This window comes from Leucoraja erinacea, chromosome 20, assembly GCF_028641065.1.
Source record: "Leucoraja erinacea ecotype New England chromosome 20, Leri_hhj_1, whole genome shotgun sequence".
NCBI lineage: Eukaryota > Metazoa > Chordata > Chondrichthyes > Rajiformes > Rajidae > Leucoraja > Leucoraja erinaceus.
Window position 1 is genome coordinate 6,793,645 of NC_073396.1, and position 144,179 is coordinate 6,937,823.

Below are 144,179 nucleotides of genomic sequence, written 5' to 3' on the forward strand. Positions count from 1 at the left end.
GGTTGTGGGGAGAAGGCAGGAGAATGGGGTTAGGGGGCAGAGATCAGCCATGATTGATTGACTCCTAGAAGTTGTGAATCTTCTCTGTACCTTTACAGCTTGATTCCATTGCTGCCCATACCTTGTCTCCACAGATGCTGCCCATACCTTGTCTCCACAGATGCTGCCCATACCTTGTCTCCACAGATGCTGCCCATACATAGAAACATAGAAACATAGAAATTAGGTGCAGGAGTAGGCCATTCGGCCCGTCGAGCCTGCACCTCCATTCAATATGATCATGGCTGATCATCCAACTCAGTATCCCGTACCTGCCTTCTCTCCATACCCCCTGATCCCCTTAGCCACAAGGGCCACATCTAACCCTCTTAAATATAGCCAATGAACTGACCTCAACTACCCTCTGTGGCAGAGAGTTCCAGAGATTCACCACTCTCTGCGCGAAAAAAGTTCTTCTCATCTCGGTTTTAAAGGATTTCCCCTTTATCTTTAAGCTGTGACCCCTTGTCCTGGACTTCCCTAACATCGGGAACAATCTTCCTGCATCTAGCCTGTCCAACCCCTTAAGAATTTTGTAAGTTTCTATAAGATCCCCTCTCAATCTTCTAAATTCTAGAGAGTATAAACCAAGTCTACCTAAACCAAGTCAAGGATATCTTGTCTCCACAGATGCTGTCCATACCTTGTCTCCACAGATGCTGCCCATACCTTGTCTCCACAGATGCTGCCCATACCTTGTCTCCACAGATGCTGCTCATACCTTGTCTCCACAGATGCTGCCCATACCTTGTCTCCACAGATGCTGCCCATACCTTGTCTCCACAGATGCTGCCCATACCTTGTCTCCACAGATGCTGCCTGTCCAGCTGAGTCACTCCAGCATTCTGTGGGTCCCATTCACAACACACCGGCGCTCCCAGCATGCAGCGCGACAGCAAGATGGCGGCGCCCAGGTGGGGTCCTGCGGCCGGGTTCCCCGTCACCCCGGGCAACGACCTCGCCAGCGGCGCCAGCAGCGGCGGCGCGGGCCGAAGCGCCGCACAGAGCGGCCAGGACAAGCCCAAGAAGCCGTGTCGGGCGTGCGTGGACTTCAAGACGTGGATGCGGGACCAAAAGCAGCTGGCGGTGTCGGCGGGGAAGGAAGGGGTGAGGAAGTGGGGGCCAGTTGTGTGGGCAGTGGCTGAGAAGCAACTGTAATCTGGGTTGAGAACCACTTCTAGACTCCTGGTTGCTGGGGGAGAAAGCTGGAGAAGGGAGGTGGGGGAAGAACAAAGCCTGGCCAGTGATGAGTGGCTACAGGTGAGGGGGAGGTGGGGTGATATGTGGCTACAGGTGAGGGAGGGGGGAGGTGGAGTGATAGATGGCTACAGGTGAGGGGGAGGTGGAGTGATAAGTGGCTACAGGTGATATAGCTGTTATCAGGCAACTTTATCATCCTACCAGAACCAGAGAGCTGTCCTTATCTACCATCTACCTCATCGGGGACCTTCGGACTATCTTTGATCAGACTTTACTGGCTTCATCTCGCACTAAACGTTATGCCCTTACCATATATCTGTACACTGCAATTGGCTTGATTGTAATTCCGCTGGCTGTTTAACACGCAACAAAAGCTTTTCACTGTACCTCAGCACACGTGATAATAAACTAAACTGAATATTAAATGAGCCGTGAAGGGGAAGGTGGGGTGATAGGTGGTTACAGGTGAGGGGATGGTGGAGTGATAAGTGTATACAGGTGAGGGGGAAGGTGGAGTGAAAGGCGGATACAGGCGAGGGAATGACAAAGGCCAGGGATGAGAAGGGGGCAAATGGGTGCCAGGTGAGAGAAATGTTTTCTTAGTTTTTAATTTTACAGATACAGAGTGGGAACAGGCCCTTCGATCCACCAAGTCCGCTCCAACCAACAATCACCTGTACACTAGCACTATCCTACACATTAGGGGCAATTTACAATTTTACCGAAGCCAATCAACCTACAAACCTGTATGTCACCTGGTGAAAACCCACTCGGACACAGGGAGGAAATACAAACTCCACACAGACAGCACCCGTAGTCAGGATTGAACCAGGGTCTCTACCGCTGCACCACTGTGCCGCCATATTTGGAGCAGTTTTAGAGGTATAATCTACATTTTTGAGAATTTTTGTGGGTTGTGAAATCTGATGGAACCTGTTCCTGGAGATGCAATGTGTATATTTCATTTGGTTTATTGTCGTAATGTGTACCGAAGAACAGTGAAAAATTTGCTGAGTGTTATGGAGTCAAAGAAAAGATTATAGATGATTATAATCAAGCCATCCACGGTGTACAGATACAGGATAAAGGGTATAACGTTTAGTCCAAGAAATATTCAGTTAAGTCCGATTAAAGATGGTTCCTGTTCCTATTTGTTATGACTCTTTTCATACTAGGATACAGGCTGCAACATTTAGTGCGAGATAAAGTTCAATTTATCTTTTTTTTAAATTGAGCACTGCTTCAGAATGTTACATATTTGTGTTAATTTTCTTTACTTTGACTGCAGGATGTTTACGAGGACCTTGATAAGCCACGTCCGATTGAATGCCCTTTAGATCGTGAGGAGTTGGGGAGGAGCACCTGGTCTTTTCTTCATACGATGGCAGCCTACTACCCGGACAAACCCACCACAAATCAACAGGAGGACATGAAACAGTTTATTTCTTTGTTTTCAAAGTACTTTCCCTGTGACGAATGTGCGCAAGATTTGAGAGACAGGTCAGTGTGATTAGTTTAGTTTAGTTTAAAGGTGCAGCTTTTGCCCACTGAGTTCACACTGACCACCGATCAGCCGTTCACACTAGTTCTTTGTTCACACTAGAGTGTTGTGAATCTATGGAATTCTCTGCCACAGAAGGCAGTGGAGGCCAATTCACTGGATGTTTTCAAGAGAGAGTTAGATATAGCTCTTAGAGCTAACGGAATCGAGGGATATGGGGAGAAAGCAGGAATGGGGTACTGATTTAGGATGATCAGCCATGATCATATTGAATGACGGTGCTGACTCGAAGGGCCAAAAGGTCTACTCCTGCACCTATTTTCTAAGTTTCCCACTTTTGCATCCTCTTCCTACATATTAAGGACATTTTACTAGAGGGCCAATTAACCTAAAATCCCACATGTTTAGGATGTGGGAGGAAACCGGAGCATATGGAGGAAACACATGTGGTCACTGGGAGAAATTGCAAACTCCACACAGACAGTGCCCGGGGTCACGATCGAACCCGGGTCTCTGGCGGTGTGAGGCAGCAGCTCTACCTGCTGCGCCACTGTGTCGCTACAGTGCCAATGTCACTACATTTGTTTTACTTTTTTTTGCAGCCGGTTACTTTAGATATATTAAGTGAAATTATGCTAAAGTTACCAACACAACAAAATACAGCATTTAATGTAACTTTAATCTCTAACCCAAGTCAAAAGGAGCACGGAATCTTTCGTTGATCCTGAGATTTGTTTGTTCTTCTTTGATTGCTGATTGAGAAACATTCTCCTCCCCATCTTTTTACTTCCCAACTACAGTTCCCCTGTTTAAAAATAAACATTAAAAAAATATATTGCCTCATAAGAGCATAATTAAGCCATTCGGCCTATCGAGTCCGCTCCGCCATTTGATCATGGCTGATCTATATATCCCTCTCGATCCCATTCTCCTGCCTCCTCTCAGTAATCTTTGATGCCCTTATTAATCAAGAATCTATCAATCTCTGCTTCAAAAATACCGAATGGGCCTCCAAAGCCGTCTGTGGCAATGTATTCCACAGATTCACAACCCTCTGATTGAAGAAATTTCTCCTCCTCTCCATTCTAAACGTCCTCTTATTCTGCGGCTGTGTCCTCTGGTCCTAGACTCTCCTGCTTTGCCTTCCACCACAGTGAGGAGGTGTTTGGTGAACTCACTGTGGTGGATGTTAAATTTGTGTTGATTGTGTATTTTTGTTATTTTTTTAATTATATGTATGACTGCAGGGAAACAGAATTTCGTTCAGACCGAAAGGTCTGAATGACAATAAACGAATCTAATCTAATCTAATCTAATCTACTGGAAATATCCTCTCCACATCCACTCCATGTCCAGGCCTTTCTGGTTCCAATGGTCAAATTTAATGATGAGGTTCACTTGAGTAAATCCTAATTCAAAGAAAAGTTTGATATATTCATTGCATTTATTTTGAACCCTTCTTTCACCTCCCAACCATCCGGTTCCCTTCTTTCCCGAACTCTTGTTCAATTATACTTGCTTTGGCACCGCCTTGTACCATCATTAATTGTGGTTACTTGTGCACAACCGACAGGCTCTCCCAACAGAAGGATCATTGTGGCTTTGCTGATTCTTGACTCCTCCCAATGATGTCAGTGGAACAGGAGTTACTAACTAATGTTTGGTTTTGTTTGGTTCGGAGATGCAGAGTGCAAACAGGCCTTTTGGCCTGCTGAGATCACGCCGCCCATCGATCGATCACCCATTCACACTAGTTCTCACGTTATCCCACTTTTCACATCCTACACACCAGGGGAAATTTACAGAAGCTAATTAAGTACAAACCTGCACCTCTTTGGCATTAAAAGTGGGATACCTGGCTACTTGCACTTACTGCAGTCATGGTGTTGCAGCATTAGGCCAGCAAGACACGGCTCCATTTTTGACGCCAACTCTTTATCTTGAGCCCAGGACTTTTCTGGTCCAATTATCTCGTTGTTCACTGTGTCACCATGCTAAAAGTATATAGTGTTTAAATGTGTCTGGCAAGTGTACATAGTTTGGAAATGCCCAGCAGGCCAGGGTGAATCTATAGAAGGAGGAACAAGTTTACACTTTACATCAGTCAGCACGGTAGCGCAGCAGTAAAGTTGCTGCCTTCAGCGTCAGAGAGCATGGTTCGATCCTGACTATGGGTGCTGTCTGTGGGGAGTTTGTATGTTCTCCCCGTGACTGCAGGGTTTTCTCTAGGAGCTCCGGTTTCCTCCCACACTCCAAAGACGTGCATGTTTGTAGGTAAAAAGGTCAATTGTCCCTAGTGTGTGTAGGATCATGTACGGGGTGACGGACAAATGTGAAGAAAAGAACTGCAGATGCACGATAGATCTTAAGGGGTTGGACAGGCTAGATGCAGGAAGATTGTTCCCGATGTTAGGGAAGTCCAGGACAAGGGGTCACAGCTTAAGGATAAAGGGGAAATCCTTTAAAACCGAGATGAGAAGAACTTTTTTCACACAGAGAGTGGTGAATCTCTGGAACTCTCTGCCACAGAGGGTAGTTGAGGCCAGTTCATTGGCTATATTTAAGAGGGAGTTAGATGTGGCCCTTGTGGCTAAGGGGATCAGGGGGTATGGAGAGAAGGCAGGTACGGGATACTGAGTTGGATGATCAGCCATGATCATATTGAATGGCGGTGCAGGCTCGAAGGGCCGAATGGCCTACTCCTGCACCTAATTTCTATGTTTCTATGACACAGTACTGGAGTAACTCAGCAGGTCAGGCAGCATCTTTGGAGAAAAAGGATGGGTGACATTTCGGGTCAGAACCCTTCTTCATACTGATTGCCGGGGGGATGTGGACAGGAGGGAAAGGGGGTGCAAGAAAGCTGGGAGAGAGTAGAGGCAGGACAAAGCGTGGCAGGTAATAGGTGAACACGGGTGACGGATCTTTTTGAGAGGCTTTTGATTGGAACATTCTCTTTGTTGCACTATTGCAGACTGAAGACCACTCCACCAGACACGACCGACAGGCACAAGTTTTCCCAATGGATGTGCTTTCTTCACAACGATATCAACAAGCGTATAGGGAAGCCAGAATTCGATTGCTCTAAGGTGGATGAGCGATGGAAGGATGGATGGAAGGATGGCTCATGTGACTGATTTGTGAATCTTACATTTTCAATTACTTTGACGTGTGTAGTATTTTTTCTTGTTCTTGACAAAATGTTGTCATCTGGTTTTAGTCGCCTAGAAATCAAAACATATAATATTTCTCCCCTCCCTCTCATAATTTCTTAACCCCCCCGCAACCAAATTAAGGTAGATATTTACTTCAACATAGGCATCCAGTTCTGATTGTGAGGGACTTGACTGATTTTACTCTCTTAGTCTGAGGAAGGGTTCCAACCCGAAACGTCACATGTTCCTTTTCACGAGAAATGCTGCCTGACCCGCTGAGTTACATCAGCATTTTGTGCATAAGACACATATTGTGCATAGTTCCTTCCGACTCTAATTTTGCTCTCTCTCTCACTCTGTCCTCTAGAGGGCGCCGATGAGTCAGGGTGGTAATTTATATGAAGGTCTCCACCAAAGATACTAGAGGAGCTAGTATCTAGCTAGCATCTTTGGCCCCCACTTATCCCTGACTGAATTTAGTCAGTGGGGGAAAAAGAGTTGCGTTTTCTTAAAGGCTGCAAGCGTAACTTGTGTTGGGAAGTGAAACATTCTGGTTTTCCATTTCCTTTCTCCTTGAATTTACGTAAAATTGAAGATCTTGCTAGGAGACTTCAATGATTAATTGTTTTGATTGAATGCCACCCAGTGGCAAGAGGTAAAATAAAATGTTTCATGTTATTTCAAAATCAAATGGAGAGCAATAAACCACACTGGCAAGAGTCAATCATAGAGTCTCACCTCCTTGTGAACTCACAAACCAGTTTATATTGTGAATACAAGGAACTGCAGATGCTGGTTTACAATAGTTACCAGTGCTTTATTTGCCATGTGCAACTGCGCAGTGAAATTCATTTTGCATATATCACTTATACGGCACCGCCATGTTTTGGCGCCATTACTCCACGCACGCTCGATGTACTGGAGAGGTTCCCATGAACTGCCGTCCCACTCCTCTCCTTGCCCGGCCATCTTTGTGTCCCAGGGGACGCCCCCCCTGCCCTCTACCTGAAGATGCTAGAGGCATTACCCAGGATCTCCCTCCGACTGGCCATTGCTCCTCATGCCCGACTTCTCCAGCTCCCTCCCAGTTATGCCACCCGCCAAGCCTTCAGGTGGGTTCCTGATCCCGTCGACTGACATTAGGGGCAATTTTACAGATGCCAGTCATAGAAAGCCACAAAATGATGGAGTAACTCAGCGGGTCAGGCAGCATCTCTGGAGAACATGGACAGATGACGTTTCGGGTTGGGACCCTTGTTCAGACTCAGCAGGAGTCGCAGAAGGGGAGCAGTGAGAGAAGGTCTTGAGGAAGAGTCCCTTCCTGAAACGTCACCTGTCCGTGTTACTCCAGCACTTTGTGTGTTTTGTCTATACATGGTGGTGAACTTTCCTTGTGATTTTGGGACAAATCAGTAAATCCATGAAACTGAAGATAGACACAAAATGCTGGAGTAACTCATCGGGACGGCAGCATCTCTGGAGAGAAGGAATGGGTGACGTTTCGGGTCGAGACCCTGCTTCAAACTCACAAAACTGAAGATGTTTAAACCAACATCTGCAGTTCCTTCTAACACAATCCATGAAACTGCTGAGGTTGTGAAGCTTTGAATTCCCTGCAATTGCACTAATTATCAGCTAGACTATAACCAATGTAGCTGAATCTTGAAGTATGTGTCTGCCTTGCTGACAAAAACACTCACTCCTAATGGGCCTGTCCCACTTACACGACTTTTTCAGCGACGGCCGGCACCCGTCATAGGTCGGTACAGATCGCCTAAAATTTTCAACATGTTGAAATTCCAGCGGTGACCCGAATAAGGTACGACTCTTTGGGCAGCTACTCACAACCATACAGGCTTCACCCCGCGACATGTCGCCAGGGTGTCACCTGTATGGTCATGAGTCGTCTCCTCAGTCGCCCAAAGAGTCGTAGCGTCCTTCTGGTCGCCGCTGGAATTTCAACATGTTGAAAATTTTCGCCGACCTGCAACGACCTATGACGGGTTCCGGCAGACGCCGAAAAAGTCGCGTAAGTGGGACACGCCCATTACAATAAATGATAGATATTGTTTGGATAATATGTTTTCAAGTTTAGAACATAGAATTGCACAGCACAGGAACAGGCCCTTCGGCCCGCAATGTGAATGCCAGGTTAAATTAATCTCCTGTCCTTGCATATCCCTCCATTCCCTGTACATCAATGTGCCTTTGCCTCTTTAATACCACTTTAAAGCTGGATTATGTATGTTGCGATTATTGTTGCCATGACGTATCAGAACCACTGTGACTGTTTTAAAACCAGTTTTGTGAGATTGAAATGTGTGTGGACATTGCTGCAAGGAAGAATTGCAAAATATGTTCTGTCGGTGCCACCACCACACAGACTGCCCTCAGTCGACATGCAAGAATATTAACCGCATGAGGAACCCACCTATTATTGATCCTTTGTGTGTGGTTTTGTAAATTATTACAATGGAAGCAAACGTGTCTAAGATATAGAAACAAAGATCTATTTACTTACTTACTGCATATTATGCCTCCTGGCATGTCGGGCAGCAACAAAGGTCCTCCACTCCTGTGTGTTCTGGGCTAGCTTCTGGACACGACCCCAGGTCAGGTCCAGTGTTTTCATTTTCTCCTCTGCAGTTCGACGCCAGGTGGTTTTGGGTCTCCCTCTTTTCCTTTTCCCTTCCGGTGTCCAGTGCAGGGCTATTCTTGGGATGCTGGCTGATTCTCTTCTTTCACCATTGACATTCATCCCAGCATCTGTTGATAGCCCTGGAAGTCCATCATGCCCAGGAGTGTTGATTCCTTCAGTTGCTGTTTCCGTAACATATTTGTTGTTTTACGAGACAGGGTTGTTAGCCCTGTGCTCGACCTCCAACCTGGAGGACCAGTGGATCGCTCTTCATCTCGCCTCGACCCTTCGACCCGTCCAGCACGGGAGACCCTAACAGGAGACAAATCTCCCGCTGACATCGCTCTAGAGGTCACTGAGACACACAAGCTCCCCGACCACGACAAGGTTACAATCCAACGAGGGAGAAAGAACTGCAGATGTTGGTTTATACCAATCCTTTTACTCCAAAGATGCTGCCTGACCCGCTGAGTTACTCCAGCACTTTGTGTCTTATCATGTTCAATATGTACCTTGTCGAAATGGTAACAGGCTTTTTGTCCATAATTTAATGTCTTTTACGCAAATTATGAATCTAATTTTTCACTTATGGGGATAAATGATTCCGTGCACAATGAGGTGAAATTTGAATCAAGGAAGAAAAATAAATTAAAAAAGAACAAAAGCAGTTTAATTTGCACTGAATTTGTATAAATGCAACCCGGCTATCTTGAATAACTAGGATGTGAATCAGCAGGAATGTCTAGTTTCACTAAATAGATATATTTTTTTCAGATTATCCCTCTCAGCGTTCTCACTGCTTTCTGCTCTGAGGTAGGTTTATTAGTTTCACAGATACAGCATGGAAACGTGCCCTGAGTCTGAAGAAGGGTCCTGACCTGAAACATCACTTATCCATGTTCTCCAGAAATGCTGCCTGACCTGCTGAGTTACTCCAGCATCTATGGAAACGGGTCCTTCGGCCCACCGAGTCCATGCTGGCCATCGATCATCCATTCACATTAGTTCTATGTTATCCCACTTTCTCATCCACTCAATACCCACACTCGGGGGGTGGGAATTCACAGAGGCCAATTAACCTACAATTAACCTCGCACGTCTGGGATGTGGGAGGAGACCGGAGCACCCGGAGGAAACCCATGCGCGGGGACGTGGACGTGCAAACTCCACACAGACAACACCCGAGGTCAGGATTGAACCCGGGACTCTGCCGCCAAGAGGCAGCGGCTCAACCAGCTGCGTCACCGTGCCGCCCCAGTTATAGGAGGAAATCCAAAGTATTGTCACCCTGCAGGAGTAATTCCTGCTGGCGAATTATGATGCCTGGAGGAAGCTGTAGAAGGGGAAATAAATCTGTGGAGGCCCCACCCCCCCTCACCGCCAGCCAAGCCAGTTCTTGGCGCTTGTTGGTGAGTTCTGACGATGAGGCATTTGGCCAGACAAGCTTGGGCCGTCTGCTCTGGGAACCACGCCACAGGGTCCATGGAGTAATTTCCCTGCAGTGCCTGCAGGACGTTCCGTGCTGACCACCGCCCGATGGACTTGTGGTCAAAGGTGTTGGTCCGGAAGAACCTTTCCACCAACGACAGATGGTGCGGCAATGTCCAGCGGACTGGCACATTTGCGTGGCATCTGCACCAGGCCCATCCCAGGCTCCAGCTGTCTAAAATGATGCTTGCAGCCCCTACTGCAGGTGGTAACTCCATCCCACCAGCGTCTCAAGCACTGTATGTGCAGGGTACCCTTAAGTCGGGTGTTTGAATCCCAGACTGGACTCGTCAAATGTTATCGTGATTCATGCTTACTGTAACATCTGCTATATTAGATTTGGGTGTATGCAGCTTATTCCTGCAATTGGCTATCTCTGCTATTGAAATGATGCTATTCCAAACCAATGATGTGTAAAGAGACTATGAAAGGCCTGATTTTCATTTTTAACTTGCAGTCTCAATCCAAGGCAGGTAAATCTATTTCTGTAGGTTAGATTGATCATGTGGAGATTAAGACATTGGAACAAAATTATGCCATTCGGGCCATCTATTCTGCTCTGCCACTTGATCACGGCTGAGCTATTTTTCCCTTTCAACCCCATTCTCGCGCCTTCTACCTGTAACCTTCGACCCTCGTGTTAATCAAGAATCTATCCATCTCCACTTTAAAAATACCAAATGACGCAGCCTCCACCGCTGTCTGTGGCAATGAATTCCACAGATTCACCACCCTCTTGCTAAAACATTTCCTCCTCATCTCCCTTCTAATGGTACATCCTTTTATTCTGAGGCTGTACCCTCTGGTCCTAGACTTTCCCACTAGTGGAAATATCCCAGCAGTGACTCATAAGATATTGTATTCAAATGCCTGTAATCTTCTGTACATACAATTCTCATGTCATTTTGTTTTCAAAGTGGGATAGAAGCATGTAAAATGTTTTTGTTTTTGCCCAAGTAAATCTTGTTCCCCATCTCTTTGCTTTGTATTAAACTCTAGTAAATGATTTTTTGATTCTACAATAAAGTTAACTAATAAACATAGACATGTAATGTTTAAGGATTCTTTGCTTTCCACAACACCCCACCGTTAAAAAAATTATATTCCCTTTTTAAATCCCTTAATACAGCATTTGTTGCAGTTTTAGTTTTTGCGTTTTAGAGATACAGCTTGGAAAAAAGCCCTTCGACCCACCAAGTCCACATCGCCCAGCGATCCCCGTACACTAACACTATCCTTCAGGCACTAGTGTTATAGAGTGATGTAGTGTGGAAACAGGCCCTTCGGCCCAACTTGCCCACACCGTCCAACTTCTCTCAGCTACCCATGTCTTACCTGCCTGGGTCCATATCCTGCATTACCTGCATTTGGTCCATATCCCTCCAAACCTGTCCTATCCATGTACTTGTCTAGCTTTCTTAAAAGTTGGAATAGTCCCAGCGTCAACTACTTCCTCTGGCAGCTTGTTCCATACACCCACCACCCACTGTGTGAAAAAGTCACCTCTCAGATTCCCATTAAATCTTTTCCCCTTCACCTTAAACCTATGTTCACTGGTCCTTGATTCACCTACTTTGGGCAAGAGACTCTGTGTATCTACCCGATCTATTCCTCTCATGATTTTATACACCTCTATAAGATCACCCCTCATCCTTTTGCACTGCAAGGAATAGAGTCCTAGCCTACTCAACCTCTCCCTATAGCTCAGACCCTCTAGTCCTGGCAACATCCTCGTGAATCTTCTCTACCCTTTCCAGCTTGACAACATCTTTCCTATAACATGGTGCCCAGAACTGTATACTGTAAATGCACAATACTGTAAATGTGGCCTCATTAACGTCTTACACAACTGCAACATGACCTCTTGACTTCTACACTTAATACTCTTGACTGATGAAGACCACCTGATCTACCTGTGACCTGACCTTCAAGCTTTACTCCCCAGAGCCCTACCATTCACAGTGTAGGTCCTGCCTCCTGCCTATGGTCCCAAAATGCGACACCTCACATTTCTCTGTATTAAATTCCATCAACCATTCCTCAGCCCACCTAGCCAACCGATCAAGACCCTACTGCGATTCTTCACAATAATCCTCACTATCTGCAAAACCACCCATTTTTGTATCATCAGGCGGCGCGGTGGCGCAGCGCTAGAGTTGCTACCTTACAGCGCAGCGCCAGAGACCCGGGTTCGATCCCGACCACGGGTGCTGTCTGTACGGAGTTTGAATGTTCTCCCTGTGACCTGCGTGGGTTTTCTCCAAGATCTTCGGTTTCCTCCCATGCTACAAAGACGTACAGATTTGTATTGGCTTGGTATAAGTGTAAATTGACCCGAGTTGTGTGTGAATGTGCGGGGATCGCTGGGCGGTGCGTACTCGGTGGGCCGAAGGGCCTGTTTCTGCGCTGTATCTCTAAACTAAACTAAGCTATCAGCAAACGTGCTAATCTTGCTGTGTGTGTTCTCATCCAAATCATTGATAGAGATGACAAACAGTATCAGGCCTAACACTGAACCCTGAGGCACACCACCAGTCACAGGACACTAGTAGGACAATTTACAATGATACCAAGCCAATTAGCCTGCAAACCTTTATGCCTTTGGAGAGTGGGAGGAAACCAGAGCTGCCGGAGAAAACTCACGCAGGTCACGGGGTAAACGTACAAAATCCGTACAGATAGCACCGGTAATTAGGATCGGACCCGGGTCTCTGGCGTTGCAAGGTTGCGCCATCGTGCCGCCCTAATTGCCGGAACCAGTTTCAAGTTTCCTTCAGAAAGTTGATGCATGAGTGTTGATGAGCATGTGGAATCAATACCAAAATTAATGCTTATTCATAGAACTATATAGCACAGGACTAGGCCCTCTAGCCCAACTCGTCCATGTTGACCAAGATGCCCCATCTAAGCTAAGCCCTGTTGGCCCATATCTCTCTAAACCTTTCCTATCCAGGTGTTGTTTAAATGCTGTTATAATCCCTGCCTCAACTACCTCCTCTGGCAGCTCATTCCATGCACCCTCCATCCACTGAGTGAAAACATTGGCCCTCGGCTTCCCATTAAATCTCTCCCCTCACCAGTTGCGCAGTCTGTCTCTCTCTGTCCCTCACTCCCACATCTCTTTCTCGCTCTCTCTCTTTCACACACACACACACACCTCTCCCTCTCACCTCTCTCACATCTGTCTCTCACCTCTCTCTTACTCTCCTCTCTCTCACCTCTCTCTCTCTCTCTCTCCCTCTGTCTCTGTCTCTGTCTCTCATCCTTTCATAAAGTCAACTGTTCACAAGAAGGTAGAAGAAACCATCTGCCAGTTAACAATGGACAATAGACAATAGGTGCAGGAGTAGGCCATTCAGCCCATCGAGCCAGCACCGCCATTCAATGTGATCATGACTGATCATCCCCAATCAGTACCCCGTTCCTGCCTTCTCCCCATATCCCCTGACTCCGCTATTTTTAAGAGCCCTATCTAGTTCTCTCTTGAAAGCATCCAGAGAACCTGCCTCCACCGCCCTCTGAGGCAGAGAATTCCACACTCACCACTCACTGTGAAAAAAAGTGTTTCCTCGTCTCCGTTCTAAATGGCTTACCCCTTATTCTTAAACTGTGGCCCCTGGTCTCTGTCTCTGTCTCTCTCTCTCTGTGTGTCTGTCTCCACTGTGGCAAACTGTGTGCCACTGATATCTGGCCATCAATGCCAATACTGTTAAGATCTGACACAGCAAAGTGGCGGAAGCTTCAGCACAATGACCTTGTTCAAGTTGGAACAGATGCAGGTCATAATTCATCACATCTTTTGAGGTGGAAAGCACCCTAAACCTGACACAATGTTTGGAAAACACATGAAATCCCCTCTCGGGCCCTACTCAAATTAACTGAAAGTAAAAAAATACGAGACTCAAGTTACGAGAGTCGAGATTGTTTAATCAGCATTTAAATTTTAAAAAATCTTAATTTATATCTTTGGTGCTGTTTTCGAGATTGGTGCAACACGGCAGATAAAACTCTTTTTTATGCAGAATCACTTAATATTCGGGGGAATTTAGAGCACTACAACTTGCCAAAAATTGACTTTTATTAGAGGGTGGTGAATCTGTGGAATTCATTGCCACAAATGGCTGTGGAGGCCAAGTCAATGGATATTTTGAAGGCAGAGATAGATAGATTCTTGATTAGTAGGGGGGGGTCAGGGGTTATGGGGAGAAGGCAGGAGAATGGGGTTGAGAGGGAGAGAGGATTTCCATCGTCTTTTCAACCAGGGAGTTCTGGATTCGTGCCATAGAGGGAGTACAGAGAAGGTTCACCAGACTGATTCCTGGGTTGGCAGGACTTTCATAAGAAGAAAGACTGGATAGACTCGGCTTGTACTCACTAGAATTTAGAAGATTGAGGGGAGGATCTTATAGAAACTTACAAAATTCTTAAGGGGTTTAACAGGCTAGATGCAGGAAGATTGTTCCCGATGTTGGGGAAGTCCAGAACAAGGGGTCACAGTTTAAGGATAAGGGGGAAGTCTTTTAGGACCAAGATGATTCAAAAAAAATTCACACCGAGAGTGGTGAATCTGTGGAATTCTCTGTAGTTGAGGCCAGTTCATTGGCTATATTTAAGAGGGAGTTAGATGTGGCCCTTGTGTCTAAAGGGATCAGGAGGTATGGAGAGAAGGCAGGTACAGGATACTGAGTTAGATGATCAGCCATGATCATATTGAATGGCGGTGCAGGGTCGAAGGGCCGAATGGCCTACTCCTGCACCTATTTTCTATGTTTCTATTCCTATCATTTGTTCAGTGAAATCTTTTTTTCTCAGCTTCCTTGCAATCCTCCAACTAATTCACTGGCCCCATAGCAGAAGCGTCCACGTCACGGGGCTGGAAACTGGAAGTATCCCGAGAGAACTCTGCTACCACCATCATCTCTTGCGACAAGTGATGGCTCACACTGATTGTCGCCAGAACCTTGCGTCCTTTTCAGGACGGACGATGACGGCGACGTCAACATTTGAAACGTGGAAGATGGACACAACATAAATAGAACTAATTCATTTAAATGTTTTCTCGTAGTTACTAACCACTCTGTGAAGGGAAGTAGACTCGCGCTGCTTCTCGTAATTTTATAGACATTGTTTCAAATTCCCCCACATCTCCTTTATTCCGAAGAAAACAAACCCACTCTAGGTAGTCTGTTGTTGGTACTCATGACAAAAAAAAACCTCCAGACTCCTCAGAATTCACATTCTCGAATTTGTCAATGAATTCGCTCTCCTGCATTAGGTGACAGGAAATTGTAGATTAATTGGCTTGATGTAAATGCAAAAATTGTCCCGTATAAAATTGTCCAACTTTCAGTATTGTGCCCCAGTCCCACTTAGGAAACCTGAACGGAAACCTCTGGAGACTTTGCGCCCCACCCAAGGTTTCCATGCGGTTCCCGGAGGTTGCAGGTGGTTGCCGGAGGTTGCAGGTAGTGGAAACAGGTAGGGAGACTGACAAAAACCTCCGGGAACCGCACGGAAACCTTGGGTGGGGCGCAAAGTCTCCAGAGGCTTCCGTTCGGGTTTCCTAAGTGGGACAGGGGCATAAAAGTCCGTGGTGGACTCTTTGGAAGGTACAAGGTATGTCTTCTTTCTCGGTAATCCGATTGAGGATGATTTGCGAAAGAAGGTGTTGTTCAAGCTGGAAAGGGTGCAGAGAAGATCTAACGAGGATGTAGCCAGGACTCGTGAGGCTGGGCTTGAGCAGGCCAGGACTTTATTCTTTGGAGTGCAGGAGGAATGAGATGTGATCTTATAGAGATGTATAAGATCATGAGAGAAATAGGTCTGAAGAAGGGTTTCGGCCCGAAACGTTGTCTATTTCCTTTGCTCCATAGATGTTGCTGCACCCGCTGAGTTTCTCCAGCATTTTGTGTGTACCTTCTGACATAGGTTAAAAGTTAGGGGGGAAATTTTAAGGGGGGAAGGTGCAGGAGTAGGCCATTCGGCCCTTCGAGCCTGCACCGCCATTCAACATGATCATGGCTGATCATCCAACTCAGTATCCTGTACCTGCCTTCTCTCCATACCCCCTGATCCCTTTAGCCACAAGGGCCACATCTAACTCCCTCTTAATAGGAACCCGAGGAGCAACTTTTTCACACAGTGGGTGATAGGTTTATGGAAGGAGCAGCCAGATGAGGTAGCTGAGGCAGGTACTTTCCCAATGTTTAAAAAACATTAGAACAGGTACATGAATAGGACAGGTTTAGAAGGATATGGGCCAAACACTAGCAGGTAGGACTAATGTAGATGGGGCATGTTGGTCGGCCTGGGTGAGTTGGGCCGAAGGGCCTGTTTCCATGCTGTATGACTATACAGGGGGGAAACTGAAGAACCCGTGGGAAACCCACTTGGTCACGGGGAGAATGTGGAAACTCCCCACACAGGCGACGTCAGGATTGAAGCAGATACCACAGCTGAGAGGCAGCAGCTTTATCAGCTGGTCTACCCTTTCCCTTTGTAGCTGTGAATGAGAACCAAGTTCCCTTTGTCTTCAACCGCTTGGGTATTTTCATACACCCTTGTGGCTAAACGTAATTTCCTTTTTTTTATTTTAATAAGTCCTCTGTACTTTCCATATTCATTTTGGCTCGAACAACCAAACAATTGGTATAAACTCTGTGTAGGGAGGAACAGCAGAGGCTGGTTTACATCGAAGATAAGACGCAAAATGCTAAGAGTAACTCAGCAGGACAGGCAGCATCTCTGGAGAGAAGGAATGGGTGACGAGTCGGGTCGAGGCCCTTCATCAGACCAGAGATGCTGCCTGACCCACTGAGTTACCCACGCAGGTCACGGGGAGAACGTAAAACTCCGTACAGACAGCACCCGTAGCCAGGATCAAACCCAGGGAGGGGGGGGGGGGTGGGGAGGGGAGAGATGTGTGGGGGTGGAGGTGTGGGGGCTATGTGTGGAGGGAGAGGGGGAGGGGGGGGGGGGGGGGTGTAGTAGGGGAGGGGTGAGGTGGGGGGGGGATGTGTGTGGGGGAGAGGGATGAGGGGGAGGGGGTGTGGGGAAGGGGGGTGGGGGGAAGGGGGGTGGGGGAAGGGGGGGGGGGTGGGGGAGGGCAGGGAGTGCGGTAGGGGTGTGGGCTGTGGGGGAGGAGGAACCTTCAAAGTCTTAATAGCTTTTGTACTAATTCACTGATCGGATCAAAACTTATTTGGCTTGCAGCAGAGGAGAATGGTGAGTAAGGTGGCAAAAAATTGTAGCGCTATGGGGGATTGTTTTTGCGCAAATGTAATCACAACGCAGACAGGAAGTGGTCAAGATGAGAGTTTTAATAATATAGATATATGCCCCAGGCAGAACAGTGAAACTCTTAGATAAGGCACAAAATGCTGGAGTAACTCAGCGGATCAGGCAACATCTCTGGAGAGAAGGAATGGGTGACGTTTCGGGGGTGGGGACCCTTCTTCAGTCTGTAGAAGGGTCTCAACCCCATTCGACCCCTATTCCTACTTCTCTGCATAGATGTTTTTAAGAAGGAACTGCAGATGCTGGGAAATCGAAGGTAGACAAAAGTGCTGGAGAAACTCAGCGGGTGCAGCAGCATCTATGGAGCGAAGGAAATAGGCAACGTTTCGAGCCGAAGCGTTGCCTATTTCCTTCGCTCCATAGATGCTGCCTCACCCACTGAGTTTCTCCAGCGTTTTTGCCTGCCGTCTTCATAGAAACATAGAAAATAGGTGCAGGAGTAGGCCATTCGGCCCTTCAATCCTGCACCGCCATTCAATATGATCATGGCTGATCATCCAACTCAGTATCCTGTACCTGCCTTCTCTCCATACCCCCCTGATCCCATTAGCCACAAGGGCCGCATCTAACTCCATCTTAAATATAGCCAATGAACTGGCCTCAACTACCTTCTGTGGGAGAGAATTCCACAGATTCACCACTTTCTGTGTGAAAAATGTTTTTTCTCATCTCGGTCCTAAAAGACTTTCCCCTTATCCTTAAACTGTGACCCCTTGTTCTGGACTTCCCCAATGTCAGGAACAATCTTCCTGCATCTAGCCTGTCCTACCCCTTAAGAATTTTGTAAGTTTCTATAAGATCCTCCCCCCCCCCCCCCCCCCCTGTCAATCTTCTAAATTCTAGCGAGTACAAGCCAAGTCTATCAGACTGTTATTGCTTGCAGCAGCACAACAGGAAATGGAGCAAAAGACAAATTGGTGGGGGAATATATATACTCGCTAGAATTTAGGAGATTGAGGGGGGATCTCATAGAAACTTACAAAATTCTTCAGGGGTTGGACAGGCTAGATGCAGGAAGATTGTTCCCGATGTTGGGGAAGTCCAGGACAAGGGGTCACAGTTTAAGGATAAGGAGGAAATCCTTTAAGACCGAGATGAGAAAGACATTTTTCACACAGAGAGTGGTAAATCTCTGGAACTCTCTGCCACAGAAGGTAGTTGAGGCCACAGTTCATTGGCTATATTTAAGAGGGAGTCAGATGTGGCCCTTGTGGCTACAGGGATCAGGGGGTATGGAGAGAAGGCAGGGATGGGATACTGAGTTGGATGATCAGCCATGATCATGTTGAATGGCGGTGCAGGCTCGAAGGGCCGAATGGCCTACTCCTGCACCTGTTTTCTATGTATCTATGGAATCAGTGGGTCAGGCAGCGTCTGTGCAGGCAGGGCAATACAGGGTGACGACGCGCGGGGGCGCGCTTTGGGGCGGGGCGCGCTCCCGCTGCGCGTCCCCGGTGCTACCAGGGCTGTCTGAGCGAGGGACACAGACAGTGAGCAAGGCTTAAGATGGAAGGAGGTGCGTACGGCGCTGGCAAGGCTGGGTCTGGCGTTGACCCCATCGCCTTCCTGAAGCAACCCCAGACCATTCTCCGCATCCTGTGCTGGGTAAGGCAGTGCATTGCACCCAATGCAATAGACCTGCGTGCAAATGCAGAAACAAAAATGATTCATTTAAAAGAAAAATATATATATAGTCTGAGAAACGAATGGGAGATGCGATCTGTATACATTGTGGGATCATGATATTAGCCAGGCAGAGATTTCTGACAATCCAGGTGTTGTTGCCTCACCTATTCAAAGAAGACAATGTATTGGGAAAAAAATATTTTCCATTGTATTTTCTGTTTCTGAACGTGTTGTTTCAGCAGCGAATGGCGTGAAATGTCAGAGTGAATTTCACCGGAATGGTGTGAATTTTTTTTTTTTAAAGATGGGAGCCGAACGCCCAAATACTGCCGTGGGGCTTATTAATTGTTCAAGATGAAATGTACAAATATCGATCATCTTGCATTTATTTGTTCTCAGCGCTGGCTGTTGTTGACCCTGAACATTTTACACACATTTACAAGGTGCCCGAGAGTAGACCGTTTCCCAATCGTGACTTGCTGGTGTTATTTTAATCTTCTGTGTCGTATAGGTGTGTGTAAGATGTCTGAAGGAGGGTCTCGACCCGAAACGTCACCTTTTCCTTCTCTCCGGAGATGCTTCCTGTCCCGCTGAGTTACTCCAGCATTTTGTGTCTATCTTGTATGTGTAGTGTGTGTGTGTGCGTGAGAGGGAGAGGGTGTGTATGTGAGCGAGAGAGAATGAGTGTGTGTGTGTGAGAGAGAGAGAGAGAGAGTGTGTGTGAGAGAGAGAGAGAGAGAGAGAGTGTGTGTGTGTGAGAGAGAGAGAGAGAGAGAGAGAGAGTGAGTGTGTGTGTGTGTGTGTGTGAGAGAGAGAGAGAGAGAGAGGGAGTGTGTGTGTGTGTGAGAGAGAGTGTGTGTGTGTGTGAGAGAGAGAGAGAGCGAGAGTGAGTGTGTGTGTAAATGTACTTCCCTTACCTTCACATCTCTGTCCTAATCCAGAAACAAGATTTGCCAGCATGGGTTTTATCTTTCATCGATATTGTCTCTGGATTTGTATTAATTTGTCGATTGATGTCGGAATGATCAGATGCTGATGATGTCAATCCAAGGATTTTCAGTGACAGCATTGTAGTTCACCCCAGCCTATGTGAGTCATCGCATTAACAAATATCACATCCCTCTCTGTAATCCCAATACTTGGAAGCATTAGGGAACTTCCTTCTATACATGGATTGGTCTGGTCGCCACAGAGTTAATTACCAGTAAAATAGATTCCCAGGAACTTCCTTCCAACAAGGACCCCAGCATTGTATAGCTGGGGTCCAATTAAAAATTAAAAATTGCAAGAATGCATCCCCCTACAGACTAGCAGTCCGAATTATAAAATCTATTGGCTGCAGGGGTGAAGGATCTCCTGAACCGCTCCGTTCTACAGCGCAGGGAGAGGAACCGGTTGTTGTTCCGAGCGCTGTTTTGACTCTCCAGAATTACATGGAGGGGATGCCCGGGGTTTTTCAGGATGACCTGCACCTTGTGCCTCATACGCCTCTCAAGCATATCCATCCCAGAGTCTACTCTCCCCTCCAGCACTGAGCGAGCTTGTTTAACCAGTTTGACCAGCTTCTTGTTGTTTTTTGCACTAATAAGATATTAACTTGCTCTGAAATTCCTGGCCCCTTTATTTCACAATATAATATTTGGGTGTTGGCCCCTGGATTGATGCATCTGACCAGTTAGACATTAAATTGTACTCCCAGACCTTGGTTAGGGTGACACAGCTGGTAGAGCTGCTGCCTCGTGGTGCGAGAGACCCGGGTTCGATCATGACCTCGGGTGCTCTCTGTGTGGAGTTTGCATGTTCTAAATAAATAATAATAATAATAAGTACTTTATTGATCCCCTCGGGGAAATTCAGATGTCCAGAAGCCCCCAACCAACAAACCCACAGATTCAAAACGAACGCAGACAGAACATACATAGAATACACTGTGGACACTACCTGAGAGCAATAAATACTTAAAAAGACCAATAATTTACAATTAAAAATTAAAAATTGCAAGAATGCATCCCCCTACAGACTTATATAGTTGTTTGCACTAATGCTGTTGCCCCAGCAGACAACAGCGTAGAAAATAACACTTGCAACCACAGTGTTGTAAAACATGTGCAGCATGTCATTACACACATTGAAGGATTTGAGCCTTCTGAGGACAAAGAGTCTGCTCTGGCCTTTTTTGTAGAGGGAGTCAGAGTTGACAGACCAGTCCAGTTTGTTATCGAGGTGCACTCCAAGGTATTTATATGTCTGCACCACCTCAATGTCAGCCCCAGCAGCGTTGACCGGCTGAAGGGGGAACTTGGACCTGCCAAAGTTAACCACCATCTCTTTAGCCTTAGTTGTGTTCAGGATGAGACAGTTCTCTTCACTCCAGGCACAAAAGGAACTGGTCAAGTTCCTGTATTCCTCCTCCTGCCCGTTCCTTACACATGCCACAATCGCTGTATCATCTGAGTATTTCTGTACGTGGCATGTGTCAGACTTATAGATAAAGTCTGCTGTATACAGGGTGAAGAGGAACGGGGCCAGAACCGTTCATAAAAACATAGAAATTAGGTGCAGGAGTAGGCCATTCGGCCCTTCGAGCCTGCACCGCCATTCAATATGATCATGGCTGATAATCCAACTCAGTATCCCGTACCTGCCTTCTCTCCATACCCTCTGACCCCCTGGCCACAAGGGCCACATCTAACTCCCTCTTAAATATAGCCAATGAACTGGCCTCAACTACCCTCTGTGGCAGAGAGTTCCAGAGATTCACCACTCTCTGTGTGAAAAAAGTTCTCCTCATCTCGGTTCTAAAGACCTGCCAAAGTTGTGACCACTTCCCCCAACATCGGGAACAATCTTCTTTAGCCTGTCCAACCCCTTAAGAATTTTGTAAGTTTCATAAGATGAGACCTAAATTCTAGAGTTAAACCAAGTCTATCCAGTCTTTCTTCATAAGACAGTCCTGACAAAAGGAACAGTGGTCAACCTCTCTGCACTCCCTATTCCTCCTCCTTCCCCAGTTCTGCACAATACAGGTGCCACAATCGCTGTACATCTGCAGTAGAACCTCCCTGAATATTACTGTAAATCGTGGCATGAAAGTGTCCAGGCTTACAGTTAAAGTCTGCATGCCTACCTACAGGTGTACCATGAACCCAGGTCTCGCGGGGGCCAGAACCGTTCCCTTGTGGGGCTCCAACCATTGCACACCACTGTGCCAGAGACACTGTCCCCCAGCTTGACAAACTGTGGTCGACCCGTCAGGTAGTCGTCTATCCAGGAGATAAATGTGGAATCCACCCCCATCTTCTTAAGCTTGTCATTCAGAATCAGGGGTTGGATGGTGTTGAACGCACTTGAGAAGTCGAAGAACATAATCCTCACATAGCCACCGGGTTTGTCCAAAAAGGAGTAGATCCGGTGCAGCATGTAGAGGACTGCGTCATCCACCCCAATGTTCTCCTGTTCTCTCTGTGACCAAGCCTGAGTTTCCTCCTGGTGCTCCGGTCTGGTAGAGTGTGTGCTCATGGAGCAGCACAGCACAGTGCCCTCCCACAACACAAAGACTTGCGGGTTTGTAGGTGAATTGGTCTCTGTAAATTGCCCCTTGGGAGTGGATGAGAAAGTGGGATAACACAGATGAATGGGCGATCGTTGGTTGGCTTGGACTCGGTGGGCCGAATGTATCTCCAAACAATGAATGGCGTGCTGGCTCGAAGGGCCGAATGGCCTAATCCTGCACCTATTGTCTATTGTCTAAATGTGTCCCATCAATAATATAAAAGCTCTCATTGTGAGTCATTTAACAAGTTAACTAATATTTTGACTCCAGCACCTTGTGTCTATTTTTACTGTGAACCAGCATCTGCAGCTCCTTGTGCGTTTTCATTTACTGTACTTGGAGTTCCTCTGTTTCTTTTGTTTATTTGACGGCAGGCAATTGTAAGCGCCTTCTCAAAGGGTTTTGGCAAACTTTAATTACATACAAAGTATTCAGTCATGTTGAACCCAATCTTCTTGTGTATCCCACAAATGAAACGTTGTCTCGAAGCGAGTGGCTGAAGAATGAAACAGTTGGACCTTGTAGTTGGATGTGTTACAAGTTGTACCACTGACCCAGCGTTTCATGTTTGAAGCATCTTGCTTTGAGACAACACTTCATGCATCATTTATCCGCTGGGTTGCTCCAGCCTGACGTGAAGTTGTAATGTCTGATTCCAATCCTAATGAGGCATCGCTTGAGCTCATTCACAACGTGCTTTGTTCTTGAATTTGTTTATTGTTAGCCCCACAAAGGCTTTCATAACTTCATACATTCTAGGAACAGAATTAGGCCATTCACAAATTCACAAATTATAGGAGTAGACTTTTAGGCCATTCGGCCCATCGAGTCTACTCCGCCATTCAATCATGGCTGATCTCTGCCTCCTGAACCAATTTTCCTGCCTTCTCCCCATAACCCTTAACATACGTTCTAATCAAGAATTTGTCTATCTCTGCCTTAAAAATATCCACTGACTTTGGCCTCCACAGCCATCTGTGGCAATGGGTTTCACAGATTAACTACCCTCTGACTAAAGAAGTTACCCCTCACCTCCTTTCTAAAAGAGCGCCCTTGAATTCTGAGGCTATGACCTCTGGTCCTAGACTCTCCCACAAGTGGAAACATCTTTTCCACATCCACTCTATCTATGCCTTTCGATCCATCAAGTCTGTTCCACCATTCAATCATGACTGATCTATATTTCCCCTTCAACCCCATTCTCCTGCCCATGACCACTGGCACCCGTACTGATCTGTCAATCTCCGCCTTCAAAATACCCAATGACTTGGCCTCCATAGCAGATCCGTGGCAATGAATTCCACAGATTCACCACCCTCTGGCTAAAGACAATCCTCCTCATCTCCGTTCTAATATCTTAATCACACTCCTTTCACAGTATCATAAGAAAACATATTGTTGCTGGAGTAACTCAGCGGGTCAGGCAACATCTCTGGGGGGAAAAGGAATAGGTGGCGTTTCGGGTCAAGACCATTCTTCAGACATTGTTGGTGTCTTGGGTTAACCCCTGTGCGAATGACAGGAAGATGGTGTGTGTGTGTGTGTGTGTGTGTGTGTGTGTGTGTGTGTGTGTGTGTGTGTGTGTGTGTGTGTGTGTGTGTGTGTGTGTGTGTGTGTGTGTGTGTGTGTGTGTGTGTGTGTGTGTGTGTGTGTGTGTGTGTGTGTGTGTGTGTGTGTGATAGAAATATAGTCACTGTGTTCGAGAGAAACTGTCTTATTTGATATTCTGTTCTTCTCTTGCTGACCAGTGGCAGCTGATACAGTGAGTAATCCCAAGTCGGGTTGGGAATTTCAGGGGAATTTCGCATGTATTGTGTTTAAAAGAGCAAATGGGTCACAAGAGCACACGGAACGACAACCGGCTCCTTGCGCTGTAGACCGGAGCGGTTCAGGAGATCCTTCACCCCTGCAGCCATTAGATTTTATAATACTGACCGCTAGGCTGTATGGGGATGCTTTGCATTTTTAATAGTTAATTATTGGGTCTTTTTAAGTATTTATTGGTTCCAGGTATTGTCCATATTGTATGTTATGTAATTTTTTTGTTTGCTTTCATTCTAAATGTGTGGGTTTGTTGGTTGTTGGCTTCTGGACATCTGAATTTCCCTGAGGGGATCGATAAAGTATTTATTATTCTTATTATATTAAAATTTCCCCGTTTAAAACAAGTGGGGAAATCGCGCTTATTTTTTTGGGGGGGGGGTTAACTCTGCTCTCCTTTTTCACAATTACGATTCCACTCAAGGGCTGGCCAAGCTGGAATAATTTCCATTGTCTGCTTCCAGTCGCTTTTGTTCCCCACTGTTTCTGTGCAAGGATTACATTTTACACAGAGAGCGCTCGTTTACCTTCAGTCATTTTATTACCATTGAAGAAAGACACAAAAGGCTGGAGTAACTCAGCGGGTCAGGCAGCGTCTCTGGAGGAAAGGAACAGGTAACATTTCCAGACCCCCTTCTTCCACCTGAAACGTTACCTATTCATTTTCTCCAGAGATGCTGCCTGGCCCGCTGAGTTATTCCAGCATTTTGTGTCTGTCTTCGGTTTAAACCAGCATCTGCAGTTCCTTCCCACACATTTTTATCACAACTGATGAACAGCTGATCTGATTCATCCGTCAGTCACACCATCATCCACTTTTTGCAGGACAACAAGCTATCGGCAAAGCTCTCAATTCAAAAAGCAATTTTGACCTATTTAAAAAAATATATATATATATACCCTTGCTGACTATTACTATTTGTTTTTGAATGGCATCCAGAATAGGAATAATGCCATTTAATATTCTGCTATTCTGATCCATTTTATTGGCAAGATCTGGATGGTGATGTCATCTGGAAGGTGATGTCATCTGGAAGGTGATGTCATCTGGAAGGTGATGTCATCTGGAAGGTGATGTCATCTGAAAGCATTTGCTAAATTCGGCCATCTCGTCAATTTCCACCATAATGGTGGTGCAGCGGTAGAGTTGCTGCCTTACAGCGCCAGAGACCCGGGTTCGATCCTGACCACGGGTGCTTGTCTACACGGAGGTTTGTACCTTCTCCTGGTCACTGCGTGGGTTTTCTCCGGGAGCTCCGGTTCCCCCCTTTCCCACCGCTCCCCACGCTCCGAAGACGTGCAGGTTTGCAGGTTAATTGGCTCCTGTAGATTGTAAGTAGGATAGTGCAAGTGTACGAGGTGTGTAGCATAGTGTTAGTGTACGAAGTGATCGCTAGTCAGCTAGTGATCGATGGCTAGTCTTCCTCGGTGGGCCGAAGGGCCTGTTTCCGCGCAGTATCTCTGAATATCCAGGTGTGGAGATATGTGGAATGTGACAGGGTTGAGTACTAATAATTCTCTCACCCATTGCAGAGTTTCGTGCGTTTTTTAACTCGAATTATGACAGTAAGGCCCATAATTTTGCATTTTGTAAGGGTTTAGAAGTATTAGTTACAAGGTGGTGTAATAGGATTTAAAACAATGAGTAGAGTCATAGAGCGATACAGTGTGGAAACAGGCCCTTTGGCCCAACTTGCCCACACCAGCCAACATGTCCCAGCTACACTCGTCCCACCTGCCTGCGCTTGGTCCATATCCCTCCAAACCTGTCCTATCCATGCACCTGTCTAACTATTTCTTAAACATTGGGATAGTCCCTGCCTCAACTACCTCCTTCGGCAGCTTGTTCCATACACCCACCACCCTTTGTGTGAAAAAGCTACCCCTCATGTTCCTGTTAAATCTTTTCCCCTTCACCTTAAACCTACGTTCTCTGGACATAATGGAGTAGAAACAAGATGTTTTACAACAAAAAAAAAGACACAAAGTGCTGGAGTAACTCAGCAGCTCAGGCAGCGTCCCTGGAGAAAAGGAACAGGTGATGTTTCGGTTGAAACCCTTCTTTAGACTCCTGATGCTGGGTCTGATGGAGGGTCTCGACCCTAGTTTCTCCAGCATTTTGTGCCTAATAGATAGAACAATGACAAAATACCAGAAAAGATCAGCCAATAGAGTCAGTGTCGTACAGCGACCAACATGCCCCATCTACACTAGTCCCACCTGCCTGCGTTCGGCCCAACGCAATATTGCACACTGTAAAATATTCTGTTTCTCCCCCCCCCCTCAACTACTTCTATTTGTGTTCATCAGGGTCACAATGTATCAAATGATTGCAATATCAGTTACAATATTTTATTGACAGTACGATGTGTTATTCTCAAATCCTGCTGTTTTGTTGAGAGGGGGTGCGGGGGTAGATAATAGTTCATGACAGGATTCATTTTAAGGAAGGCAATGATGGAGGGGGTATTGGGGAATGGCTGAAGAGGTGTAACGAGGCATTAGCCGAATTTAGGGCTTTGGCACGGAAGGTATGGGCGGCACAGTGGTGCAGCGTGTAGATCTGCTGCCTCACAGCGCCAGAGACCCGTGTTCGATCCTAACCTCAGGTGCTGTCTGTGTGGAGTTTGCACATTCTCCCCGTGACCGCGTGGACTTCCTCCTAGTGCTCCTGTTCCTTCCAAATCCCAAAGACGTGCGGGTGTGTAGGTCAATTGGCCTCTGTAAACCGCCCTCAGTGTGCAGGGAGTGGATGAGGAACTGGGATAACACAGAACTAATGTGGATGGGCGATCGATGGCCAGTAGGCACTCGTTGGGCTGAAGGGCCTGTTTCCATGCTGTATCTCGAAACTAAACTAATTTTCTTCCTCTTCACTAATTCATTCACAGATGGAGTTAGCTAAAAAAACCCGGTCTATTTTTAAAGCAGAATAGATGGTGTTGAAATGCATATATTTATATGCTTGTTTGAGATTAACAACTAATATTCTCATTCATAAAATAACAATCTGTCATTATTTGTGACTGAGCCAATTGCAAGGTCTATTTATATTTTATCTCGAGCTATACTTTCATTCGAAATAAATAATAAAATAAATAAATAAATAAATAAATAAATATATTGTGTGTGTGTGTGTGTGTGTGTATGTGTATATACACACATACAGAGTTTTTTTTCATGTTTATTGTTTACATATTCTGTTGTGCTGCTGCAAGTAAGAATGTCATTGTTCTGTTTGGGACATATGACATAATAATAATAATAATAATAATAATAATAATAATATATTTTATTGTCATTGCACAGAGGTACAACGAGATTTGGTATGCAGCTTCCATCCGATGTAATAACTAAATTTAGACACCCAGAGAAGCAAGATTTTAAAAAACAGTTTTCACTCTCGCTGGAGTAACTCAGCAGGTCAGGCAGCATCTCTGGAGAAAAAGGATGGGTGACCCTTCTTTATCAGGCACCACCCTGCTTGATGTCAATTGCAACTGGCCAAGCTCCTCACTCCCCCTCCCCTTTCTCCAGAGATGCTGCCTGACCCACTGAGTCACCCTAACACTCTACGTCCCTCTTTGATATAAAGCAGCATCTGCAGTTCCATGTTTCTACAGATCAATTGTTTATTTGCATTCTTTGTTGCCTTTTCAACCATTGCCAGAACATTCCAGAACTCTGATGACATTTGTCTTATTGGATTTTAAATTAAAAAAAAAAAAAAAAATAGGGATGTAAAGTAATGAATAGTTTCCTTCTTTCAAATTGAACATTTTTTTGTGATTGATGGAAAGATACAGCATGGAAACAATCCCTTATAGAGCTTTCCTTCCAATTGTCCTAAGAAACAGAGCGTCATAATCGAGCCTTCATCATCCTCTCTATTGCAAAATTATTTTGCTACATTTAGATTAGAGATACAGCATGGAAACAGACCGCTCAGCCCACTGTCGCTATGCTGACCATCGATCGCCCGTTCACACACTAGTTCTATGTTAGCCCACTCTATCATCAACTCCCCAGGGCCAATTTACGGAAGCAAATTAATTTACAAACCCGCACGTCTTTGGGATGTGGTAGGAAACTGGAGCACCCGGAGGAAACCCACCTGTTCACAGGGAGAACGTGCAAACTCCACACAGACAGCATCCGCGGTCAGGATCGAACCCGGGTCTCCGGTGCTGTGAGGCAGCAGCTCCACCAGCTGTGCCACTGTGCTGCACTAAAATTGAGCATTTACATATAAAATGAATAGGCCAGGTTTGGATTACAATACAGGTGCAGAAAGGAACTGCAGATTCTGGTTTACACCGAAGATAGACACAAAGTGCTGGAGTAACTCTACAGGTCTGGCAGCATCTCTGGAGAAAAGGAAATGTTGATATTTAAGGAGAGCTATTAGCTTTGTATAAAAGCCTAATGTGCGGGTATACCAAATTAGTGCTATGTTGCCTTTTATTGTAGTACTTCGGACTTTAGAGATACAGCGCAGTAACAGGCCCTTCGGCCCAGCGAGTCCTTGCCGACCAGTGATTACCCCGTACACTTACCTACAGCCATTAGGTTAGTGTGCAATTTTACAACTTCCTGAAGCCAATTAACTTTCAAACCTTTACGTCTTTGGAGAGTGGGAGGAAACCGATGCACCCAGTGAAAACCCACGTGGTTACAGGGAGAACGTACAAACTCTGTACCGACAACACCCAAGAAGGGACTCGACCCGAAACATCACCCATTTCTTTTCTCCAGCGATGCTGCCTGTCCCGCTGAGTTACTCCAGCTTTCCGTGTCTATCTTTGAATTACAATGAAGTTTTTTTCATAGAACGTCCCTTCTGGGACTGTGGTTACATCATCGTTCAAATAGATGATAGTTACTATTTTAACTCGACCTTAAAAAGGGAATTTCACAGAATGGTTCCAGTTTTTGAGGATGACGTGTGATTGTGGGGAAGTCGGCTGACTGTGAACTGAAAGTTTAGAGTGAGTGGAGGAACTGCAGAATTTACCAATTTTTCTGTGGTTTGCAAGATTTTTTTAATAAAGGTCATAATGATAGGAGTAGAATTAGGCCATTCTGCCCATCAAGTTTACTCTGCCATTCAATCATGGCTGATCTATCACTCCCTCTCAAACCCCATTCTCCTGCTTTCAGCCTCATAACACTGTCCATATAGTCCTCATAACATAGTAAACACTGCCCAGTCCGTCATCGGCTCTGACCTTCCTTCCATCGAGGGGATTTATCGCAGTCGCTGCCTCAAAAAGGCTGGCAGTATCATCAAAGACCCACACCATCCTGGCCACCCACTCATCTCCCTGCTACCTTCAGGTAGAAGGTACAGGAGCCTGAAGACTGCAACAACCAGGTTCAGGAATAGCTACTTCCCCGCAGCCATCAGGCTATTAAACCTGGCTCGGACAAAACTCTGAACATTAATAACCCATTATCTGTTATTTGCACTTGATCAGTTTATTTATTCATGTGTTTTGTAGTCAATGTCTACTATGTTCTGTTGTGCTGAAGCAAAGCAAGAATTTCATTGTCCTATCAGGGACACATGACAATAAACTCACTTGAACTTGAACTAACATTTACCACCTGTATTAATCAAGAATCTATCTATCTCTGCCTTAAAAATATCCACTGATGGCCTCTACAGCCTTCTGTGGCAATGAATTCCACATTTTCACCACCCTCTGACTAAAGAAATTCCTCCTCATCTCCTTCCTAAAAGAATGTCCTTTAATTCTGAGACTATGACTTCTAGTCCTAGACACTTCTGCTGGTGGAAACATCCTTTCCACATCCACTCTATCCAAGCCTTTCACTATTCTGTTTGTTTCAATGAGGTCCCCCTTCATTCTTCTAAATTCCAGCGAGTACAGTCCAAGTGACATCAAACACTCATCATAGGTTAACCAACCCATTCCTGGGATCATTCTTGTAAACCTCTTCTGGATCCTCTCCAGAGCCAGCACATCCCTCCTCAGATATGGTGCCCAAAATTGCAGACAATATTCCAAATGCGGCCTTACCAGCGCCTTATGGAGCCTCAACATTACATCACCTTTTACGGCGATTAACTAATAAGGTGACGTTACTCTCCATTTTATTAGTTCATCTTCATAAATTCACAAGTTCTAGGAGCAGAATTAGGCCATTCTGCCCATCAAGTCTACACCGTCATTCAGTTATGGCTGATCTTCTGCCTTCTCTCCATAATTCCTGACCCCTTCTTCTAAAAAATGTATGAAAATGTCACCCCTCAGATTCCTATTAAATCATTTCCCCTTCACCTTAAACGTATGCCCTCTGGTCCTTGATTCACCTACTCTGGGCAAGAGACTCTGTGCATCTACCCCGATCTATTCCTCTCATGATTTTAACCATTGTTAATTACTCAAACATCTGTCAACATCTGTGATATGTTTTGACTGTGTTAATAAAGGGAATGTGGCTTTAACTTGGATCATGGCAGTGTGAAAATGGCTATTCTGATTTTGTTGATAATAGTTACATGGATAGGATTTGTTTAGTGCGTTATTCCCTTTATCCCGTATCTGTACACTGTGGATGGCTTGATTGTAACACATCATCATCATCAGCGGTCACTCGAAACGAGTGTGACTGTCCTCTCCTCTCCATAGGGTCGTCTACTTGTGGGTCTGCAGATGTCTGTAGAGGCTGATCTGCGATCTACACATATTGGTGCAACGTGGGCAGCGGAGACTGGCGGTGGTTGGTCGTCGTCGAGCCCCCTTCCCTCTCTCCTTACGGTGCTGTCGCTTTGTCTCTGCGACACGGCGTAGTTCCATTTCGTGACGTGCAGCTCCTTCCCGCTACTAATCTGAGGAAAGACATTCTTGCCATAGAGGGAGTACAGAGAAGGTTCACCAGACTGATTCCTGGGATGTCAGGGCTTTCATATGAAGAAAGACTGGATAGACTCGGCTTGTACTCGCTAGAATTTAGAAGATTGAGGGGGGATCTTATAGAAACTTACAAAATTCTTAAAAGGTTGGACAGGCTAGATGCAGGAAGATTGTTCCCGATGTTGGGGGAAGTCCAGAACAAGGGGTCACAGTTTAAGGATAAGGGGGAAATCTTTTAGGACCGAGATGAGAAAAACATTTTTCACACAGAGAGTGGTGAATCTCTGGAATTCTCTGCCACAGAAGGTAGTTGAGGCCAGTTCATTGGCTATATTTAAGAGGGAGTTAGATGTGGCCCTTGTGGCTAAAGGTATCAGGGAGAGAAGGCAGGTACAGGATACAGAGTTGGATGATCAGCCATGATCATATTGAATGGCGGTGCAGGCTCGAAGGGCCGAATGGCCTACTCCTGCACCTATTTTCTAGGTTTCTATGTTTCCTGCATGGATTTCCTCCAGGAACGCCTGTCCAGTGTAATGCGCTCCCAGTTGCTCGATGTGATGTGGAATTTCTTCAGACTGTTCTTGATGTTGCCCTTGAAGCGTTTCTTTGGCCCGCCGGTGTCTTGCCGACCTCCCTTCAGTTGAGAGTACAGGATCTGTTCAGGGAGACATGTGTTGGACATGCGGATGACATGGCCAGTCCATCGAAGTTGGTGCTGCATTATTGTGGTGGTGATGGTGCTGGTCATGTTGGCTTCCTACAAAACGCTGATGTTGGCGCGTTTGGCCTCGCAGCTGATCCTCAGAATCTTTCGTAAGGATCTTTGATGGTATTGTTGCTGTGACTATAACACACATAGTGTCGTATTGTTGTGACTATAACACATATAGTCTTTTCACTGACTGGATAGCGTGCAACAAAAAAGCTTTTTCACTGCACCTCTTGGTACACATGACAATAATAAGCTAAACTAAATTAAACTTTGGATGGATATGGGCCAAACGCTCGTCATGGAGAAGTCGGGTTCTGTAAGATTCTGTGACTCTACATTAATTGGGGACTAAGTATTTGTCAGGACAATGAGGATAATATGTTTGGCCTTAAATAGTCTCATAGAATCATTTGACTGTACATGGTCCTCGGTGTAACATGGTCCTCCTGAAATAATAAACCTCTCATCATGCAGTGTTCCCTCCGAACTGCACCAGAGTATGTCTACAGGTTCATAATAAGTCATAGGAGTTAGGCCATTCGGCCCATCGCGTCTACTCCGCAACTCAATCATGGCTGATCTATCAGTCTCAACCCCCTTCTCCTTCCTGCCTTCTCCCCGTAACCCTTGAAACTTGTACTAATCAAGAATTGGCTGCCAACTTCCTCCTTAACTTTTTTATACCCGATTTGTCAAACAGATGCAAAGGTTCTTAAATGGTAGTTCACGGCTTAGGTGAGGGCTACTGTCTGCGGCGATAGATAAAATATTAATAGAAATAGAAATTTCATTGCTGAAATCACCTGAAATCTTTTTTAAAAAGACACCAAGTACTGGAGTAATTCAGTGGGACATGCAGCATTCGTGGAGAACAGGGGTGGGTGACGTTTTGGGTCAGGATTCTTCTTCGAGGGGTTTCTGCAAGGAACTGCAGACACTGGTTTACAAGAAAGACACAAAAGTGCTGGTTGGCGGCGCGACTCACCCGTTGCAGCGGCCCCTACAGCCTGTCTGTCTTTTTTTTTATTTTTTGCTAGTTTGTTGTTCGTGAAAGCATTTTAATCGATTTTTAAATGTTAATTGGGGGGCGGGATTCTGTTTAAATCTCTTCCCTGTCCGGGAGACCCGACTTTTCCCTGTCGGGTCTCGGTTGTCGTGGGGCCCTAGCACCGTGGAGCGGCCTCCAACCTGAACGACCCGGGGGCTCGGGAGACTGCGGATCTGCGGATCTGCGGACTACTCAACATCGTCGGGGGTGGCCGGCCTCGGAGCGTGGAGAGCGGCGGTGACTCGCTGCTGCGACTCGACTCCTGGAGCTCGGAGGCTCCAGCAACACAGCCGCAGGTCCGGTGGACTGTCGGGACATCGGGAGCTCGCGGGTCCGGGGGGAGAGAGAGAGAGAGAGATGCCTTCCCAGACAGCTCCCGCAACGCGATTTCTCCAGCCCGTGTCGCGGGGTTGGAACAACCCGGAGCGGGGTCAGAAGGGTCCACCTCGCCCAGCGCGGCTTCATGGCCGTCCAACATTCCAGCGACCCGCAGGGGCACTCCAACATTGTGTCTTTTAGACCGGCAGCCAGGGCCGCAAATCGCCCGGCACGGCCTAAAATGGCCGTGGGACTCATCATCGCCCGCCTGGGGCTTGGACATCGGGAGAGACACGGAGAACAGGGGAGAGAAAAGACTTGCCTTCCATCACAGTGGGTCCACTGTGATGGATGTTTGTGTGAATTTAATTATGTGTATGTCTGTAAGACAGTGTCTTTGTTTGTATGGCTGTGGAAACAACATTTCGTTTGAGTCTCACTGGGGCTCAAATGATAATAAATTTGTATTGTAAATTTGTATTGTATTGTAACTCAGCGGGTCAGGCAGCGACCCTGTGGAACATGGGGCGGTGACGTTTTGGGTTGCGATTCCTTCTACAGACATCTCTTTAGAGTCCTCTCCCAGCTTTCACCCCCGACCACAATAAGTCAGAAGGGTCCCGACCTCTAAACGGCACCTATCATGTCCTCCAGATATGTTGCCTGACCCACAGAGTCACTCCAGCACTTGGTGTCTTTTTTTTGCTGTTGTTGCAAACCAGCTCCTGCAGTTCTTTGAAATCCTAACTTTATTTCTCTTTAATTGCCTATTGATCTTGGGGGAGAAAATGCCACGATGATATTTCCATGGAGAATGTTGAGGACACAGCCTAGCGTGACAGTCTCGTAGCAATTCCAAAGAGGGAAGAGAATTACTTTGGTATTTGTGAAGAGGCACAAAACAAATTAAAGAGAACAAACAAAATTGATGTGGAACTGGGACACCTGGGTGTGAATTTACTTCCCATTCCTCTCCTTGGGCCCCACTAGAGTGGTTGCAAATAAGCTGTAAGGTTCGTCTCACAGAGAATAAGCCAGGTTTATCTGTCTTATATGAAACATATAAGATTGTTAAGGGCTTGGACACTCTAGAGGCAGGAAACGTGTTCCCAATGTTGGGGGAAGTCCAGAACCAGGGGCCACAGTTTAATGCCCCTGTCCCACTTAGGAAACCTGAACGGAAACCTCTGGAGACTTTGCGCCCCACCCAAGGTTTCCGTGCAGTTCACGGAGGTTGCAGGTAGTGCCAGCTGGGGAGACTGACAAAAGTTGCGGGTGAGGAGTAGGTCAGGTAGCCTCAAGCATTCAATATGATCACTGACAAAAATCCTGTACCGGCCTGCAGGAGTAGGCCATGATCCCCTTCAAGCCTCTACCGCCCTCAATATAGAATGATGGCCTGATACATTCCAGAGAATTCAGAGATATCACCGTAAAAATGTTTTTCTCATCTCTCCATACCCCCTGATCCCTTTACCCCACAAGGGCCACATCTAACAATCTTCCTCTAGCCCTTAAATATGTAAATTTCTAACTGGCCTCAATCTACTAAATTTCTGTGGTGAGTCTTCCAGTCTTCTTCAGATGAACACCCATCTCTGTGTGAAAAATCTCTGTACTTCTATGGCTCTCATCTCTGTCCTAAAAGATTTCCCCTTTATCGTTAAACTGTGACCCCTTGTCCTGGACTTCCCCAACATCGGGAACAATCTTCCTGCATCTAGCCTGTCCAACCCTTTAAGAATTTTGTAAGTTTGTATAAGATCCCCCCTCAATCTCCTAAATTCAGACAGGCCCATCGACCCAACCCGTCCATGCCGACCAATGTGCCGATGTAAGTTAGTTGTATCAGCACAATCATTGCAAGTATCAATGACCTGATCAATAGAAAATAGTGGAAATGCTTAAAGTGACTCGGTGGTAGAACTGCTGCCTCACAGCGCCCGAGACCCAGGTTCGATCCTGACCTCGGGTGCTGTCTCTAATGATGTGGCATTTTAGGATGTAGAAGTGTCAAGAGTGTGCTGAACTGGTGACAAAAAAATCATGAATGTGCATCCCGTTACAGCTTAAGCTGAATACTGGATCAGCCCATCTGTGAGTGTTGTTGATATTGGCACCGACGCCAGTGTTAAATCAGTTTTCTGTTGAGAATTTAGTCTATTAAAGTCTTAGAGTCATACATCACGGAAGCAGTCCCTTCGGCCCGACTCGTCCGAGATGCCCCATCTAAGCGAGTCTCGTTTGCCCACGTTTGGCCCATATTTCTCTGAACCTTTCCTATCCATTTGAGCATTAGTGACACAAATATTCTGCTGTGTCTACTTTCGATGCCTTCTACGATACTATAAAACTTTATTCATCCCCGGAGGGAATTTTGTCTGCCGACAGTCACAACACACAAGGCACACAAAAACTTGAAATTAAAAAGAAAAAGAGCGCCTTCACCGGAACGAACAAATAAACAAACACAGTGTTATCCCCTGGGCAGAGGATTCTAAAACTAGAGTGACCCCCCCACGCCGGATTCTCCATTGTCTTTCCCTCCCCCTTCACGCTCATCGACCGCGAGGCCCCACACGCTGCCTACTGTCCTGCTGCTGCCGCCGCCGAGGCTCCCATCGCCGCCACCGCTTGCTGCGCCTCCTTTGGCCCAGACAGGCCTCGCCGCCCGGCTTCTCCGCCCTACCCTGGAAGGCCTGTGGGGTGAACCGGGCCTACCGGGACACGTTCCGGTCTCCTAGAGATATTTTAAAAGTTGTTCTTGACGTTTTGCAGTGCGTTTTCAGGTTGCAATATTGGGCTTTCACAATGCTGAGACCTATTTTTTACACCCTGTATCTTCCCCTTTATTCTACCTATTGGACTTGAGTTTGACTAGATTGACAATAGACAATAGGTGCAGGAGTAGGCCATTCGGCCCTTCGAGCCAGCACCGCCATTCAATGTGATCATGGCTGATCATCCTCAATCAGTACCCCGTTCCTGCCTTCTCCCCATATCCCCTGACTCCGCTATCTTTAAGAGCCCTATCTAGCTCTCTCTTGAAAGCCTCCAGCGAACTGGCCTCCACCGCCCTCTGAGGCAGAAAATTCCACACACTCACAACTCTCTGTGAGAAAAAGTGTCCGTTCTAAATGGCTTACCCCTTATTCTTAATTCTAGATTGTATTTATGTATACTATTATCTGACCTAATTTGATAGCATGCAAGACAAAGCTTTTCACTGTAGCTCGGAACATGTGACAATAATAAATGTAAACTTGATTGTTTAGTTTAGAAAAAAATCTTTAGCTTAGGCCCACGTGAAAATTTCAGTTATTTACAATTCCTGTTTGAGTTCAAGGCAGCAGATATCTATTGCCTGGGTTTCTGCTTATTAGTTTAGTTTAATTTAGAGATACAGCGTGGAAACAGGCCCTTCGGCCCATCGAGTTCGCACCGGCCAGCGATCTCTGCACACCAGCACTATCCTACACACACTAGGGACAATTTATCATTTCACCGAGCCAATCAGCCTACAAACCTGTACGTCTTTGGAGTGTGGGAGGAAACCGGAGCATCAAGAGAAAATCCACGCAGGTCACAGGAAGAACGTGCAAATTCTGTACAGACGGCACCCGCAGTTGGGATCGAACCCGGGTCTCTGGCGCTGTGAGGCAGCAACTCTACCGCGCTACACCAGCGAGCCACCCTCCTATTGTCTAATAAAATTCTCTCCTGGTTAAACCCTGTCATTATTATGCAGCCGATACCTTATGGTGGCACCTGAGTTGGTGCCTTCGTTTTCAAGAAAGGGGTTTGGGGTTGTAAGGAAATGTCCTGTGTAGCGGATGTTTTAATCTAAAACACACTATCGGTTTGGATTAATTGTAATTCCCGAGCCCGTGATTCATATTTTACATGTTCTTTTGTATCTTTTTTTATTTTACCACACACTTTGAATTGCATCTCTCTCTCTCTCTCTCTCCTCAAAGGTTGCCATGGAAACAAAGATCTAATATTGTTCCCTAGGAGATATTCTGGGAATTTCTGTTGAATCTTGCGCCGTGATATTATTTTTAAAGATTGATGATATAGTTGAACATATTTGACTAAGTACCGTGCAATCATTCTAATTCCATATCAACGTCTTCATTTTGACCTTGAAGTGTAACACTCAAATTGGAGGAACAGCACCTCATATTTTGCTTGGGCAGCTTACAGCCCAGCGGTATGAATAGTGGTTTCTCTAATCTCAAGTAAACCTCTCCCTCCGTCCCTCCCCCACCCTAGTCATCCTGCTAGTTTCACGGTTCGTGTCCATTTGTTGTCACCTCTTCCGCAGACCATTGTGGGCTCCACCTTTCCTTGGCCATCGGTCCCTTCTCATCGTTCCAGATATTCCCTCTCCCCTGACTCTCAGTCTGAAGAAAAGTCTCGACCCAAAACGTCACCCATTCCTTCTCTCCAGAGATGCTGCCTGTCCCGCTGAGTTACTCCGGCATAAATCAGCATCTGCAGTTCCTTCCTACACATTTTGTTTGATAATAGACAATAGACAATAGGTGCAGGAGTAGGCCATTCGGCCCTTCGAGCCAGCACCGCCATTCAATGTGATCATGGCTGATCATCCCCAATCAGTACCCCGTTCCTGCCTTCTTCCCATATCCCCTGACTCCACTATTTTTAAGAGCCCTATCTAGCTCTCTTGAAAGCATCCAGAGAACCGGCCTCCACCGCCCTCTGAGGCAGAGAATTCCACAGACTCACAACTCTCTGTGAGATAAAGTGTTTCCTCGTCTCCGTTCTAAATGGCTTACCCCTTATTCTTAAACTGTGACCCTTAGTTCTGGATCGCCAGGTCTGTCTAGTTTCGGTTTGGAAATACAACGTGGAACCAGGCCCTTTGGTAAATCAAGTCCCCATCGACAAATGATTAATTACCAGTGCACTGGTCCTATGTTATCCCAGGTTTGCACCTTGCACACTAGGGGCTATTTACAGAAGAATATTAACCTACAAAGCTGCATGTCTTTGGAAAGTGGCTGGAAACCGGAGCACCTGGAATAAACCCATGCAGCCACAGGGAGAACGTGCAAACTCCACACAGATAGTACATGAGGTCAGGATCGAACCCAGGCCTCTGGTGCTGTGAGGCAGCAGCTCTACCAGCTGTGCCACTCTGTTGATGTCTTGAAGCCCTGCAGTACAATAATAAGATAACAATAGCAAGAAGATAGAAACATAGAAATTAGATGCAGGAGTAGGCAATTCGGCCCTTCGAGCCTGCACCGCCATTCAATATGATCATGGCTGATCATCCAACTCAGTATCCCGTACCTGCCTTCTCTCCATACCCTCTGATCCCCTTAACCACAAGGGCCACATCTAACTCCCTCTTAAATATAGCCAATGAACTGACCTCGACTACCCTCTGTGGCAGAGAGTTCCAGAGATTCACCACTCTCTGTGTGAAAAAAGTTCTTCTCATCTCGGTTTTAAAGGATTTCCCCCTTATCCTTAAGCTGTGACCCCTTGTCCTGGACTTCCCCAATATCGGGAACAATCTTCCTGCATCTAGCCTGTCCAACCAAAGATACAGACCACTACCAACCTGCAAGTAGTTAATAGACACAAAATGCTGGAGTAACTCAGTAGGGCAGGCAGCATCTCTAGACAGAGGGAATGGGTGACATTTCGGATCAAGACCCTTTTTCAGACTGAGTCAGGGGAGAGGCAAAACTATTGTAAAGCGACTTTGAATCTTAGAAAAGCACTATAAAAATTACATTTATTATTATTATTATTAGGTGTGAAAAAAATAATCCATATCACTCATTTCACTCTCCCCTGACTCTCAGTTTGAAGAAGGGTCTCGACCCGAAACATCACCCATTCCTTCTCTCCGGAGATGCTGCCTGTTCCGCTGAGTTACTCCAGCATTTTGTGTCTGTCTTCGGTGTAAACCAGCATCTGCAGTTCCTTCCTACACATGCAAGTAGTTAGGGATCCTTTCAAGCAGTACCATTCTGTGACAGGCAGCCTTTCATCTATTTATTTGTCCACAAGGGCTTTAGTGTTACAAGCCTACAAAATTGGACCCAACGTGCTAATTTCCCTCTGAACAAATCGAATACATTATCTTCTGCTCATAACTTCGACCGCACTGAAAAAGAAAGTGAAGACATCTAGAAGTATCTTGTGACTAAAGAGCCTGTCCCACTGTACGAGGTAATTCAAGAGTTCTCCCGTGTTCTCCCCTGATTCGAGCTTGTGTAATGTACGTAGCGGGTACGTAGGAGCGCGTTGATGTCACGTGGCGGCTCGTACGAGTAACGGTAGGTACTCGGGAAATCGGGTAAACTCGTGACGTTTTTTCAACACTGTGAAAAATGTCCACGAGTAAAAAAATACTCGTGATGAAAAAAATTGTTACTTTTTACTGGTACCGAGCCCCCACGTACCCGCTACATACATTACACACGCTCGAATCAGGGGAGAACACTTGAATTACCTCGTACAGTGGGACAGGCCCTTAACGCGGTTCTAAATCAGAGCTAATTGATCATCTGAAGTGTTATTTAACTCACATGAGTGTAGTTACCTTTTTTTTTCCACACCTGGAGTATTGCGTACAGTTTTGGTCTCCAAATCTGAGGAAGGACATTTTTGCCATAGAGGGAGTGCAGAGAAGGTTCACCAGACTGATCCCTGGGATGTCAGGACTGTCTTATGAAGAAAGACTGGATAGACTTGGTTTATACTCTCTAGAATTTAGGAGATTGAGAGGGGATCTTATAGAAACTTACAACATTCTTAAGGGGTTGGACAGGCTAGATGCAGGAAGATTGCTCCCGATGTTGGGGAAGTCCAGGACAAGGGGTCACTGTAGATGGCTAGTGCATGTGCCTTTAACATAGTGACCTCACCACCCCTAACCACTCCCCTTATTAGGTGTATAATTGCATGCTCCCACCCTTGGCTCTCTCTCTCTAGCTCATGTGACAGACCACGTACAGCTAGAGCAGTAATGTTGTGAACAGTTAATAAAACTATAGTTAAGACAATGTGTTGTTGAGACTTCTTTACAGTCACTACTTAAGGATAAGGGGGAAATCCTTTAAAACCGAGATGAGAAGAACTTTTTTCATACAGAGAGTGGTGAGTCTCTGGAACTTTCTGCCGCACAGGGTAGTCGAGGCCAGTTCATTGGCTATATTTAAGAGGGAGTTAGATGTGGCCCTTGTGGCTAAGGGGATCAGAGGGTATGGAGAGAAGGCAGGTACGGGATACTGAGTTGGATGATCAGCCATGATCATATTGAATGGCGGTGCAGGCTCGAAGGGCCGAATGGCCTACTCCTGCACCTAATTTCTATGTTTCTATGTTTTCCTTGGGCCATCTTTAAGCAAGTTATTTTCAACACATTGCCACTGTGACTCACAACAGCAACAGTTCCAAACGCCATTTGTTTCTATGCACAGGTCTCTGACTCACAAATGGCTCCATCAGTCTCCAGTGCTTAAACTTTGAAGTAGTCACATTTAATTCATTAGAGCCATACCGCTTAAAAGTTTCTCATAACTTTAATATGCAGTCTTGAATAGATGCCTAAGAATGGAGAGATGCCTTACAGGTTTAAGGTGAAGGGGAAAAGATTTCATAGGAATCTGAGGGGTAGAAATGGACATGGAAACAGGCCCTTCAACCCAATTTGCCTACACCAGCCAACAAGTCCCAGCTACACTAGTCCCACCTGCCTGTGTTTGGTCCATATCCCTCCAAAACCTGTCCTTATCCTATCTAACTAGTTTCACACAAAGGGTGGTGGGTATATGGGACGAGCTGCCAGAGGAGGTAGTTGAGGCTGGGACTATCCCAACATTTAAGAAATGGTTTGATAGGATAGGGCAGGTTTGGAGGGAAATGGGCCAAGCGCGAGCAGGCAGGTGGGACTAGTGTAGTTGGCTGGTGTGGGCAAGTTTGGGCTGAAGGGCTTGTTTCCATGCTCTGTCACTCTATGAGGAGGAATTTTTTTAGCCAGAGGGTGGTGAATCTATGGAATTCATTGTCCCAGACTGCGGTGGAGGCCATGTCATTGGGTATTTTTAAAGTGGAGATTGATACATTCTTGATTAGTAAACGTAATAAAAAATACCAGGGCCCTGGTTTCCACGCTCCCTAGGCAACAGGGCCCCACGGAGTTGGATTAGAATTAGAATTAGATTCCTTTATTGTCATTCAGACCTTTCGGTCTGAACGAAATTATGTTGCCTGCAGTCATACACAGAATCAATAATAACAAAACATACAATAAACACAAATTAAACATCCACCACAGTGAGTTCACCAAGCACATCCTCACTGTGATGGAGGCAAAGTCTTAGCCTCCGTCTCTTCCCTCCTTGTTCTCCCTCTGCGCTGAGGCGATCGATCCAGGCCGAAGATGCTGTCCTCCAGTCCAGCGGACCTCCGTGGTGATGTCACCGCCGCTAAAAGCTGGAACGCCGCCACAGCATCAGCTCCGGGCAGCCGCCCCAGCTCTAGGCCGCTGCCCCAGCTCCAGGTCCCGCAGTCTCCGCTCCGAGCCCCGCTGCATCAGCTCCAGGCCGCCGCCGAAAGCCAGAAAGCCGCACCAGCAAGTCGGGCCACCGCTGCCTTCGCCCCGAAGACGGCCAGCCTCTCGTTGGTGAGTCCTGGCTGGCTCTGCCTCCGGAGCCTCGGGGTCAGTCGCAGGTTGGAGGCCGCCAGCTCCGCCATTAGGCCTCAGCGCAGACGGAGGTGGAGAAGAGGTGAAACGACACGAAAAAGTCGCATTCCCCCGAAGGAAGAGACAGAGAACATGTTTCACCCCCCCCCCCCTCTAACACAACCCAACAAACTAAAACTTAACCAAAAAACAAGACAAAAAACGTCAGGATTTCCACGCGTTTGAAAAGTGATGAGTGATGAGCGCCACCACAATATTATCCAGCAGTTGTATATTATTGTCATGAGAATTTTCTTTCGTTTTCACATTGTCGCACACACTTTACTCACGATACTTATTGTCAGAATAGCAACTCGCTGGATGGTTCCGTTTAGTTTATTGTCACGTGTACCGAGGTGCAGTGAAAAGCCTTTTTTGTTGGGGGTCAGCCAATCAGCAGAAAGACTATACATGATTACAATCGAGCCGTCCACAGTTTACAGATACAGGATAAAGGGTATAATGTTTAGTACAAGATAAAGTCAAGTAAAGTCCGATTGGTGATAGTCCGAGGGTCTCCAATGAGGTAGATGGTAGCTCAGGACCTCCGTCTAGTTGACGATGGGATGGTTCAGTTGCCTGATAACAGCTGGGAACGAACTGTTGTCCCTGAATCTCGCGGAGTTTGAACCAGCCCGTTCGCGGAGCTCAGATGTGGCCGCTGGACTTACCACCATCCCAACATCGGAAGCCTGGATCTCCTCAACGCAGAGGGAGAACAAGGAGGGAAGAGACAAGGACTTTAAGACTTTTGTCTTCCATCACAGTGAGGAGGTGCCTGGTAGACTCACTGTGGTGGATGTTAAACTGTGTTAAATGTGTGTGTTTGTTATTTTATTCTATGCTATCACTGCAAGGTATACAATTTCGTTCAGACTGAAATGTCTGAATGACAATAAAGGATACTTTACTTTTATCTGGAGGTGTGGATTTTCACACTACTTTATCTCTTGCCTGATGGGAGAGGGGAGACGAGGGAGTGGCCAGGGGGAGACTCGTCCTTGATTACACTGGTGGCCTTCCCGAGGCAGCGTGCGGTGTAGATGCAGTCAATGGAAGGGAGGTTGGTGTGTGTGTGTGTGTGATGGTCTGGGCCAATTCCACCATTCTCTGCGATTTCTTGCTGTCTTGGGTACAGCTGTTCCCAAAGCATGCTGTGTGATGCATCCCCACTCAATGCTTTCTACGGCGCATCTGTTGGAGTTGGTGAGAGTTGTGGCGAGCATGCCGAACTGCCCAAGCCTTCTAGGGAAGTAAGGATGGTGCATCATTGCAGAATTAGAAGTGCAAGCAATGGGAGGGAAAGAAAAAGTAATTATTGTTTTGATCTGGGAGCAGGCTTGTGGATCTCAGATTTAAATGATCAGTGGTGTTTCCGACATTATAATAATGTTGATTAGAGGGAATTCTCTTGTGAAGGGGAAAATAACACTGGAATTGAGACTCCAGTCTATAATTATCCTTGATCATCGCTCGCTGTGCGGGCATATTGCAGTAATGCCACACCACGTGTAGTATAATTACCCCACTGGTGCAGAATGCAGTCCAGATGGAAGGGTTATTGCGTGGAGTATACGTGTGGAAACAAGGGCAACGCGGTGACCCAGCGGTCGAGTTGCTGCCTCTCTCTCTGCGCCAGAGACCCAGGTTCAATCCTGACCTCGGGTGCCATCTGTGCTGTGGGTGGCTCGATTGTAATCGGGTATTGTCTTTCCGCTGACTGGCTCGTCTGGTAGAGTCTGTGGAATTCTCTGCCTCAAAGGGCGGTGGAGGCCGGTTCTCTGGATGCTTTCAAGAGAGAGCTAGATAGGGCTCTTAAAAATAGCGGAGTCAGGGGATATGGGGAGAAGGGAGATACGGGGTACTGATTGGGGATGATCGGCCATGATCACATTGAATGGCGGTGCTGGCTCGAAGGGCCAAATGGCCGACTCCTGCACCTATTGTCTATTGTCTAGTTGCTGCCTTACAGTACCAGAGACCCAGGTTCGATCCTGACTACAGGTGCTTTCTGTAAGGAGTTTGCATGTTCTCCCTGTGACATAGAAACATAGAAACATGAAATTAGGTGCACAGTAGGCCATTTGGCCCCTGCGAGCCTGCACCGCCATTCAGTATGATCATGGCTGAGCATCCAATTCAGTATCCGGTACCCGCCTTCTCTCCATACGCACTGAACCCCTTAGCCACAAGGGCCACATCTAACTACAGGTGCTTATAGCCAATGAACTGGCCTCAACTACCCTCTGTGGCAGAGAGTTCCAGAGATTCACCACTCGGGTCTCCTCCGGGTGCTCCAGTTTCCTCTCGCATCCCAAAGACGTTCAGGTTTGTAGGTTAACTGGCCCTCTGTAAATTGCCCCCCTAGAGTGTAGGAATGATAGTGTGAACAGGTCATCAATGGTGGGCATGGGCCTAGTGGGTCGAAGGTTTCTGTGCCCTAGCTCGAAATAAAAAGGAACTGCAGATGCTGGTTGATACACAAAAGGACACAAAACGCTGCAATACCTCAGCCGGTCAGGCAGCGTCTCTGGAGAACGTGGGTAGGTGACGTTTCGGGTCTAACCATGGAACTTGTCCATGTTCTCTGGAATCAAATGCTTAGAATTCTGGATGCACTTGTGTTATTATCAAGTCTCAGCTAATTACTTCTCAAATGTGCGGTCAAAAATAAGAGGCAAGGCCCATTCGGCCCATTCATATGACCAATAAGTACATGGACTCTTAAAGCAACCAGGCAGAGGCTTTGTCATGGACTGAATTTCCAGTTAAATATGAGGTGTTGAATATGTGCTGGAAATATCCATGATATTTGGAATGAACCAGCATAGAACTAGGGACCTAGAAACATAGAAAATAGGTGCAGGAGTGCTGGCTAAAAGGGGCCATTCGCCCCTTTGAGCCAGCACTGCCATTCAAAATGATCATGGCTGATCATCCAAAATCAGTACCCTGTTCCTGCTTTCTCCCCATATTCCTTGATTCCGTTAGCCCTAAGAGCTCTCTCTCGACTCTCTCTTGAATACATCAAGAGATGCACCTAATTTAATGTGTCTCCATCTACCTATAACTTGGTCCTGAGCTTTCTTGGTTTATGTACCAGGTGAGGTAGATTGGGGTAGAAGTGCTTTGTCACATGTATAATTGCAGCCAATATATAAACATTTGTTTTGGACAAGCCCTTTTTAATTCTCCTGTTTACCATAATTTGCTAACTTGCATCTAGGGGTGTGGATACATGCTTTTTCCCCAGCGTAGTGGAGTCTAAAACTAAGGGTCCTAGATTTGGTTTGGTTTGGTTTAGGTTAAAGATACAGCGCTTCGGCCCATCGAATCCGCACTGACCCCGATCCCTGTACGCTATGGGTGGTGATGAATCTGGGGAATTATTTGCCACAGAAGGCTATAGAGGCCAAGTCAGTGAATATTTTTAAGGCATAGATAGATAGATTCTTGATTAGTACAGGTGTCGGGGTTATGGGGAGAAAGCAGGAGAATGGGGTTAGGAGGGAAAGATAGATCAGCCGTGATTGAATGGTGGTGTAGACCTGATGGGCTGAATGGCCTAATTCCACTCCTATCCCTTCTGACCTTATGACTAGCACTATCTTGCACCTTGGGGACAATTTACAATCTTTACCGAAGCCAATTAACGTACAAACCTGTGAGAAGAAACCGGAGCACCCGGAGAAAACCCAAGGGGTTACGGGGAGAACGTACAAACTCCGTATAGACAGCACCCGTAGTCAGGATTGAACCCAGATCTCTGGCGCTGTGAGGCAGCAACTCTACTGCTGCGCCACCGTGCCTTCAGGTAGAAGGCACAGGAGCCTGAAGTCTGCAACAGCCTGGTTCAGGAATAGCTGCTTCCCCACAGCCATCAGGCTATTAAACTCAACTCAAACAAAACTCTGATCATTAAATAGCCCATTGCGCTTTATCTGTTTATTTATATGTGTCTATATATATTCATTGGTGTATGGTCACACTGATCTGTTCTGTATTTATTTATGTCTACTATATTCTGTTGTGCTGAAGCAAAGCAAGAATTTCATTGTCCTATCTGGAACACATGGCAATAAATTCACTTGAATCTTGGGAAAAGGGAATCTGAGTTTTTCTGACAGAGGGTGGTGTGTATATGGAACAAGCTGCTAGACCAGGTGGTAGAGGCAGGTAAAATAACATTAAAAAGATAATTGTTTGGACAGCTATATGGATAGGACAGATTTTGAACAATCTGGATTGAATGCAGGCAAATGGGCGTCATAGTTGGCATAGAAGTGTTGGGCCAAAGAGCCTCAGTATTGGAGTACGAATCTATCAAATTGTGCAGGTGATGGGTTTCAAAGATCTTCATGCATTTGAGCTCGATTCTGCCCAGCAATGATTTTGAGAAGGTTTAGTAACGGAAACATGGAGAAAGTCACAAGTATATTCTGAGGGCTGAAAATAGCAACTGACTTTTTCTCAGTATCCCGATTTCCAAATGATCAATATTTTCTGCCAATATTGCTGCATAACGGAAGGGAAACAAATTGGTTAATGTCTGTGTTTGTGTCCCCCTCACCCCCCCCCTCCCCCCCCCCCCCCCCCCCCCCCTGGTGCCCCCCCCCCACCCCCCCCCCCCCCCCCCCCCCCCCCCCCCCCCCGACCCCCCCCCCCCCCCCCCACCCCCCCCCCCCCCCCCCCCCCCAGCAGGACCAGACCCCCCCACCCCCCCCCCCCCCCCCCCCCCCCCCCCCCCCACCCCCCCCCCCCCCCCCCCCCCCCCCCCCCCCCCCCCCCCCCCCCCCCCTCCGCTGGTGCCTGTCGCAGGCAGATACCCAGAGAAATAACTGAACAATTATGGAGGAGCAAGTGGTTTACAGTCTCCCAGAGGAGGCTAGGTATCTGTTTCGTTATTAGTATGACTCATGCCTGATTCTGCAAGAACGGACTGTTACTGCAACCTTCTGACTCTCAAACCTCGAGCACAGTTGGAGTTTCAAAATAAGCCTTATATCCCGCTAATGTGATCAGTTATGTTTAGATTCCTGTGGGGCTTTCTGGTTTGGATTGTGGATTCATCAACCTCAAAATGGGCAGACAAAATCTCAAAGCAACTTGGGAACGAGTGCTTGGGAAATAGAACACTACAGCACGGGGAACAGGACCTTCGGCCTACAGAGCCTGTGCTGAACATGATGCCAAGACCAACTCTTATCTGCCTGCACATAATCCATATCCTTCCATTCCCTGTATATTCATGAACCTAGGGCGGTGCAGCGGTAGAGTTGCTGCCTTACAGCGCCAGAGACCCGGGTTCGATCCTGACTAAGGGGGCTGTCTATACGGAGTTTGTACATTATCCCCGTAACTGCATGGGTTTTCTCTGGGTGCTTCAGTCTCCTCCCACACTCCAGAGACATACAGGTTTGTAGGTTAATTGGGTGATCGCTGGTCGATGCGGACTCGGTTGGCCAAAGGGCCTGTTTCCGCATTGTGCCTCTAATGACTAAAGTCTATCAAAAATTCTCCAGACCATGCTCTGACGCATCCCAATAAAATCCTTTATCTGGCTCGTCTGTAGAAGTACGTGAGGGTTGTTGGGGACATGCCGAACTCCCGAAGCCTAGTCTAGTGTATACGGGACAAAAATAAACACCCCAAAACCCCATCAATCTGGGGATTACATCATTTAAAATGTGTTTCATTGAGGGCTTTGATGCAGTTTAGTGCAGTAATGGATCCTGGATGATCTGGATGGTCTGCTCACTAGTCCATGCCGATCAGCGATCCCCGAACACTAGGACGTTCACAATCCTACACACTAGGGACAACTTACAATCTTTACCTAAGCCAATTAACCTACAAACCTGTTCATCTTTGGAGTATGGGAGCAAACCGGTGCACCCGGAGAAAACCCACACGGTTACACAGAGAGCGTACAAACTCCGTCCAGACAGCATCCGTAGTCAGGATCGAACGCGGGTCTCAGGTGATCTAAGGATTTTTGATTGGAACTGTTATTGTTACTGGAAACTTCTGACTAGAGGGATATGGAGAGAAGGCAGGATCGGGGTACTGATTGTGGATGATCAGCCATGATCACATTGAATGGCGCTGCTGGCTCGAAGGGCCGAATGGCCTACTCCTGCACCTATTGTCTATTGACCCATAAAGCTCTCAGATCTTTACATTTACACACTGTCATTGCTTCTTCCACAGGTATTCTCTATCGTTGTGTTTGCTTCCATAGTGAACGAAGGCTACGTCAATAAAGGCAACAACCAACTTTACTGTGTCTTCAATAAGAATGACGATGCTTGCAACTATGGCATTTCAATTGGGATCATGGCCTTCTTCATTTGCATCCTGTACATCACCCTGGATTTCTACTTTCCCGCAGTTGAGCAGCATAAAGGACAGGAAACGCGTTGTAATGGCAGACCTGGGACTTTCAGGTAAACACGCTGACGACTGCAAAAAGGGAAAGGCTTTGACTGTTTCTAATTATTAAGTTATAAGCACCTCCCTATATCCAATTACACTTCTCACTAAAGATCAGCCATGATTCAATTATCTATCGTTCCCTCTCAACCCCATTCACCTGCCTTCTCCCCATAACCATTGACACCCATATTAATCAAATATCTGTCAATCTACTGTCAATATCCATTGACTCTGTCTCTACTGCCATCTGTGGCAATGAATTCCACAGATTCATCACCCTATGACTAAAGAAATCCCTCATCTCCTTTCTAAAAGTACATCGTTTTATTCTGTGGCTGTGCTCTCTGGTCCTAGACTCTGCCACTAGTGGAAACATCCTCTCCACATCCACTATCCAGGCTTTTCACTACTCAGTAAGTTTCAATGACGTACCCCCTCATCCTTCTATACTCTAGCGAGTGCAGGCTCAGTGCTGTCAAATGCTCAACATCCGTTAACCCAATCATCCCCGGAACCATCCTCGAAAATCACCTCTGGACCCTCTCCAACGTCAACACATCACTCCTCAGAAATGGGGCCCAAAACTGCTCACAATACTCCAAATGCGGTCTGACCAGTGCCTTCTAAAGCCTCAGCATTACATTCCTGTTTGTAAAGAATTATTTGAAATTCCTCTCCACCCAACATGTATGGAAAATAGACACAAAATGCTGGAGCAACTCAGCCGGACAGGCAGCATCTCTGGAGAGTAGGAATGGGCAGCGTTTCGGGTTGAGACCCTTCTTCAGACTGATGTCGGGAGTGGGCGGGACAAAGAGTGAGCGCCCACTCCTCTGACATCAGTCTGAAGAAGGGTCTCTACCTGAAATGTCACCCGTTCCTTCTCTCCAGATATGCTGCCTCAGTGTCCCGCTGAGTTACTCCAGTACTTTGGGCCTAACTTCGATTTAAACCAGCATCTGCATGCATTGATAATAAGTAAACTTGCAAATGATTCATTTTGTATTTGCATGGCATTAACAGCTCTATTTTTAGAAAGTTGTGTTGTGAAGTAATAATCTCTGACTTGCCAAATTTGACGGCACTGGGCCTGTACTCACTAGAGTTTCGTAGGATGAGGAGGAGTCCTCATTGAGACTTACTGAATAATGTAAGGCCTGGAGTGAATTAGGAGAGGATGTTTCTACTAGTGGGAGAGTTTAGGAACAGAGACCATAGCCTCCGAATAAAAAGACGCACCATTGCAAAGGAGATTAGGAGGAAAATCTTTAGTCAGAGGGTGGTGAATCTGTGGAATTCATTGCCACATAAGGCTGTGGAGGCCAAGTCAATGGATATTTTTAAGGTGGAGGTTGACAGATTCTTGATTCGTAAGGGTGTTGGGGATTATGGGGAGAAAGCATGAATATCAAGTCTGCCCTCAATCTCTGATGTTGCAGAGAAAACAATTCAAGTCTACCCAACCTTTCCCTATAGCTGCAACATACTAATCCATCATCTTCTGACGCTCCAGAGTAAACAATCCAAGTTTACCCAATCTTGTATTTAGTTATTTGATCTTGCTATTAGGTCTATTTTCCTGGTGTGCGCTCTTGTGTAGATCCTGGTACACATAGTTGGTCTGGGGCAAATAATTTGGGATGAGCAGAACAGGAAGGAGCTGAAAATGTAGACACAACGAACTGCAGATGCTGGAATCTTGTGTAGCATGCAGGTAGCTGGAGTAACTCAGCGGGTCAGGCAGCATCTCTGGAGGACTTAGATAAGCAACATTTCAGGCCGAGACCCTTCTTGAAAAGTATCTGCCTCGGAAGGAACTGAGCTTGCTGGCAAATACGCTAATGAGTCCAGACAAGGGTGGCACGGTGGCGCAGCAGTACAGTTGCCGCCTCACAAGGCGTACAGCGCCAGAGACCCAGGTCCCATCCTGACTTTCTGCGAATATTGCTTCATAACAGAATGAAAACAAATTGGTTAATGTCCCTGCCCCCCCAACCATCGCAGGGGGACAAATAACTGAACAAATATGGAGGAGCAAGTGGTTTATAGTCTCCCAGAGGAGGCTAGGTATCTGTTTCGTTATTAGTATGACTCATACCTGTTTCTGCAAGAGCCGACTGAAAAACCTTCTGACTCTCAAACCTCGTGCACAGTTGGAGTTTCAAAATAAGCCTTATATCCCACTAATGTGATCAGCCCTTTTAAGATTCCTGTGGGGCTTTCTGGTTTGGGTTGTGAATTCATCAACCTCAAATGGGGCAGACAAAAGTCTGAAGAAGGGTTTCGGCCCGAAACGTTACCTATTTCCTTCGCTCCATAGATGCTGCTGCACCCGCTGAGTTTCTCCAGCATTTTTGTCTACCTCAGGCAAAATCTCAAAGCAACTTGGGAACGAGTGCTTGGAAAATAAAACGGTACAGCACAGGGACAGGCCCTTCGGCCTACAGAGCCCGTGCCGAACATGATGCCAAGACCAACTCTTATCTGCCTGCACATAATCCATATCCTTCCATTCCCTGCATATTCATATACCTAGCGCGGCACGGTGGCGCATCGGTAGGCTTGCTGCCTTACAGCGCCAGAGACCCCAGGGTCCGATCCTGACTGCGGTGTGCTGTCTGTACGGAATTTGTACATTCTCCCCGTAACCGCGTGGGTTTTGACCAAGATCTTCGGTTACCTCCCACAGCCCAAAGACATACAGGTTCGTTGGTCAATTGGCTTGGTATAAATGTAAAATGTCCCTAGAGTGTGTAGGATAGTGTTTGTATGTGGGGATCGCTGTTCAGTATGGACACGATGGGCCAAAGGGCCTGTTTCCACTCTGTATTTCTAAAAAGTACCGCTGATCCCGTTGATATCTACTAAAGTAGGTAAAACAAAATGGAGGCCAACATTTATACAAAGGGACCACCTTATATATGGCACAGCACTGCATCAGAAAGATGAGATTTGTGCTGAGTACCATTTTTACCCCATGGTTTTAGAATTTTCACTTACTTTAATGCAAACTGCACTTTAAGGTGCTTCCTTATTTTGGAACCAAAGAGTCGTGAAGTGGAATGTTCCTGTTCTGTTAATCTCTGTATAGTCATCACTGTTAATTAAAAATCAAAATTGGGCGAACTGGTTGTCACAAGAACCAATGCAAATAGCGGCACCTTTATACAATGACAATAGGAGCAAGTTTCATAAGTTCATTAGCCATATGTGACAATACCCCTGTAATTTATGCACATGAGCTGTGCTCATTCTCGCACATGCTCAGTAAATCAGTCAGTGACCTTTGACTTGGAAATTAATCATTCCTGTTTTTGATTCCAACATGAGTGTGTGTGCAGCCATCTTTCTCTGTACATTATGTACTGGTTTACTTATTTTATAAGCAGACAGATATCAAAACATCATAGGAGAAGAATTACGCCATTTGGCCCATCAAGTTTACTCTGGCTATCATGGCTGATCTATCTTTCCCTCTCAACCCCATTCCCTTGCCTTCTCCCCATAACCCCTGACACCCGTACTAATCAAGAATCTGTGGATCTCCACTTTAAAAATACCTGAAGACTTGGCCTCCACAGCCCTCTATGGTAATGATTTCCACAGACTCACCACCCTCTGACTAAAGAAATTCCTCCTCATCTCCTTTCTAATGGTACAGTACATTCCTTTATTCTGAGGCTGTGCCCTCTGGTCCTAGACTCTCCCACTAGTGGAAACATCCTCTCCACATCCATTCAATCCAGGCCTTTCATCATTCGGTCATGGGTTTAGATTTGCCTCGAAGTTCAAATTAGATATGCTTTTTCTGAAATTCAATTCCATTTACTTCAAAAAGACTTCCCCAGACATATTTAAGGCAAGAAGGGAAAGATTTATAAGGGACAAAAGGGGCAGGTTTTTCATACAGAAGTGATGGGGATATGGAATGAGCTGCCAGAGGAAGTGGTAATGTGGTTTTTGAGAGGCCCTGTTCTCTCCCCAGTTACCGCATTTCTCTTAACAAACGTGTAAATTTTATTTGGATTGTCCATAATCGTATCTGCTGGAGCTGCCTGAGAACCCCATTTTGCCCACCTGACTTTCTTCATCCTTAGGCTCCCTCATCCCCAACATCCCTCACAGGAATGCACTTGATCCCAGCTGCCTATACCTGACCTCTGCCTCCTATTTCCTAGCCAGAGATGATGTTACAGCTGTGCTAAACATCAGTAAAACCTAACCTAGGTTACAATTTTGGTAACTACATTTGGATAAGAATGAGACAGCATCACAGGGAATGTAGAGATATATTCGAATAGACACAAAGTGCTGGAGTAACTCAGTGGGTCAGGCAGCATCTCTGGGGAACATGGATAGGCGACGTTTCGGGCCAGGACCTTTTTTCAGACCGATTGAGGTGGGGGAAGAAATGTGGAAGAGAGATGGGCAACAACAAAGTCAAAGTCTGGCAGGTGGATACAGGTGAGGGGGCACATTTGGTTTGCGTCAGAGGTTATGGGGAGATGGCAGGAGAATGGGGTTAGGAGGGAGGGATAGATCATAATGATATAAAATATAATATGTTATTACTAATCTTTAATGTTTTATGTGTCATTCTTAATTGTCACTGTACTGTTACTTGCTAGCGGAGCACCAAGGCAAATTCCTTGTATGTGAACATACTTGGCCAATAAACGTATTCATTCATTCATTCATGGTTGAATGGCGGAGTAGACTTGATGGGCCGAACGGCCTAATTTTAATCCTATCCCTTACGATCTTATGACTGGCAGATTGTTGGACAAAGCCCAGAGATGAAAAAAGACAAATAGTGTGAAATGAGGAGATATGGTCAGAATTCAGATTCAGATTCAGATTCAATTTTAATTGTCATTGTCAGTGTACAGTACAGAGACAACGAAATGCAGAAGAGGTGCAAATTATGAACCCAGAGCAGGGAATATTGGTGGAAGGGGACAGGGGGGGGGGATGGGAATGGGAGAAATAAGTGTGCATCCAGTTGGGCCACTGGGAAGAGAAGAGAAGAAAGGAGGGGGAGGGGATGGTGGGGGGGGGGGGGGGGGGGGGGTTTGGGGGAGAGGTATTTGCAAGTTAGTTACCTAAAATTGGAGAATTCAATGTTCAAAGCGTTGAGCTGTAATTCACCCAAGCGAAATATGAATAGTTTTGTTGTGTGCAAAGTTGTGCTTGGGTGGTATTGTTTAGAGCAGATTTGCTGAAGGAAAAGTCAATATGCATATATTTATATGGTCTTGATGGTAAGTATGAACCCTCCACAAATACCGGAAATATGTGGCTTGCTCATTCTGTTCTGTTTTAATAACAGATTTCAATTCTTAAATTCCAATGGTGGGATTAAAACTTGTATTTTACTAGATTAGTATAATCCTTTGCATAACCAATCAAGTAACAAAATCCTTTTCCAGTATATTATCCCACGTAACATATTATCCTTAATTGAAATGCATCGTTCTTTTGACATACAATCTACAGAAGGATGTTTTTTAATTTTGACAAAAAATATGACAATGGCCCAGGCTTTTTAGTGAATCCAACAGTGCCTCATTCAGTGTAGGAAGGAACTGCAGATGCTGGTTGAAACTGAAGATAGATACAAAGTGCTGGTGTAACTCAGCGGGTCCGGCAGCAACTCTGGAGAACATGGAGAGGCGATGATTCGGGTCGGGACCCTTCTTCAGACCCGTGACACATCAGTGTCTTATCCCATTGGCCAGCATTCCCTCCCCATTCCCTGTGCAACTTAAATCATCCTATGAGAGTTAGGGTGAAGAAATGTCCCGACCTGAAACGTCACCTATCAATGTCCGCCAGAGATGCTGCTTGGCCCGCTGAGTTACTCCCAACACTTGTGTGTTTTTTTTTCAGATAACATCCTTGGTTTTTTTTAATCTTTCCAGTCCAATGAAGAGCAGTAACCTGAAGCTTTTAAAAACAAAGAACTGCAGATGCTGGTTAAAAAGGACACAAAGTGCTGGAGTAAGGAATTCACCAGATCATGCAGCATCTCTGGAGAACATGGATCGGTGACGTTTTGGGTCGGGACACTTTAACTCATTCTCACCACAGATGCTGTCTCACTTATCGAGTAGCTCGAACAATTTCTGTTCTTGTTACTGACTTAATTACATATGCATTTTTATTTTTTTTGCTTTTCACTTATTGTTACCCCTTCTGAATCTGTTTCAGGGCTATGGACGTTCTTGTGGTTTGTAAGCTTCTGTTTTTTGGCAAACCAGTGGCAATACACTCCATCAGAAAACCTTCCTCTCAACCAAGGTGCCGATGCTGCTCGGGCTGCTGTTGCCTTCTCTTTCTTTTCCATTCTGTCCTGGGTAAGTACTTCATGGTGTTTCCCACAGGGCAGCACTGTGGCGCAGCGATAGACTTGCTGCCTCACGGCGCAAGAGAGCCCAGTTCAACCCGGACTACGGGTGCTGTCTGTATGGAGTTTGCACGTTCTCCCTGTGACCGCGTGGGTTTTCTCCGGGTTCCTCCCACATTCCAAAGACGTGCAGGTTTGTAGGTTAGTTGGCTTCTGTAAATTGTCCTTAGTGTTTGTAGGGTGGAACGAGCGCACTGGTGATTGCTGGTGGGTGCAGATTCGCTGGGCCAGAGGGCCCGTTTCCACACTGTATCTCTAAACTAAACTAAATTAAACACTGAGTGATTTTGAACCCAAGTTAATATTGAATCACTTGCATCTAATATTCCAGTCAAAGTGTAAAAGAGAATAAAAGCCAGGACAAAGAAAAATCTAAATGCTTTGGCCAAAATGTTATGCCATCGCCTTCTACAATGATTAAAATGACCTGGGTTTGATCCTGATCTCGAGTTGCACATTCTCCCTGCGGCTGCGTGTTTTTTTTTCCAGGTGTTCCCATATCTTCCCGCATCCCAAAGACGTGCGGGTTTGTAGGTTAATTGGCTTCTGTAACATTGGTGTGTCGGGAAGGGATAGGGAACGTTCTCCCCGTGACCTGCGTGGGTTTTCTCTGGGTGCACCGGTTTCCTCCCACGCTCCAAAGATGCACAGGTGGGTCAAATGACCTGTTTCATCACTGTATCTCTAAACTAAACTAAAAAGAGATGTGGTGGATATATATATATATATATATGAGCTGCCAGAGGAGTTAGTTGAGGGAGTTACAGTAACAACATTGAACAGGAAACATTTGGAGGGATATGGACTAAATGACGGCAGGTAGGAGAAGCGTTGATGGGACATTTTGGTCGGCATGGGCAAGTTGGGCCGAAGGGCCTGTTCCCATGCTGTAGGACTGTGACTCTAAAAGGAGTATCAAACTGAGTTCCATGCATGTTTGTATAGAACAAAGATTCCAGGTAATTCTATATCAAATACATTTTTTTAATGAATTTATAAAATTTGCTTAATTCTGTCCATTTTTTTTGCAGGGATACTTGTCTCTCTTGGCCTTCGACAAATTAAAAAATATAGGTTTTATTGAAGATGTCCAAAGACTGGTTCTTCAGTCTTCGCCATCTTCACCAGTATAAACCTGCCTCTGTGTCTGTTAACAAACTGACTCTGTTTCCCATTCACATTCCGATTTTAATAACATTAACAGAAAGCATTAAATTATTTATAATAATTTATTTCATCTTGCACTCTAATGAGTGCAGGTAATTTGGTGCATAATATTAACTCTAACCGAAGCATACACATATCGTCTCTGCAGAATTAATCATGTAATACAAAGCTGGTCTTTCTGCAGTGACATCTTGTATGCATAAAACACAAAGCTAGCCGTGTTAGTATTTCACAATATAGTGTGGAATTTGGGACTCATTTTAGCTTCAGAGAAAAATAGCAGACAAGAGATTATTTTCAATTTATATTCATGATTTGTTTAAAATAATTCCTACAAAATTGATATCATAGCAAGCAGAAATGGCCAACAATCTTGAATGTAATGAAATCAAGTGTTTTATGTCCTGTAAATTAGTTTATTTTGACATCATGTTCAGCACAGACGTTGTGGACTGAATGGCCTGTTCCCGTGCTGTACTGTTCTCTCTTCTATAGATTAGTTTATTTTGGCATTATGTTCGGCACGGATGTTGTGGACTGAATGGCCTGTTCCTGCCTTGTACTCTCCTGTGTCTATAAATTTGTATAGTTTAGTATCGTATGTTCGGCACAGACATTGTGGACCGAAGGGCCTGCTCCGTACTGTTCTGATCTATGTTCTCAATGTAATCAGAATTAGGATATTAAGTACATTAAATTAGCTAATATTAAAATGTGAAGCGTAATAAAAAGGAACTGCAGATGCTGGTTTATACCAAAGATAGGCACAAAATGCTGTTTAACTGGGTCAGGCAGCACCATTTTCTCCAGAGATGCTGCCTGACCCGCTGAGTTACTCCAGCATTTTGCTTCTATCTTTACTAAAATGTTGGCATCTCTGTTTCCACTTTATATACCTTAGCAAACAAAGTGTAGCTTAGTCAGGAGTAAAATATAACAAAAAAAATTCTGTGTGACAAAGAAAAGAGCAAAATTCATTTGTATTTTGTGAGCCGACATTACCATCTTTTGGTGAATTTATTTACATTGCATGTGATAACCTCTCTGTGATATAGAACACATTAATTTTTCATTCAATTCATTCAATACAAAGAACTGAGTCTCTTTGCGTGCAACAAATCCTTGCTTGCAATTTCAATATGTCACGATTCCCATTACAACCCAAAATTGACCCAAAAATAAATGAATTTTAAAACAATTTCTCACAGGTATAAATATGGTAATGAATAACTAAGTGAATTTAGAGAGAAGTAAATCTTGGGACATGAATGGTGAAAATAAATTGCTAACTTGTAAACTTCATGAAATTATCCAAACCTTCTACCTACGGTGAGAGAATGATATGAACATTAAACAAAAATTCACTGCGTGCATGCGTGCATGTTGTAGGTTTATTATTGTCACATGTACCAAGGTGTAGTGAAATGCTTTGTTTTTCATGCTATCCAAACAGATCGGATAATACTGTACATAAATACAATCGTCAAACTCCGGCACAAGATTGAACACCTAAAGTAAACAAGGAACGTTACAGGAATATCTGAACACTATTATCTGCACAGGGAGCGAGCGGGGCCATCGGAGAACGAGGAGGGTCGCGGGAGAACAAAGGGGGGGGACCCGGGGGGGAGGGGTGCCACAGAGATCGATGGGGGACCCAGTGTGTGGCAGCAAGCAGTAGATAGGACAGTTTGGTCTTTTTCTTGCCTGTGGCGTGCACAGCCTAAAGTTGTTGGACAACTTGTTCTATTTGAACTTATTTGATTGTGCACGCCAGGTTGATTGCATTCGTCGAAACAGAGCGGACCACGTGAAGGTTGCAATCTCCCACCCCGACAGTCTGGTGAACTTTTGTAACTTTGATCAGCGCTTGTGTACTGCCTGGTTGAGGTCTGCTACATGGTTTTACCAGTTTATACGCAAAACAAAGCATTTCACTGTACCCAAGTACAGGTGACAATAAATTATCATTGAATCAAAATCCGAATATGGAATGCGGTTTTGCAAAGAGTAGAGAGACTGAACTAACATAGTCTATTAGATTAACTGTGTTACTGATGTGTTTTGCCTGATTATCATACACTAATAAGCATAACTCTATATTTTTGTTCCTTTAATGAATCTCATTAAAGGCTGGTCTTACCTTCAAGGCGTGGCAGAGGTACCATTTGGGAGCTGACTCTTCCCTCTTCTCTCACGATCACTTGGACGCTGGCAACCCTCCGTACAGTGCTGGGATAGAGAACACGGAAACCTTTCAGAGCCCTCCATTTGCTGAAAACCTGGGGACAACGGCCAAGGGCTACCAAGTGCCGTCATATTAGAGGCCACAGGTCCTCCTTGTCATTTCAAAAGTACAGTTTCCCTTTCGTTGGCCTAGATAGATTTCTAATCCAGCCTATCAAACATCAAATCTGCTCACTGTCTCAAGAAGGGTCCAGACCCGAAACGTCGCCTATTCCTTCTCTCCATAGATGCTGCCTCCCCCGCTGAGTTTCTCCAGCATTTGTCTACCTGCTCATTGTCCTTTGTCTCTCCTCCAGCCCACTCTAACACATTCCACCTAACGCATTGGCAATTCATTCCATGGGGTCCTGATCAACTGCACGAACTTGCAAACAATTTACATTTTAAAGTGTTTGCAGCCACTTTCCCCCACAAAAGATTTGATGTTTGACTCATTAAAACTGAAGCCTATGTAGGCCAATGGAAAAGGGATATTGTGGTACAGTCTTAATTTGTGGTGCAGTGTGGATTGTTCACTGGTTGAGTGAAAGAGTACTAAAGTGCTGTCCAAGATCATTAGGCTTTTCGTGTGCTAAACTGATGCTGGGTAAAACTTTCTTTGGCTAATAATGTAGTGTACTCACTATATTAGTGGTATTGTCATTCTTGTATTAATACGTAGAATATAAGTTGGAAACAGTCTCTTCCGACGATAAAGAACTTACTCAGTGTTTTTCGGAACTCTCTTCTTGTTTGGGCTCTCTGTGTGAACTCATGATTCACAATTCCACATGATGTGCTGGATTTTCTAGTGGCGTATAAAGCTTTAACTTGTCAATGCTCAGAGTTAAGTGGGGATGTGATTTTTGTCTGTATTCCTGCCGTCTGATTTAACTGTGCATAGCTGCAAAGCAATTAAAGAGATGGATGGAGCAACTTGGGGAAAAAAAAGGTCAGCTGAACTTTTGAATTGGTACTATGGAAATATTTTAAAATACTGTTTTATACATGTGATTGCAGATGTATATGATTGATTAGAACTTTACTCAAGTGGTATTGGTTGTGACTTTAGTGCAGCCTGGCTGTTTCTATATAACCTAAAGTTTGTGTGTGTGTGTGTGTTTTTTGTACAGTAATCTCATTCTTATAGTAGGTCTGTGAATGGAATTGTCCGTGAATTTGATCATAATTAACCTGAAGGGGGAAGTCACCATTGCAGAAGGTCTTTTAAACCTCTTTCATCCAGCTAATCTATTCTTTGAGCTTTCGGGTCCATGCCAACAAAGTATGCTGGACTAAAAATAAGGGAATGTAATTATAACAATGTTAAAACAGTCTAAAGCATCCCATATCCTTTTGTGATTGTATGTATGTATGTGTGACCAGTGGGATTAAGTGTATACGTAATATGTGAACGTTAACCTTTCACCAGCATAAAACCTTCGTAACAATTTAACAAAATGGTGCCAGGGGAAGAAAAAGTGCAATTTTTTTATATTTTGTTTCGGTGAGCAAGTCAATTTAATGTCACAAATACATGATTGAGGCAAGATAGATTCAAACAAAGTTACTTCAATATCATCAATGGTACAAGTTTTTGAATTTAATTTTTTGTGATCACAGATGTGCCAAACGTTTTATAAAAGCTAAATATGTGGGCTGGTGAGGTGGAAATGTTTTCCCCTTTGATGGTATGGGGATTTATTTCAAAGAGGAATGGAATACAGTCAGTGGATATATTCAATCATGCGCTGATGGGCGAATTGGCCAGTTTCTAGAAATGTAGCAATATGCTGACCAATTATCCAGAGAAGATGTCTTGTGAGAAAACAAACTTGGTTCCTCCTTTATTGTTGAAAGGTTGCAAGTGGAGGGTTTAAAATAATGTTAACGTTACAAGATTTATTATAGATTCTAAATAACCCAATAACAAAAACACATTTGCAATGAAAAACAGTTGGCAAGTGGCAGACTATTAATACAGAAAGGGACAAATTAAATAACTTCTTCTTAAATATGCATTCATTTTGTTCTTGGGTAAAATAATAATTTTGATGTGCTAAATTAGCTGATAATAACTCTTCTGACACATACTGCTGAGTCTTTGTTTTGCAGAGAAACAAACAGTGCCTTTTTTAATTACTTTAACAGGACCAAACTTAGTAAAGAGGAGACACAAGGAATTGCAGATGCTGGAATCTGTGCAAAATATAAAGGGCAGGAGTAACTCAGTGGGTCAGGCAGCATCTCTGGAGGACATGGATAAGTCTGAGGATATAGGTTCAAGTCTGAAGAAGGGCCCCAACCTGAAATGTGGCCTATCCACGTCCTCCAGAGATGCTGCCTGACCCGTTGAGTAACTCCAGCTCTTTGTGTTCTAAACAATCAACACCCGTTTGACTATGAGAATGATATGTAGGGGGCATGGGGAGTGTGGGTTGAGAAAGCTCTGCTGAATCTGTAGGTTAAGATGAATGGTTTTAACAATATAGCATGAAGACCACAGCTTGCATAAGTTTGTTACTGTAACTGTTAACACTTGTTACTTACTGCCTATTATGCCTCCTGGCACGTAGGGCAGCAACGAAGGTCCTCCACTCAGTAGTGTTGATTCCTTCAGTTGCTGTTTCCGTAACATATTTGTTTTACGAGACAGGGTTGTTAGCCCTGTGCTCGACCTCCAACCTGGAGGACCAGTGGATCGCTCTTCGTCTCGCCTCTACCCTTCCACCTGTCCAACATGGGAGACCCTAACAGGAGACAAATCTCCCGCTGGCATAGCTCTAGGGGTCACTGAGACACACAAGCTCCCCGACCACGACAAGGTTGCAATCCAACGGGAATTTAACACTTGTATATAACAGTAATAACCCTTGTTTGTAAGAGAAACAAACTAAGCAGCACCTTTTAACCTGTGCTTACAAACCTGTAGTGCTGTTGCAAGTAAGAATTTCTTTGTTCCATAAGACAGAGAAGCAGAATTAGGCCATTCGGCCCATCAAGCCTGCACCACCCTTCAATCATGGCTGATCTATCTGCCCTCTCAACCAAAGATCCTAGAGGAGCTCCTCTATAATCCCCATTCTTCTGCCTTCGTCATGCAAGCTTTGACACCCTTACTAATCAAGAGCCTATCAATTTCTGCTTTAAGAGTACCCAATGGTAACCTCCACCACCGTCTGTGGCAATGAATTCCACTGATTCACCACCCTGGGACTAAATGGATCTCCATTCCATTACGGAACATATAATAATTAAACACTCTTGACTCTTAAATCTTTAAAGGCAATAACATTGAGTATTGAATATAGGAGTTAGGAGGTCATGTTACAGTTGTATAAGACATTGATAAAGCCATACTTAATTGCGTTCAGTTTTGGTCACCGTTATAGGAAACTTGGTTATGGTGTTAAGCCGGAAAGGGTGCAGAAAAGATTTACGAGGATGTTGTCAGGATTCCAAGGTCTGAGCTATACGGAGAGGTTGAGCAGGCTAGGACTTTATTCCTTGGAGCGCATGAGGAGAGTTGGGCCGAAGGGCCTTTTTTCCCCACACTGTATGTGGAAAACTCTATGAATGTAACATGCGGAAAATTAACATAGAATGGTAGCCACCCAGAAGATTGCTTATTCAACCCCAAAGTATCTGTGTTAGATGTTTCAAAGAGCCATCCACTCAATCCACCTACTTCCCCCACAACCCTACAAATATTTATCCTCAGACACAAAAAAAGCTGGAGTAACTCAGCGGGACAGGCAGCATCTCTGGAGAGAAGGAATGGGTGACGTTTTGGGTCTCGACCCATTCCTTCTCTCCAGGGATGCTGCCTGTCCCACTGAGTTTGTTCAGCTTTTTGTGTTTATCTTTGGTTCAAGTCAGCATCTGCACATATATATCCTATGTGTAGGAGGAAATTGCAGATGTTGGTTTAACCCGAAGATAGATACAAAATGCTGGACACAGCGGGACAGGCAGCATCTTCTTCTTTGAAGACGGGTCTTGACCCGAAATGTCACTCATTCCTTCTATCCAGAGATGCTGCCTGTCTCACTGAGTTACTTCAATATTTATCCTGTTCCCTTTTTGGAAGGTACTGCAAGTGAGGGCAAAATTAACATTTCCCAATTGCATATTCCTCCCCCCTTGTGTCATCTTTTCAACGTTATCAATTTTGTTACCGCTGTCTCCTCTGTTAATAATCCACATGACACTGGAAACAGTTTTTCCTCATTTACTGTATCAAAACGTTACAAGATTTTTAACACCTCTTCCAAATATGGCCTTCTCTGTTTTGGAGAGAACAATCCTAGCTTCTCATGATTCTCCAGCTCTCTGGAGTCTCTCATTCCTGGTGCCATTCTGGAAAACCTCCTCTGCACTCTTCCGGAAACGTTGACAACCATTCTACAATGTGATGTTCAGAACTAAACACCATACTGCAAGTAGGATCTAATTAGTGTTTTGGGACGTTTAGTTTTGTTTAGAGACACAGCGTGGAAACAGGCCCTATGGCTCACTGCGTCCATGCCAACCAGCGATCCCCGTACACTATACACACTAACACTATCCTACAAACACGAGGGGAAATCTATAATTTTACCAAGCCAAATAACCTACAAACCTGCCATTGGAGTGTGGGAGGAAACCGGAGCACCCGGAGAAAACCCACGTAAGTCACAGGGAGAAGATACAAACTCCGTACAGACGGCACCCGCAGTTGGGATCAAACCCAGGTCTCCTGCGCTGTAAGGCAGCAACTCTCCTGGTTTGATCGTGTTTTGTTTTTCAATTTGGGGAAATGGATTCAAACCACTCTGACCTGTGAGGGCCTTCAGGAAAGAGAGAGTAACCTTAATCCGATGTTAAAATGAGTTACAGGTTGAGCAGTTTGTAAGAGTCCTTGACTAGGAACCTTCCATTTCATCTTTGGCAATGTCATTTAAGCAGGCTCTAGGAAGCAAAGGTCAAGATTTTTCTTTTGAGCTTGAGATAAAAATGAAGGATTGTCATTATTTTTCTTTTTGCTCTCAGGATAGACATACGATGGATAAGAATTAAAGCATTTTTCACCAAATACAATTCAAGCAACCTGTAATCTGGAAAGCACCTGCCATTTTCTAACTACAATGCAAATTCCATCAGACATTCAAATGTGGTTGACTGACTAGTTACTGACAGCATGGTTAAGATTCTTAAATTAAGTCGTACCTGTTCCCATGTTACCCATTTTATTCCCAAATTTGGGAATACAGACTATAAAAGCAGATTTGCAATCTTCCAAATGGAAACAAGACACTAATGCCCCTGTCCCACTTAGGAAACCTGAACGGAAACCTCTGGAGATTTGCGCCCCACCCAAGGTTTCCGTGCGGTTCCCGGAGGTTGCAGGTGGTTGCCGGAGGTTGCAGGTGGTGGAAGCAGGTAGGGAGACTGACAAAAACCTCCGGGAACCGCACGGAAACCTTGGGTGGGGCGCAGTCTCCAGAGGTTTCCGTTCAGGTTTCCTAAGTGGGACAAGGGGCATTACCCCCACTCCATCTCCCCACAATCGTAATTGTTTTTTTATGCTATATGTTTTTTTGTCAATTCCTTTTACTAATAAATACTTTTGTTTCCAGTCTAATTCTGGTTATGCAGTTTCAAAAGTTTATCATTCTTTTAGTGAGCTATTTTTTAACCCTGCTTATCCCCGTAACTGCGTACTTACTTTCCCAAATCCAGTATCAGTTGAGATTCAGTTGATGTTAGAAACAAGGAACTGCAGGTGCTGGTTTACAAAATAAGACACAAAGTGCTGAAGTAACTCAGCATCTCTGGAGAAGAGGGATAGGTGACGTTTCAGGTTGGGACTCTTCTCCAGACTGATTGCTTCAGCACTTTGTGCCTTTTCTATTAAATATTAATTGTAAATCCAAATCTTGTGGTGCTGGGTTCTAGTCCAAGCTCACAACAATGTGGAGTCGTGCAAAGGAGTGTTCCCCTGCTGGAGACACTGTATTTCTGATGAGATATTACACAATGGCTTCATCTGCTCTCTCCAGCTCCCTCTGGTCTCTTTTGAGGAGCAGATGGTTAATATTTATGCCTCAGTTAAGGTTATTACATCACATAATTGTTTGTGTGAGCTTGTTGTGGATTTATTATCTGCTATGCCTCGTGCACTGCAACAGGGGTGGCACAGTGATGAAGCTGGTGGAACTGCTGCCTCACAGCACCAGAGGCCCCGGTTCGATCCTGACCTCGGGTTCTGTCCATGTGGAGTTTGCATGTTCTCCCTCTGACCTTGTACCTTCAGTTTCCTCCCACATCGCCAAAGACGTGCAGGTTTGTCGGCTAATCGGCCTCTGTAAATTGCCCCTAATGTGTAGGGGGTGGATGGGAAAGAGGGATAACATGGAACTGAGATAGTGTGAACAGGTGACAGCTGTTTCCATGCTGTAACTGGAAACTAAACTAAATAGTGTCTACATTTCAAAAGTACTTCATTGGGTCTAAAGTGGTTGGGAACATGATACATGAAATGCAAAATAGTCAATTTCAATATTGAACCCATGTGACAAATAGTTTCTTGCAGGAAAGAAAAACCTTTGTAGAGATTGATGTTACAAATTGAATTTGTGGCGTTCGTGATAATGCAATAGATTTTCTCTAGCCGTTTCCACTTCTGAATAATTATAGATTTCCATGCTTACACTGCCAAATGTAAAAATTGTGACATTCCAACAAGGTGCCCATTTATCGATGTACAGCTGGTGTAAAGTTAATTCAGATCATCACGCTTTACTTGAAATGAGAAATCACCAATGTGCATTTGAATTTTGTGCTCAGAACCTAGAGAAAATAGTCTTCAAAAAAATGGTACTGGTATACTGGTGTCCAAACTGTGTTAGTTGGCGTGAAGTGAATGGGGAAAAAATGATACAAAACTAGAAAAAGGTTCTAAAATATTGACTGTTTTAAAAGTGTTCATAACAATTTGTACGGTTTTATTTCAAATAAAGCAGACAACGGCTGTTGTAATGAGATTTGATTCTTATTGATTGGTGCTCATAATTTGTGCCAGTTTGTATCGCTTAATTTTGTCACCTCGGGTGACTTTGTCAGTTTTGGTCACTGTTTTATGTAGAAGTATCTGATTACCACCACTGTCACTGTCCATTGATGCATTCATGAACTTCTGTTGAATTAAAGCGTTTGAAATCCTGATCATTTATTTATGAACCTCAAAACTTCCTGGAAAGTAAATGGAAAGTGACAGTTCAGAAACATCAGAAGTAGCCAGTCAATGACTAACCCCACATTGTATCAATCAAGTAGGTAAATATCAGCCTGACCAAGTGATAAAATGTGGAGTCTTGTCCTGAACTAGATCACTTACAGCAAAGGGACACAAAGTGCTAGAGTAACTCAGCAGGTCCAGGCAGCATCTATGGAGAAAATGGATAGGCGACGTTTCAGAATTGTAAATTACAGATGTTTTAACACCATTAATTCAGAAGATTACACCAGTGATTTTAAACTACCTAAAATGTCTCAGCTTAACTAATGAAGTGTCACGAATGGCATAGTTCACCCATTCCTCAGATGTGAAAAAATGGTGCCAATGGTTTAATTCAATGCCTTACTTTCCCCATTTTAAAGGCACCTGAAATATCTGTGTTGCTGTATTGGCTAAGGTGATGGCAGGCAACTGAATCCACTGCCAAACCAGATGTCAGGCTCTTTATACATTGGAAATGTATTGACACTCCTGTGTGATGATGTTTTAAGCGATTACAATGGCAGAAAAGTCGTAATTGTCACTGAGTTATCTGGGCAGTTAGCAGAACTTTTGCATTGTTTTGACAAGGAAACTAGTGGTGCAGGTGTGGCCTGGTGGTGCAGTGTAGGTTATAGTCCAACTTATATGCCATAGTTTCCTGGAACGTTTGCAATTCGAAACAAACTCATCACCGAGAAATTCTTACCGATTAGGGGTGAACTCACTTTGCTCCAGAAACTGCGTTAAAAAGCAGCAAAGAAGTTGCTTTTTGAGATATGGATCTGTTTCGAGGACTAGAGGCTCACAGTTAAAATTGATTCATTTGGCTCGTTTATCTCAATTATATCCCATCCTTATATACATTGAATTTGCATTCCTTGCCCTTGCTTATGAATCCCACAAAAATCATAATTTAATCTCTACAACCTTCACCAGCAGAATTCTGAATGTTTCACAATGATATATACTTCATGCAAGTCCCAGGAGTATTTCCTAAGTGATTAAAACTACTTGGCGTTTCTATACCCGGTCTTTAAATTTCTTTTAAGTGGTTTTCTTAAGTGCTTAAAAAAAAATTACATGCAAACAATTGTAAATGATTTCAAACTGAATTATTTGGGGCACAAAGTAAAATGTCATTGAGATGTGTGGTGATTCACTGGCTATTCATTACACAACATTGATTTCCTTCATGAATTGTATACGGACAATAATGCAAGGCGCCTGCTTGCATGGAGGCTGTGGGCCTGGTGCAGAGCCTGGAACACTCGCTCCATCCCTCCCCCACCCAAGTCGCACCAGCTTCTCGTTCTCACCTAGCAAAGGCGTTTCCTTTATCATCGTTACTTTTTTGCATATCTTTCATTCATTTGTTCTATATCTCTCCATCACCCGTCTATATTTCTTGTTTCCCATTCCCCCGACTAATCTGAAGAAGGGTCTCGACCCGAAACGCCACCCATTCCCTCTCTCCAGAGATGCTGCCTGTCCTGTTTAGTTACTCCACCATTTTTTGTCTATCTTGGATTATAATACATTTTTCTTGGCAACAGAAAATGCCTTTGAATAATGAGTGAATTATATTTTTGTTTCTCAGGAACATGGGTGATATAGGCCACTAAACTAACGTAGTTGCCAAATACACATCAATACTTCACAGTCCACCAAGAGATAAGTGTGCACAACCTTCACTTGTTTTATCCACATGCAATTCCTTTACAAACCAGTGTACAAAATTGTCCTTTTGTCCTACAATAAATCTGTACCTTGAATCTTTACTTGCATTGGGATAAATCTTAAATTAAACAAAATAATTTGGCTGAATTTAAGGGGTTGTTTTCGAAGAATTAAACTGAAGTTATGGTTTTGCGAGATTCTGCAGCCCAATCAAAAATCTGTTTGAACTTCACAATCAGTATTCTAACATAGAATTCTTTTTTTTTTTTTTTTTTTAAAGTGATTAAATTGAGATTGTTTTGTTAAAAGCACAATCAAATAGTCACTCGTATATGTAAAAACCATACTTAAAGAACGATTTATCCAAAAGATTCCAATGTGGGAAATGGTGCACTTTGTAATACTCCCTCTCCACTAAGGTTCATGGATATAAAGTACAGTGCAGTTACAGTGGTGCTTATGCTGTGTTTAAGTAGTGTCCGCAATCAGTGATGTATGGAAAATATAAACAATTAAGTGAATCTACTGTATTTACATCTTGGTTTATTTGTTCTTAAAGAACAATGGTCTGTTGTTGTGATCTTGTGCCCGTGTACAATAAATTCTCAATAAAGATGTGTCGGTGCACATAAACAATTGCTGGGCGGACCTCATTTCTTACGTGAATGTATCTTTTCTGACTTTTCTCTCTGTATTATCTCTGGTTTAGAGTTATAATTTCATTATATTTAGCCCATCTCTTCAGAATGTATTTAAGAAGGAACTGCAGATGCTGGAAAATCGAAGGTACCCAAAAATGCTGGAGAAACTCAGCGGGTGCAGCAGCATCTATGGAGCGAAGGAGATAGGCAATGTTTCGGGACGAAACGTTGCCTATCTCCTTCGCTCCATAGATGCTGCTGCACCCGCTGGGTTTCTCCAGCATTTTTGTGTACCTTCTTCACAATGTATGCTCGATAAATGTAGATCTCTCTGCGGTTTTAGCTACTTGCCTCATTTGAACGATCTCCAATTGGACTTTATTGGACATCAGTGTTGTGTCTTTGCACTAAATGTTGATTCCTTTTCCCATTCATTGCGCACTGTGGATGACTTGATTGTATTCATGTGGTGTTTTCTTTGACAGGATAGCACGCAAACAAAACCTCAGTACGTAGACAATAATTAACTAAAGTTAGAACCTCATGAGATTCCTCAGATAACAATTGCGATTGTGCAAGTTTCAGACTCCAGGTCAAAGTCCTTAATCGGTTCTTTATTGTGCATTATCTTCCAAATTTGCCAGCTCATCTTAAATCCCTGGCAGCATACTAATTCGCATATTTAATTATTTAGCCTTTAGGTTAGTTTAGAGATACAGTGTGGCAACTGTATCTCTAAACCATTGGGCCCACGCTGACCAGCGATCTCTGTACATTAGCACTATCCTACAGACTAGGGACAATTTACAATCTTTAACAAAGCCAATTAACCTACAAATCTGTACTACATTAGAGTGCGGGAAGAAAATCTCAGCACCCGGGCAAAATCCACGTGGTAACGGGACGTACAGGCTCCGTACAGACAGCACCCGTAGTCGGGATCGAACTTGGGTCTCTGGTGCTGTAAGGAGTGTAGCGTAGGTTTACAAGGTTAATTCCTGGGATGGCGAGACTGTCATATGCTGAGAGAATGGAGCGGCTGACCTTGTACACTCTGGAGTTTAGAAGGATCTGAGGGGATCCCTAATTTGAGGAAGGACATCCTTGTGATTGAGGCAGTGCAGCGTAGGTTCACGAGACTGATCCCTGGGATGGCGGGACTGTCATAGGAGGAAATATTGAAAAGACTAGGCTTGTATTCACTGGAGTTTAGAAGGATGAGGAGGGATCTTATAGAAACATATAAATTATAAAGGACTGCACAGGCTAAATGCAGGAAAAATGTTCCCAATGTTGGGCGAGTCCAGAATCAGGGGGCACACTTAGAATAAAGGGGAGGCCATTTAGGACTGAGGTGAGACTTTTTCACCCAGAGAGTTGTGAAATTGTGGAATTCCCTGCCACAGAGGGCAGTGGAGGCCAAATCATTGGATGAATTTAAGAGAGAGTTAGATAGAGCTCTATCTCAATCCGGTAGTAGAGGCAGGTACTATCGCAACGTTTAAGAGACATTTAGACAGGTACATGGATAGGTCAGGTTTAGAGGGATATGGGCCAAATGCAGGCAGGTGGGGACTGGTGTAGATGGGACATGTTGGCCGGTGTGGGCAAGTTGAGCCGAAGGGCCTGTTCCACACTGTAAGACTCTATGACTCTACAATCTGCATTTGTCTTGTAGCAGAGTCCACATTGTGAACACTGAATGTGGTACACTAGATTGGTTGAAGTGTAAGTGAATCGCTGTTTGAGTCCCTGCATGATGGGAAGTGGAGAGCTAAAAGGACAAGCCAGCCAAGATGAGTGAAATAACAAATTACAGAATATAATCCAGCGCCATCTTTTATTTAATTTCATTTAATATTTGCATTTTAAATATCTCTTGATTTTTCTTTTGAACTAATTAAAAATCTCCTCCTACCACTTTGTATCTCCCAAGGACGCACATGCTTAAGGTTGCTCACACAGCATGCCTAAGAATACCGTTCCAGTTTCTGGTTGACATAACGGTCTTGCCAAAAATATTACACTCTGGTGCTGCTTTAGTTAGGTGTGATTCAACAGCTAAAATTAGCACCGGTGAATAATGCAATAGAGTAAAACTACTATGAATCATTTCAGCGGCTTATAGTAGGCGGAAGGCAAAAAAAAATACTCTCTTGATATCTTTTATCCGTAGACTAAAAATGAAGATGCTGGTAAATTTTAACTTGCAATGATTAGGCACAGTGATTGCATTATTCTTGTTGAAACAATGAAGTGTAGATGCCTGGATTTCTGGGGTAGCAAAAAATGTCTAGGATGAATTTCTTTTCCTGCTTTATTTATCTATATATTTCTATATATATTATGCATTACAACCACGTTATGAAAATAATCCAGGCCCAGCCCTATGCTGAACTACATATGCCCAATCCCTTTCTGTTCTGGATTCCAGCCAGCTTCCTGACAGGTTCAGAAGAGATAGAAGCAGAATTAGGTCATTCGGCCCATCAAGTCTACTCCGTCATGGCTGATTATCTCTCCCTCCTCACCCCATTCTCCTGCCTTATCCCCATATTCCCTGACTCCCGTACTAATCAAGAATCTATCTATCACTGTCTTAAATATATCCACTGACTATGCCTCCACAGTCTTCTGTGGCAAATAATTCCACATTCACATTGAAATGTGTTTTGGGCTTGTGCCTCTGACTAAAGAAATTCCTCATCTCCTTCCTAAAAAGTTAGAGCAGTGATAATTATAAATTTGTCTCTGTTATGCAAGTTTGTGAACCGAAATGTTTTATGAAAAGCCAATAGCTTTGTGTCCACTGTTAAAGATAATGACCACTCTTGATTACAGACTTTTTTTTAAACAAAAGCCAAATTGTAAATCTCAAATTGATGGAATAAGATTTTGAACTGCCAGCAAGAAAATATACCCAAACCACAGATGGAAAGAAGAATTTCTTTCTCCATTTAATAATTTAACTTTATGACAAGCTGCTTTGGGTGCAAATAAGATTTACGAGGATGTTGCCAGAACTCAAAGGCCTGAGCTATAGAGAGAGGTTGAGCAGGCTAGGGCTCTATTCCCTGGAATAGAGGATGAGGGGTGATCTTATGGAGGTAAACGCAATCATGAGAGGAATAGATCGAGTAGACACACAGAGCCTCGTGCCCAGGGTAGGGGAATCGAGAACCAGAAGACATAGGTTTAAAGTGAGGGGGAAAGATTTAATAGGAACCTGAGGGGTAACTTTTTCACACAAAGGGTGGTAGGTGTCTGGAACAAGCTGCCGGGGAGGTAATTGAAGCAGGTACTATTGCAACATTTAAGAAACATTTGGACAGGTACATGGATAGGACAGGATTAGGGGGATATGGGCCAAATACAGGCATATATAGGCACTAGTGTAGATGGGACATGGAGGGCAAGTTGGGCCGAAGAGCCTATTTCCATGCTGTAAGACCCTTTGACTTTGACTAAAACAATGGAAATTTACATTACAATTTATTTTAGGAGGCAATTCTCATAACTGCAGCTCATCAGTATATTTCCAACAATGAATCAGAGTTGTATGACACAGAAGGAGGGCTATTTTGCATTTGTAAGTGAGCCAGATGAATATTATAATTGTCTTTGTCACCTAATTTTTTGATTACAATGTCTTTCTAGCCTTTGGTTATGGGAAGTAATTCTTACAGATCTCACAAATCACTACCCGAGCATTTGAGATCTGTTATAAACTTTTTATGGACGTCACAGAAAATTGTGACGCGGACTGTTTTCTAGCACCGCAATATCCTCCCCCTCAATCCCCCCCCCCCCCCCTTAATGGTCATACCAATTACTTTCACTATATTCCCTGTTTTTGACTTTTTTTTGCTCTACATAGAACTTCGATATTACCCTATTTTCCTTCCTACTTACTCTAGGTAGATGCCTGATAACTTGCATTCACCTCAATGATATCTCCTCTCAGTCTCCCCTGTACCAAAGAAAATAAATTCAAACTTGGGTTAATTTAAACCTTTACCCTGTTTGGGGAAAGGGAGGGAGAGAAAAGTAGGGAGAAGAGGAGAGTGTTTAGTTTAGTTCAGTTTATTTTATTGTCCAGTGTACACGTTTTGCTGCGGGCTATCCAATCAGCGGAAAGACTGTACATGATTACAATCAAGCAGTCCCCACAGTGTACATACAGATACAGGATGAAGAGAATAACGTTTAGTGCAAGATAATACAAACTCTCGATAGTTTGTATCCGGGTTTATGAACCCTGCTTGTAAACAGGGTTCATATTCCATCACTATTGCATCACCGAGTCGCCACTCTTCTTCTGTAAGTATGTAAATATGATCGATTGTTGAAATCATTAGGACACACCTATGCCAACAAAACTGCTGTCGACAGCGAAAGGTTAGCCTGAGTTGGAACTCTGTAATGGTAGCTAATGCGGGAGGAAATATCCACAGGAACACGACACCAGAATAAAATTGGCCTTTTAGTATTATTGTGAAGTCAAGAGAAATAGTCAGCTGTGCAGGGAGGGAGGAGAAAGGTCAAGTGAGTAATAGTTAGGAGAGCTGATCTAATACCAAGTACATATAATGCCTCGATGATGCACTGACTGTTTAGTCTAGAGATAGTGTGGAAACAGGTCCTTCGGCCCACAATGTCTGTGCTGAACATGATGGCAAGACCAACCTTTACTTTGGATTTTGGAGATAAAGCATGGAAACAGGCCCTTCGACCCACCGTGTCCGTGCCGACCAGCGATCACCCATACTCTAGTTCTATCCTACACACTAGGAACAATTTACAGAAGCCAATTAACCTACAAACCTCCATGTTTTTGGAATGTGGGAGGAAACTGGAACACCCACGTGGTCACATGATGAATGTACAAACTCTGTAGTAGTCAGATGCACACCATTAGTCAGAATCGAACCTGGGCCTCATGCACTGTAAAGCAGGAACTCTACCGCTGTGCCACTTTGTCATCCTTTGGCGTCACTGTGCCGCCCTTGATATACATCAAAATTCTAAACCGGGAGTCACTGATAGGATAAGGGGAATGATGAATGATTGTAGTATAAACCGATGTGAGAACATCCATCAATAGAAATCAACCTAAATGGTCTTGACTTTAAGGTCACAATATGTATGAGAACTAAGATTGTCACGTGTGCCGAGGTACAGTGAAATGCTTTTGTTCTGTGCAAACCAGTCAGCAGAAAGACAATAAATGCATGATTACAATCGAGTCATCCACAGATTGCAGATGCATGATAAAAGGAATATAATAATAATAATAATTTTATTTATAGAGCACTTTAAAAACAAACATAGCTGCAACAAAGTGCTGTACATCACTAATCATTGACAAAAAAGTTAATACACACCAAAAATAACAATCAAAAGAAATAGTAGGAAAAAAAATAGGAATAACATGTAGTGCAAATTAAAGTCCAGTAAAATCACATCAAAGATAGTCCGAGGGACTACAATGAAATAGATAGTAGTCCAAGGCAGCTCTCTAGTTGTTGGTAGGATTTTAGGTGGAATGGTTCAGTTAAGGTGACTGGACCTATGCTGCACTCTCTGCATCCTGTAAAAGTGTATGACTGAGCTGTGAGTCAGGGGAGCCGGCCAGAATGAAACAACCTGGCCATAGATAGATACAAGTCTGCATCAATATGGAGCTCTGCAGGTCAGCGGGTAGACAAGGTGAATGCATCTTCAAAACAAATTGTTGCCTTTCTCCTCTGGGTTTGTGCCTTGGGAATAATTCTTCACCGCACACAGACAGGATGTAAGGAACACTCGTCATAGCCTGTGATTTAAGCCAAAGGAGCAGCACAACTAGTCCAAAACATAGTTTATTGTGACAATATAGGGCATTTGACACACCGCTGTCACTATTAGATATGATTTCAAGCACATACTTCACATATTGTTCAGAAATACGATAAATGATGGCAGTGAGCAGATGGCAAATCAAGGCAATGCCATATTCAGCCACTTACTGTAGTTGACTGAAATAATAGGATTGCCAGAACGTGACATCTTTTCAGTACAAAGTTCAATCCCCTCTTCATGTTTGGCTATTTATGTCCAAATCGTTGGTGTCCTCATTTCACCCCTAAAATCTGTTTTCAATTTTCCATCCCTAAGCCACAGCACAGAATGGATAAGATACGTGTCAATCCTGAATCCAGCTTCTATTTTTTTTAGTTTAGTTCCGTTAAGAGATACAGTGCAGAAACAGGCCCTTCGGCCCATCGAGTCCATGTTGACCAGCGATCCCCACACACTAATACAATCCCACACACACACTAGGGAAAACTTACAATTATACCAAACCATTTAGCCTACAAATCTGTATGTCCATGAAGGGTTGGAGGAAACCGGTGCTCCCAGAGAAAACCCACGCAGGTCATCGGAGAACGTACAAACTCGTTACAGACAAGCATCCGTGGTCAGGATAGAACCCGGGTCTCTGGTGCTGTGAGGCCGCAACTCTACTGCTGCACCACCATGCCGCATAGTTTGGAGTAGAAAATGGCACATTTTCAGTCAATATAATAATAATAATAATAATAACTTTATTTGTTAAGCACCTTAAAAAACAATCATAAGACATCATAAAACAGGCAGAACAACAGAACATACAGCTAACACGAGGCACATAAATTACATATGAAAATCCAAACAATAAATTAAAAGACATAAAACACGAGTACGAACCACGCAGCAAAACCAAGCAAATAAAGTAAATAAATAATTCGACACCTTACTGGTCTACAAAGGCCACGGAGGATAGATATGTCTTCAGGAGTGACTTAAAAACAGCTAGAAAAGGGGCCTGTTTAACGTGCAGAGGCAATTCATTCCACAATCTCGGAGCCGACACAGCAAAGGCACGGTCCCCTCTGAGCTTCCGCTTAGTTTTTGGCTCAATTGTATTGTATTGTATTGTATTCAATTTATTGTCATTGTCTCAATTTGAGACAACGAAATGAATTTTCCTTACAGGCAGTATCATTAAAAAAAAATCACAAAGAAATTATAAAAATAAATAATAAATAAATAATAAAACATATTAAAAATAAAATTGAAATTGAATTAAAATTTTTAAAAAAGCACAAATACAGAAGTCCACGACACAACATAACATAAATGGCACCCAGGTGAGGACGGCACCATAGTCCAGCCAGCCTCCCCTCCGTGTTCATCCGTGGACGGGGCCTTCCAAGCACCCGCAGTCGCCGCCCCGGGTGGCCCGATGTTCAGGCCCTCACGCCGGGCTGGTGGAACGCCGACGCCGAACCCCGACGGTGAGCAGCCTCCTCCTCAGCGGCCCGGACCTCCTGATCAGCTGCCTCCCGCTGCCGGAGTCTGCAGCTCCTGAGTCCGCAGGCCGAGCCGGGCAGAGTCACAGGACCCCGCGTTGTTGATCAGCGCCACCCGCGTTGGGAGCTCTGCAAACCGCAGCTCCGTGATGTTGGTGCAGCAGGTCCAGCACTCCGGGCTCCAAACGGCGACCCCCGGTAAGGCATCACCAGCCCCGCGATGTTCCAGCGCTGTCCCGCCGCTGCTGGAGCTCCGGTCGATCCCGGCAGGAAAGGCCGCGCCAATCCAGGTAGGTAGGCCGCTGTGTGGGGGGGGGGGGGGGGGGATGGACGCGACTCGAATAATAGTCGCGTCCTCACCAGGAAGCGGCTGAAGGACGGTATCCCCTGCACCGTGCCCTCTTCCCCCACATAAAAACACCAAAAAAACACACTTTTACATAACTAAATAAACAAAAAAACAAAAAGATACCGGGCTGTAGGTGGAGGCTGCTGGCACCAGCGCCACCAGAAGTACAATCAATCAGGAGCAGCTGATCATCTGACCTGAGAGAGCGGGAGGGTGTATAAGGGTGAAGAAGCTCAGATAGGTAGGACGGGGCAAGACCATTTAAGGATTTAAAAGTAAATAAAATAATTTTAAAACAAATCCTATATTGAACAGGCAGCCAGTGGAGAGAGGCCAAAAGGTGTGAAACATGATCATGCTTTCGTGTGCCAGTCAAGAGACGAACAGCTGCATTCTGTACCATATGTTCACAGTAGTGGACTAATTATTTTAAAAAAGCCACTGGCACTCAGCTGCTGCGCCCATCAAGCACACACAACGTACGCAGAAAGAAAAATGCAGGAGTAACTAGGGCGGCACAGTGGCGCAGCGCAGAGTTGCTGCCTCACAGCACCAAAAACCTGGTTTGATCCGGACTTCCGATGCTGTCTCGACGGAGTTTGTATGTTCTCCCTGTGCCACTGTGTCACCCACAATGGAGGGATCAAAGAGGAAAAGAGATCCTTGAAAACCGAGTCATTGATCCTACAACATCCCTACCCCACTGTCACTGGTGTGAAAGAAATGTTTAAGCCCAGATTGGTCTAATCAGCTAATTCCATGCACTTTGCACCATTATATAGTGGATGGCATGATCTTACTCGAGAATAAGTGATGAACAACTCATATAATCAAAGGTCTGACTATAGTGGAGGTAGCCTACTTCCATAGAAGATTCAGAATGCAGGCAATGGAATGGCAAACCAATGGTTCAGGCAGACGTACTGGAAATGGCCAAGTGGACTGTAAGTCTTTTGCAATCCCCTCTGTAAGTAGGGATTATTTCATATGCCCAGGATGAAAGTGACAAATGTAGTAAGGTGGACAGAAATGCTGGAGAAACTCAGCGGGTGAGGCAGCATCTCCACAGATGCTGCCTCACCCGCTGAGTTTCTCCAGCATTTTTGTCTACCTTCGATTTTTCCAGCATCTGAAGTTCTTTCTTAAAAAAATGTATTAAGGTGGGTACGCTGCATGTATCATTTCTGTTCTAGGAGATCAAATTTCATTCGAAAAGTAGAAAGTGCATCTACTTTGAAAGATACCATATCGAAACAAAAAAAGTCCTATAATAAACCAAAAGTCTAAGAATAACAAATTTCGTAGAGATTTGTGAAAAGTAGAAATGAGGATTTAGAAATTAAGTAATAGTTTCATTGTTCCATTTCAGTAAAACACCCTTGACTCTTAATGTGCAAGGAAGCCTGGAGAGTTATTAACAACATACAATGGATTATCTTCTGGAGAACAGAGGTTTAGCCAGTTGATTTAAGATAATATTTCAAAAGCACACTGCCGCCCCTTTATGGCAAATGACTGGTATTGCAGCTGCTTAATAATATTATTTTGATATTGCAATGTTTTCATGTTGGTAACAAAAAAATAAATGAGTAATAATGATAAACATAGGTATAAACATACTTGAAATGGTAGAAAAAATAGTCCAAAACTGCACTTTCTGATGCACCAGTGACTGACTGAACAACCAGTGCAGTTGGTTTAAGTTTATTATTGTCACTTGTAAGGTTCAGTGAAAATGCTTTGTTTGGCATGCTATCCAAATGGATAATACCGTACATAAATATGGAGTTTATACATTCTTCCTGGGATCGCTTTGGTTTCCTCCATGTGTCCCCGGTTTCCTCCCACATTCCAAAGACATGCAGGATTGTTGGTTAATTGGTTTCTGTAAATTGCCCCTAGTGTGTAGGATAGAACTAGTGTACTGGTGATCGCTGGTCGGCGTGGATTTGGTGGGCCAAAGATCCTGTTTCCACGGTATCTCTAAACTAATTTGAATACAATCAAGTCAAACATAGAAAACAGGTGCAGGAGTAGGCCATTCGACCCAACACAATAACCTGTTCCTGCTCTCTCCCCAAATCCATTGATTCCGTCAAATTCATTGATTCCTAGTGAAGGGGAAGAAATTTGAATGGCTGTGACTCAGGCTAATGCCAGAGGTTTGATAATTGACAAGTTCATTCCAGGCATTCTTGCGTTTTCAAGACTGGTGCTGTATTGAGTCAATAATTTAAATAGATACAATTGTGGATTTGTGCAGCCTGCAGTACACTGTGGCCTACTGCTGACAGATTTGACGGATAAATGCATTTATAAATCTAATTGAAATGAATACTCAGGTCCGTACACACACAGTAGCTCAGCTGGCGAGAATGTTTATCCCGTATGACCCATGACCTGGGCATGCCGAATATCGAATATCGAATACCAAACTCGCTTATTGTGGGAAGAATTGAGCTGTTCTTCCATTTTGTCTTAAACATGGGCAGCACTTCACTCCAGCGAAGTTGCTCTTCAGCGCTGGGCTAGACATCGGGTTCGAGTGGCCCATTAAGTCAAGCACCTGAACACCTGCATGTCTTGTTTCTGATGGGGAAAATTACAGAATGCTCTATCACAACAGTTAACCCTGTAAACAACTGCATGTGACTGCCTTCACATTTATACTCTCAAATATGCACAATATATATTATATACAAATGTTGGTCTCCTGTTTGACTGTTCTCCTTGTCTGATATATAGAAGTTAACTATCAGTCACATCTCGTTTAAATTATTCCTGTAGTCCCACCTGCCCTCTAAACGTTTCCTATCCATGCACCTGTCCAAATGAATTTTAAATGCTGCTAATAGTAACTGCATCAACTACCTCCACTGGAGCCCTGCTTGTACATTTTGGGAAGGAGATAGAAGTAGGTAGTCCGGAACTGGAGAACAGTTGGGTTGGAGGCTGTGGAGGGGAGATGGCTGGAGGTGATGTCTGAGATGGTGGCTGTTCTGTCTGTGGGGTCATGTTGGTTGGTATGAGGAGCTGGCGCCTCGCCTCAACGCAGTGGAGGTCAGCCTGCTTTCCTTCTTCTACTTCTTCTTCTTCTTTGTAGTTTTTTTTTTGCGGTTGGCAAACAACTTTTTAGTGCATTACCGCCACCAACTGGTATGGAGTGTGGATCAAATAACATTATAACTTATATACTAATAACCTAAGGTTACACAAAAAAGCTGGAGAAACTCAGCGGGTGCAGCAGCATCTATGGAGCGAAGGAAATAGGCAACGTTTCGTCCCGAAACGTTGCCTATTTCCTTCGCTCCATAGATGCTGCTGCACCCGCTGAGTTTCTCCAGCTTTTTTGTGTAACCTTCGATTCTCCAGCATCTGCAGTTCCCTCTTAAATACTAATAACCTATATCTTTCCAAACAAATTGGTTACCCTGAGAAAAAGCATTAGGATTTGATAGCACTTATATGAATTCTTTTGTAAAATATCTATTAAAACAAATTGTACTTTTTCCTTTCTGAATCGTTCACTCATTTGTCTTCTTTCTTCCTCATACCTCTCACAATGTATAATGACATGCTCTCTTGTCTCTTCTTGCCCAGCCTGCTTTCCTCAAGCGTGTTCTACCTTTGTTTTCACCCGCCGGGGGGGCGGGTACACGCGAGTTTCCATTCATCAGGAGACGGCGCAGCCAACGAGCGAAGTAAAGGAACCAGCGACCGCCATCTTCGACTCGACTCGACTCGGCTCGACGCTCAGAGCGCACGCGCCCACCTCGCCGCCCGGCGCGCTGCGTCACAGGTCGCGCCCCGCCACCCGGCGCGCTGCGTCACAGGTGCGCCCCCACCCCGCCACCCGGCGCGCTGCGTCACAGGTGCGCCCCCACCCCGCCACCCGCCACCCGGCGCGCTGCGTCACAGGTCGCGCCGCCACCCCCGGCGCGCTGCGTCACAGGTCGCACCCCCACCCCCCCGCCACCCCCGCCACCCGGCGCGCTGCGTCACAGGTCGCGCGACGTCAGACGCCCCCGCCGCCCTGCGCGCTGACGTCAACGGCGGGGTCAGGGCGACGAGGCGGCGGGACGGGAGCTGACAGACTCCGGCATGGCTTCCAACAAGGACGGAGCCAAGGGCCGGGCCTCAGCTCCAGCCACGGCCCCTGCCCCCGCCCCCGCCCCCGCCGGGCCCGGCGCCGACAAGTTCTGCGTGCTGTGCTGCCAGGAGCTGGATGTGTACGCCGTGGGCAAGTGCGACCACCCGGTGTGTTACCGCTGCTCCACCAAGATGCGGGCCCTGTGCGGCCAGCGTTACTGCGCCGTGTGCCGCCTGCAGCTCGACAAGGTGAGGGCGGGGGGGGAGGGGAACGGGGAGAGAGAGAGGGGGGGGGGGGGGGGGGTGCGTGAGGCGGAATGGATCCGGCCCCTTCCCCGTCCGCACTCTCACTCTCCCTCCACCACTCCCCCACTGCTCCCCACACACCCCCTCCCCCTCACGCCACTCCCTCCTTCCTCTCCCTCCACCCACCCCCTTCCCCCTACCCCTCCGCCCCAACTACCCCCCTTCACACCCCACCCCTTTCACTTTCACCCTTCACCCCTAACCCCGTAACCCCTTCACCCCCCACCCCCCTCCCCCCCCAGATCCCCCTCCCCTCCTTCCCCCCCCCAGATCCCCTTCCTTCCCCCCCCCCCCCATCCCTCCCCCCCCCCACCCCCCCTTCCCCCCCAGATCCCCTCCCCCCCCCCCGATCCCCCCCCCCCCCCCCGATCCCCTTCCTTCCTCCCCCCCCGATCCCCTTCCTCCCCCCCCCCCTCCATCCCCTTCTCCCCCCCCCCCCCCCCCCCCCCCCCTCTCTTCCCCCCCCCCCCCCTCCCCCCCCCCCCCCCCCCCCCCCCCCTTCTCCCCCCCCCCAGATCCCCTTCCCCCCCCCCAGATCCCCTTCCCCCCCCCCCCCCTGATCCCCCCCCCCCCCCCCCATCCCCTCCCCTTCCCCCCCCCCCCAGATCCCCTTCCCCCCCCCCCCCCCCCCAGATCCCCCCTCCCTCCCCCCCCCCCCAGATCCCCTTTCCCCCCCCCCCCCCCAGATCCCCTTCCTTCCCCCCCCCCCCCCCCAGATCCCCTTCCTTCCCCCCCCCAGATCCCCCTTCCTCCCCCCCCCCCTATCCCCCCCCCCCCCCCAGATCCCCTTCCTTCCCCCCCCCCGATCCCCTTCCTTCCCCCCCCCCCAGATCCCCTTCCTCCCCCCCCCAGATCCCCTTCCCCCCCCCCAGATCCCCCCCCCACCCTCGTCCCCCCTTCCCCCCCCCCCCCAGATCCCCTTCCTTCCCCCCCCCCCCCAGATCCCCTTCCTTCCCCCCCCCCCCCCAGATCCCCCCTTCCTTCCCCCCTGGATCCCCTCCCCTCCCCCCAGATCCCCTTCCCCCCCCCCCCCAGATCCCCTTCCTTCCCCCCCCCCCCCCAGATCCCCTTCCTTCCCCCCCCCCCCCCAGATCCCCCCCCCCCCCCCCAGATCCCCTTCCCCCCCCCCCAGATCCCCCCCCCCCCCCAGATCCCCTTCCCCCCCCCCCCCCCCCCCCCCCTTCCCCCCCCCCCAGATCCCCTTCCTCCCCCCCCCCCAGATCCCCCCCCCCCCCAGATCCCCTTCCCCTCCCCCCCCAGATCCCCTTCCTCCCCCCCCCCCATCCCCTTCCCCCCCCCCCCCAGATCCCCTTCCTTCCCCCCCCCAGATCCCCTTCCTCCCCCCCCAGATCCCCCTTCCCCCCCCCCCCATCCCCTCCCTCCCCCCCCAGATCCCCTTCCTCCCCCCCCCCAGATCCCCCCCCCCCCCCCCAGATCCCCTACCTTCCCCCCCCCCCCAGATCCCCTTCCTTCCCCCCCAGATCCCCTTCCCCCCCCCCCCCCAGAGATTCCCCTCCCCCCCCCCCCCCCTCCCATATACCCCTTCCTTCCCTTCCCCCCCATACCCCCTCCTTCCCTTCCCCCCCATACCCCCTTCCTTCTCCCCCAGATCCCCTTCCTTCCCTCCCACATATCCCCTTCCACCCCTTCCACCTCTTCTCTCTCTCTCTCCCCGTCCGGCCAGACCATGAAAGGCCTCTCTGGTGGCTGCGTGCTTGCAGCCTGAGCCAAGTGTCCGGGCCACATCCTTGTGCACCTTGAGCGGGTGACTTTATGAATCTGAGAATATAGTGAAATAGCCAGTCTACTAGTTATGAATTTTGGTTATCGAGTCGTCTTGTCTTACAGCAACATGAGAATTGGAGTATCGTGTGCAATTTTTGTCCCCTAATTTGAGGAAGACATTCTTGCTATTGAGGGAGTGCAGGGGATATGGGGAGAAGGCAGGAATGGGGTACTGATTGGGGATGATCAGCCATGATCACATTGAATGGCGGTGCTGGCTCGAAGGGCCGAATGGCCTACTCCTGCACATATTGTCTATTGAATCAGTGCTTTGTACAAAACGGACATCACACCCCTTTTGTGCTGTCAGTTACCGCCTCTCCAAATACCTTGATGTGCATGCGAAATACGAGGATTGTGGGTGGAAATTTAAAAAAAAGACATTGACATTCTCTAACGGTTAGGATCGTCAAATCTCCCTCTGTGTAGGAAGGAACTGCAGATGCTGGTTTAAACCGAACATACACAAAAAGCTGGTGTAACTCTGCCAGCATTTCTGGAGAGAAGGAATGGGTGGCCTTTCGGGTCAAGACCTTTCTTCACATCCAAGAAGGTTCGGTATGAAAGTTCTTCAGTCTGAAGAAGGGTCTCGACCTGAAACTTCACCCATTGCTTCTTTCCAGAGATTCCGCCTGAGTTACTCCAGCTTTTTGTGTCTATCTTTGGAAGTTAGCAGGCGGTGTCACATAACCGGTATTGCGACATGTCCTAGTGCATTGTCATATAAACGTGGGTGTGATTGACAGTGCCTCTGCTTTATAAAATAGACTTTTGTTTTCCCCGTGCAAGTAAAGTATAAATCAGAAGTTACTCATTATGCTGACTTTTGCATTGGGTATTTAAATGCAGTGATCATTTTGCATCTCAAAAGTTTTTGGGGCGTGGCTATTTATTGTGGTGCATTGTGTACATTGATCTTGCTTTTTGCTGCTGTGGATGTTGGATTATTTTCTGTACCTATTATCATTTGGTGCAAACATGATTCAGGTGCTCAGAGTTTCAACCAAGAGATTTGTAATATTATGCTATACAGTCCCCATTGGAAAGCAAAATTATGCTTTTCCACAGCCTGATGTGCCGACATTACTATTAATTTGGTGACTGATTCAAATAGCCTCTCAAAACTCTGGAAGATCCAGATAGGCACAAAGAAGGGCCCACCTCGAAACGTCACCTATCCTTTTTCTTCAGAGATGCTGCCTGCCCACTGAGTTACTCCAGCACTTTGAGTCTATCTTCAGTATAAAGCAACATCCTCAGTTCCTTTCTACACTAGAAGATCCAGAGTGGAATCCCCAAATTCATTTGAACCATAGAATTGAACAACATGGAAATGGGCCATTTGGCCTAAATCGTCCATGCTGTACCAGGGGCAGCCTTCTGCATTAATCACATCTTCTTGCACTTAATCTATGCCCAAGTCTCTCCTCGTAACTGAACTGGACCATCCCGAACAATATCCTGAGGAAACTACCTCTGTTTCCTTTCCAGCTCTATCACATCTTTCCTATAGCTTGATGACCAAAACTACACAGTTGAGGTCTGACCAATATTTTATAACATAACTTTCCTATGTTTGTATTGGATGCCCTGACTAATGAGGACCAGTGTGTTGCCACCTTTAAAGATCTATGGGCATGTACTCCCAAGGTTCATCAAAATTCCTTAAGACCCTACCATTCCTGGTATATGACTTGGTCTCATTGTTACTCCCATCACCTCACCTTTGTTAAGAATTTTTTTTTTAGCATGAAATGCTGGAGTAACTCAGCAGGTCAGGCAGCATATCTGGAGAACATGAATAATGACATTTTGGGTTGGGACCCTTCTTCAAACTTAGATTCTGCCATCTGCCATTTTTTGGACCATTTCACCAAATCGTTGATATCTCTCGGCAGCCCAAGTCTCCTTTCATGTCATCAACAATTCCATGAATCCTCCTGTAATCAGCAAATTTACTAATCGCATAAGCCCACATACACTTAAGTCATTCACGTACATTACATACAAGGGTTTTCAGCACTGATCCTGCATCCTGTGGGATACCATGTTCTCTTTCCTCTTTATTTATGAAGACTTGCTCTGAACTTTCACCTGCCCCCTTCTCCAGAATTCTCAAAATACAAAGTAATTCCTTCATGAATACTGATCACTGGACTAATGGGTAGAGATAACCACAATGTATTTTTACGGATCACACCTAGTGATTATAGTTTTGTAAATATACTAATCTCATTCATGTCAGTGCACTTTTTTCTGCCTGTCATTTGTTCCATTCAGGTTGCGTTTGTGAAGAAAATTGCTCCCTATTCAACAATAGGAACTCATCAATTCCACCATGAAAAGAAATATGACATTTACATTGCTGATGGAAGGATTCATACTCAGTTCAGGTAATTCATAGTCACAATAAAAAATAATAGAATCTCAAAACAGTTATTTTTTAAAATATTTTAATAATGTTCTTCATAACTTTTTATGTGAACACGTTTTTGTTCATTCTGTCCAGACACTTTGAGGGTAGACTTTCTTTGTCATGGCACATTGGATCTCATGGAGGAGAAAATGAGCAGCATAAACGTGCAGCCATATGGTTTTTATGTAATAAAAATGGGTGGATAATTGAACCGGTTATTTGCATGGTGGAAGGACTTTGCAGTGTAATAAACATTTGATAGGATCAGATCATATTTGTTTATTGTCACATGCGCAATGATACAATGACATTTCTCATTCATATTAAACTTGTAGAGTAAATAGTATCTAATAATGATCAAAACAACAATACAAACAACACTATCTGAAAAAGAAAGTGAACTTGCAACAACCCTTTAGCAGTATTTTGAGGAGTGAAATATTCAGTTCTGTTTTGTAACAGGTTAATTTTCTTCATAATCTCTTTACAATTTAAGATCTGCCTCCCTGCCCCATGAGCTGATTAGCTCTTTAAACACAAAATTGCAAAAACATATTTCTTAAAATTAGATTCAATTAGATTCAAGATTAGATTCAATTTATTTATCATTTGGACCCCTTGAGGTCCAAACGAAATGACGTTTCTGCAGCCATACATTACAAACAAATAGACCCAAGACACAACATAATTTACATAAACATCCATCACATTGCTGTGATGGAAGGCCAAAAAACATCCATCACAAAGTGCCCCCGACTGGCGATAGCGATGCGAAGGGTGATGCCAGGTTGCACACCCGCAGTTGCAGAGCCTCCGAATCGCGGGGCGGTGATGTCAGCCCCCGCTCCAGGAGCTCTTCAACCCCGCAACTCGGGCAGGAGAAGTCGCCGTTGCGGGAGTCCTGAAAAGCGGTCTCCCTCCAGGGACCCGCGGGCTCCCGGTGCCGCCGTCCGTCAGACCTGCAGTTGCAGCCTCCGAATCTCCGGAGGTCGGGCCGCAGCAGCGCTCCACCACCGCTCCACCCGCTCTGGACTCGGCCAGCTCCGTGACGGTGAGGTGAGTCGTCGGCACCAGAGCCCCTGGTCTTCTCCTGTTGGAGGCTGCTCCTCGTTGCAGCCCCAACGACAACGGAGACCCGACAAAGAAAAGGTCGGGTCTCCCGTGCAGGGAGAGATTTAAAAGTTACGCCCTCCCTCCCACCCCCCCACACACACACACACCCCAACAAAAAAAAATAACAAAAACTACATAGAAACATAGACAAAAAATAATAAAAACGCAGACGGGCTGCAGAGGCCGCTGCTGACGAGAGTCGCGCCGCCTACCGGGGAATGAGGGAGAAAACTTGGAAGCGCCATGTACCGACTGCTGGGAAGCTAACAATTTGTCTTCACTTTCCCTGTTCGCACTCTGTAAGCATTATTAGACAGCAGTGAGAAGCATCAATTCTGAGATTTGTTTCACATATACATGTATTATTCTTTCTTTACACTCAATTGTGATATAGCTAGGTTGTATTATTAAATAAATCTCAAAGAAAGTGGTTTTAATTAAGCTTTATTTAACAATGATACTACCAATATAGCTGTGTTGGAATTGTATGTCTGTAAATTAAAGTTCAATTGGTTAAAACTAAGCACAGATATTTCAAATTCAATGTATTTTATATTTGTTTGATTCATACATTATTGCTAATCATTTATTTTAGGAAACTCTTACAACATGACTGCTCAGTATGTCTTGAGTCAAGACCCTTTAATACTTTTGAAGAATTAGAGTATCACATGAGGAAGCAACATGAGATGTTCAGCTGTAAGCTGTGCGTAAGACACCTCCAGGTGAGTTACCTGATCCTGGTTTTAAGGTATTGGTTGTCTGGTGTTGTCACTCGTGTTATGCGAGTCTACATGCCAACTCCGACTCCCAATTCCTACATCTGCGCCCAAGATGAGGTGTTCCATTCCAGGACATCCGTGCTGTCCTCATTCTTTAGGGAACAGGGGTTCCCCATTTCTATCATATATGAGGCCCTCACATCTGTCTCTTCGGTATTCCACAGCTCTGCTCTTTCACTCCCTCCTCTGATATTTTCTGCAGATGAAATCAATATTGACATACTGAATTATTTGAAGCTAACACTTAGAGTCATAATTATACAACACAGAAACAGGCCCTTCGGCCAAGCTTGCTCATGCTGATCAAGTTGCTCCATCTACACTTGTCCCACCTGTCTGCGCTTGGCCCATATCCCTCTAAATCTTTTCTGTCCATGTCCATTGGTGTTCTAGTATTTGTCTCAGCCAACTCCCTAGGCAGCTTATTACATGTACCCACTACCCTCTGTGTGGAAAAGGTTGTCTCTCAGATTTGGGTCAAGATATGCGGGTGCCAGAGGGGAAAGGAATTGGGTGCTTGGGGCAGTGAATTGGAAGGAAAGTTATACTACATGGCTATTACTAATAGATTATTTCATAATTTAATGATTTTCAGATTTTCAGCTATGAACGGAAATGGTACAGTCGCAAGGACCTTGCTCGTCATCGAATACACGGTGACCCGGACGATACTTCACATCGTGGCCATCCTTTGTGCAAATTCTGTGACGACCGATATCTGGATAATGATGAATTACTGAAACATTTGAGGCGCGACCACTACTTTTGCCATTTCTGTGATTCTGATGGTGCTCAAGAATATTATAGGTGAGTTGGTCAATGACTCCACATCTACAAAAATGGCAAGCAGGGTTGTGGTTGTTTATGTTTGAACAGCACAATGGAGCTTGTGGAGGCATGAGAGAATTTGCTGATGCTGGTTCAACATGCTTTATCCCAAACAAAACTCCAATCTTTTCATCTAGTTAATCCAGGGTGGATATTCGCAGTACAAAATGGGCTACAATTGTAAAGTACCATTCGTAGACTAAACTGATGACCAGTGAGAAGTGACCATATCATTTATTACGTTTATAGTAGGTTGCAATAGGTTGCAATTGTGTAGAAAGAGCTAATAGAATAGAATAGAATCTTTATTTGCCACGCAACCAGGGTTGGTGGTATTTGGGTTCGGTACATGATGGTACACTGCTTTAGTTACATACCACTAATAACACAGATCACCGTAATAAAGTGCATCCATACCACATCACAAATCACAAATCTCACCAACAATACATAGTGCAAAAGAACAAACAAAGACCATAGACAAGACACTGTATACATCAAAAGTCATATTGTCTGATTATTGGACGGAATTAAGAGTTCTTATTGCTGAGGGGAAGAAACTGTTTTTAAAGCGGGTGGTTTTAGTAGCAAGTGACCTGAGAATGTGATTGTGTTCCATGTTGACTTTTGGCGCAGAACCTCAAGAATATGGTCTTCCACTTCAGTCTGATGGTGTCTGAAGTCGATATGTAACACAACATTAAGAATTAGATTTTTTTTGTTTCCTTCATTTGCAGTATTCTCATCATCCCACTCCATAAGAAACCTATTAAGTTTAACCGTCTCTTTCCTGAAACCAAGTGGACCTAGAAGTTGAGTGTTTAAGGGTCAGCACTGCTGAACTCCACCCTGTCCACCCTTGCTGTCAGAAGGGTTCTCTGGTTAATGATCAGCAGTGGAAACTTCGGCTAATTCATTTTGCATTTCGTATCTTCAATCTGTAATTAATCTTTTAGAATATATTAAAATTGTAATAATTATATTAAATAAAATGAATCATTTTATGACAATGTTCCCAGGGACTTATTATGATGAACGTTTGACGGAACTGGGCCTGTACTTGCTAGAGTTTAGAAGAATGAGGGGGCACCCTCATTGAAACCTACTCAATAGTCAAAGGCCTGGGTAGACTGGATATGGAGAGTACACAAAAATGCTGGAGAAACTCAGTGGGTACAGGTTGGATATGGAGAGGATTTTTCACTAGTGGGAGAATCTAAGACCAGAGGCCATAGTCTCAGAATAATAGGATGTACCTTTATAAAGGAGATGAGGAATTTCTTTAGTTAGAGAATGGTGAACCTGTGGAATTCATTGCCACACACGGTTGTGGAGGCCAAGTCAATGGATATTTTTAACGTTTTGAGGTTGAGGTTCTTTATTAGTAAGGGTTTCGAGAGTTATGGGGAGAAGACAGGAGAATGGGGCTGAGAGGGAAAGATAGATCAGCCATGATTGAATGGCGGAGTAGACTTGATGGGCCGAATGACCTAATTCTGCTCCTACAACTTATGAATTTATGAAGACATTCTCTAATTTGGTGTACACTTATCGACATTATTTGAACAATCCCAGAAAATGTGCGTTTTATTTTACTTGCAGTGATTATGATTATCTTCGTGATCATTTCCGTGAGAAGCACTACCTTTGTGAGGAAGGGCGTTGCAGCACGGAGCAGTTTACTCACGCTTTTCGCTCTGAAATCGATTACAAGGCACACAAAGCTGCCTCCCACAGCAAAAACAGAGCAGAAGCCCGGCAGAATAGACAGATCGACCTGCAGTTCAATTATGCTCCTCGACATCAAAGGAGAAACGAAGGTAACAGATTTCTGATGGCTGACTAGTACATTTGCACCTTGTGCTTCAATCATTCTGACTTTCCACATCATTATTTCAAGTTAACTTTGAGAAAAGAGCTGAAAAAATCCCCAAAGTGCGTACAATTAAAGAAATTGTGCCGTTTAACCATTGTTTCTCTGCAGATGCTGGCTTTACACTTGGGGAAATCTCCTGATCGCCTATTTCTCCCTTTTCTTTACTTTAGACTTAGACATTTCCAATTTTACCAAATTCAGGTGCTGTCCGAACGGAGCTTGTATGTTCTCTCTGTGACCATGTGGGTTTTCTCTGGGTATTCCAGTTTCCTCCCACACTTTAAAGAAGTACATGTTTGTAGGTTAATTGGCTTCTGTAACATTGTAAATTGTCTCTAGTGTGTGGGATAATGTTAGTATACGGGGTGATCGCTGATTGGCACAGACTCAGTGGGCCGAAGGGCCTGTTTCCATGTTCCATCTTGAATGTCTACAGTAAAGTCTGATTAAACCGAATATGTCTCTATGCTCGAGTAATATGTTGACAGTATTTGCAATTCTGAAGATATTTTGATTTTTGTCAGCCCTTATTCATAGCTTGGTGTTACTTTTTGCTCTAGGTAATGTGGGTGGAGAGGATTATGAAGAAGTGGATCGATTTAATAGAAGAAGCCAGAACAGAGGACAAAACCGTCGAGGCAGATGGAAATATAACAGGTAGTGTTTTGTGCCATTACTAGAAAGTATTGCAAACTCAAATGAACCTTGTGAAGATCTCAGTAACCACAAAATACATTTGGATTTGCCTGCTATTGTTCTGTATACTGCCACGATTTCTAGACCACAAAGCATATTTGCTTCCATGTGTGGCTGTATAATTTTATGTCCAGTTTTCCCTTTACGTTTGAGAAATTCATCTATATAGCCAAAATCCCACGGATTTAAGTGTAGGAAGGAACTACAGATGCTGGTTTATACCTAAGCATGCACGAGATTTCTCCGTGGATCCGCAAATTTTGAAATTCGGTAAAGAAAAAAAATCTGTCTAAATCTCTGCAATACATGGCTTTCCGCGAGACAGTGAGCCGCTGCGCCGATGGTTGAGTTGATTTTAGCGGAAAGCAGGTGTGGGCCGACCGTCTTTGCATACGCTGTAACTGTACGGCCTTAATGTGACTTTGGTGTAAACAAGCAAGGAGTTGGTGACATTTTTAGGTATGATTATCACAAATTTTATGTGTAAATGAAGAAGTGACAAGCAAGTAAAATGTTACACAAAAAAGCTGAGAAAACTCAGCGGGTGCAGCAGATCTATGGAGCGAAGGAAATTGCCTATTTCCTTCGCTCCATAGATGCTGCTGCACCCGCTGAGTTTCTCCAGCTTTTTTGTGTAACCTTCGATTCTCCAGCATCTGCAGTTCCCTCTTAAACAGCGAGTAAAATGTGTTATTTTAAGATGCAAAAAAAATTACAGTATGAATTTTGGGTAAACAGGCAAGAAAACGGTGTCATTTCAAGGTACAATTATCAAAAAATGGCTGCATATAGGGAGGCGTTGCTTTGGAACTTTACTGGGGGCAATGACCCCTTGACCCCCCCCCCCCCTTTCCCTTCCTCTTTTTTCTCTCTTCCTCTTTTTTCAGTTTTTCCTGTTTTATGCCCGCTAAGATAGACACAAAATGCTGAAGTAACTCAGTGGGTCAGACAACATTTCTGGAGAAAATGGAATAGATGATGTTTCCTATTCCTTTTCTCCAGAATGCTACCTGATCCACTGAGTTACTCCAGCGTTTTGTGTCTATCTCATGACTTTTTATATGTACATTAAAAACAAGGGAGAAGGTAGGACCACTCAGTGATGTCATTTTAATGTAGGATAGAGTTGGTAGAAAATTGGCTATGATCTTGTATCAGGGCTGAGAAGCCTGTTCCTATTTCTGTCTCTTATTGTCTTTTCGACGATTCTATTATCCGATTTTCCCCAGATACTTCACTTGCAATGACATGTCTTCCTCTTCAGTCAAAATGCCTGTGCTCCCCATCAGGTTAAACCAGCATCTGCAGTTCCTTTTTATTGCTGTTGGTAGTGTAATATTGGTGGCAAGGCAGAAGGATCTTGCCAGACCTACACAATGGTCCTATTGTGCATTGAGAGATCAGATCTCTGTGTGATTATTGGAATGCCTCTATATCCAAATGCTCTTGTGGCCTGTGGCACCTTGGACACCTCTAACAAAACATTAAACATCGAGGATGGTTGCTCCCTGCCTGCCTGCTTATTTAAAAGATGGGTGTTGGCAAGAAATGGTTGGTTTCTTTTCTCAACCACGCTCTATCACGTACTTCTATTGGGGCCATTGGCTCAACCTTCCAAAGGCTGAGCAGCAGCAAATACTTATTCTGAGATCTCTTAAGACGTAATGGTTAAAGACATTAGCGCCTATTAATGTGAAAATATAGTGGAGCATTGCATCCTGAGGTTCAATACAAATAGAGGTTCTAAAAGGGACGAAATAGGGCAAAACTTAATATCAGCATTGAAGAATCAACTGAGAATAGCGAGGGTGGTGGTAACTAGAATGATCGCTGCTTGAATTGTTCGCTGCAAATTTATTATAATGAACTGGATATTACAACTCTGGTTTCTGTCTGGTTCGAGGGTTCTTTATTTGTCACGTACAACTGCACAGTGACATTCTTTTTGCATACTTACACATGCAGGCGCCGCCACGTTTTGGCATCATTTCCAAAGTCGGGTCCGCCCACGCGCACTGTCTATTGCAGCAGCTCCCGTAGTGGTGTCTCCGGTAGTGTGATTGGTAATTGATTTACCCTTTGGTTTCCAGGGAGGAAGAAGATCGAGATGTTGCTGCAGCTGTACGAGCATCCATAGCAGCACGGAGGCAGGAGGAAAAGAAGCAGGCTGCCTCAAAGGAAGAGACCGATAGTGGCAAAAGCAATCATTGTGAAAAAGAAATGGATGAAGCGTGTAATGCTAAGAGTGTGGTCAAGTCGGCTAGTGAGACTACAGGTCTGTTTTAGCTCTGCTGTTTACTTGTGCATGATTTATACTTGTGGTTTAATGCACGTTTACTCCTGTCTGGATGTGCTCTCGCTGACTAATAATAATTAAGCAGAAAGAATGAACAAATGGGTGCATGCAAAGATTTCAAACTAATCAACACAGTTGGGTACACCTAGATAGTAATTTTTCAAATGTAGACATCGGAGGGTGCATTAAACCAGGGGGAAAGGAGTTTAGTTTTAGTTTCTTGGCGATACAGTGTGGAAGCAAGCCCTTCGGCTTACTGAGTCTGCGCTGATGAATAATCACCCAAACACTAGTTCTATCCTCCAAACCAGGGACAAATTACAGAAGACAATTAACCTACAGGCCTACACATCATTGGATTGTGGGAGGATACTCCCATGGGCACAGGGAGAACGTACAAACTCCATACAGACAGCACCTATAGTCTGGATCGAACTCTGTTAATGCAGCAACTCTACTGCTGCCCCTCTGTGCCCCCTCTAAATAAACAGTACAATCAAAAAAGGTCTGGTTGCATCAATTGAAAGAGAAAGAGTTACCATTATCAGGCTAATTACGTGCCATCATAATCTGAGGTACCATTAAGATAAAAGGTCATCACTGAAATGTCGGCACTCTTTCCCACGCCACACTTGATACCTGCTGTACGAAGTTCTTCCTGCTTTTGATGTCGATTTTGGAAACGTATTACATTGCTTTTGGAAAATGCATTACATGTCGGTACTTGGTATTATAAGGTACAAATTCAGTGAATTATAGGAAGGAATTGTTGTGCAAAGTTAAATTGGTGTTAAGCAAGGTGCATCAATATCAATAGTGTAATATTCTTCTTTGATTTGGGTATAAATTAAATTTTCCTTTAATAGCTATATGCTTGAGTGCAGAATGTACATAGTCTCCATCTTTCTTTTGTTGATTGTTCTTTTCACAGAATTGGCTTTGAGTTGCTTCTATGCCTAAATCTTACTGTTAATGTATTCGGCCAAACATTGAACCATAACCAATGACTACTACAAAGGATTCAGTAACTGGGTAGCATTGTTTTTGGGGGGGGGGGAAATTGAAGCGTGCCATAGCTGGATTGACAGAATATTAAAATACCGTTTTGAGCTCACCTCCTTAAAGTAATTCAACAATTCATGTAACTGAGCAATAACAAATGACCTGTGAAACTCCTAAAATAATAAGCGAGTGTACTTAACTAAACCCAAAACGAAGATCATTGTGAAGTTTCAAACCCATTAATAAATGTTAATTTGCCTTTATTTAAAGGTACCAAAGAGACTGTGAAAGGTCCTTCGAAGCAGGAGAATTTCCAAGTGACTGCTGTACCCATCCCAAGGTATATAAGTGAAACTGTTCTGTAATTTGTACAATTCTCTTCCAATAGTTGCATAACTCAAATCATTTCTGGATATTCATGGTAAATATTTAATTGCAGGCTTTTTTGTGGAAATATTTGTGGGCCTAATGCCCCGTTCCTGAGATGTGCTGTTCTATTTTCTATGTGTTAAAGGTGGCAAATTGCATGTGGACCTTTATCGCAAGAAATTTGTCATTTAGAAATAAAAGGATTGCTATAATTGTGCATGGTATCGGTGTGGCAATACCACGGGTATTGTGCATGGTTTTGGTCCTCTGATTTAGGGAAGGGGAGAGAGTCAGAATCTTTTTTCCCCCAGTGTAGAAATATCAAACACTCTGGGGCATAAATTTAAGATGAAAAGATGCAAAGTTGCAAAGGAGATGTGTGAAGCAAGTTTATTGCACAGCAGGTGTCTGGAATACGCTGCTTGGGGTGGTGGTGGTGGAAGCAGATACAATAGTGGCATTTAAGAGGGCTTTGAATAGCAGTTGGACGTACAGGAAATGAAGAGGTGTGAATTATGTGCAGGCAGATAAGAGTTTGTCTTGGCATCATGTTCGGTACAGACACTGTATTCCTGTGTTGCACTGCTCTGTTTTTACAGACAAGCCGGTATTGGAGGTGTTTCAAGGGAATTTCACTAAGCTAATTCCTGTGGTGAGAGATTTCTTCAGAAGGGTCCCGACCCGAAACATCGCCGATTCCTTCTCTCCGGAGATGCTGCCTCATCCGCTGAATTACTCCCGCATTTTGTGTCTACCGGAGCTAGGATCCTTATGGATATTTAAAGAGGATAGATTTTCGATAGATCAGGGAATTGAGAGCTAGGAGAAAATGGCACAGAAGAGATGGAGGGTGTGGGGAAGGCCAGGCATGATCACTTTGGATGGTGGGTTAGACTTGAGCCGTCAAATTATCTAATCTTGCCCCTATTTTCATCTGTCGTTGGAGGTCCTGCCTTATTGATGAGGTTAAAATCTTCTTTTTTAATGAAGGATTGGAACATTGTCCACTTTATTATTTATGCCTCTGTTAATATTACTTGAAGATTATTGGAATATAATCGTATTGCTTTTTAGCAGACTGCGTTTAACAAATTTAAGGATTTTGTTTTTTCTACATGGAACTACAGATTGCATTGGTAATAAGCATTTTGGAATGTACAAAAGATTTTCCAACGCATGCAAGACTTTATACCTAATATGGTTCATTGTCGTTTTTGTTTTGGCAGTTCTAATCAGTTGATCCCTGTCCGCCTCAATGAAGAAGAATTTCCCAGTTTGTCTGTTTCGACACGTGCGAGTAGCACTGGCCCTCCTGCGACCTACACCTCTGCAGCTAAGAAAATTGCAACTTTTCAGGAAGAGGACTTTCCTGCCCTCGTGTCTAAGATTAAACAGCAAAAACCCACCGCATCTGCAACCGCGTGGACTAGTGCTCCCGGTAAAAGTGTTTTGAAAACGGTGCATTCCAGCAGCAACAACTCTACTCGAGTGGTTTCAAAGCCTTTAACGGCCAACAGCACCAAAACTAAAAGTAACATTGCTGACGAGGAGGACGAGGACGATAGGATTGGTTTGACCGCCCAGGAGTTCCGAAATACGCCAACAATGTTGGATATTTCTTCCCTGTTAACCACGTCAACACAGACCGTCTCGAAAGTTGGGAAAAAGAAAAAGATCGGGGGGGAGAAGCCGAACTCATCATCATCATCCTCATCTGACACAGCCGCGGCTAAAGCTCAAAAGGAGAATGTTCCGGAAATGAAACAGAGCGTGCCGGTCTCCAGTGTGTTGAATGGCCACACTGACAAACTGTGTACTGACAATGTAACCACTTGCCCACTAAAAGAACCACCTGGGTTTAAGAAGTCTGAAGACCATTCAAGTCCTTTAACTGAAGAAGAATTCCCTGCACTGGGTAACCCGGTTTTACCGAAAAAACCACCTCCAGGTAACCACTCACAGAACAAGGATTCATTCCATGCTAGATTAAAACTATTATGAACAGTGAACAAAGTTATGTGTTGGGATTTAAAAAATTTTTGAATGGTGATTCTGGCTTAGCGAACATCAAATATTTTAACTTGAGCAAAATATAAGCTTGTGTAATGAGTCAGAATTTTTTTTTTTCTTTTGCTAATCAATATAGTCAGTCATTGCCAAGATTGGGAAGCATTTCTGTAGATTTATTATGGCCTCACAATCTATAGTCTTTGGACCTGATCACCATTGTACTTCATTTAGAAACTAGTGCTAAAGAATCCTGCACTTGGGTTTTCTATACCGATAATTCCTTCAAATTATTTAAATTCTGACATTGCAAACTGTTGGCTCGGGGTAACTTTCTAAGATAAGATCTGTTCTTTATATGAACACTGAATAATTGTTCAAGTCTTTTCTGTTTATTATAGTTTTTCAGGTTTTGTTTAATGCATTCTCTTGGATGTGAGTATAATTGGGAGAGGGGCATTTATTGCACATTCCTTATTATTACAACGTGTTGCATATTAACAAGTTTTGGTCAAACATTTTAGAGGGATGTTATGAGTCGCCCACCTTGCTGTGGAAATGGGAGTCGTGTATAGTTGATACAAGCTAAGCAAAGTGAATTTTCTTCCATGAAATACGTTATTCATTTTGTCACAATCACCATTTACCCTCCAAAAACAAAAGTCTAGCAAAGCAATTGGTTTATGAGATGGTACCTTTTTGAGATGGGTTTCGGTAAACTTTGGTAATCACTGATTCTGGGTGAGCGATTGAAGATTAAAATCTGACCTCTGAACACGAGTCTTCTGCAGCCATGGGCACTCATTTTAAAAAGTTAAAGTATCCCACAGTGGCACGATGAGTTAACTGGAGAACAGCCAGGCCAAGTTGCTTGTGGCTTGGTTTGGGTTGGGTAATTGTGTTTGAGGGAGATTTTAATGTATAACATAGACTGCCTTTCTAGTGAAGTATTAAGGAAGTGCTAGGAATGTCGATCTTTAAAATAATTAAGCAAGCCGATCTGGGAATGCTTAAATGTTGTCCATTTTTGTATCACCCACCACTATCTGATCAGCACAGCGGTAGAGTCCCGGGCTCAATCCTGACCACAGGTGCTGTCTGTACGGGATTTGTACTTTCTCCCCGTTTTTCCCTTATTTTCCCCCTCCCCCCAAAGACGTAACGGTTAATTGGCTTGGTATCATTGTAAAATGTCCCAAGTGTGCAGGATAGTGTTGATGTGCGGGGATTGCTGGTTGGAGTGGATTCGGAGGGCCTGTTTTCATGCTGTATCTCCAAACTAAAATAAGCTAAACCTCTCAGCACCATATGAAATGTTAACGGGGTTTGGTTCTTGCTGGGGTGAGCCTGTTGCATGGAATTGCTGCCTCTTGTCCACGCAATCCAGATGTGGGCAGATGTGCAGGGCCCGTCTCGGGTCGTCTATGCCCTGGGACTTGACCTAGACAGTGTCCAGCCGAATGGGAAGGTCCTGCCCCTGGAACACCCTGATAGACCACCAGCGATGCTGGGGGTGCTCTTGCTGAGTGTGAAAACTGCCAATCCTTACAATAGTTTTAATGTCTCTGACATTGAGATCTAATTAAAATACTATTAAAGTAGAAGCAATTATTAGAAGTTAGTCAAAAGACAGAACACTTATAATTTCAAAAACAAAATTTAAGATAACATGTTTCCACTTGCCTCCTAATGCACAGGTTTAAAATCCTCATTGATTTTCACCCCCATTCCCAGCTCTTAGTAAAATGCTGGAGAATTCTGACAAAGCTGGACTCCGTGGTATCCAGCATTGGAGCAAACTTAGGGCTGATTGTCCAAATGTGCCTGAGGGTCTTGGTCTTTCCTGTTTCACGGCATCCACCTCAAACTGATGCACTTGTGGCCATTAAAACCATTGAATGTTGGTGACACCAGTCGGGACTGCCAACCAACGAACACGGTATCCTGTGCAGTACAGGTTCTTTTTTTCATAGCTGTGGGAACTAGTTCTAGAAATGCTCCAACTTTTGCCTTTTTATGCTGACATTTGAAAATAAAAGGCAGCACGGTGGCGCAGGGGTAGCGCCAGAGACCTAGGTTCGATCCTGACTACGGATGCAGTCTGTACGGAGTTTGTGCATTCTCCCCGCGACCTGCGTAGATTTTCTCCAAGTGCTCCGGTTTCTTCCCACACTCCATCGACATATAGGTTTGTAGGTTATTTGGCTTTGGTAAAAATTGTAAATTCTCCCTAGTGTGCTTGATAGTGCTAGTGTACGGGGGGGGGGTCGCTGGTCGGCGCAGTCTCGGTGGGTCGATGGGCCTGTTTCCGCGCTGTATCTCTAAACTAATGCAATAAATATTAAGCAATTTGAGATGGTCAGGAGGAAGGATAGGCAAGCTAAAATGAAACTGGGTGCTCACACACTCAATGCCTCATGACAATCAGTTCTTGAACTGTTTGCTAACAATAATGCTTAAACTATCCAGACCAAGCATTGTGATACTGAAGAACTTTCAAAATCATTTCACCAAATGATTGACAAAGTTGTTTACTGTCGTCCTTGCTGTCGATAGTTCTGCGTAGAAATGTTACCACGAGAGTTCTCCAGGCCTCAAATCTGCCATCATTTGAACAATGCGCTGCGTTGTTTTAAAATGTGTTTCAGGTTTGAAATGGACATTTCTGACGCTGTATGTACACTTCAGCCATTTTAAAACATGGTTCACTGCCATTTTATTTGTAAAGAACTAAATTCTCTGAGTCGGAATTGGAGCCATCTATGAAGCTGATTGTGTACAGGAGAATGGGTAAGTCCTTGTATCATTAATTGGCAGCCAGTGTGTGTGGAGAGGGTGAATCTCTGGAATTGGTCACCTATAGGTAAATATGACTGCAGGTTTAATGCTGGTGGATCAGTATAATGTTCCATTATGTGTAGGAAAGAACTGCCGATGCTGGTTTAAATCAAAGGTAGACACAAAATGTTGGAGCCAGTAGTCTGGGGTGGGTGATCGTGTGCCATTATGCTTTGCTTTAGTACCAAACTACTGTAATGACAAGTTTCTAACAACGGTATTTTCCTTTTTACATTAGCATTTCAAAATTAAAGCTTTAGCTAATTTCAGACATTTAATTCTGAATTTATTTTTTATCCAGGTTTTAACAAGTTATTACCAGTGAAGAGTCCACCATCCAACCTTCCTCCTCCACCAGGATTGTCTGCCCCTGTTAGTAAACCCCCTCCTGGCTTTACTGGTGTCCCTCTGAATTCAAACATCAGCGAGCCTATGATTCCAGCACCAAAACAGTATGTAAAATCCTTTCCACTGTGAGGCAGTTCTTCTTTTGTTATCCACTTCAAAAAAAAACAAAAAAAAAATCAGGGGTTCAGTACTGGTGGATTTCCCTGTCAAAATAGCACAAATCATTTCTTTTCATTTCTGGAGGTGCTTTAACTTGTTTAAATTTAATTTAAAGCTAACCCCTACTGCCAATAATATTGTCGCAGCGTTCGAGCATTAATCTTTTGTGTTGCAAAGTAAAGGACTGGTAATTTTTGTAAACTCCTGAATAGCGAAGTCCTTGTGCATGTACTGAGCTGCTTCCACGACAAAATCCAGGGAAGATTTTGCTGATTTGCCTGCATTTGTGTGGAACGCATTTTCTTTGCAGTGTTCTGTCCACAATGGTGGTTTTGAAAGTATTGCTTTGGCCTGAATAAGTGCTTTTATTTCTAATTCTACTGAAGGCGACATCAGTTATCTGTAGCAAATTGTGTTAGCCATCTATTTAATCTCGGAATAGTCGGCAACAGGATTTTTTGCTATTGGGTATAATGTAAATATTTCTTACTAAAAGCAGCAGTTTGTGAATGTTTGCATTTTGACAATGACTGGACATTTAGGTGCCCAGGGAATGGTGACTGAATGGTCGCAGTTTGGGATTTCCGAACTGCTTGTATGCATCTTGACTTCTACTGTTGCTTGGAGTTATTGAGTTGAGTGCATTGGCTGAGGAGATTTAGTGTAGACCGATGCTCTCTGACCATTTGGTATAGAGAGAAGTAATGCCTCCTGAATCTAGGGCCCCCAGAGGAAGCGAGATTTTGACTATGAAATCTGACATAGTTTTTCCGACTGGTGCAAGGATGTGTATGTGGGTTTTTTTTTCTTGTGGCTTTTTTGTTCCTTGTTTTCCCTCCATGAATGAAAGCTCATTTCTCCCATCTCATTTTCTCTTGCACTAAGGGGCTTAGTCTGGATGTTTTTTTTGGTTGTTATGTGGCCCCTAGACTAGGACAGTTTATATTATTGGGGGCAACATGCCAGGCAGTAGGTGTTCACAATTGAGGATGAGAACAAATGCATATGGTGTTATTCACTTCTGCCAAACTATCCTGACTACAGATGGTGGTTTGTGGACTGGGGCAAAATGTCATTAGAATTACATTGGTTAGAGTGTCAGAGCAGCTTCCTCACAGCGCCAGAGGCCTGGATTCAATTCTGACCTCGGGCGCTGTCTGTGTGGAGTTTGCACGTTCTCCCCGTGACCGTGTGGGTTTCCTCCGGTGTCCTCCCACATCCCAAAGACGTGTGGGTTTGTAAATAAATTGGTGTCCGTAACTTGCCCCTGGTGTGTCGGGAGTGGATGAGAAAGTGGGATAACATAGAACTAGTGTGAATGGATGGTCAGCTTGGACTCCGTGAGCCAGTTTCTATGCTGTATCTCTGAACTGAGTTGTACTCTGAACAATGCCCTTGAGAAAATAATTCACTGGGCATCAGAAACTTTGAATGAATGTTCTGACTGATAAATTTATAAGTACAGGGTATCTGTTCAGCACATTTTAGAAAGTTCTTTTTTAATGAATACAGATGTGCATAGTGGTAAACATGAAGTTCTGATATTTGGAGAGTAAGCATCAAATCCCCCTGTTCACAAGATAAATTGAAGTCTTTAGATACTGTAAAACTGCTACGGCGCTTCATAAAGATTTTGTGCTCTAGTATTTATTTAAATATTGCGCAAGAAACTATACAGCTCGGATACATTGAGGTGCAAGAAAATTGGGGTATTTTTCTGCATTGTTTTAGTTTGCCATGAAAAAATTTCAGTATTAAATGTATGAAATGTTGCTTATTTAAGTCCAAAGTTTTTTGCATTTATTAAAATTAGTATGTATGCTATTTTCCTTTGTTTATTGGCTCCACATGTATGGCATGTAGGCTGGTATAAATTGTAGTTCAAATTTAATGCTTATATATTAAAAAGGAAAATAATGCAAAAAATATTTTAAACTTTGGGGCGTTCTAGGTAATTCTTATACATCAGTGTATTGAGATGTCCAAGGATGTTCTGATTGTGACAGGACTGCATAGCTGGTGGGCTGGTGGAAGGGGTAAAAGTAGGAATGAAGGAGGCTGAGAAGGGAAGCAATGTAAGTTTGTAAGTTTTTCTTAATTTATTTTTAAGCAATTTTAAAGTAACCAATTTTTTAAAATATAGGTCTCCACCATCATCAAGTATTTACCTCATTCCGGAGAATTTTCAGCAGAGGAATGTTGATCTAATCCAGTCCATAAATACATTTTTACACAACGATGAAACAAAATTCAGCAAATTTAGGACTCAGTCCGGACAGTTCAGACAGGTAAGCTGCAAAAATAACACACAATGTACGAGAATTTCTCTAGGCCTCGTACTATCTTTTATAAGAGAATTCGGCAAAAAAATTTGTCCATCGGTAACTAGAATTGATTTGTGCAGGTGCCAGGGGTTTTGGGGAGAAGGCAGGGGAATGGGGTAAGGAGAGAGAGATAGATCGGCCATGATTGAATGGCGGAGTAGGCTTGATGGGCCGAATGGCCTAATTATGCTCCTATCACTTATGAGCTTATGAATTACATGAGTCAGAGTGGCACAGTCGGTAGAGTAGCTTCTTCACAGCACCAGAGGCCCGGGTTTGATCCTGACCCCGGGTGCTGTCTGTACGGAGTTAGGAACATATAAAATTATAAAAGGACTGGACAAGCTAGATGCAGGAAAAATGTTCCCAATGTTGGGCGAGTCCAGAACCAGGGGCCACAGTCTTAGAATAAAGGGAGGCCATTTAAGACTGAGGTGAGAAAAAACTTTTTCACCCAGAGAGTTGTGAATTTGTGGAATTCCCTTCCACAGAGGGCAGTGGAGGCCAAGTCACTGGATGGAGTTAAGAGAGAGTTAGATAGAGCTCGAGGGGCTAGTGGAATCAAGGGATATGGGGAGAAGGCCGGTACGGGTTATTGATTAGGGACGATCAGCCATGATCACAGTGAATGGCGGTGCTGGCTCGAAGGGTCGAATGGCCCCCTCCTGCACCTATTTTCTATGTTTCTATGGTCTCCCTGTGACTGCGTGGGTTACCTCTGCATGCTCCGGTTTCCTCCCACACTAAAGACTCGTGGGCTAATTAGCATCTCTAAATTGTCCCTAGTGTACCGGATAGAACTAGTGTACAGGTGATTGCTGGTAAGTGTGGCCTATGTTGGCTGAAGGGTCTGTTTCCATGCAGTATCTCAAAAACCACACTAACCACTTTTTGTGCACAATATACATAAATTGGTATAATTACAGGTTTTTGTCATTAATATAAATCTGTAGATTATGCATAGCTATATTAAATCAAACGGTCTGGTTGACTTTAATTTATTTTCCTTCACAGGGTCTGATCTCTGCCGTGGAATACTACAAGAGTTGCAGAGAAATTCTGGGAGAAAACTTCCTGAAAATATTCAATGAACTGCTTGTTTTGCTGCCGGATACAGCCAAGCAGCAGGAGCTTCTGTCCGCTCACAAGGACTTGAGGGTGCAGGAGAAGCCGGTATCAAACAAATCAAAGAAGAACAAGAAGAACGCCTGGCAGACCTCCGTCAACCAGGAGCTCGACTGCCAGGTGTGTCCCACCTGCCGCCAGGTGCTGACCCAGAAAGACTTTGTCGCCCACAGGACCTCCCATTTTGAGGACGATGAGTTTCCCACTTTGCAATCTGTGAGCAAAATCATCAGTTAAAAACAGCCATCCTTGCACTGCAGACCCCGGAGAGGGGAGGGGGGAGGGGGAAACCTCATTGAAACCATAGTGATGCACGTAGGTGGTGTGTGGATGCAATATACAGGCATATGTTGCTTTAAGGGAAAACCGGAGTGAATATGATAGTATAGTATATCGGGGAAAGGAAGGAAATGGTATCTGTGTATTGGAGAACCCTTGACACGATACCCAGATCCTGTTGCTATGCTGTTGTATATTAAATGCTGGTGCATCGTTAATATACTTGAATGTTTTTTTAAACTACCTTCTACAATTACAAAACGTAGTGAAGCGACTAAAAAAAGGGTCACTTTGGTTCAAAGGTATTGAATTGAAATTGGCTGATTTAAAAAAAAAAAAAGCTAATCAGAATGCTCAAAGATAAGATACATAATGCATAAACATACACCACTTTGCACATCAAAATGCACCAAAAAAATGAAATTGGTCTTAATTAATGTTAAAAAACCCCACCATGTTTTGGAATTGGGTTTCAATGCCGTGCAGTGCAGTGCAGCAATTTTTCTTTGTATCCCTTGTAAGGTTATAATGCACTAAACTTGGTCTAAGAGTTTCTCATTTGACAATATAACATTCAAGATACAAGTAACGGTTTAGGAACGAGAATTAAATGCAGGACATTGTGTTGCTGGATCACCAGACTTATTTTTATTCAAGTGTATGAATGGGTAGCTCATAAACCAGACCCTCGAGAGTTAGGACTTTGTTCTCTTTATTTAAACACAGTCCATGCTACCACTGCAAGGAATTAAATGTTGGTTGCATTTTCATAATCTGTATTCTGCAATTGAATCTAATATGTAGGTGCACAGGCCATATACATTTCATCACAGCTTCCAGTAATTGAGTTCTGAGAGTTGAACAGCAAAAGTGGGGATGTGTGTGTGACACGATCTATCTCTCCCAGCAGCTGAAAAGATGAGCCATTTTAATGTCATATTAAACGGCCCAGGCAGCATCATCCCAGAGTATGGTGATAGATGTCTTTGTGGTACACATGATGGTGGATTGACCTTTGATTTTGCATGTAATATATTTTGATTAGTGGTGGCTCTTGTCTATATCGCTATGAAAGTACTTTGATCAGTACTTGTATTCATTAATTTCCAGCGTTAAAGGATATTTTAGTGCCTTTTTTTTAAGTTAAAGCTTTAAAGTAACACACGCCCGCCATCTAAATTAAAACGACACATTATTGTCAGAAGTCACTTTATTCGCAGTGTTCCGTTGCTTCATTATCCCACCATCCCGAAAGCTTTGATTTCCAGTTCCGTAGGAATCAATCCCCTGCAATCTTAGCTATTCAGCTTCTACTAATGCCAGTGTTGGCCAGTAATAGATTTGTACACGGCAACTATATGGTCCATCCTTTTGACTCCACTCTTGCAAAGCAACCCTTCCAGGAGTTCTACTTATTGCTAGTTTTCATCAATTAATCCTGCACAGAAATAAACACTTTGGTCTTGCAGGAGAGAAAATTGTGTCCCCACCCTCCAAGTTTCGGAAGAACTTGTTTGCATCAATTTTATTGCAGATTGGAAATTATTACCAGGTTAGATCACTGTTTTATTTCCAAGGATCAACAATTCACAGAGGTTGGATGAGTTGATTTGATTTGGCTACGGGTGGAATATTTTCTTACCTATTTGGTCCATAATCACCACCCCTGATATCACACGTGCACTCTGGTTATGTTGAGTATTTTTTTTTAATATTTTCACTTTGAAGAAAAGATTCAGTTCCAGTTACAAGAACTAAGTAAAATTTTGATTTTTTAATTTTGATTTTTAACCTGTATATTCTGTACAAAAAAAAACCTGAACGGTAAGGGGAGAAGCATTTGCAATAATCGGAATGGAGACGAGCTGTAATGTACTTTTCGTTAGTAGTTTGTGTGTGCATTTGGCGGCTTTAAGAAAGCATTTAATTGGAAAATAACTTGCAGTGACTTTAGCTGTTGTACACTGGGCTAAATCATCTGGATGATGCCTGTAGCATTATAAACTTGTACTACTGAGTACACTAAATAAACCACCACAATCGATTTTGCTGCTCGTGTCATTATCAGAGTATTAATTTACAATGAGTACTCTGGTAATTGAATTAAAATGAATGACAAGTCAATGGAACAAATGATTGAAGAACAATAGTGATATACGTGTGTGAATGTTCAATATCGCTGTTACTCGGCTTTGGGTAAGAGATCATAAAGAAGCTTGATTTGGATCTTTGGCACGATAAACAAAATGACAGTCGAATATTGTGAAACATTGTCAAAGCTCAGCTTGGAATTTCTGTGGATATGAAGGTGGTACGAGGAGATCGAAATACAGTAAATTGGTGCAACTGGTGACATTTATGTTGTATTTCAGCATTTTGTGTCACTAATGCTGAGGTCTACCGTGGCCAACTCATAAAGCCTAGCTGCGTGGAAAGTGCTTGGTCTAGGCTGCTGATAGCATCATACATTAGCAGATCTTTTGGGAGACTTGGATAAAAGTCTACGTTCTAACATTTGAATCTGTCCATCATCTGCCACGTACAGTGGTGCCATAAAGTATCAATAGTTGGGGCTTGTATTCTGCAATGGTGGTCAACTTAAGCTCTGCTTCAGTTGCTGGATTGTGAAACATCTGCACGTATGTTACATGAGACTTTGTTGAAAACACTGTAACCCATGCAGTTCCTGCATTCAATTAATTAATGTTGATTTGATTGAAGACTGCCTCAAAAAGATATAAAGGAGTACATCCTGGAATTCTGAAAGGTGCCAATAAAAAAAAATAAAAAAATAGTTTATGCAATAAACGTCATATTTGTTTAGTGCTGCATTTTACAAAGGTTTGGACTTTGTATAAGCTCAATTTCCAATTTCAAAAGAAACACCAGGTACCAACAACTTGCAAATAAATACTATCTGCAGTGCACTGTGGACTCTTGTGGTAAATTAACATTTTCGTTTGCACTTCATTCAAGAATTTGTTCATTCACAAAGTGATGGAATGGGAGTGATGTGTGGTCGGGTAGAAGAATGAATTGGCCTGGCAAAGGTGCTTTGAATCTTTTGAATGGGATTAGGGTGGAGTGGTGAGTGTCTGGAACCCACTGGCAGGGGTGATGATTGAGGCAGATACGATATTGGCATTTCAGGAGACTTTTGGATAAGCATATGGATATGGTGGGATATGGGTAGCGTGCAGGCAGATAAGAGTTGGTCTTGGCATCATGTTCGGCACGGACATCGTGGGCCAAAGGGCCTGTTCCTGTGCTGTACTGTTCCGTGTTCTATCCATAGTTCCAATGACCACGACTGAAACAGTGTAAGAGCTTGCTATTTCAGTGAAGTAATTTTCTATCGTTTTAATGCTGGATAAAGAGGGGTTAAGAGCAGAGTCGTTTAGAGGGAGATTTACAGAGAATGGGGCTAAGCTAATGGTAGTCTAATTTTCAATCTTAAATTCCAAGGAGATTGGAGTAGTTTGAATGTCACGTTTAGTTTAGAGACACAGCGTGGGAACAGGCCCTTCGGCCCACCAAGTCTGCACAGGCCAACAAACTAGTGACTAGCACTATCCTACACTCTAGGGACAATTTACAATCTTTACCAAAGCTAACTAACCTTCAAACCTGTATGTCCAGTGTGGGAGGAAACCGGAGCACCCTGAGAAAACCCACGGGGAGAACGTACAAACTCCGTACAGACCACCCGTGGTCGGGATCAAACCCAGGTCTCTGGCGCTGTGAGACAGCAACTCTACCACTGTGCCATCCTGCCACCAATCTCAAAGAGTTGAAGATCATTTTGACCTTCATGTTCTCAATCTGACCTTGGTGGCGGAGAATGTTTAAGAAAGAACAGCAGATGCTGGAAAAATCGAAGGTACACAAAAAAGCTGGAGAAACTCAGCGGGTGAGGCAGCATTTATGGAGCGAAGGAATAGGCGCCGTTTTGGGTCTGAGGAAGGGTCTCGACTCGAAACGTCGCCTATTCCTCCACTCCATAGATGCTGTCTCATCCGCTGAGTTTCTCCAGCTTTTTTTGTCTACCTTTGGTGGTGGAGAAGGCTTGATTTCACTTCAGTTCGAAGGAGTGCAAGAAACCCGTGCATCAATTATTTTAACATGGGCCACTGTTAGACTTACCATATACCACACTAACATGACAGAGTGGAGCTTACATGTTTAGCAATGATCAAGAACTCGGATGAAGGAAAAAAAATCAGGTTATGTATTGGGAGCCTCACCATTTTTCCTGTAATGGGGTGTCCAGAACTGCAGGCAAAACTCCAAATATTCAATCTCCAGGGAAAACTATCCAAATGGCAGGTGAAATTTTCAGCAAGATGAAGTCTGCAGCTTGTAATGGCCGTCCCCTTTATGAATGCAGTCTCCAAAATGTCTGAAGCTGTCATTATTGCAGTGGCCATTTTAAACGAGCAGCCACAACCTCAGCACGTTCCCACTGCTCCAGTTTGGCAGGATAATGCTTGCAATCCTACCTGGAGCCACCAGGTGGCCCTAAACAGCTTTAGCAGCATTGTAAGTCCCAAGTCTGACTTCAGAATGTGGCTTGTAGGATCACCAACACTTTATCCTACAATGCTACTGGAGAAGAATAGTTTAGTTTAGTTTTGTTTAGAGATACAGCGAGCAAACAGGCCATTCGGCCCAGCGAGTCTATGCTGACCAACGATCCCTGCACACTAACACTCTCCCACACACACTAAGGACAATTTACAATTCGACCAAGCCAATTAGCCTACAAACCTGCACCTGCTTGGAGTGTGGGAGGAAACCGGAGCACCCGGTGAAAACCCATGGAGCTCTCGGGGAGAACGTGCAAACTCCGTACAGACAGCACCCATAGTCATGATTGAACCCGGGAGTATGGCATTGTAAGGCAGCAGCTCTACCGCTGCGCCACCGTGCTGGCCTTAAATTGGTATTTAACTTTAACGCAAGTCGGCTTCTAAATTTTGAATAGAAAAGAGAGGGATGTAACTAAGGATAGGAAGTGCTGGGGTAACTCAGCGGGTCAGGCGACATCTCTAGAATGTGTGAGAAAGGACGAAGTGTGGCAGGGGAAATCCTCCAGTTTTAGGTAACCTCTAACAACCCCCCCCCCCCCCCTCCCCTTCCCCCCCCCCCTTTCCTCCCCCCCTCCTCTCTCTATCCTCCTCCTTGCAAATCTGAGCCTCCAGGCACCTGAGTGATGACTGGCTTTAAGATAATTGATTGAAACCGGATATGTTGGCTGACAATTCAGATCCACAGCGGCAGAGACACAGGACACAGGTTCAATCCTAAATATGGGTGCTGTCTGCATGGAGTTTGCACGTTCTCCCTGTCACCTGTGTTTAAGAAGGAACTGCAGATGCTGGAAAATCGAAGGTACACAAAAATGCTGGAGAAACTCAGCGGGTGCAGCAGCATCTATGGAGCGAAGGAAATGGGCAATGTTTGAGGCCGTAACCCTTTTCTCTGTCACCTGTGTGGGCTTTCACCGGATTAATTTTGCTATTTGTATGCCTCTTTTCCTACCACACTCCAAAGACGTACAGGATTGTAGTTTTCACACCTGGCTTGGTATCATTGTCCCTGTCCCGACTGTCAGTGTAGGATAGTGGTCTATTCTGCAGGTTGATCGCTGGTCCCCACGGTCCTGTTTGGCCGCAGGGCACTTCCTTATCTATGACTGTATCTCTTGACTAAAGTAAATGAACTCCCGACCATTAGAAACGTCACCCTTTTCTTCCCTCCTGAGATGCTGCCGGTCCCACTGAGTTACCCCAGTCTATCTTCAGGACTCGGAGCGTGAGAGTAGCAGCGTTTGATTCACATTTAGTTGGAAGGGACACTTCTATATGTGTGAATGGACATTGATGGATGCACCAGGGATGCTGTTACTACAGGAGACGTTTCGCTGAGTGCTGAGAATAAATGGTCTTGTGATGCAGGCCGGGCGGGGAACATGTGTCAGAGCCTCAGTGGCTGAAAACAAAAACAGGCAGCGCGGTGGAGCACAAGTCAGCTGCAAATTAAATCAAAGCCAACTGCTCTATCAGCATTGCTGGTTGTGGTGAGGGAGCTCAGAGGGAATGTAATAGCAATGGTGAACAGGATTCTGCACAGACATGTTTCCAAATGTCTAGCTGACAGCTTTAGCCAGGCACAGTATCTCCAGTCACCCAGCACTGTCTGCTAGTTGAGTTAAGGGCCTTCGAATCCACGCCAGCCATCGGGGGGGGGAAAGGGGCCTGCAGTCCACTGAGTGTTCGCAAACACTAAGTCCGTCCTACACACACCAGGGACAATTTACAATCTTTACCAAAGCCAATTAACCTACAAAATCTTACGAATTTGGAGTGTGGGAACTAAACCGTGGACTTGGCGAAAAGCCCACGTGGTGACGGGAAGACGTCTCCCTCTCTATCCAGACAGCACCGGTCCTCTGGATCTGACTAGTTTCTCTGGCTGTGATTAAGTTTTACTCTTGGTGCCCCTTTTGTACCTAGTGCCTGTTATGAACACTTTCGATCTGTCGGGAATTTACACCTTCCCCTTATCTCTAGTCTCCATTGGGTGACGACTCTCAGTCTGAGAAAACCCAGGCGGTCTATTCTACAGCGCAAACTCCATCCCCTTGGAACCTGTTTTCAGGATCGAACCTGTGTCTCTGGCGCCGTGACCTAGCAGCTCTACCGTAGCACCATGGTGCGGCCTTGTGTAAAGTCTCTCACGTCACGCAGCAGAACCCTGCAGCGGTTTTCAGAAATCAGAACCATTTGTACAGAAACAACTGCACGGCAACTGCCCATTGTTCCGAATGCCTAACTCGCTCGTTAAAATGATGGGTGCTTCAATTATATGTTTAATAGTTTGCAGCTTTGTAATAGTTTCTGTTATCTGACCCTCCGTCCCGTGAACGAGCAGCAGAAATGATGACCCACCACTCCGTCAGGAGATAAAAGGTACAGGTTGAGTTGATAAATGGAGGATATATGATGAGAAGTCAGAGAGACCAATCTATACTCTGTGAAAGGCAATGACTTGATGAGTGAATTATAGTCAGCGGCGTCAATAGTCTATCAATTACACTGCGTAGTTATTCATCATCGTTGTTTCCATTGCCTGCTGGTTAAATAAAATTGGAAGAATCGGATGTAAATAATATTTTTCAGTGCAAAGAATGTTGCTTTGTAGGTTGTGGGCTGCTTCTAACATCTGTTCTCAATCTAGCTGTCAGCTCGGAGAGAAATATGAAGAATATTTTATGACTCGAACTTAAAGACATGTGGTCCAAAATGGCCTTGCATTATAATGCGATGCAGATGGTGTCTCACAGGTATTAAGCTGAGTTGAAAACACAATGTGGTTAGAGTATTCCCTTGCTGGGCAAAAGTGCTACATTCTCAGTTAAAGGAGCCATCAAACTTTACTGTGTAGATGAGGCCATTTGGTCCTTCATGCCCATGCCAGCTCCCTGACAAAGCTATCCAAACTGTTCCACTCCATTGTTCCTTACAGTGCAGACATGGGCCCCTTCGGCCCATCGTGTCATGTCCATGCGACCAGTGATACCCACGCACTAATGCCCCTGTCCCACTTAGGAAACCTGAACGGAAACCTCTGGAGACTTTGCGCCCCACCCAAGGTTTCCGTGCGGTTCCCGGAGGTTTTGGTCAGTCTCCCTACCTGCTTCCACTACCTGCAACCTCCGGGAACCGCACGGAAACCTTGGGTGGGGCGCAAAGTCTCCAGAGGTTTCCGTTCAGGTTTCCGTTCAGGTTTCCTAAGTGGGACAGGGGCATCACACTTTTCTACACACACTGGGGACAATTTACAATTTTACCAAGCCATATAGCCTGCAAACCTACACGTCTTTAGCGTGCGGGAGGAAGCCGGAGCACCTGGAGAAAACTCACGCAGGTCACGGGGAGAACGTGCAAACTCCGTACAGACAGCATCCATGGCCCGGATCAAACCCAGTTCTCTTATAGTTGTAAAGCAGCAACTCTATCGTCGCACCACCGTGTTACATCTGGAGTTCTAGAGTAATACAGCATGGAAACAGACCCTTCAGCACAACCTGTCCATGCCGACCAACAAGCCTCATCTGAGCTAGTCAAATCAGCTTGTGTTTAGACTATTCCCTTCTATTCCAATCTACCTAACCAAGTGTATTTTAAATGTTGAAACAAAGAACTGCAGATGCCGGTTTACAAAAAAAATAGACACAAATTGCTTTAGCAGGTCAGGCAGCATCTGTGGAGACCATGGACAGGTGACGTTTCAGGTCAGCACTCTTCTTCAGACTCTGTTTACACAGCCCCGTCAATAGTCTATCAATACACCCAAGTAGTTATTCATCATTTGTTTCCATTGCCTGCTCTGGTTAAAAAAAAAATCATGTACAGGATTAGATGTAAAGCCAATATTTGCAAGCACTGCAAAGAATGTTGCAAGCACTTGTAGGTTGTGGGCTGCTGCTAACATCTGTTCTCAATCTAGCTGTCAGCTCCGAGAGAAGCTATGCAAGCACTTTTATGACTACTCAACTTAAAGACCATGTGGTCCAAAATGGCCCCATTATAATGCGATGCAGATGGTGTCTCACAGGTATTAAGCACTGAGTGTGAAAACACAATGGAACAGAAATTATTCCCTGAGCTTTCCAAAAGTGCTAAAATAATCATATTAAACAAAATCAAATCAGGCTGTGTAGATGTGTAGATACGGGGAACTGCAGATGCCTTTGACAAAAAAAGACACTAAAAGAATTTACAATTGTGACATTGAAAAGATATTTGAGCAGGTGCATGGATGGGAGTGGTTTTTCGAGGGATAAAGGCCAAACGCACTCCATTGTTCCTACAGTGCATGGGGCATCTTGGTTGGCTTCGGCCCATCGGGTCATGTCCATGCCGACCAGTGATACCCACGCATTAATGTCCCTGTCCCACTTAGGAAACCTGAACGGAAACCTCTGGAGACTTTGCGCCCCACCCAAGGTTTCCGTGCGGTTCCCGGAGGTTTTTGTCAGTCTCCCTACCTGCTTCCACTACCTGCAACCTCCGGCAACCAACTGTAACCTCCGGGAACCGCTGCTCCGGTCTCCTCCCACATTCCAAAGATGTGCAGGTTAATTGCCTTCTGTAAAATTGCCCCTGGTGTGTAGGATATGAAAGTGGGACAACATAGAACTCCTGTACGGTTTTCGATGGTCGGCTTCCACGCGGTGGGCCGAAGGGCTTGTTTCCGCGCTGCATCTCTAAATTCTGAACACAAAGTGCTGGAGTAAAGGGGCTGTCCCACTTGGGCGACCAAATGCGCAAGTTCTGGCGAGTTTGCCCTCGACTCATACTTGCAGTATGGTCGACACGAGGTCCTAGGAGGTCTTTGTAACTCTCCTTCATGCTCGAGAGTAGTCCCTGCCTACACGAAGCCTCAGCTAGGTCGCGGCATATTTTTCAACATGTTGAAAAATGCCCAAGAGTAAAAAAAGTCGCCGTGGAAAAAATAGATACTTTTTTTATTCGTAGATTTAGTCAAAGTAGGTCGTAGTAGGTCGGTATGTTCCTCGTAGGTAATCGAGGGTAAGCGAAGGTAGTCAAAGGTAGACTTCATCATAGTCGAAGGAGATCGAAGGAGGTCGTCTTCACTCTCCACTATTTGGTGTACAAATGTCCCGAAGTTAGTCGTAGCTAGTCGAAGCTGGTCTTCAACAAAGTCGAAGGAGGTCTTCAACATGACATTTTTATAAACTCTCCTAAACTTTTCTAAACTCGCCAATTAGGTCGCCCAAGTGGGACAGCCCCTTTACTCAGCAGGTCAAACAGTATCGCTAAAGAACATGGATAGGTGACCCTTCTTCGGTCAGGGGACCTCTGTTTGAAAGCCAATCTCAAAGAAATGACAGGCAAGAAGTTGAAGAAGTGGGAAAAACTGTTTATTGATATTTGAAACAAATGGAGTACCCCTGAAAGTACATGTGTATATCATACAGCATATATCCTACAACATAAATATATCCAACAGCATAAATAAATGCTCAGCAGAAGCAAATACTCAGAGTGCAACTAAGATTCTAAATGTATGAAACAAAATACTTCATGTGAATTCAAGATTCAGTTTGAAAGATTACCATATGGAGTTTTTATCCTAAAGATTCTAAAAAGGATGGTCATTAAGAAATCCAATATTGGAGTTGGCCACAGACAAATCTTGGCGACTGTCAGGAGGATTTGAAAACTTAAACCTTCCAATTTCACTGAGAGCGATCAATGTCTGTGATACACATGGCTGTTTAACTAAAGCCGGCTCTTGACATCACTCTTAGTGGGATTCATACAAGCCCGTAAGTTTTGAGGAGGAATTTCAGTTGTGGGTCACGACCTCTGAACATTCGAAACACTTCTTTCGGGTCAGTTCCACCCCCAAGACTTAGTACGGTGTCTCTGAACCTGCAGTCAAGGGAGGACATGGAAGAGACATGACATAAAGCAGAGATTCAGAAAGGATGGCATACGAGTGATACCCTGATACTGAGGCTAGCCTGCAATGAATGCAGAGCCTGCAGCAGCCTGGGGCTGGCTGGACCGGGCACCGCTCTAAGAGGGGGGCAGTGCAGTGCCTCGATGGTGGACTAGGCCGCTGGAGGCCCTGCAGCAGCCTGGAGCTCGGCTGGGAGAGACTGGAGCAAAATGTCTCAGAACTAACTCTCCAGTAAATACACACCTCTGGACAAAGGGAGCAACTGGAGTCAGCTACAGTTGTTTCCCATCCGTCCCCCTCCTGTGGCCAGTGCCAAGGTTATTCTCCACACTGCACTACCTGACCTGCTACTAACATCGTCCAAGTAGAAACATTGCCTGAAACGTCGCCTATCCATTCGGTCCACAGAGGCTGCCTGACCCGCTGAGTTACTCCAGCACTTTGTGCTTTGCTCAAGATTTCAGCGCCTGCAGTTCCTTGTGTCTCCATCCAAGTAGGTTATCTGGTTATTACCACTTTGCTGGCTTAGTTTAGTTTTGATATAGATACAGCTGGGAAACAGGCCCTTCAGCCCACCAAGTCCACGCCGACCATCGATCATTCATTCCCACTTTCTATGTTGTCCCACTTTCTCATCCACTAGAGGCCAGTTACCCTCCGTATGAATCTGGTGCCCAGAGGAGAAGATGCCATTTAACGATAAAGTTACTGGAGAGATGGAAACATAGAAACATAGAAAATAGGTGCAGGAGTAGGCCATTCGGCCCGTTGAGCCTGCACCGTAATTCGATATGATCATGGCTGATCATCCAACTCAGTATCCCATCCTCTCCATACCCCCTGATCCCTTTAGCCACAAGGGCCACATCTAACTCCCTCTTAAATATAGCCAATGAACTGGCCTCAACTACCTTCTGTGGCAGAGAATTCCAGAGATTCACCACTCTCTGTGTGAAAAAAAATGATTTTCTCATCTCGGTCCTAAAAGATTTCCCCTCTTATCCTTAAACTGTGACCCCTTGTCCTGGACTTCCCCAACATCGGGAACAATCTTCCTGCATCTAGCCTGTCCAACCCCGTAAGAATTTTGTAAGTTTCTATAAGATCCCCCCTCAATCTCCTAAATTCTAGCAAGTACAAGCCGAGTCTATCCAGTCTTTCTTCATATGAAAGTCCTGACATCCCAGGAATCAGTCTGGTGAACCTTCTCTGCACTCCCTCTATGGCAATAATGTCCTTCCTCAGATTTGGAGACCAAAACTGTACGCAATACTCGAGGTGTGGTCTCACCAACACCCTGTACAACTGCAGTAGAACCTCTCTGCTCCAATACTCAAAACGCTACTTTGAGTTTCTTACACACTGTAAATGGATCGATTGTAATTGTGTGCTGTCTTTCCGCTGACTGGTTAGCACGCAACAAAAAAGCTTTTCACTGTACCTCGGTACACGTGACAATAAACTAAACTAAACGTTGTTTACCTGCGGCCAACCTGCGGACACTTCGCTCGCTCCGATTTTGTAAACCCACTTCCTCGAAGGCTCCAAAGGCATCCTGGGAGATCACCTCCGCCCACTCGTAGGCATAATATGCAGCTGCATAATTACCGGCGAAGATGTGCAGAAATGTACACGGGATACAGTCTTCCTGAGAGAGAGGGAGAGAGAGAGAACACATGGGGCAACAAGAATGATAATCGAACCCACCTCTTTATCTGCGTGAGTCCTTAAATATCCTTCTCTATGCATTTGAGGACACAGAGTGCGTGAGTAACTCAGCGAGACAGGCAGCATCTCTGGGGAACATGGTTAGGTGGCGTTTCGGGTCAGGAACCTTCTTCAGACTGATTGTGGTGCAGGGCGGGGTCGGGAATGGGTGAAAGCTGGAAGAGAGGCAGGACAAAGTCTGGCAAGTGATGGGTGGATACAGGTGAGGGGGTTTCAATAGGCAGATGGTTAGACGAAGGGCAGAGATGAAGAGACAGAAGGATAAGGATGGGGAGTTGCAAATAGTGATGCTAGAGGAAGGAATGTAGGTGGACGGGGTGGGGCACAGGGACGAGAAGTGGAAAAATGGTTAGTTACCTGAACTCGGAAAATTCAATGTTCCTCCCATTGGGTTCCTTACAATATACAATTGAATGGTTTACCAGTGATTGTGGATTGACCTCTGAGTCTGGAGTAACTCAGCGGGTCAGGCACCACCCCTGGAGAACATGGGTAGGTGACATTTCAGGTCGGGACCCTTCTTCAGACTGACAAAGACTCCTGACCCAAAAAAGAAACGTATCCGTTTCCTTCAGAGATGCTGCCTGACCCGCTGAGTTACTCCAGCACTTTGTGTTTTGATCCGCTCTGGTCATTTTCTTAACAAATGTGATTTCCTTCCTTATTCCAAACTTCCCAACTTTATGCCACGCCATTTGATACCTTCAGTGCAGCAAGCAACTAATTCCTGAACATCTCTTTTATTTCACCTCAATACTTAATACCCTGGTTTGATTAGAACGTGTGTATTCTCAGTTTCAGGAAGGTAGTTACATTTCTATGAATTTTTGTAGGTGGATTATTCCAACAACACCACAGGAGCCTCGGGTCACGTACTAGTAGGATGAGGAACAGCTTCTACAACAATACAATCACGTTGCTGAACTCGGAGTCCCGCCGATAGATTTCTCCGATTCCTCCGTCCCCGTTGTTTAATTATTCTGTATTTTTTAATTATTCTGTATCTTCTCTCTTTCTATTTTTTTTTTATTTCTTTATGCACAACTACTACGGACTGACGCAAAACTGCATTTCGTTGTACTCATACTTGTATTTGTGCGATGACATTAAAGTTGAATTGAATTGAATTTGAATTTGCCATGGATGTTTGATATTTACTATTCTTAGGCTGTTCCTCAGATTTGCAGATGATTTGCTTCCACTCTGGCTTTGTGGGTTCTGAGATGACTGGCAAAGTCAAGGTAAGAACTATAGACTTTACCATAGGCAGTAAAGGAGCTAACTGATGGGGGCAAGCGGGTCAGTGGTTCGTGAGGTGATACTTTTCCTTCGTTGAGCGCATCCTTAGAAACATCTTCTCTATCCACCCAGTTATTTCCGAGGATAAACCTTGGACTAGTTTTTTTTTGAGCCTGATATCAGGTATTTAAATGATGTGGCCTGCCCGATGTTTCTGATTGAAACTAGTGTCTCAGTGCTGTGGATATTGATCTGGGAGAGGACGTTGAGGTTGAATTTTGAAGAAAGTATTTGTGGTGTTTTTACAATGCCTTGAGGTGCCTGCCGTTAGTAATCCAGGTCTCAGGAAAATATCAGTGGGATATCCCAAAAAAATCCAACCTTATTTGTCATTCACTGAGGTGGAACCTTGGCGAAGCTTGCTGGATGTACATGTGTCCAACATTTCCTGCCACAGCCCTGTCAACAATCCCAATCATCTCCTCCGTGACTCGAGCAAGTTTGTTCCACACGTCCTTCTTTCTTTGAAGCCTTTAGGCAGAAGCGTGAGTGAGAACTCGATACATATCTATGACTCTATAATCACTCACATGGAGTGGCTTCATCACTGTGAATCTTTCAGCAACTTCTTCCACAACTGACATCCACGAACCTGAGCTGGAGAAACGTGGGAAATTATTGTCATGTTTGGTTTGGTTTAGTTTAGAGATACAGCACAGAAGCAGGCCCTTCAGCCCACCGACTCATCCTTTCTCTGCTACTTAAAGCGGGTCCCATTTTCTATCAGTTCTGGTCGAAGATCATCGACCTGAAGTGTTAACTCTGTTTCTCTCGGCACAGATGCTGCCTGATCTGCTTAGTATTTCTAATTCTCATTTCAGTTATTAGACCCCTGTGATATCTCCTTTGTCCTGCACTGACCAGGTTTGGAGCTGTGAATCAGTTAACCGTTGTTGGTTAGTAAGGACGTCAAAGGTTATGGGTGGAAAGGCAGTAGAATGGGATTGAAAGGGAAACTTAGATCAGCCATGCTTTGAATGGCGGAGTAGACTCGATGGGCCGAATGGCCTAATTCTGTTCCTATGTCTTATGGTCTAAGGTAGATCGGACGATGGTTGGCGGGCCGAGCCGATCATGGATGATGCCGGGGATCAGGAGCCTCTCCGGTAGAACGGACACGCGGGAATCCAGACTTGGAACTTGATGAAATTGAGCCACATACGTCGGCATTATTATATGCAAAATTTATTTCACTCTGTAATGTTTAATTGCAGATGTGGGGGATCATGACAGAATCCTCCTCGTGACGATTCCCCCCCCCCCGGAAACGACGACACGATGCACTTTGTGACACATCGGGCGACCAATTCTGCCAACATGTTGGTCGCCGACAGCGAGCTATGCGTCGTCTGACACACGAGCGAACAATCTGCAGATGTGACAATAACGATCTTATACGTTGAAAACGATCTCAGCTGAAAACAGCCTAAATCTTTCCCACTCTGCACCTCGCACGATGAAAGTCTGATTCACCCTGTAGACCCGGGGGAAGGTTTACCTTGTGTGTAACTTCATATCCAGTGCTGATAGGAACACCTGCCTCAGTAACACAGACCCTCCCCGGTACTGGCGTGCTGCAAAATAGACACAAAATAAAATTGTGAAATTATATACTATTATTACTTTGAAATATAGATTTTATATCATGGGGAAGATGCAGAAAATATCCCACACAATGCCACAATTTGATATTCTCAGGCTATCTTGACCTATTTTTAGGGTTAATCATTCATCTATAATTTGAAATCCATTTCTACTTTACATTAAAATTCCTTCTTTAGTATAACAGAAAGTGTTGGAAGAACTCAGTGGGTGAGATGGGACTAGTGTAGATGGGGCACCTTGGTCGGCATGGGCAGGTTGGGCCGAAGGGCCAGTTCCCACACTGTAGGACTCTATAATTAAAGACTGGATATTTTAATGAACTTTGAAGGTACAAGATGGCAACTCTTCGAGCACTGCCTCACTGCCTCAGATTTTTTTTACTATAACCAATGCACTTTTTAACTTATGTGCAATTGTATGTATGTACGGTATGATATTGAGATACAAGGAACTGCAGATGCAGATTAATGCAACAACAAAAAAAAGCACAAAGTGCTGGAGTAACTCAACGGGTCAGGTAGCATCTCTGGAGAACATAGATGTTTTAGTTCAGTTTCGTTTATTGTTACGTGTACCGAGGTACAGTGAAATGCTTTTGTCGGGACATTTCTTCTGACCTTCTGCAGAAGTACCCCGATCTGAAACGTCACCCATTCATGTTCTCCAGAGATGCTCTTTGACCTGCTGAGTTGCTCCAGCAGTTTGTGTCTTATACTGTAGTTTGATTTTACTGGATTGATTGCACAATAATGCTTTTCACTGCAAGGGGTACATGTGACAATAAAGTATTTATTAAAGTGTGCTATTGAACTATTGCACAAGGGTGATAAATATTTGGGAACATCAAAAGCGCAAAGCTCTGTCCAAAGATGGACACAAAGTGCTGGAGAAACCCAGCGGGTCAGGCAGCATCTCTGGAGAACATGGAAACATAGAAACATAGAAAATAGTGCAGGAGTTGGCCATTCGGCCCTTCGAGCCTGCACCGCCATTCAATATGATCATGGCTGATCATCCAACTCAGTATCCTGTACCTGCCTTCTCTCCATACCCTCTGATCCCCCTAGCCACAAGGACCACATCTAACTCCCTCTTAAATATAGCCAATGAACTGGCCTCAACTACCTTCTGAGGCAGAGAATTCCAGAGATTCACCACTTCTCTGTGTGAAAAATGTTTTCCTCATCTTGGTCTTAAAAGATTTCCCCCTTATCCTTAAATTGTGACCCCTTGTTCTGGACTTCCCCAACATCGGGAACAATCTTCCTGCATCTAGCCTGTCCAACCCCTTAAGAATTTTGTAAGTTTCTATAAGACCCCCCCTCAATCTTCTAAATTCTAGCGAGTACAAACCGAGTCTATCCAGTCTTTCTTCATATGAAAGTCCTGACATCCCAGGAAGGGTGACGTTTCAGTTCAGTTTAGTTTATTGTCACGTGTACTGAGGTACAGTGAAATATTTTGTTATGTACTATACAGCCAGTGGACGAAATGTTTAAGAAAGAACTGCAGATGCTGGTAAAATAGAAGGTTGGCCCAAAATGCTGGAGTAACTCAGGGGGTGAGGCAGCATCTGTGGAGAGAACGAATGGGCGACGTTTTGGGTCGACCCGAAACATCGCCAATTCCTTCTCTCCACAGATGCTGCCTCACCCGCTGAGTTACTCCAGCATTTTGTGTCCACCATCCAGCCAGTGGAAATACATGATTCCAACCGAGCCATTTACAGTGTATAGATACATGATAAGGGAATAACGTTTAGTGCGAGGTGAAGCCAGTAAAGTCCAATCAAAGATAGTCTAAGGGTCAGGTCGGGGCACCTCTTTGCGGAAGGCCTGAAGAAAGGTCCCGACTGAGAACGTCACCTAACCATGTTCTCCGGAGCTGCTGCCTGACCCGCAGAGTCACTTCAGCACTTTGTGTCTATCTTTCATTAGGTGACGTTTCGGGTCGGGACTCGTCTTCAGTTATGCCAGCCATCAGCGTAGTCCCACCAACTCAGAAGTATAAAATAACTCGTAGGAATGTTAATCTATACCTTTCAACAGTTGTTCAAAGGCGTCCTGTGGCAACGGTTCCCCTGTCTGGTAGTGGCCGCTGATCAGTGCTATGGTGTTGCTATCGTACACCCAGTTTTCCATGAACTGCGAGGGGAATTCGATGGCATCCCACTCAATGTTGCTGAGGCCGGCCGCCATCGCGTAGGGCACCGTGGTCAGCATGTGTTGCAGCGCGTGTCCGAACTGTGTGGGCACAATTCACAACAAACACAGCCTGAACACAATGATTACAGTCGTCACCCCTTAACGTCATCATTTAAACATTCTAAACAAAACCTGATAAATCCATATGTGGTCCTTTCCTGCGTTAAACGAGTCATGGAGTCATTCTGTCATGCAGCAGGGACAAACAGGCCCTTCGGCCAGACTTTCCCATGCCGACTAAGATGCCCTATCTACGCTAGTCCCACCTGCCCACGTTTGGCCCATATCCCAATAAACCTATCCCTTCCATGTAGCTTTCCAAATTTCTTTTACATAACCCGCAGTGGCAGAAAACCCAAATCCTGACCTCGGCTGCTGTCTATGTGGAGTTTGCGTGCTCTCCCTGAGACTGTGTGGGTTTCCTCCACGTCCCAAAGGCGTGCGGGTTTGCAGGTTAATGGGCCCCTGTAAATTTCCCCCAGTGTGCAGGGAGTTGTTGGAATCAAATACACAGGACTAGATGTTAAAAGTCCCTTGTGCCAATAGGTGGGGAGCATTTCACGACATTCGTTGATTGTTGAGAGTGGTAGACGCTCAACATCGGTGGAGGGCGGGGGGGGGGTGATACGTATATCTTGGCCTGTGTAACCTTCAGGATAGTTGGGAAACTAGTGTGAACGGGTGATCGATGGTCGGCGTGGGCTCAGCGGGCTGAAGGGCCTGTTTCCATGCTGTATTCCCAAACAAGAAAATGCCAGCTCCTGAACCAACCAAAAGACAGTCAGCGCTTACAGCCTTGAATAAGGATGCGAGCAGTTACAAGAAGCCAGAAGTAGTGCATTCACTGTCTAAGCACGTGGTCATGAATTCATGATGAATATTGGCAGAACATTTTCACTGAGATGACAAATGCTAGCCTTGAGCCTTCAACCATGAAATGCTTTCTCAAAAGATTTATGAGGAGGATATCAGGGCTGGAGAATTATATGTTTAAAGGCAGGCTGTCTAGGTTGTTTACTTTGGAACAAAGGAGACTGAGGGGAGATTTAATCGAGATCTATAAAAATCCTGAGAGGGTGAACAGAAATAACTTGTTTTTCTCGCTGGAGAAGGTCTTTAGGTAGGAAGCGTGGATGAAAATCAGTTGGTGGGAGAGGATTCAGTAAAAACATCACTATGAGCAGAGGGGGTCTGGAACTCACGGGCTGAAATGTTGGTGGAGGCAGTAACCATGGCACATTTATACATTATGGTGAGCATTTGATGAGCCTTCATCCACAGTGATATGGACAGAAGCTGGAAAGTGGAATTAAGTTAGAGTTAATTTTTGGTAGGCAAGAATATGATGGGCCAAATGGCCTCCTTCTCTGCCACAATGAGTGGCACAGCTTGCAAAGCTGCTGCCTCACAGCGCCAGAGACCCGGGTTCGATCCGGACCTCGGCTGCTGTCTCTGCGGCGTTTGCACGTTCACCCTGTGACCTGCGTGGGTTTCCTCCGGGTGCTCTGGTTTCGTCCCACAACCCAAAGACGTGTGGGTTAGTAGGTTAATTGGCACTCATTGATTGGCCAGAGTGTGTAGAGAGCGGGCCAAAAAGTGGGATAAACACAGAACTAGTGAATGGGTAGACACAAAAAGCTGGAGTAACTCAGCGGGACAGGCAGCATCTCTGGAGAGAAGGACCAGGTGACGTTTCAGGCTGAAGTCTGAAGACGTGTCCCGACCCGAAACTTCACCCGTTCCTTCTTACTCCAGCATTTTGTGTCTATCTACATACATACATACATATATACATATATACATACATATATAAAACAAACAAACAAACAAACAAAGAATAACAGTGCAAAAAAGACAAAAGCAATGCCCACAAGTCTATGTAGTTGAGACCTTATTTGGAGGTTACATGAATTTAATTTCCAAATTTAACAGAGCTAGGCAAGATTTGATTTGAATGTAACATCTGGCAATTCCACATGGTTGTTTACCTCATGGAAAAGGGTTTTGATCTCAGAAAAAGACATGAGCGAGGGAACAGAACCAGCTGGTGGCAGTTGGTTACACACCAGAAATGCCACAGGCCTCCTGTGTAATAGGTTGCTCTTGGCTGTTGGAAGAAAAGAGACAAAATAATCCCAAAAAGCATAAAAGCAGAAATATATTTTGGTATCCTTGTCATTCATTTTTATTATTCATTTTTCCCCCCAACCCACCACCACACAATCAGTCTGAAGAAGAGTCCCGACCCAAACAGTCACCTATCCATCTTCTCCACAGATGCTGCCTGACCCGCTGAGTTACTCCAGCACTTTGGGTCTGCATCTGCATCTCCTGTTTCAACAAAAAACTGTTCTTTCCAGGGTAATTTTAGTATATAGTGTTTAACCATTAGCATATTTCCACTTGGCAAGTCGTATGTTTGCATCTAACGCAGCATGTGAATGTATTTGAAATGCTTTAACAATATCTTCAAGACTGTTAAACAGAAATAGTTATACTAATGAAATAAAACAGTTAGGTGGACAATAATATACTGCAGATTCTATGTAAAACATAACTACAAATATATGTTAGCAACAAAAGACCCTACTGGGAACCCTCAGACTATCTTTGATCGGACTTTACTGGACTCTATCTTGCACTAAACGTTATTGACGTTATTCCCGTATCATGTATCGATGGCTCGATTATAATCATGTATTGTCTTTCTGCTGATTGGTCAGCACGCAACAAATGCTTTTCACTGTACCTCGGCACACGTTTTAGTTTTTAGTTTTAGAGATACAGCACGGAAACAGGCCCTTCGGCCCATCGAGTCCGTACTGATCAGTGATCCCCGCAAGCCTATACACGCACCTGGGTTAAGGCAGCAACTCTACTGCTGTGCCACCGTGCAACCCCTGGTATATTTTGCATTGACATCAGGAGACGAACTCACATATTTTCTACAACCCACATTTCACTGTCGTTTGCCGGTGCTATTTAATCTCAAATCTCGTACAACATGGCGTGTACAATCTCCAATGTTATCTCAGGTTAACTCACAAATGAAGGACATGGTCCAGGATCCTCTTTCCTTTTCATTTGGACGTGAGTAAGGATCGAGGAAAAATGAAGCAATGTGGGAACCTGCAGGCAAAAAAACGTGTTTGTTTCAGTTGATTTTATTGACAAGTTTGTTTTTGCCAGCCTTCTTGAAACTTAGTGTAGAGTGGACACTAGAATTGCTGCCTCATAGCGCCAGAGACCCGGGTTCCATCCTGACTACAGGTGCTGCATGTACGGAGTTTGTACGTTCTCCCTGTGACCTACGTGGGTCTTCTCCGGGATCTCCGGATTCCTCCCACGCTCCAAAGAAGTACAGGTTTGTCGACTAATTGGCTTGGTGTAATTGTGATGCAACATGAAAGCTTGTTTGCCGTGAATTCCTAGAAAATGGCAGCAATATTCCTGACAGTTATTCAGCTGATTCTACTTCTTATACCTTTCTTGTCATAGACGTCGAAAACCCTGACGTCCGGATGCCAGACTTCGACCTCCTTGGCCGCAGGTTTGATCACGATCCCAAATAATTCCCAACTCAGCTGAAAGAGGCCAGATAGAACGCTGGGAGAAAGAGACGATATTTCTGATTTTGAACCCAAAAGGTAACTCTATCAGTCATCTTGGAGTTGGATGTTTGAACTTAAATGTCACATGGGAGATGGATGGGTTTTTTTGATAAGCTGAGAAGGGTGTGTGGAACTATACTGACCGAGGGCTTCCAATGTATCTAAGGTGACAGTGTCAGACAGTGTGCATTGAACAAATCCAGGGGAATTAGAATGAAGATGAGGAGGAATTTCTTTAGCCAGAGGGTGGTGAATCTGTGGAATTTGTTGCCAGAGATAGCGGTGGTGGCCTTTGTGTACCTTTAAAGTGGAGATCAATAGAATCTTGATCAGTGTGTGTGTGTGTCAAAGGTTGCGGGGAGAAGGCAGGAGAATGGGATTGAGAGGGAAAGATAGATCAACATGATCGAATGGCGGAGCAGGCACAATGGGCTGAATAGCGTGATTCTGCCCTACATGGAAGCATTTAAGTGTGAGAGAGATTTAAATGGACACATATTACACATGTCATGAAAATAGATACAGCTGTGTCTAGCCTTAATCTAAGATGTAGCCTTCGACACTGGTGCTGCAAAACAAATATTTTGCAAATGTTGACAAACTGACAGAACTACGTGCATTAATTGCCGAGCTGGTACCTACGTGAAGAAAGATGAACGAACTCACCGTTCCAAAGGAAAATATGCTCTCATCTGTTCCTCAGTTACACTGCGGCAATAGGATAAATGAGCACAGTAAAGGACCATTAATGATTCAACAACTTCAATAACACTTGACAATACAAGACGTTGTACAAGGCATTGGTGAGGCGGCATTTGGAGCATTATGTTCAGTTATGGTCACCCTGCTATAGGAAGGACATAATTAAGCTGGAAAGAGTAGAGAAAATTTACGAGGATGTTGCTGGGACTCCAGAGCCTGAGCTACAGGCAGAGGTTGGGCAGGCTATGACCAAGGGGTGATCTTATACAGGGGTATAAAATCATGAGGGGAATAGATAGGGGAATCAAAAACCAGAGAATATAGGTTTAAGGTGAGAAGGGAAAGATTTAATAGGAACCTGAGGGGCAACTATTTCACTCAGAGGGTGGTGGGTGTGTGGAACAAGGGTGGTGGTGGTGGGTGTGTGGAACAAGCTGCCAGAGGAGGTAGTTGAGGCACTTTCACGTCACTTAAAAGATATTCGGACAGATATGTGGAAAGGAAAGGTTTAGGTGGATATGGGACTGTTGTAGGCAATTAGATGGGGCATCTTGGTCGGCATGGACGAGGTGGGCCGAAGGACCTGTTTCCATGCTGTATGACAGAATGGCTTCATGGTTCTTAATGCAGGAATAGACCACATGTACATTTATCAGTATTTTGTTTACAATGATTAAATGATAAAACTAAGGGGTGGCACAGTAGCGCAGCTGGTAGAGCTGCTGCCTCACAGCACCAGAGACACGGGTTTGATCCAGATCTCAGGTGCTATCAAACTGTGTGGAGTTTGCACGTTCTCACTGTGACCATGTAAGTTTCCTGCGGGTGGTCCGGTTTTCGCTCACATTCCAAAAGACGATGGGTTTGTAAGACAATTGGCCTCCGTAAAATGCTCCCTAGTGAGTACGGAGTGGATGACAAAGTGGGATGTCTTGGAACTAGTGTGAACGGGTGAGCGATGGTCGGCATGGACTCGGTGGGCCGAAGGGCCATCTTCCATGCTGAACCGTTCTATCACCATCTAGAGAGCTACTATCTACCTCATTGGAGGTCCTCAGACTCTTTAATTCGACTTTACTGGACTTTATCTTGCACTAAACGTTATTCCCTTTTATCCTGTATCCGTACACTGTGGATGGCTTGATTGTAATCATGTATTGTCTTTCCGCTGACTGGATAGTATGCAACAGAAAGCTTTTCACTGTACCAATAAGCTAAACCAACTAAACTCAATTGTCGAAGTGCAAACAGACATTCGCAAAGCTTGCCTTCTCCCCCAACAGGAGCTGTTTGTTTCTGATGTTGACGTAGTAAGCCTCTGTGTACCTGAACAACTTAGTGCTCTGCTGCTCGTCCCAGTAATCCCTGTCCCATTGTTTCAGCTCGCCCTCATGGCCACGGCTCTCTGCAAACTGCTGCAGAGTCCTCAGCTCCTGCTGTGCCACTGTCGATGAAGGAGAATCAAGTGACCAAAGTGACCAAGTTGTAACTATTTTGAGACAACTTAAAGCATTTTCCAGGCCAAATCAGGCAGATTTTTGTAGTTGATAAAATATCATACCTAAAACATCAGTCAACCTCACTTTCAGATACTTGCACTTGCAATTACTTTACGGAGAATTACTTACAACACGGAATCATTTATTGGATTCAGGGACCTCGTATCCAAGTTCAGGGACAGTTTCTTCCCAGCTGTTATCAGGCAACTGAACCACCCTGACACCAACCAGAGAGTGGTCCTGAGATATCATCGACCTCATTGTAGACCCTCAGGCTATCTTTAAAAGGACTTTGCTGGACTGTATCTTGCTTTACATGTTATACCCTTTCTCCTGTACCCGTACACTGTAGATGGCTTGATTGTACTAATGTATAGTCTTTCCACTGACTGGATAGCACATGTGTAAACAACTTTTCACTGTACCTCGATACACGTGACAATAAACTAAACGACAATTAGGGTCTATCTTCCACATGAAAGGTCCTCCAAATTTATATTGCCATGCTTCATATCCCTTCAGTCCCTTTGATGCTATAACATTTATATTCCTATCTTTCTGACGTTTGTAAAGGAAGCCATCGCAACAATTAAAATGCCTGACATGTGACAATTGAACACAAAAGCGAGACACAACGAAGGTTTACCAAGGCTTCTACAATGTGTGGCAGAATGACTTTAATTTCATATCCATCCAGCAACTATGGGTAAGAGTGGAATTAAAATAGGGTTGTGTAGGATGGGACTGCAGATGCTGGTTTACACCGAAGATAGGCACAAAATGCTGGAGTAACTCAGTGGGTCAGGCTGTTTCGGGTCGAGACCCTTCTTTAGATTTAGTCAGGGAAAAGGGAAATGAGAGATATAGGCGATGATGTAGAGAGAGATAAAGAACAATGAATGAAAGATATGCAAACAAGTTACGATACTAAAGGAAACTGTTTGTAGGGTGAAAACGAGAAACTGGTGCGACTTGGGAGAGGGTGGGATGGAGAGAGAGAGGAAATGCTGGGGTTACTTGTAGTTAGAGAAATCAATATCAGATACCACTGGACTGTGGGCTGCCCAAGCAAAATATCCACTTGCTCTCTAGTTTAGAAACAAAGAACAAAGACACAGGTTTAGACCAAAGATAGGCACAAAGTGCTGGAATAACTTAACCGGTAAGGCAGCATCTCTGGAGAAATAGGATGGATGGATCAGTCTGAAGAAGGGTCCCGACCCAAAATGTCACCTATCCTATTTCTCCAGAGATGCTGCCTGACCCACTGAATCACTCCAGGACATTGTGTCTATCTTTGCTCCCTAGGTTAATTTGGTTACATTAAAGGCAACTTTAAATAGGTTTTTAAGTTGGAAAGACACAAAATGCTGGAGAACTCCGCTGGTCAGGCAGCATCTCTAGAGAACATGTTCTCCAAGGATGCTGCCTGACCCGCAGGTTCCTTGGTAAACCAGCATCTACGGTTTCTTGTGCTTACAGCTTTTTTATTGTCTGTTAAATACAGCGCACATAATATTGATGTTACTATAGCATAGTAAAAGTTCCCAAGGTGCCCACTGGAAGATTACAAGTTAGAAGTTGACACTGACACACGTATAACAATTGATCAAAAGCTTGGTCAAAGAAATAGGTTTTATAAAGCCTCATAAACAAGGAAAGGTACATAGATAGATGTAAGATGGGAAGCCTAGAGTTTCAGGCTTCAGTGATTGAAGACAAGCTGTCCACAAAGGCACTATTAATAAAACAGATGGCCATCAATTTTTACTGTTGCGGTTTTGAAAATCAATCATCAATCTCAAAAAGCATCCACTCACCCAATTACAACCACTATTTATCACACTCCACTTCCCTACCTGAAAAGCTCCTGTCACGTAGAATGTCAATAAACTCCCAGATCTTCTCCACACTTCCTGCCATGCTTCTACTCACCACCAGTTCAGCAAAGTTTTCGTAGCCAAGAATTCTGGCAATCTCATGCCTGCAACAAAGTGGAAATGAGGCTGTGTTTAATGTTTTTTTTAAAAACAGGCACACATAGTGCAGGAGTAACTCAGCGAGTCAGGCAGCATCTCAGGAGAACATGGGTCGGTGGGACCCTTCTTCAGACCATGAAGACCCTGAGGATATTCTTCCTCCAGCAGGATGAGCAAACCTACACACAATACAATGCAGCCCTGCCAACGTCTTGTACAACTGTAACATAACTTCCCAACGTCTATGCTCATCACCCTGACTGATGAATGCCAATGCACCAATCCCTTTCTTGACAACCCTATTTACCTGTGAGGCCATTTTCAGCAAACTATGTACCTATACTTCTACAGGTGTGTGCAGTATAATGTGGATAAATGTGAGGTTATCCATTTTGGTGACAAAAACAGGAAAGCAGACTATTATCTAAATGGTGGCCGATTAGGAAAAAGGGAGATGCAACGAGACCTGGGTGTCATGGTACACCAGTCATTGAAAGCAGGCATGCAGGTGCAGCAGGCAGTGAAGAAAGCGAATGGTATGTTAGCTTTCATTGCAAAAGGATTTGAGTATAGGAGCACGGAGGTTCTACTGCAGTTGTACAGGGTCTTGGTGAGACCACACCTGGAGTATTGCGTACAGTTTTGGTCTCCAAATCTGAGGAAGAACATTATTGCCATAGAGGGAGTGCAGAGACGGTTCACCAGACTGATTCCTGGGATGTCAGGACTGTCTTATGAAGAAAGACTGGATAGACTTGGTTTATACTCTCTAGAATTTAGGAGATTGAGAGGGGATCTTATAGAAACTTACAAAATTCTTAAGGGGTTGGACAGGCTAGATGCAGGAAGATTGTTCCCGATGTTGGGGAAGTCCAGGGCAAGGGGTCACAGCTTAAGGATGAGGGGGAAATCCTTTAAAACCGAGATGAGAAAAACTTTTTTCACACAGAGAGTGGTGAATCTCTGGAACTCTCTGCCACCGAGGGTAGTTGAGGCCAGTTCATTGGCTATATTTAAGAGGGAGTTAGATGTGGCCCTTGTGGCTAAGGGGATCAGGGGGTATGGAGAGAAGGCAGGTACGGGATACTGAGTTGGATGATCAGCCATGATCATGTTGAATGGCGGTGCAGGCTCGAAGGGCCGAATAGGTAGGCCATCCGGTAGGCGGCGTGACTCTCGTCAGCAGCGGCCTCGGCAGCCCGTCCGCGTTTTTATTATTTTTTGTCTATGTTTCTGTGTAGTTTTTTTGTTATTTTTTGTTGGGGTGTGTGGGTGGGTGGGTGGGGGTGGGGTGGGAGGGAGGGGGTAACTTTTAAATCTCTCCCTGCACGGGAGACCCGACCTTTTCTTGTCGGGTCTCCATTGTCGTTGGGGCTGCAACGAGGAGCGGCCTCCAACAGGAAGAGACCTGGGACTCTGGTGCCGACGATTCACCGTCACCGTCGCGGAGCTGGCCGAGTCCAGAGCGGGTGGAGCGGTGGTGGAGCGCTGCTGCTGCTGCTGCGGCCCGACCTCCGGAGATTCGGAGGCTGCAACTGCGGGTCTGGCGGACGGCGGCACCGGGAGCCCGCGGGTCCCTGGAGGGAGACCGCTTTTCAGGGCTCTCGCAACGGCGACTTCTCCCGCCCGAGTTGCGGGGTCGAAGAGCTCCTGGAGTGGGGCCTGACATCACCGCCCCGCGCGGCTTGGAATGGCCGCGGGACTCTGCGAGCGCACGCCGGGGGCTCTAACACCAAGACCCGGTGTGCGACCTTGCACCACCCGGCGTGGCTTTAATGGCCGCGGGACAATCGCCATCGCCAGCCGGGGGCTTTGACTTTGACTCTGACATCGGGGGGGGGGAAGAGTGCAGTGGAGAGATAAGTTTTTTTGGCCTTCCATCACAGCGATGTGATGGATGTTTATGTAAATTATGTTGTGTCTTGGGTCTATTTGTTTGTAATGTATGCCTGCAGAAACGGCATTTCGTTTGGACCTCAAGGGGTCCAAATGACAATTAAATTGAATCTTGAATCTTGATCTTGAATGGTGCACTCCTACTCCTGCACCTAATTTCTATGTTTCTATATAAGTTTGATCATCATTCTATATGAAGAATGTCATTAAGATGGGAAGCATGTAGAGAAGGTTTACAAGGATGGGACTTTAATTGAAATATATTTATATATTTGGAAGAAGATACCGGAGTCTGAAAAGCATGACCACCAGGTTCAAAGATAGCTTCTTTCCAACAACATCAGGCTGTTGAACATCAAAGAACACTAATCTCTGCTATGACCCTGTATGGACTGTCTGGTTGCACTAAGGACTTTGGGGTTTTTTGAACTAGTTTTGTGGTTATTTATTTATTGATATTTTTTGTCTGTTTATTATATCTTATCTGTGCGTATAGCAGTTACAGGCCTGTTATGCTGCTCGTGTAAGAATGCCATTGTTCCATTTAAAGCACATATAACATTAAAACTCTCTTGACTCTTGAATGTAATTCCTTTGAAATTGCTTTTCTGATTTTGCTTAACATTATAGCAGGTCTATTTGTCTGACTGCATTACACAAGTGGTAGCAAATTGGCCGGGTGAGATTCTCACTGCTAAAATCAATGGGAGGACTGAAAATCAGACTGATGTCTCATCATCATCCATCACCATCACACCCAATACTGACAAGTCAAAGTCTATCTTTTTGAGGTCAAATGGATTGAAATTAGAAATCTATAGATCAATTATGCGTGATGAATTATAGGAGCAATTATGTTGTACAGCTAGGCCATCGTAAGTTAAGAATTAGGCCGTTCGGCCCATCAAGTCTACTCCGTCATTCAATCATGGCTGATCTATCTCTCACTCTTCCCATGACTCCTGACATGATATAGTGAAGGATAATCTCCTTCTCTTTGCCACTCATGAAATAAAGAATTTAAATCTCCAGGATCCACTGCAGAACTTTTTACCATCTCAGGAAAAGTAGCAAAAACAAAAAAACATGTCTTGTAACTTAGAAGTAAACGGATAAATGCTGTGTACAAGTTACCTCAGCTGACGAATCTCATCAATCAGTACACTGTTGTCATACTGCCCGCCTATGGCTCGAGAGATAAAGGCTTTGTAAAGACGTTCTTTTAACTGTCTGTTTCTACTGTACACCATTATTGGTTTAAAACTAGGAGTGTCTAGGGTCACTTTCCAGGGACCATTCTCTGGATTTGGGCTGCCAAAGGTAAAAAGAAACATGTTGGACAAGTAACGATGCAAAGCGTATAATTACATAACATTAATAAAGTCATAATAATCATTTGTAACAATATTCACAACTCATCAGCAATAATAAACTAATTTCTTCTCCCAGCTGTTTGCTTTGTTGCTACCTTCCACCGGCTAACAATGATCTATTCGACATTTTCCTTGATCTTCATCTCCTTTGTCCCGTTTTCACACCTTACACTTCCTTATCTATGTGTCTCGCTCTCCCCTGGCTTCAGTCTGATGAAGGGTCTCGACCCAAAACGTCACCCATTCCTTCTATCCAGAGATGCTGCCTGTCCCGCGGAGTTACTCCAGCATTTTGTGTCTACCTTTGGTTTAAACCAGCATCTGCAGTTCCTACCTACCCATTCTATGTTGCTTTGTGTGGCATCTAAACATTTATCAATGGTTTATTTATTGTCGTGTACCAGGTGCAGTGAAATATATATTTTTTGCATACAGCTCCTATTCCCGTGCATTAGCACCGTCAGTACAGTATGCACAGAACAGCCCACTGGGTCCATAAGCTACAACCAACTAACTCCATCTACAACCAACATCAAAGTGAGGTTGCTGAGCAGAGCACAAGGAGATGAGATTAGTTTAGTTTAGAGATGCAGCATGGAAACAGGTCTTTCGGTCCAACAAGTCCACGCCGACATCCGCCCACCTGTTCACACGCGTTCCATGTCATCTCACTTCCTCCTCCACCCCCTATGTATTGGGGGTAATTTTACAGAGGCCAATTAGCCGACAGACCCGCAAGTCTTTGAGATGTGGGAGGAAACGTGCAAACTCCACACGGACAGCACCCAAGGTCAGGATCGAACATAGGTCTCTGGTGCTGTGAGGCAGCAACTCTACCGCTGCACCACTGTGTTGTTAGAAAACGAAGCACACTAATACAGGTGCACAACCTTTTATCCGAAAGCCTTGGGACCAGACACCTTTCGTAATTCAGAATTTGTCGGTCTTCGGAAAAGAAATTTTTTTGCGTAGATTTTAATGGCTGGCTCAGTGGTAGAGTGCTCGGCTCATATCTGCAAGGTCGCGAGTTTGCGCCTTGATCCTGGCAGAAGAAATTGGAGCGGGGCTGGGCTGGGCTGCTGCTGGCTGTGGGTCTCTGGGATCTCTGTGCTTGCGGTGGGCCTGGTGGTCGACATCCAATTGGTCCTGACGTCTCCGGTGACTGCACTCACCTGCAGCCATCGCCGTCGTGAAGACAGTACAAAGCCCCCACGCCGGTGCAATGAGCAGGGAGCTGGAGGGCAGAGGGAAGGGGTCACACACATGGCCGGGAAGCAGAGGGGTGTAGGTGGGGTGAAATTGAAGGGAGCGACAATCTGCTGCTGCCTGCACGCTGAGTTTAAAAGTTCCCACGCAAGACTCACGATACACTGTGTATCGTGTCTACCATGGGAACTTTTTAACTCAGCGGGCAGGTAGCAGCATATTGTCAATTATTAACCCTCCCGCGCAATATACTCTCACCTTCTCTTTTATGAATGGGGATTTAGTTCCCCTTTCTTCGAGGACCGACCGGAGGTTCCGCTGTCACCTCTGCGGGCCGCCCTCGGTGAACGTCCTGTCTCCCTGTCCCTGGGATAGCAGGGGGCGATCAAACAGCACAATACCCCCCCTCCCCCTCCAACTCCAGAGGAATCCGCTCCCCGATGGGCCGCTACGGCGACAAGTGGCAGTTCGCCCACAGCCCGAGCTGCGCCACCCCAAGAACAAGAAGTACCTTCCACACTATCAGCTTCTGCCCATACACTGCGTGTTCCTCTGGAGTTGGAGCGGGGCTGGGCTGGAGTTGCTGATCTGGGATCTCCGTGCTTGCAGTAGGCCTGGGGGTCGGTGTCCTGTTGGTCCTGACATCTCCGGTGACTGCACTGTGCTGCTAGAATCGCCGACGTGAAGACAGTGCAAAGCCCCCGCGCCGGTGCAATGAGCGGGGAGCTGGAGAGGGGAGGGAAGGGGTCACACACATGGCCGGGAAGCAGAGGGGTGTAGGTGGGGTGAAACTGAAGGGAGCGACAATTTGCTGCTGCCTGCACGCTGTGTATCGTGTCTACCGTGGGAACATTTTGACTCAGCGGGCAGGTAGCAGCACATTGTCAATTATTAACCCTCCCGCGCAATATACCCTCACCTCTTTTATGAATGGGGATTTAGTTCCCCTTTCTTCGAGGACCGACCGGAGGTTCCGCTGTCACCTCTGCGGGTCGCCCTCGGTGAACGTTTTCAAGGACCTTTCTTCAAGGACCGAAAAAATGTCCGCTATTCGGAGGTTTTCGTTATTTGGATCGTCGGATAAAAGGTTGTGCACCTGTAGCTAGTTTGTAATTTAGTTTAGTTTATTATTGCCACGAGTACTGAGGTACAGTGAAAAGCTTTTTTGTTGTGTGCTACCATTCAGCACAAGATCATCACTGCTTCCATTTTAAAATCTTTTCAACTCTATATCATCCAATATCTTTATTGTAAAGATGTGCAATATCATGCAGGTACAGCAGGCAGTGAAGAAAGCTAATGGCATGTTGGCCTTCATTGCGAGAGGATTTGAGTTGAGGTGCAAGGAGGTTCTACTGCAGTTGTACAGGGCCCTGGTGAGACCACAACTGGAGTATTGTGTTCAATTTTGGTCTCCTAATTTGAGGAAGGACATTCTTGCTATTGAGGGAGTGCAGTCTAGGTTCACCAGGTTAATTCCCGGGATGGCGGGAATGACATATGACGAAATAATGGGTCGACTGGGCTTGTATTCACTGGAATTTAGAAGGATGAGGGGTTATCTTATAGAAACGTATAAAATTGTTAAAGGATTGGACAGGCGATATGCAGGAAAAATGTTCCTGATGTTGAGGGAGTCCAAAACCAGGGGTCACAGTTTAAGAATAAGTGGTTGGCCATTTAGGACTGAGATGAGGAAAAATGTTTTCACCCAGAGAATTGTGAATCTGTGGAATTCTCTGCCACAGAAGGCAGTGGAAGCCAATTCACTGGATGTTTTTAAGAGAGAGTTAGATTTAGCTCTTAGGGCTAAAGGAATCAAGGGATATGGGGAAAAGCAGGAACGGGGTACTGATTTTAGATGAAATCAGCCATGATCATATTGAATGGCGGTGCTGGCTTGAAGGGCTGAATGGCCTACTCCACATATTTTTCTATCTTTCTATGTTTCTATGTTCAATACAGTTTTGTTTAAAGTCATTGGAAAATATGAAATGGAAATGCAATTAGGTCATATGACTGATCTGCCTTATTAGCGACACCACACAGCCGATACTGTACCACAAGGGGCGACACAGTGGCGTAGCGGTCGTGTTGCTGCCCTACAGCACTAGGGTTCAATCCTGACTATGGGTGCTGTCAGTATGGGGTTTGCATGCTCTCCCTGTGACCGCATGGGTTTTCTCCAGGTGCTGACTTTGTACGTTCTACTCGTGACTTGTGTGGATTTTCTCCAGGATGGTCGGTTTTCTCCCACACTCCAAAGACGTACAGGTTTGTTGGCTAATTGGCTGGGTATAAATGTGAAATTGTCCCTAGTGTGTGTAAGATAGTGTTAAGGTGTGGGGATCACTGGCTGGTGCAGACTCGGTGGGTCAAACTAAAATGTTCAATACAGTCGTGAATTCTGTTTATGGTGATAGGAGGAACGTGAAATTGAAATGCAATGAGTTAATATCTTTGCTCCACCTTATTAGCGACTCCACACAGCTGATACTGTACCTCAAGTTCTACATGACTGTACAATATTCTTATCTCCTGGTTTCCATGATGTCCAATCATCTATTTATCTGAAACCTGCATGAAGGGAACTGAGGATTTACAACCCAACGACTAGGAGGGAAATTAAGCAGCAAATCTACAGGGAAATAACAGAAATGTGCAAAAGCCAAGAGGAATGTTATTGGGAACTTCAACAATCCAAGTGCAGCAATAGCAGTAGAATAGTGAGTCAGAAGGGTGGGGGAAGGGACTGGAGAGGAAAATCTTAAATGTGTTCAGGAGAAGCTCCCAGCTTAAAATGTTGGTGACCTTACTCAATCTTTTTCTCAGAGATAAACTAGGTCTAATGACAATGTTTCAGTGGGCGAATCTAATCCAAGGTTCACACAAGGTTCAGAATAGCCACGGCAAAGAACATAAACAACTAACTCCGAGATTAAAACAATTAAATGGAGAAGGTCGAATTTCAGTGGGATGAGAATAGACATGGCCTGGGGACAATGGAATCAAGGATGGACCGGCAAAACTGATCAATGGAAAGTCTTTAAAGTGCAGCTGTTTCAGCCACAATCTAGGCTCATTCCCAGGAGGGAACAAGACAGGGAAATGGAAGTTTGAATTTCCTGGAAGACTAAAAAATATAAAGTAAAATAGAGAAGAAATGAAAGGACACACATTATAGTTGTCCGGAGTGAAAGAAAAATCGAGTAACTCTGCAGGTCAAGTTCAAGTTCAAGTGAGTTTATTGTCATGTGTCCCTGTATAGGACAATTAAATTCTTGCTTTGCTTAAGCACACAGAAAATAGTAGGCATTTACTACAAAACAGATGAATGTGTCCAGAGACAGCATCTCTGGAGAAAAGGAACAGGTGACGTATCGGGTCGAGACCCTTCTTCACGGAGACAGAAAGAAAGATTGTTTTCGGACAGGAGGTAAGTGTTCAGTAGAGTTCTCCTCCGTCAGGAGGATTCCCGAGTCTGAAGAATGGTCTCGATCCAAAACCTCACCAATCCATGTTCTCCAGAGATGCTGCCTGACCTGCTGAGTTACTCCAGCACTTTGTGCCTTCTCCTGTGTCACGACCGGGACCACTGCTCTTGCTCAGATTCAGATTCAGATTCAGATTCAATTTTAATTGTCATTGTCAGTGTACAGTACAGAGACAACGAAATGCTAACATAATAACTGTACTTGTGTTCAGAGCACGATGTCAGGCAAGTAATGACAGGTTGGATAGGTGGCAGATGAAATGTACTGCTGCGAAACTTGAAGTGCGATGGAAGGGACAGTGAAAGTAAGTTATATAAACTAGAGAGCACAATTCCAAAAGAGTACAAGAACAGATCCAGGGGATAGACTCAAAAAGCTGGAGTAGCTCAGCGGGACAGGCAGTGTCTCTGGAGAAAAGGAATGGGTCACATTTCCATTCCTGCATCAACCAGATGCAACAACCAGCATCTGCAGTCCTTTCGTAAACAGATCCAGGGGATGTGTACATAATCCATTGAAAGTGGTTCTTATATTTTAGGAATTACAAGAATCCAACACTGCCAGCCATGATCTATCACCAATCTACTGCAAATAACAATAGACAATAGACAATAGATGCAGGAGTAGGCCATTTGGCCCTTCGAGCCAGCACCGCCATTCAATGTGATCATGGCTGATCATCCCCAATCAGTACCCCGTTCCTGCCTTTTCCCCATATCCCCTGACTCCACTATCTTTAAGAGCCCTATCTAGCTCTCACTTGAAAGCCTCCAGAGAACCGGCCTCCACCGCCCTCTGAGGCAGAGAATTCCACACACTCACAACTCTCTGTGAGAAAAAGTGTTTACTCGTCTCCGTTCTAAATGGCTTACCCATTATTCTTAAACTGTGGCCCCTGGTTCTGGACTCCCCCAACACTGGGAACATGTTTCCTGCCTCCAGCGTGCCCAAACCCTTAACAATCTTACATGTTTCAATGGGTTTTAAGAGGCTTTTGGATAGACACATGAAAATGCAGGGAATAGAGGGATATGAATCATCTGCAGACTGATGAGATTTGTTTAGCTTGGCTTCTTGTTTGGCACAGACATTGTGGGCCAAAGGGCCGGTTTACTGTGCTGTGCTTTTCTGTCTACTGTGTTCCATGAAGCGGGAAAGGTCAACAAAGAATTAATAATAAGCAAAACTACAATTATATATATTTTCTTCCAACATTTTCTGTTTCCCTACCCAGCATATTGTTATCTGTCACAGATCACTGCTCTCAAGCATTGTAGCACAAAAAAAGAAAATCTCAAAATGATACGCAAATGTGGCTATGGAGAAGTGCATTATGCAAGATAGACTGAAAGCAGATTGCCAATAATTCACAACTGATTCCCATGAAAGTGGCAATATCATTACAATTTTTAAATTAAAAGTTGATGTGGAATGATTGGGCATTGCTCTATTCTATGTTACAGATGTCAAAAATGCAACGTTTCCAAAATTTGGCTATTACACCTGAATAGGACGTTTTTTCTTTACATTTAGACTCTTGGTTTTACCGCATGCTTGACAGAACCTGGAACAGTATAGCATAGGAACAGCCCACGTCTGCCAAGACTAAGCAATCTCATCTGCTTGCACATCATCCATAGCCCTCCATTTCATGCTTATCCATCTGTCTATCTAAAAGCCACTTAAACACCACAGTCGTATCTATCCCCATTAGCAGTGCGTTCCAGACACCCAACACCTCTGTAGCTGCACGGTAGAGTTGCTGCCTTACAGTGTCAGTAGACCCGAGTTCGATTCTGACTTCGGGTGCTGCCTGTACGGAACTTGTACCTTCTCCCCGTGTCCTGCTTTGTTTTCTAACAGAGAGCGGTGAGTCTATGGAATTCTCTGCCTCAGAGGGCGGTGGAGGCAGGTTCTCTGGATGCTTTCAAGAGCGAGCTAGATAGGGCTCTTAAAAATAGCGGAGTCAGGAAATATGGGGAGAAGGCCGGAATGGGGTACTGATTGGGGATGATCAGCCATGATCACATTGAATGGCGGTGCTGGCACGAAGGGCCGAATGGCCTACTCCTGCACCTATTGTCTATTGTCTATTCTCCGAGATCTTCAGTTTCCTCCCACATTCCAAAGACTATAGGTTTGTAGGTTAATTGGCTTGGTATAAGTGTAAATTGTCCCTGGTGTGTGTAGGATAGTGTTAATGTGCTGGTCGGCACGGACTTGGTGGGCCAAAGGGCCTGTTAATACACGGTATCTCTAAACTAAACTATATATAACAACCTGCCCCCCAACACATCTCCTTTAAGCTATGCCCCTCTCATTTTAAAGCCGTGCCCTGCAGTCTTTGATTCTTCCACCCTGGGGGAAATAGCTTCTGACGCTGTTGTAATTTTCCGACGTACCTTTTCCCTGTCCCAGCCACAGCATTTTCGGCAAGGAGTCTACGAGTTGATTGAGGGAGTTCTTCAATGCCAGCCTTGTCCGTGAGAAGCAGTGAGAAAGCGTTTGTAGAATCTATAACATTATTGCTAATTATAGCGAGAGATGGGGGGAAAAAAAGGCTGATTATAGATCCTTCTCAATTATGTTATATTTTTAGCATACTTCTGCAGGGCTTTTTATAGCAATCATTTTTTTTAAATTGTTGGAACAAATGAAACAGTACATCAAATCTCTTGTTGTTAAATAAAGACATCGGGGATATATTTGTGAGGAATGTCTCCATCTCTGCAGCTTCCACCACAATGCATACATTTTGCCAGAAAGCAACATGATGACTTGGTTATATTTTGCAACCATGACATTGCTTCGCAAGATTGTTTTTTACTGCAGCTCTTTGGAGGATAATCACTGCAGCACATGGATCAACATTTGGAAGGGTGGGGGCGGCACGGTGGCGCAGTGGTAGAATTGCTGCCTCACAGTGCCAGAGACCCGGGTTCGATCCTGACTACGGGTGCTGCCAGTACGGAGTTTGTACGTTCTCCCCGTGACTGCAAGGGTTTTCTCTGGGTGCTCCGATTTCCTCCCACACCCCAAAGACTTACTGGTTTGTAGGTTAATTTGGCTTTGGTAAAAAATGTAAATTGTCCCTGGTGTGCAGGATAGTGTATGGGGATCGCTGGTCGCCGAGGGACCTGTATCTCTATACTAAACTAAACTAAGCTCTGTCAATGCCACAATAGCACAACACCATTTGTTGGGACACTACATAGCTGTCCATGTCATTAATCACAGGCTTACAAAATAATAATAGCATTGATGGAAAGGAATTCAAGACATCAGGCTATTAAATTTGGCTCGAACAAAACTCTGAACATTAATAGCCCATTATCTGTTTATTTGCACTTTGTCAGTTTATTTATTCATGTGTGTATATATTTATACAATGGTATATGGACACACTGATCTGTTCTGCAGTCATGCCTACTATGTTCTGTTGTGCTGAAGCAAAGCAAGAATTTCATTGTCCTATCAGGAACACATGACAATAAACTCTCTTGAATCTTGAGTGTTAATTTAATCTGCTAAAACCTCAAATAATGGTTTCTTGTCAAATTAACATAAATCTATATTTATCTTAAACTAGAGGAAGGGCATTATCTCTTGGCTATTTTTGCTGTTGTTATCTCTGCTAAAACCTACAGGTAAGAGGCATCCAAGGCATGTTGCTATCTGTAGAGAAACTCTGAGATTCTGAATGTTTAATTGTCATATGTACTGACAACAGAACACTTTAATTCTTTGCAGCAGCACAGCAGGCCTGTAAGCACAATACTTAGATAATAATTAGATAATGGGAGTATGGAACTCCCATGGCCAGAGGAAGTAGTTGAGGCACGTACTATTGCAATGTTTAAGAAACATTTGGGCTGGTCCATGAATAGGATAAGGTTGGAGCCATATGGGCCCTTCGGTCCACCGAGTCCGCACCGAGCAGTGATCCCTGCACATTAACACTATCCTACACACACTAGGGACAATTTACACGTATATTAAACCAATTTACCTACATACCTGTACGTCTTTGTAGTGTGGGAGGAAACCGGAGATCTCAGCGAAAATCCACGTGGTCACAGGTAGAACGCACAAACTCCATACAGACAGTACCAGTAGTCGCGATCAAACTCGGATCTCCAGTGCTGCAAGCGCTGTAAGGCAGCAACTCTACCGCTGCGCCACCATGCAGACTAGTGTAGATGGGACATGTTAGGCCACTGGGCCTGTTTCCTCACTGTATAGCTGTATGACTATCAGACTATTCAAGGAAACCACTAGGAAAAATCATACGCCAATCATTTTTAAAAATATCGTTCTAAAGTTTTTTTTTGAGTTCCCACAGTTACACAACCTCATGTGAAATGACTTCTAAAACCATAAAACGTCAGAAACAATTAGCGGTAGAAGGCCTACAGCGCTGGAGCCTGGAGTGCACTATAGCCGCGCACAGGAAGAGTACACAGCCCCTATTTGGTCTGGTTCGGCAACTTGAATGCCCGGGAGTGAAGAAGACTCCAAAAAGTGGTGGACACTGCCCAGTCCACCATAGGTACTGACCTCGCAACAACGATGAGATCTGCAGGAGTCACTGCGTCAAAAAGGCAGCCAGCATCATCAGAGACTCACACCACCCGAGCCACACACTCATTATAACCCCTGCCATTGGGGTTATTGCTCTGGAACAGTAGCTTGGAAACGGTAATGTCCATGTTCAGGAACAGCTTCTTCCTGTCAACCATCAGACTTAAAAACTACGACCTCCAAATAAGGTCTGAGCCTCATAGACTTGGGGGGATTGGTTTTGTGGTTTTGTACTGTGGAAGCCACAATGGCTGCTCCATTGTCTGTGGAAGGAAATATTAATATCCTTCCTTACTTAATTTTGATTGGTATTGAACAACGTAACGAAGGGTGTTTGGATGTGACAATTGGCATCTCTCGTTGACCAGGTGTGGAAGATGTTCGTGGGAATCGGCAAAGTAAGATTAGATGTATTACTTATTGTCTAGGAATGTGTTGAAGGGTGGATGGTAAATGTAAACATGAAATAGTGGGCAGAGATAAGGAAGCTTGTTTCTGTTACAGTAGACCACCCATGCCCCCTACCGCTAGTAGCGTAGATACGTTGCAGTAAATGGGGGGGCTTCTGATCGACTCGGAGAGGGGGTGGTGGCGCGGTCCACATAAAAGGTGAGTTCGAATAATGTCAAGATGCTCTTGCATTTTGTTTGACTTGTATTAACCGTCTGTTGTTGAATAAGATTGACGTAAACCAAAAAGTATGTTATGACTAATAAAATAATTGATACCCATGTGGTAGATAGTATTTTTTTTGGTATAGTTGTATAAAACGAAAGTTGTTTACTTCACAGTATGACTGTCGGCTAATTCTGCTGTGAAGGCAGAGAACTGGTGAGCAGTTAACTGTTGCCATCTTTCCATGATATCATGCAATACAGTCTCTAAGCCAACCTGCAAAGTCTCCGCTTTTCATTTTCTTTTAATTTTAATTTATTCCACATTGTGTGTGTGTGTGTGTGTGTGTGTGTGTGTGTGTGTGTGTGTGTGTGTGTATATATATATATATAAAACTTTGTATTTTGTTCATTATATTGTTTACAGTGTACAGCGTTCACATATTCTGTTGTGCTGCTGCTGCAAGTAAGAATGTCATTGTTCTGTCTGGGACATATGACAGTAAAACTCTGGTCCCTCCGTCCCCTTTGTTTAATCATTCTGTATTTCCTGATTATTCTGTATCTTCCCTCTTTCTATTTTTTTTGTTTTTCTTTATGTACAACTACTACGGACTGACGCAAAACTGCATTTCGTTGTAATGATACTTGTATTTGTGCGATGACATTAAAGTTGAATTGAATTGAATTGAATTGAATTAAAACACTCTTGACTCACTGCACACCTGAATAGTTCTGAGAGGTTTGCCAACTGCAGCTGAATGTCATTGAAACGGCTCTTGGTTCCTCCCTCAAGTTCAGCTCCACCGTTCTTGGCTGCATGTAGAGTAGAGTTGACGATACGGACCTGCGCACCATCCAGCTTCTGGCCTCCTGCTATTAGCTCCTGCCAAAAATAACACACTGTGGGAAAGATGCATGTGGCAGCAGCAGCTTCATACATTACAACAGGCCTGGTTTTCCCCACCCCAACCCATTTCAAATCACTCTATCAACTCTGAAGATGGGTCTCAACCCAAAACATCACCTGTCGTTTTCTCCAGAGATGCTGCCTGACCTGCTGAGTTACTCCAGCATTTTGTGTCTATCTTTGGTGTAAAACAGCGTTTGACTGTTGCCCTCCTGTGCTGAACTGTCTATTTTAGACTATAACATGGGTTCACAGTACTGTTTTAGTTTAGTTTATTTAGTTTAGAGATACCGTGTGGAAACAGGCCCTTCGGCCCACCGAGTCCGCACCGACCAGCGATCCCCGCACATTAACGCTATCCTACACACACAAACAAAATCATGAGAGACCTCTTCCACCCCTGCAACAGACTGTTCCAGCCGCTACGGTCAGGCAAACGCCTCCGTTGCCACGCAGTGAGAACGGAGAGGTTGAGAAGGAGTTTCTTCCCAGAGGCAATTCGGACTGTAAACGCCTTTCTCACCAGGGACTAACTGTACAGAACGTTTTTCCTTCTATTATTTATTATGTAAAATAATATGTGTGTTATGATTGTGTTTATAATTTGTTTGGTTGTTTTGTTGTTCCGCGAGCATTGCCACTTTCATTTCACTGCACATCTCGTATGTGTATGTGACAAATAAACTTGACTTGACTTGACTTGACTAGGGACAATTTACATTTATACCAAGCCAATTTACCTACAAACATGTACATCTTTGGAGTGTGGGATGTAACCGAAGATCCCGGAGGAGACGCATGCAGGTCACGGGGAGAACGTACAAACTCTGTACAGACAACCCGGGTCTCTGGCACGGTAAGGCAGCAACTCTACCGCTACGCCATCTGCTGCCCATAAAGGGCCTGTCCCACTAACGCGACCTTTCAGCGACTGTCTTCGACCTTCAAGCTCGAGGGCACTCGCCTGATAAACCTCGAGCTGGGTCGACTGCCAGCGATGAAACCGCGAGCTGGATCAACCGACCGCACGCTCACACACACATCGCAAAGGCAGGGGCCAGGAAAAGTGGGGGAGCACTGTCTGAAATTCACACCCGCGATGAACAGGAAGGTAAAAGACGTACGGTTAGTCCTTAGAGAGCGGGTAGGGGAGATGGGGGGGGGAGAGAAGGGGAGGGGGGAGAGAGGGGGGGGGGGAGAAGGGGGGGGGGGAGAAGGGGGGGGGGCGGGGGGGGGGGGGGGGGGGGGGGGGGGGGGGGGGGGGGGGGGGGGGGGGGGGGGGGGGGGGGGGGGGGGGGGGGGGGGGGGGGGGGGGGAGGGGGGGGGGGGGGGGGGGGGGGGGGGGGGGGGGGAGGAGGGGGGGAGGGGGGGGGGGGGGGGGGGAGAAGGGGGGGGGAAGAAGGGGGGGGGAGAGAAGGGGGGGGGCGAAGGGGGGGGGAGGAGAAGGGGGGGGGGGGAGAAGGGGGGGGGGGAGAGAAGGGGGGGGGAGAAGGGGGGGGGGAGAAGGGGGGGGGGAGAAGGGGGGGGGAGAAGGGGGGGGGGAGAAGGGGGGGGGGGAGAAGGGGGGGGGGGGAGAAGGAGGGGGGGGGAGGAGGGGGGGGGGGGGAGGGGGGGGGGGGGGGGGGGGGGGGGGGGGGGGGGGGGGGGGGGGGGGGGGGGGGGGGTAGGGGGGGGGGGGGAGAAGGGGGGGGGGGGAGAGGGGGGGGGGAAGGGAGGGGGGGGGGGGGGGAGGGGGGGGGGAAGGGGGGGGGGGAGGGGGGGGGGGGGGGGGGAGGGGGGGGGAGGGGGAGGGGGGGGAGGGGGAAGAGGGAGGGGGAGAGAGGGGGGGGGGGAGCAGGGGGGGGGAGGAGAAGGGGGGGGGGGAGAAGGGGGGGGGAGAAGGGGGGGGGAGAGGGAGGGGGGGGGGGAGAAGGGGGGGGGGAGAAGGGGGGGGGAGATAGAAGGGGGGGGGGAGAAGGGGGGGGGAGAAGGGGGGGGGGGGGAGAAGGGGGGGAGGGGAGACAGGGGGGGGAGAAGGGGGGGGGGAAGGGGGGGGGGGCGGAGAGGGGGGAGGGGGGGGAGGGGGAGGGGGGAGGAGGGGTGGGGGGGGGGGGGGGAGAGGGGGGGCGGGGGGGGGAGGGGGGGGGGGGGGGGGGGGGGGGGGGGGGGGGGGGGGGGGGGGGGAGGGGGGGGGGGGGGGGGGGGGGGGGGGGGGGGGGGGGGGGGGAGAAGGGGGGGGGGGAGAAGGGGGGGGGGGAGAAGGGGGGGGAGAAGGGGGGGGGGAGAAGGGGGGGGGAGAAGGGGGGGGGGGAGAAGGGGGGGGGGGAGAAGGGGGGGGAGAAGGGGGGGGGAGAAGGGGGGGGGGGAAGGGGGGAGAGAGAAGGGGGGGGAGAGGGGGAGAGAGAGAAGGGGGGGGGGAGAAGGGGGGGGGGGGCGAGAAGGGGGGGGGAGAAGGGGGGGGGGAGGAGAAGGGGGGGGGGGAGGGGGGGGGAAGAAGGGGGGGGAGGGGGGAGGGAGAAGGGGGGGAGAAGGGGGGGGGGAGAAGGGGGGGGGGGGGAGAAGGGGGGGGGGGGAGAAGGGGGGGGGGGGGAGAAGGGGGGGGGGGAGAAGGGGGGGGGGGAGAAGAGAAGGGGGGGGGGGGGAGAAGGGGGGGGGGGGGGAAGAAGGGGGGGGGGGGAGAAGGGGGGGGGGGGGGGAGAAGGGGGGGGGGGGGGGAGAAGGGGGGGGGGGGAAGGAGTGGAGACACCTTTAAGAAGCCAGACAACTTATAATACAGTTTAGCGGGCATTTTACCTACCGGCCGGTTTTCCTTGGTCCTGAAAACTCCAATGAGACAATTAAAATGCCCAGTCAGCGGTCCC

The 144,179-nt window shown here is 45.2% G+C and overlaps 5 protein-coding genes across 5 annotated transcripts; 3 read left to right on the forward strand and 2 right to left on the reverse strand.

Annotated features, from left to right (window-relative positions):
- Positions 1–901: 901 nt before the first annotated feature.
- gfer (growth factor, augmenter of liver regeneration (ERV1 homolog, S. cerevisiae)) lies at positions 902–7,761 on the forward strand. Its single transcript, XM_055651109.1, has 3 exons — positions 902–1,146; positions 2,528–2,739; positions 5,715–7,761. The coding sequence occupies exons 1-3, from the start codon at positions 922–924 to the stop codon at positions 5,875–5,877; spliced, it is 600 nt and encodes a 199-aa protein (XP_055507084.1). The 5' UTR covers positions 902–921; the 3' UTR covers positions 5,878–7,761.
- Positions 7,762–18,764: 11,003 nt separating this feature from the next.
- syngr3a (synaptogyrin 3a) lies at positions 18,765–59,031 on the forward strand. Its single transcript, XM_055651111.1, is given in 5 exon segments — positions 18,765–18,922; positions 48,221–48,391; positions 48,393–48,456; positions 54,656–54,801; positions 58,151–59,031. Coding segments are annotated over 5 exon segments (672 nt in total). The 5' UTR covers positions 18,765–18,823; the 3' UTR covers positions 58,343–59,031.
- A 20,561-nt stretch (positions 59,032–79,592) lies between these two features.
- znf598 (zinc finger protein 598) lies at positions 79,593–105,071 on the forward strand. The gene is made up of 12 exons (XM_055651112.1): positions 79,593–79,844; positions 83,967–84,079; positions 85,811–85,940; positions 86,593–86,804; positions 88,428–88,645; positions 89,262–89,358; positions 91,488–91,672; positions 92,966–93,035; positions 94,291–95,012; positions 98,211–98,361; positions 100,560–100,704; positions 101,755–105,071. Exons 1-12 carry the CDS (start codon positions 79,608–79,610, stop codon positions 102,100–102,102), a joined length of 2,628 nt encoding a protein of 875 aa, XP_055507087.1. The 5' UTR covers positions 79,593–79,607; the 3' UTR covers positions 102,103–105,071.
- An 11,989-nt stretch (positions 105,072–117,060) lies between these two features.
- LOC129707098 (uncharacterized) lies at positions 117,061–121,916 on the reverse strand. The gene is made up of 3 exons (XM_055651890.1): positions 121,463–121,916; positions 119,309–119,513; positions 117,061–117,239 (listed from the first exon to the last, which is right to left on the reverse strand). The coding sequence occupies exons 1-3, from the start codon at positions 121,655–121,657 to the stop codon at positions 117,160–117,162; spliced, it is 480 nt and encodes a 159-aa protein (XP_055507865.1). The 5' UTR covers positions 121,658–121,916; the 3' UTR covers positions 117,061–117,159.
- Positions 121,917–126,879: 4,963 nt separating this feature from the next.
- LOC129707099 (uncharacterized) lies at positions 126,880–130,973 on the reverse strand. The gene is made up of 2 exons (XM_055651891.1): positions 130,296–130,973; positions 126,880–127,270 (listed from the first exon to the last, which is right to left on the reverse strand). The coding sequence occupies exons 1-2, from the start codon at positions 130,493–130,495 to the stop codon at positions 127,120–127,122; spliced, it is 351 nt and encodes a 116-aa protein (XP_055507866.1). The 5' UTR covers positions 130,496–130,973; the 3' UTR covers positions 126,880–127,119.
- Between the last annotated feature and the right edge of the window lie 13,206 nt (positions 130,974–144,179).

What these genes read in the sequence shown, in the direction of transcription:
- gfer (XM_055651109.1), top strand. Translation starts at nt 922, where the DNA reads ATGCAGCGCGACAGCAAGATGGCGGCGCCCAGGTGGGGTCCTGCGGCC. An exon ending in TGTCGGCGGGGAAGGAAGGG is followed by an intron (nt 1,147 to 2,527) that starts GTGAGGAAGTGG and finishes CTTTGACTGCAG; the next exon opens with GATGTTTACGAGGACCTTGA. An exon ending in GCGCAAGATTTGAGAGACAG is followed by an intron (nt 2,740 to 5,714) that starts GTCAGTGTGATT and finishes GCACTATTGCAG; the next exon opens with ACTGAAGACCACTCCACCAG.
- znf598 (XM_055651112.1), top strand. Translation starts at nt 79,608, where the DNA reads ATGGCTTCCAACAAGGACGGAGCCAAGGGCCGGGCCTCAGCTCCAGCC. An exon ending in AGGATTCATACTCAGTTCAG is followed by an intron (nt 84,080 to 85,810) that starts GTAATTCATAGT and finishes CATTTATTTTAG; the next exon opens with GAAACTCTTACAACATGACT. An exon ending in ATGATTCCAGCACCAAAACA is followed by an intron (nt 98,362 to 100,559) that starts GTATGTAAAATC and finishes TTTAAAATATAG; the next exon opens with GTCTCCACCATCATCAAGTA.
- LOC129707098 (XM_055651890.1), bottom strand. Translation starts at nt 121,657, where the DNA reads ATGAATGACAAGGATACCAAAATATATTTCTGCTTTTATGCTTTTTGG. An exon ending in TCAAAACCCTTTTCCATGAG is followed by an intron (nt 119,514 to 121,462) that starts GTAAACAACCAT and finishes GTGCCCACACAG; the next exon opens with TTCGGACACGCGCTGCAACA. An exon ending in CTTTGAACAACTGTTGAAAG is followed by an intron (nt 117,240 to 119,308) that starts GTATAGATTAAC and finishes TCTATTTTGCAG; the next exon opens with CACGCCAGTACCGGGGAGGG.
- LOC129707099 (XM_055651891.1), bottom strand. Translation starts at nt 130,495, where the DNA reads ATGTTTCTTTTTACCTTTGGCAGCCCAAATCCAGAGAATGGTCCCTGG. An exon ending in GATGAGATTCGTCAGCTGAG is followed by an intron (nt 127,271 to 130,295) that starts GTAACTTGTACA and finishes ACTTTGTTGCAG; the next exon opens with GCATGAGATTGCCAGAATTC.